This window comes from Oryctolagus cuniculus, chromosome 13, assembly GCF_964237555.1.
Source record: "Oryctolagus cuniculus chromosome 13, mOryCun1.1, whole genome shotgun sequence".
Lineage (NCBI taxonomy): Eukaryota > Metazoa > Chordata > Mammalia > Lagomorpha > Leporidae > Oryctolagus > Oryctolagus cuniculus.
The window spans coordinates 1,726,113-1,865,207 of record NC_091444.1 but is presented as its reverse complement, the minus strand read 5'-3'; the positions used below and the strand labels follow the sequence as shown (position 1 = coordinate 1,865,207).

At 61.4% G+C, this 139,095-nt stretch overlaps 2 protein-coding genes, 1 long non-coding RNA gene and 1 other non-coding gene across 12 annotated transcripts; 2 read left to right on the top strand and 2 right to left on the bottom strand.

Annotated features, from left to right (window-relative positions):
* Positions 1–20,395: 20,395 nt before the first annotated feature.
* Positions 20,396–20,559, bottom strand: LOC127489772 (U1 spliceosomal RNA). The gene has a single exon (XR_007917647.2). It is a non-coding gene; the product is annotated as a U1 spliceosomal RNA (small nuclear RNA).
* A 12,152-nt stretch (positions 20,560–32,711) lies between these two features.
* Positions 32,712–47,386, bottom strand: TSEN15 (tRNA splicing endonuclease subunit 15). 5 transcript variants are annotated; one of them, XM_070055014.1, is made up of 7 exons: positions 47,232–47,386; positions 45,091–45,172; positions 44,670–44,805; positions 34,928–35,069; positions 33,873–34,453; positions 33,642–33,699; positions 32,712–33,469 (listed from the first exon to the last, which is right to left on the bottom strand). In XM_070055014.1, the coding sequence occupies exons 1-5, from the start codon at positions 47,304–47,306 to the stop codon at positions 34,433–34,435; spliced, it is 456 nt and encodes a 151-aa protein (XP_069911115.1). In that variant the 5' UTR covers positions 47,307–47,386; the 3' UTR covers positions 32,712–33,469; positions 33,642–33,699; positions 33,873–34,432. The 5 variants fall into 5 exon arrangements, with proteins under 5 accessions (XP_069911115.1, XP_069911117.1, XP_069911114.1 ...); XM_070055016.1 differs by having other exon boundaries at positions 32,712–33,412; XM_070055013.1 differs by having other exon boundaries at positions 33,642–34,453.
* On the top strand, positions 33,157–33,752 carry LOC138844907 (uncharacterized). Its single transcript, XR_011381320.1, has 2 exons — positions 33,157–33,290; positions 33,431–33,752. It is a non-coding gene; the product is annotated as an uncharacterized lncRNA (long non-coding RNA).
* Positions 47,387–58,423: 11,037 nt separating the features above from the next.
* Positions 58,424–138,576, top strand: COLGALT2 (collagen beta(1-O)galactosyltransferase 2). Of its 5 annotated transcripts, none has more exons than XM_070055009.1 (12): positions 58,424–58,853; positions 101,241–101,351; positions 104,468–104,585; positions 105,951–106,085; positions 108,782–108,986; positions 111,073–111,192; positions 121,934–122,010; positions 125,602–125,708; positions 132,582–132,714; positions 133,883–134,010; positions 135,380–135,568; positions 137,513–138,576. In XM_070055009.1, exons 1-12 carry the CDS (start codon positions 58,594–58,596, stop codon positions 137,787–137,789), a joined length of 1,860 nt encoding a protein of 619 aa, XP_069911110.1. In that variant the 5' UTR covers positions 58,424–58,593; the 3' UTR covers positions 137,790–138,576. The 5 variants fall into 5 exon arrangements, with proteins under 5 accessions (XP_069911110.1, XP_069911109.1, XP_069911108.1 ...); XM_070055008.1 differs by having other exon boundaries at positions 58,426–58,853; positions 135,392–135,586; XM_070055007.1 differs by having other exon boundaries at positions 58,428–58,853; positions 135,380–135,586.
* Positions 138,577–139,095: the final 519 nt, after the last annotated feature.

Here is a 139,095-nt window from a genome sequence, read left to right as displayed (position 1 = left end):
ACGTCTGTGCTGAACCACACACGGCATCAGCGGTCGACTGGCTTTGACCACTTTAAATGTATGAGAGAGAGAGAGAGAGAGAGAGAGAAAGAGAGAGAGAGAGAGAGGTCTTCATACACTGGTTCACTCCCCTCACGCCTGTAGCACCAGGCCAGGCTGAGCCAGGAGCTGCATCTGGGTCTCCCTGAGGCCGGGCCTGCCGCTCCCCGGAGTGCACCCCAGCAGGGAGCCGGGACTTGACCCAGGCACTCCTGTGCGGGACGCGGGTGTCCCGAGGGGGCGTTCGGACGCGTCCAGATGGCCTCTCCCGCAGCACCCAGAGGCACCTGCTCTGGGTGGCACCGCAGGCCCAGGGATGCCGGGGCGGGGCCTCGCCCGCTGGGGAGCGCCCAGGGCCCCTCACTGGCCCAGTGAGCCCAGAGCTGCAGGCCGCCGGGGACGGATTGAGGCTGAGCCAGGAGCAGCCCCGAAGGCCTCGTGCCCCGGTTTGTTCTCAGAGTTCGGGTGAGGCCATTCCTGCTGACTTTGCTGCGAGGCCGGAGTCATCCGTGCGTTCCAGATCCCTCACCAGGCACAGCCACCATGCAGGGCGCCTGGTGCCGGGGCCGCGGGTGTCACAGACGGGACAGGCATCGCCGGCACTCGAGCGGCTGGCGTCCAGCACGTGGACACGAGAAGGGACGATCTCCGAGCAGGGAGCACAGGCCCCCGAGGCCTCGGCCAGGGCGTGGATGCGGCGGTCAGAGGCCTCGCGGCTCCTCCTGGTCTCTGCCACCCCGACACCTGGAAGAAGTGGTCACGGCTGATGGCGTGACATGGAGAATTCTGGGTATAAACCAGCCTCCCTGGGAGGAAGGGCGTGGCCAGGGGCATGGGATGGGTGGCGGCCAGAGGAGGAGGCTGTCCAGACGCTGAGGGGTGAGCGGTGAGGGGGCAGCCGTGGCAGGCGCGGGGCAGGACTGGGTCTGTGAGGACCTCCTGTGGGAGCCCTGGTGCCCACAGCAGCCGAGCATCCGTCTCCAAAGTGGACGTGGGTGCCCTGCAAAGCCTCAAACGGCCCAGAGGACAGCGGCGTCCAGGCCGTGCGCCAGGGTGAGGGGCTCCATACAGAGGAGCCCAGTGCTGAGCCCACCGCAGCTGCTGGGAGATCCCTGAGCTGCTCCCTGGGGGCGGGGGCGGGGGGAAGGGGATTCAAGATTGCACCAGGAAACTGTTGGTGGCAGGACCGAATTCTGCCGCTGGGGGCAAAGGGGACTCTGGGAGCTGCAGTACCCAGGAATGGCCAGCAGAGGGCAGCTGGGGCGACAGAGCCCAGTTGCGCCCTCCAAGGGGACACCCCCAGGACCAGCGTCCACAGGTCAGCAGGGATGAAACGCTGAGTGCTTGCTGGCTCCAGGATGACGCAGGCCTCGCGCAGCTGAGATGAGGCTGCCCAGGCCGGGGGAGGGGAAGGCGCGGCATGGGGCCAGGGCAGGGAGCCCCGGCATTGCCAATGCCCAGCCTGAGAAGTGCCTGCACACCAGCGTCCCTAAGAGGAGGGAGCACCGGGCACTCTCACAGGTCCCTGGCTCTCCAAGCACGCCAGCAGCTCATGGGGCGCCGCCCACTCCCAGGTGGGCAAAAGCCCCTGAGGTCCGCAAGGCTGACCTGAGGTGGGAACAGACCTCAGGCCCAGAATCGCCCCAGATACTGAGCTACGAAGGTCCCGGGCCTGGGCTTCCGCTCCGTGTCCCACGTCCAGACGGCTTGGACGTTCCCCGTGCAAGCACAGGGCAGCAGAGGGCGGCTCGGGCCCCTGAGGCTGTCAGACGCCCCGAGGGTCCAGAGTAAGGCCGGGGCAGCTGCTGCCCCTGCTCCCCCTGCCTCACTGACCAAGCCCCTCCCCGCATGCCAGCAGAGAAGCCAGAGAGGGGCCTGTGAGCACGCACGACTCAGAGCTGCCTGGCGCCGCCCACGCCTGGTCCAGGCCGTCGGGGTCGCACACTGAGGGGTGGGCCGAGGAATGGACCCTGCAGCGCCAGGACACCAGATTTCTAAGAGGACAACCGCCCGTGACAAAGAAGACAACCCCAACCAAGAGCCGCGGCGGCTCTAGTGGGGACGTAGGGGTGCCGGGCGCGGCGGGTGACGTGCGGCTGCCAGCTCTGCCCTCTCCCCACGGGAAGGAAGCCGTCCAGGGTGGGGGCGGGGGTACCTGCTTTGGCCCAGGGCTCCCGGCTGTGCCCTCCTCCTCCTGGGAGCCAGGCTGAGAGACCAGGGTGCGTGAGGCCCTCGGGCCACGGCGCCTCTCATAGCCTCTGCATGTGCTCATGCGGTGGTGGACAGGTGGAAACCACAGGGCAGTCTTCACGCCGACTCGGGCCCCTGCCCGGGCTGCGGGCGCCTGCTGCGCTCTGGGGTCGGTGCCTAGGAAGCCCGGGCCCGAGGCTGGGGCCTAGGGGGATCCCAGGAGGCCGGGCAGCGGAGCCCAGGCGTGCGATCTGCGCGGGGAATCACAGAGCCCGAGCCATGTGAGAGACCCCCTGACTTCGAGCGGGATCAAGTCTTCCCATTAAACAACAGCAATGCTTCTCGCTGGGCGGAACGGAGCTCCCAGAATCCAGAGCTAGGCCAGGGTTTGGGGGCGTCCCCTGCCCTGGGGAGGTGCTGCCCCCCACGGGATCTGCTCTCTGGAGCTGCAGGGCTCAGAGTGGGCGCCCACCCACCCCGGCTGCTCGGGCCCCACCGGGCGGCTCACGCGTGGCCTTCCGTTCTGCCCCGAGGTCAGTGCCCTGCGCTGAGCCCTCTCCCCGGAGAAGCCCCTCAGGCTGCCTGACTCGGAACGAGAGCTCAGGAGGGGAGCGATGGGCAGGAGGCCCACCCTGCCAGCCCCTTGCCATCCTCCGGGGTTGGGGGGGGGTGATGTGATCACAGGGGTCCCAGGTGGGTGGTGTGGGCGGCTGCTGCAGCTGTGGACAGAGGGCAGAGCCTCCATCGTCCTGCCCGGGCCTCTCCCGCCTGGAGCCCCAGGTGCCGACACCTCACAACGAGGGGGCCGAACGCAGGCCACGCCCATGCTGCCTGGGACCAGCGGGCCCAGGAGCTCCTGCCCCGAGCCATCCCGCTGTCGCGCTGCCTCCCTGGAGGGCACACGTGATCCCAGGATGTAAAGAGCGACTGACCCCACCCCGCCACCCCGGGCCGGGTCACTGACTTTCCCAGGGGGACGGTGCCGGGACAGAGGGTCGTGGTGGGGACAAACTCATCCAGGCCCTCTGCCCCTTCTCCCAGACGAGGCACTGACGCCCGGGCCCCGTGCCTGCCGGCGTCTCCTGACTGCAGCAAGAACCCGCACCCTCCGTGTCTGACCGCCCTGGTGCCACCACTGTGCTTGTCTGCCCTGCCCTGCTGTCTTGACGTGATGGGTGCCCTCCTCAGCAGCGGGTCCAGCCGTAGGCCGGGCCGCGTGGGCCTTGGACCCCTCGGCTGTCATGGCCCAGCCCCCGCCACCACCTTGGCAAGTGCCTGACATCTTTGAGCTTTCTCGTCTTCTAAACGGATAAAAATACCTCCCCGTGGAGAGATCGCACGAGGCAGCACGAGTCAGTGCACTGCGGTTTTATCACGGCCTCCGAGTGCTCCCAGGCCAGCGGCCGGGGCGGGGCTGGGCACCGGGCTGCAGCAGTGACTCAGCGGCTGTGGCCTCCCACGGGGACAGGGACAGATGGAGCCCAGGGCAGGGAGTGGTCACCAGGCTTGCGGTGCTGCACGCCCAGCTGTGGCTGGGAGGCCGGCCCAGCGCTGGCCCCAGCAGGCAAAGGGCAGCGGCAGGATGGCCCTCGTCTCCCAGGGCTGGGTGGGCTCGGACGGCGCTGCGGGCCCTGCAGACCCGGGAGAGCGCCCTCACACGGCGGCACGGGCCACCGCCTGGAGCGCAGGGCAGTGGCCGGTGCTGGGCCCGTGGTTTCTGTGGGACGGGTGCCACTCAACGGCAGCCACAGAGCTGTGAGCCCGCAGGGGGCCGGAGGGGCCCTTCCATGTTCTCCCCTCCCCAGGTGAGACGAGGGTGGGAGCACCCTGCTATACAGGGGACGCCCGGCTCCCGACAGGCCTGCCCCCGCCCCCACGTTCCATAGCAGCCGCTGCCTGACCAGGGACAGAGGCGGAGCTGCGGTGCGGTTGGGCTGGAGTGGGCGCAGCACCCGCCCCTTCCAGTGAGGGAAAATCCTGCTTCCTGGAGCCTTCCGGATGGCAGTGCCCGAGCTAGCGCGGGGCCCAGGACCGTGAAGCCCCCATGCCCCCTTGAGAGCGGCGCTGTCGGCCTCAGAGCGGGGTCCTCGGCTCGGGAGCAGACCTGTGCGAGGGTGGAGGCTTCCGGGCAGCCACTGGGGGTGAGACCGGCGGTGGCAGGTGCAGTTGGCAGCCCCAAGCAGCACGAGCCAGCGCTCAGCTCCCGGGTGTGCTGTGGGGGCACCCGCACAAGGAGAAGGGGCCTGCAGGAAGCGTGGGGGCAGGAGGTGGGGTTACAATCCCTCGTTTCCCTCCACTGGTGGAGAATACTGTCCCAAAGACTCCCTGTCCCTGGCCAGCACGGTCAGCGACGGTGATACAGAGACACCCTCACCCCACACTGCCCCGCTGGCTCCATGGATCCCTGCTGGTGCTACCAGAGAGCAGCCAAATGCCCCTCCTCCCCTGCACACACAGTGCCCAGCACACACTTCCTGTCCCCTCTTCTCTCATGCACACCCATGCCCAGCACACACTTCCTGTCCCCTCCCCTGCACACCCAGTGCCCAGCACACACTTCCTGTCCCCCCATCTCCTGAGCACCCAGTGCCCAGCACACACTTCCTATCCCCTCCCCTGCACACCCAGTGCCCATCACACACTTCCTGTCCCCCCCACAGACCCAGTACCCAGCACTCACTTCCTGTCCCCTCCCCGCACACCCAGTGACCAGCACACACTTCTTGTCCCCTGTCCCCTGCACACCCAGTGCCCAGCACACACTTCCTGTCCCCCCATCTCCTGAGCACCCAGTGCCCAGCACACACTTCCTGTCCCCTCCCCTGCACACCCAGTGCCCAGCACACACTGTGGGGCTCCATGGGATGCACAGCCACGGAGCCCCCACGTCAAGGTCGGTCTGATAGCTGTTGCTGTGTCTTTATCACAAGGTGGATGTGGCTAGTTTCGGTTAGGGCAATGCTTTCCCACGGTTGGGACTTTCCAGAGGAGTTGAGAATGTTGTAAACAAAGAGATGGCGCCCAGGACTGCTCGGTGAGCCTGCCTGCTGCGTGACACCTCATCTGATTGGCCCGAGGACGCGTGCACACTGTGTGAACAGACAGAGGATTGGAGTGTTCCGTGCATGGACTTGAGCCCGCTTGCAATTGGCCAGATTTTGTATATAAGCTGTGTGCTGAGGAAGGAGGGGGCTTTTTCTGTCCACTCTCCTCCCTTCATTCTTTCTCTGTCACTGTTATTTTCTCATTAAAAGTCTACTGAAGACCGATAAGCCGCGAACAGTGTCGTTCCTTTGCGGGCAGGGAGCGGAAACACACTTCCTGTCCCCTCCTCTCTCCTGCACACCCATGCCCAGCACACACTTCCTGTCCCCTCCCCTGCACACCCATGCCCAGCACTCACTACCTGTCACCTCCACTCACACCCAGTGCCCAGCACACACTTCCTGTCCCCTCCCCTGCTGACGGAAAGCAGGCACAGTTACTGTCCCCTCTCCTCACACAGTACCCAGCACACACTTCCTGTCCCCTGTTCCCTGCACACCCAGTGCCCAGCACACACTTCCTGTCTCCTCCCCTGCAAACACATGCCCAGCACACACTTCCTGTCCACTCCCCTGCACACCCAGTGCCCAGCACACACTTCTTATCTCCTCCCCTGCACACCCAGTGCCCAGCACTCACTTCCTGTCCCCTCCCCTCACACCCAGTGCCCAGCGCTCACTTCCTGTCCCCTCCCCTCACACCCAGTGCCAAGCACACACTTCCTGTCCTCAACCCTCACACCCATTGCCCAGCACACACTTGCTGTCCCCTACCGTGCACACCCAGTGCCCAGCACACACTTCTTCTCCACTCCCCTGCACACCAAGTGCCCAGCACACAGTTCCTGTCCCCTCCCTTCACACAGTGCCCAGCACACACTTCCTGTCCCCTCCGCTGCACACCCAGTGCCCAGCACACACTTCCTGTACCCAACCCTCACACCCAGTACCCAGCACACACTTCCTGTTTCGCTCCCTCACACCCAGTGCCCAGCACACACTTCCTGTCCCCCCCACAGACCCAGTACCCAGCACACACTTCCTGTCCCTCCCCTGCACACCCAGTGCCCAGCACACACTTCCTGTCCCCCCATCTCCTGAGCACCCAGTGCCCAGCACACACTTCCTGTTTCCCTCCCTCACACCCAGTGCCCAGCACACACTTCCTGTCCCCTCCGCTGCACACCCAGTGCCCAGCACACACTTCCTGTCCCCCCATCTCCTGAGCACCCAGTGCCCAGCACACACTTCCTATCCCCTCCCCTGCACACCCAGTGCCCAGCACACACTTCCTGTCCCCTCACCTGCACACACAGTGCCCAGCACACACTTCCTGTCCCCTTCCCTGCACACCCAGTGCCCAGCACTCACTTCCTGTTTCCCTCCCTCACACCCAGTACCCAGCACACACTTCCTGTTTCCCTCCCTCACACCCAGTGCCCAGCACACACTTCCTGTCCCCTCCCCTCACACGCAGTGCCCAGCACTCACTTCCTGTTTCCCTCCCTCACACCCAGTGCCCAGCACACACTTCCTGTCCCCCCCACAGACCCAGTACCCAGCACACACTTCCTGTCCCTCCCCTGCACACCCAGTGCCCAGCACACACTTCCTGTCCCCCCATCTCCTGAGCACCCAGTGCCCAGCATACACTTCCTATCCCCTCCCCTGCACACCCAGTGCCCAGCACTCACTTCCTGTCCCCTCCCCTGCACACCCAGTGCCCAGCGCTCACTTCCTGTACCCAACCCTCACACCCAGTGCCCAGCACACACTTCCTGTCCCCTCCCCTGCACACACAGTGCCCAGCACTAACTGTCCCCTCCCCTCACACCCAGTGCCCAGCACACACTTCCTGTCCCCTCCCCTGCATGCCCAGCACACACTTCCTGTCCCCTCCCCTGCACACCCAGCGCCCAGCACTCACTTCTTGTAATGTCCCCTGCAACTCAGTGCACACTTCCTGTCCCCTCCCCTGCACACCCAGTGCCCAGCACTCACTACCTGTCCCCTCCCCTGCACACCCAGTGCCCAGCACACACTTCCTGTCCGCTCCTCTCACACCAAGTGCCCAGCAAACACTTCCTGTCCTCAACCCTCACACCCAGTGCCCAGCACACACTCGTTGTCCCCTCCCATGCACACCCAGTGCCCATTACACACTTCTCCACTCCCCTGCGCACCAAGTGCCCAGCACACACTTCCTGTCCCCTCCCCTGTACACCCAGTCCCAGCACTCACTACCTGTCCCCAACTCTCACACCCAGTGCCCAGCACATACTTCCTGTCCCCTCCGCTGCACACCCAGTGCCCAGCACAGAGTTCCTGTCCCCTCCCTTCACACAGTGCCCAGCACACACTTCCTGTCCCCTCCCCTGCACACCCAGTGCCCAGCACACACTTCCTGTCCCCTCCCCCGCACACCCAGTGCCCAGCACACACTTCCTGTCCGTCCACTCACACCCATTGCCCATCACACACTTCCTGTCCCCTCCCCTCACACCCATGCCCAGCCCACACTTCCTGTCCCCTCCCCTCACACGCAGTGCCCAGCACACACTTCCTGTCCCCAACTCTCACACCCAGTGCCCAGCACATACTACCTGTTCCCTCCGCTGCACACCCAGTGCCCAGCACACACTTCCTGTCCCCTCCCTTCACACAGTGCCCAGCACACACTTCCTGTCCCCTCCCCTGCACACCCAGTGCCCAGCACACACTTCCTGTCCCCTCCCCTGCACACCCAGTGCCCAGCACACACTTCCTGTCCGTCCACTCACACCCATTGCCCAGCACACACTTCCTGTCCCCTCCCCTCACACCCATGCCCAGCCCACACTTCCTGTCCCCTCCCCTCACACGAAGTGCCCAGCACACACTTCCTGTCCCCTCCCCTCACACCCAGTGCCCAGCACACACTTCCTGTCCCCTCCCCTCACACCCAGTGCCCAGTACACACTTCCTGTCCCCTCCCCTCACACAGAACCCAACACACACTTCCTTTCCCCTCCTCTCTCCTGCACACCCATGCCCAGCACACACTTCCTGTCCCCTCCTCTCTCCTGCACACCCAGTGCCCAGCACACACTTCCTGTCCCCTCCCCTGCACACCCATGCCCAGCACACACTTCCTGTCCCGTCCACTGCACACCCAGTGCCCATCACACACTTCCTGTCCCCTCCCCTGCACACCCAGTGCCCAGCACACACTTCCTGTCCCCTCCTCTCACACGCAGTGCCCAGCACACACTTCCTGTCCCCTCCCCTGCACACCCAGTGTCCAGTACTCACTACCTGTCCCCAACCCTCACACGCAGTGCCCAGCACACACTTCCTGTCCCCTCCCTTGCACACCCAGTGCCCAGCACTCACTTCCTTATTCACCTCCCTTGTGTCAGCCTCGTGGGTGGACACCAGGTTGCCCACCGCACTTGCGGGCACCAAGATGACCATTCCACACAGCCGCTGCTCCTGCTTTCTGCCAAACCTTCTAATGCAAAGTGGGCTAAGCGGGCGCTCCTGCCTGATGGCGCATTGTCAGGACAGCCTCTGGGGCTTGTGTTTCAAAAGCTCTTTTTTCTACCTTTATTCTGTTTGTTTGTTTGTTTGTTTGAAAGTCAGCGTTACACAGAGAGAGAATGAGAGGCAGAGGGAAAGGGAGGTCTTCCATCTGCTGGTTCACTCCCCAAATGGCCTCAATGGCCAGAGCTGTGCCGATCCGAAGCCAGGAGCCAGGAGGCTCTTCCAGGTCTCCCACGTGGGTGCAGGGGCCCAAGTCTTTGGGCCATCTTCCACTGCTTTCCCAGGCCACAGCAGAGAGCTGGATCGGAAGTGGAGCAGCTGGGACTTGAACTGGCGCCCCTATGGGATGCTAGCACTGCAGGCCAGGACTTACCTGCTATGCCACAGCGCCGGCCCCCAGCTTTCCTTTCCAAGTCACTGATTGTTTCTTTAACTGCACGGTGTAAATTACATCCATCCACTCCGGATTCTGCTTCCAACGCTGTAAGTTCCATCCTGGAGATTCCAGAACCCTGTCTAAAGCTCCGGCCGTTTAACCCACGTGACTTACTCACATGGTCTCTTTCGTGTTTGGAATCTGAGAATCACAGTGCGAGTCTTGGCAGGTCTGAGCGTGGTCTGCTGCTTTGCTGTGTCTCTCGCACGCTGCGTGCTCCTTGCGTGTGCAGTGAGCGTGTGCAGCGTGGAGTTCCCTGAGGCTTGGTTGTGAACTTTGCTCCTCAGAGGGGATCTGGGTTTGTCTTGCTCTGCAGGACACAGGACCTCTGATAAAGCCAAGCGCAGCAGGACTGCAAGGTGTTGGTGCACGGACGGCCAGGGGCGGGGAGACACAGTGCTCACAGCTGGAGAATGGATGCACCGCGGAGCAGGCGTGGCAGACACTGAACACACACGGCCCCTCCATAAGCAACACACCACGGAAAGAGACACTCCCGGCACCACGTGGCAAAGTACACGCCAGCCGCGTGTGAGCGCTGCGGGGAACAGCCCTGAAGGGCGGCTGCTCCCAGCTCTGAGGGTGCCTGGAACACGGCACGTGCATGCGTGGAAACGGCAGGACACACTGGAAGCCCAGGGCACAGGAGCAGAGACGCTGTCCACTGCTTCCTGGCCTCCGTCCCTGCGGGGCTAGGGTGGGCGTGGTTCTTACCGCACCAGGTAAGATCAGGCAGACGAGTCACCGCGGGCGTTCCATCGCCCTGAGCCTCTGAGATCCAGGACTCTCGCAGTGGAGCAGGGGGCAGGGCTGTGGGTAGAGAGGCTAAACAAAGAACTAGGCCCCCACCTCACAGGTCACCGGGCCTCGCTCATTGAACTTCTCTGAGCTCTTTATTCTCTAATGGAAGGCAGAGAAATACACACACATGGAGAGAGACAGACAGACACAGACAGAAAGACAGTCATAGCTTCATTCCCCAAATGCCCACAAGAGCCAGGGCTGCCCCTGACTATTGCACGCAGTGAGAGAGAGACAGGGAGACGGGGGGAGGGGGAGAGAGAGAGAGAGAGAGAGAGAGAGAGAGAGAGAGAGAGAGAGCCTTCTGTCCTCTGGTTCACTCCCCAAAAGCCCACAGCACAGGTCACAGCCAGGAGCTCCACCTTGCTCTGCCACATGGCAGCGGGGCCCAGGTCCTCGGCCTGTGCTCTGCATTAGCAGGCAGCTGGACAGAAGCAGGGCGGGCGGGACTCGAACCCGGCACTGTCTATGGGATGTGGGCGCCCACGTGGCGGCGTGGCCCACTGCGCCACATCACCGCCCCTACTGCAGCTTTTCTCCAGCTCCCTCACTTCTGGAATCCCCCGAACACGTCAGCACGTCAGATTCATGAATCACCAGTATTTCTTTGTTAGGTTCCCTTACTTCACTGTAGGGTATGAACGTGGGTGTTTATTTGAAATGCTGAATCATTCTCTGTTATCTACCTTTCTGGTCTGCTGTTATCGAAAGAGAACAATGATAGGACTGGCTGAAAGAGACTACTAGTACTAATTAATAGACCAATTATTAAAATGCAACATGAGAAACTTTGAGCGACACGTGGGATCTGCCTGACTCAGGCCTGTGTTAGCTGGTGATCAGTCCAAGTGATGCCCCTGTCCTCACCTTGAACTTTATCAGCGCAAACGACCCTGACCCTGGCCGCTCACAAGCACCTGCAACAAACAGCTCCCCTCACCCAGACAGCACCCACATGGGGGCACCCAGCTCAATCAGGAAAGACGCGGGCGGCTTGTCTGGCACTGGTGCCCACAAGGAATCAGTCATTACCCAGGGGAAAGTCACCGCCCATTCCAGCCCCGCCCACCACCCGCCCCTGCATCCCCAGTGGCTCCGCCCCTGCCCCCCCCCCTCCCCGTCTCAGGCTGCACTCCCCAGCAGTCACCTGTGTGGGGGTCCCATCACCCCGCCCCCGCACCCCAGTGGCTCTGCCCACTCCCCCCGCCCCGTCTCAGGCTGCGCTCCCAGCAGTCACGTGTGTGGAGATGATTCCAGGAAAGGAATTCAGAGAGCAGGAACTCAGACAGGAAAGGGAGTGAAATCACTGACGTGCATGCCGAGGGCTCCTGGGGAACATTCCAGAAAAACAGGCGGAACACACCTAGCACTGTCACCCGAGGGACCAGGAGGCCAGTGGAGTGGCCTGACCGCCAGCTCCCTGCCTGGAGACCCAGGGCCGAGCCTGGAGCGCCAACCACTCCCTGCACGCCCCAGATCCGGTCGCAGAGGGCGCCCACAGGTGGTCCCGGGAAGCACCGCCTCTGTGGGATGGGGCAGGCAGCTCGGGGCAGAGTGGCCACAGCCCTTGCCTGGGGAACAAGCTCTGGCTCAGGTCTCTGTGTGCCCACCCTCCTCGGGCCCACCCAGGCCAGCGTCCACGGGGGAAGGGTGCTGGGGGCAGACCCTCCGGCCCTGGGCCCCGGCGGCCACCTCCCTGCCCCAGGGCGGGAACAGCTTCCACGGGGCAGCGTCATTCACAGCCCTCCCTTCTCGTCCACGTCCACGTCCACGTCTCCGGGATCACGCAGCGAATTCCCTCCCACGCTAGCAAACGCACTTCTTCCACTGAGTGTGCCGCCTGCGTGGGAGGGGCCCTGCCGGCGTTCCTTGGCTGCCTGGCTCCACGGCCAGGACTCTGAAGTGGGGAGCGGCGGGAGCACCCCCGAGGCAGGCTTCTGAGGCCACAGACACGGATGGATCGACTGATTCAGGAGAGACTTGGAGGGGGAAGGGGCTCGGCGGCCACGGGACCAGTGGAGCGAGGATGTGGCCTCTGCAGTCCACATTGGGTCCACTGAGGACCCGGGAGCTCAAAGGATCTCACGGACTTTCTGTGGGGGGTGTGCACGCGGGGTGTGTGCATGTGTGTGCTGTGCTTACTTATACGCGTGTCTGTGGTGTGTGCATCCATGTGGGGTGTGTGCATGTGTGTGTGCTTACTTATACGTGTGTCTGTGGTGTGTGCATCCATGCGGGGTGTGTGCATGTGTGTGTGTGCTTACTTATACATGTGTCTGTGGTGTGTGCATGTGTGCTGTGCTTACTTGTACGTGTGTCTGTGGTGTGTGCATCCATGCGGGGGTGTGCATGTGTGGTGTGTGCATCCATGCGGGGGTGTGTGCATGTGTGTGCTGTGCTTACTTATACGTGTGTCTGTGGCATGTGCATACATGTGGGGGTGTGCACGTGTGTGTGTGCATGTGTGTGGTGTGTGCATGTGTGCGTGTCTGTGGGGTGTGTGCGTGTATCTGAGTGTGTGGTTCGTGTTGGGGCCGGGGTGATGGGGGACACCAGCCACTGAGGCAGCTCCTTCAGAGCAGGGCAGCCAGGGCCCGTGGCTCAGCGCCCCTGCAGGCAGGCGCCTGGACCCATCGAGGCACCGGAGTGGGTCCCCAGATGAACCCCCACCCAGCGAGTCCGCTTCCCAGGCTGCCTGACCAGCTCACAAGGGCACTCGGGCAGGAAGGGGCGGCCGGTCGCCGAAAGCACGCTGCTCACCGGAGCCGTCTCGGCCCAGCCGTGTCCCTCAGTGGCCCCCAGAGTCCTCCCTGCCTGGGCCTCAGCCCCGGATGCTCCCGGAGCAGCGCTCAGTAACCACGTCCCATGAGCCCTGACAGCAGCTTGTGGGGCTGGGCGGCCGCAGGCAGAGTCCTGACTGTCCCCACAGACTCCCGTGCCCAGGCCCTGCGAGCCGCTGCCGCTCCGGTGTGGTAAAAGGGGTTTTGCGGATGGGAAGCAGGCCAAGGACCCTGAGAGAGGGAGAGACCCTGGTTACCCAGGTGGACCCGCTCCAACCACAGGAATCCTCAGAGGCAGGAAAGCTGTGCTCTGGTCAGAGAGAGGAGGCAGAGACAGGGGCCCTGTGGTCAGAGAGAGGAGACAGAGATGGGGACTCTGTGGTCAGAGAGAGGAGGCAGAGATGGGGGCCCTGCGGTCAGAGAGAGGAGACAGAGACAGGGGCCCTGCGGTCAGAGAGAAGAGGCAGAGACGGGGGCTCTGCAGGTCAGAGAGAGGAGGCAGAGACAGGGGCCCTGCAGGTCAGAGAGAGGAGACAGAGACAGGGGCCCTGCGGTCAGAGAGAGGAGGCAGAGACGGGGGCTCTGCAGGTCAGAGAGAGGAGGCAGAGACAGGGGCCCTGCAGGTCAGAGAGAGGAGGCAGAGACAGGGGCCCTGCGATCAGAGAGAGGAGACAGAGACGGGGGCCCTGTGGTCAGAGAGAGGAGGCAGAGACAGGAACCCTATGGTCAGAGAGAGGAGGAAAAGACAGGGGCCCTGCGGTCAAAGAAAGGAGGCAGAGACAGGAACCCTATGGTCAGAGAGAGGAGGAAAAGACAGGGGCCCTATGGTCAGAGAGAGGAGGAAAAGACAGGGGCCCTATGGTCAGAGAGAGGAGGAAAAGACAGGGGCCCTACGGTCAGAGAGAGGAGGAAAAGACAGGGGCCCTATGGTCAAAGAGAGGAGGCAGAGACAGGGGCCCTGCGGTCAAAGAGAGGAGGCAGAGACGGGGGCCCTGTGGTCAGGGAGAGGAGGCAGAGACGGGGGCCCTGTGGTCAGAGAGAGGAGGCAGAGACGGGGGCCCTGTGGTCAGAGAGAGGAGGCAGAGATGGGGACCCTGTGGTCATGGAGAGGAGGCAGAGACAGGGGCTCTGGTGGTGCAGAGGAGCAGCAGAAAGGGAGCCGGCGGCCATCAGCTGGGACGGGCACCTGAGCCTCAGGCAGGGGCCGTGCCCCCACCCCCCCCCCCGCTGCCCGCAGTGGGGGGGCCTGCGCCAGACGCCTGATGCCCCGGGGCTTTGTGCTGTCTGCTGTGGCGGCAGGTGGGACACACAGGCAGGGTTTGGCTACAGGCACTCGGGACGAACGCTGACCATGAACTCGCCAATGGGCGGGTTAGGAGGGAGTCTTGGTGAAAACGAAGCCGATACCGAAGCTTTTGTGGAATCTGGGAGCAGGCAGCCGACCCCGCACGGGAAGGCGGCTGCAGGGTGCAGGCCGGCACCAGCGCCCCCTTGGTTACCACGGTTACTGCCAGCAGGAAGGCAAGTGGAACGGGCGCCGTGGGAGGGAAGGGGGGCTGAGGCTGCCCAGATGCACCTCGCCTGTAGAGACGCCGTCTGGCACTGGGCTCGGCCGCTCTGCCCCACGGGTACGTGGCCACTTGCACCCAGAGGACAGCGGCGCCTGCTCAGAGCAGGTCACCGCCCCAGCCCTGCTCCTCGCCAGGCCATGCACACGGGCTGCCTGTCACGCTGGCACAGCCCCCAGATGTCTGCAGGCCTCACGGCCCCTCCTCAGCCCTGCTCAGATGCTCCCCTTCACACCCCTCCCCCAGCTCACCTGTCCCCCTCCCCATCTGTGTGGGGGGCCTCTTCACGGTCTCCCTGCACATAGAAGCCACACGGTAACCACACTGTGTCCAACTGGTGGCCGCATGCTAACCACATTGCATCCAGTTGGTGGTCACATGGTCACCACATGGTAACCACACCTTAACCACATGGTGCCACAAAGTAACCACAAGATAGCCACACGATAGCGATAACCACATGATAACCACTCTGTAACCACACTGTTACCACATGATTGCAACATGGTAACCACATGGTAACCACGTGGTAACCACCACTGGTGCCACATGGTAATTACACGGTAACCACATGGTAGCCACATGGTAACCACACTGTTACAAGGTAGCCACACGGTAACCACATGGTTACCACACAGTAGCCACACGGTAACCACACTGTTACCACATGGTAGCCACATGGTAACCACATGGTAGCCACATGGTAACCACTTGGTAACCACACTGTTACCACATGGTAACCACACGGTAACCACACAGTAACCACACTGTAATCACATTGTGACCACACGGAGGCCAGCACTTTCTCTCGCCGACTACTGCACCTGCCCCGTACCCCACAAACGCTCTTTTAACACGGGAAGGAACTGCTGGAGTCTTGGTTCCCTGCTCCTCGGCCGCCTCGGTGCCCACACGAGGGCTCCCCGGCCACCCCAGCTCCTTCCAAATCCAAGTCCTTCCTCCAGACCAGCATCACTCAGGAGTTCTGGCCTGTCATCCACAGGTCTACGATGCGTCTCCCATACCACCTGTCCATCACGTGTCATCAGGAGGCGTCTCCCACACCACCTGTCCATCAGGTGTCATCAGGATGTGTCTCCCACACCACCTGCCCATCACCTGCCTATCATGTGTCATCAGGAGGCATCTCCCACACCACCTGTCCACCACGTGTCATCAGGATGCGTCTCCCACACCACGTGTCCACCACGGGTCATCAGGAGGCATCTCCCACACCACCTGTCCACCACGTGTCATCAGGATGCGTCTCCCACACCACGTGTCATCCACGTGTCATCAGGATGCGTCTCCCACACCACGTGTCATCCACGTGTCATCAGGAGGCGTCTCCCACACCACCTGTCCACCATGTGTCATCAGGATGCGTCTCCCACACCACCTGTCCACCACGTGTCATCAGGATGCGTCTCCCACACTACGTGTCATCCACGTGTCATCAGGATGCGTCTCCCACACCACCTGTCCATCACGTGTCATCAGGATGCGTCTCCCACACCACCTGTCCACCACGTGTCATCAGGAGGCGTCTCCCACACCACGTGTCATCCACGTGTCATCAGGAGGCGTCTCCCACACCACCTGTCCACCACGTGTCATCAGGAGGCGTCTCCCACACCACCTGTCCACCACGTGTCATCAGGAGGCGTCTCCCACACCACCTGTCCACCACGTGTCATCAGGAGGCGTCTCCCACACCACCTGTCCACCACGTGTCATCAGGATGCGTCTCCCACACCACCTGTCCACCATGGGTCATCAGGAGGCGTCTCCCACACCACCTGTCCACCACGTGTCATCAGGATGCGTCTCCCACACCACCTGTCCACCACGGGTCATCAGGATGCGTCTCCCACACCACCTGTCCACCACGTGTCATCAGGATGCGTCTCCCACACCACGTGTCATCCACAGGTCGTCAGGAGGCGTCTCCCACACCACGCGTCATCCACGGGTCGTCAGGATGCGTCTCCCACACCACCTGTCCACCACGTGTCATCAGGATGCGTCTCCCACACCACCTGTCCACCACGTGTCATCAGGAGGCGTCTCCCACACCACCTGTCCACCACGGGTCATCAGGATGCGTCTCCCACACTACGTGTCATCCACGTGTCATCAGGAGGCGTCTCCCACACCACCTGTCCACCACGTGTCATCAGGATGCGTCTCCCACACCACCTGTCCACCACGTGTCATCAGGAGGCGTCTCCCACACCACCTGTCCACCATGTGTCATCAGGAGGCGTCTCCCACACCACCTGTCCACCATGTGTCATCAGGATGCGTCTCCCACACCACCTGTCCACCACGTGTCATCAGGAGGCGTCTCCCACACCACCTGTCCACCACGGGTCATCAGGATGCGTCTCCCACACCACCTGTCCACCACGTGTCATCAGGATGCGTCTCCCACACCACCTGTCCACCATGTGTCATCAGGATGCGTCTCCCACACCACCTGTCCACCACGTGTCATCAGGATGCGTCTCCCACACCACCTGTCCACCACGGGTCATCAGGATGCGTCTCCCACACCACCTGTCCACTACGTGTCATCAGGATGCGTCTCCCACACCACGTGTCATCCACAGGTCGTCAGGAGGCGTCTCCCACACCACCTGTCCATCATGTGTCATCAGGATGCGTCTCCCACACCACCTGTCCACCACGTGTCATCAGGAGGCGTCTCCCACACCACCTGTCCACCATGTGTCATCAGGAGGCGTCTCCCACACCACCTGTCCACCACGTGTCATCAGGAGGCGTCTCCCACACCACCTGTCCACCACGGGTCATCAGGAGGCGTCTCCCACACCACCTGTCCACCACGTGTCATCAGGATGCGTCTCCCACACCACCTGTCCACCACGGGTCATCAGGAGGCGTCTCCCACACCACCTGTCCACCACGGGTCATCAGGATGCGTCTCCCACACCACGTGTCATCCACAGGTCGTCAGGAGGCGTCTCCCACACCACCTGTCCATCATGTGTCATCAGGATGCGTCTCCCACACCACCTGTCCACCACGTGTCATCAGGAGGCGTCTCCCACACCACCTGTCCACCATGTGTCATCAGGAGGCGTCTCCCACACCATGTGTCATCCACGTGTCATCAGGAGGCGTCTCCCACACCACCTGTCCACCACGGGTCATCAGGAGGCGTCTCCCACACCACCTGTCCACCACGTGTCATCAGGATGCGTCTCCCACACCACCTGTCCACCACGGGTCATCAGGAGGCGTCTCCCACACCACCTGTCCACCACGTGTCATCAGGATGCGTCTCCCACACCACCTGTCCACCACGGGTCATCAGGATGCGTCTCCCACACCACCTGTCCACCACGTGTCATCAGGATGCGTCTCCCACACCACGTGTCATCCACGTGTCATCAGGAGGCGTCTCCCACACCACGTGTCATCCACAGGTCGTCAGGAGGCGTCTCCCACACCACGCGTCATCCACGGGTCGTCAGGATGCGTCTCCCACACCACCTGTCCATCATGTGTCATCAGGATGCGTCTCCCACACCACCTGTCCATCACGTGTCATCAGGATGCGTCTCCCACACCACCTGTCCACCACGTGTCATCAGGAGGCGTCTCCCACACCACGTGTCATCCACGTGTCATCAGGAGGCGTCTCCCACACCACCTGTCCACCACGTGTCATCAGGAGGCGTCTCCCACACCATGTGTCATCCACGTGTCATCAGGAGGCGTCTCCCACACCACCTGCCCGCCTCATGAATTGACCTGGCTCCACTGGCCACTGGGAGGGGTCCGCGCCCCTGCGCCTGCGCTGCCCTGCATCTGCGCTGGCCGCCTGTGACTCTGGGGGCCGTGCTGTGACATTCTGTGACTTCTAAAGCCTGGTGACTTCATGGTTGTCTCCTTCTTGGGGGCCTCTCCCTCTGGGGACACAGCCCCTGCCTGCTTCGACCCACACTTGGGAGCCCCAGCACCTCACTGAGCTGTCGCTGGACCGACCTGCCAGGGCCCACGGGGGCCACAGCCTCGGCCAGAGCTCCTCAAAGGCAGGTGAGCATCGCGTCTGGAAAACAAGATCGACATGTGCCCCCCCTCCCCAAAAAAAAAACAGTGTTTGCAGCTGGGGTTGGCAAACCCGGCACTGAATGGGTGGGAAGCAGGGCCGAGACCTGGGGGCCAACTTTGGCCTCACAGAGCGGCCCGGCCTCCACTCCTGGGCTCACAGAGCAGCCTGGGCTCACAGGGCAGCCCGGCCTCCACTCCCGGGCTCACGGGGCGGCCCGGCCTCCACTCCCGGGCTCACGGGGTGGCCTGGGCTCACAGGGCGACCCGGCCTCCACTCCCGGGCTCACAGGGCAGCCCAGCCTCCACTCCCGGGCTCACAGGGCGGCCCGGCCTCCACTCCCGGGCTCACAGGGTGGCCCGGCCTCCACTCCTGGCCTCACAGAGTTGCCCGGCCTCCACTCCCGGGCTCACAGAGCGGCCCGGCCTCCACTCCCGGGCTCACAGAGCGGCCCGGCCTCCACTCCCGGGCTCACAGAGCGGCCTGGCCTCCACTCCCGGGCTCACGGGGCGGCCCAGCCTCCACTCCTGGGCTCACGGGGCGGCCCGGCCTCCACTCCTGGGCTCACAGATCAGCCTGGGCTCACAGGGCGGCCCGGCCTCCACTCCCGGGCTCACAGGGCGGCCCGGCCTCCACTCCCGGCCTCACAGGGCGGCCCGGCCTCCACTCCCGGGCTCACAGGGCGGCCCGGCTTCCACTCCTGGGCTCACAGAGCAGCCTGGGCTCACAGGGCGGCCCGGCCTCCACTCCTGGGCTCACAGAGCGGCCCGGCCTCCAACCGTGGCATGCAAAGGGCAACAGCAGCCCCTTCCCCAGGGTACGTTGCCTGGGAGAAAAGTGGGCGCTGACCCTGGTACAAGGGACGTCCCCACTTCTCCTCAGGGCTGTGCTGGCCTTGGTCAGGCTGCCAAAGGCTGCACGGTGATTTTGGGGTGGCTAGGGTGCCCTGAAACTGCTTCTGGGTGCTGAGAGCCCAGGCCTTTTAGACTGCCCACCCCCCAGCACCACCCTCGGCGACCGTGGAGCCACGTCCTATGGCCCCAGAGACTGACACTCGGGGTGACCCTGTTCCATCATCCCTCTCCGCACTGAACATGAACCCAGAAGTCCTTGCTGCGCCCTCGGCCTCCCAGGGCTGGCGGTGCAGCAGCCGCACTGGCACAGGGCAGCGAGACCTAAAATAGATGCGGCTAAACACAGCCGCAGCCAGATGGGCCGCGCCGTGGCCTCTCGCACACATCCTGGCTTCTCAGGGCTGGCAGTGCATGGGGACAACTGCAGCGAGGCCCCCAGGACGCCAACAGGGGCTGGCAAGAAGAGGGTGTGGCCGTGAGTCTGCTGGTGGAGACTCCTCCCCCTGGGCAAGGGGCGCCGGCCGGGCTCAGGGTGCTGGGACCCCAGCCTGCTCTTGCCCCTTCTCCACTCCCTGCCATCCTCAGCCCTCTGGAGCCCGTTTCCCTCGCGCACAGTGGGGATGAGGACAGAAACCTCGCTGTGGCGGGGGGGGGGGGGGGACACAGGCCTGGCACTGAGCAGGGACGGCCGGGCAGGGGAGGGGCAGGGATGGAGGAGGACTGGGGGAATGTTCTAGATCAAAACGAGGCAGAAATTGAAGATCAAGTCCAGGGTGCCTGCGCTGTGGCGTAGCAGGTAAACACCAGCATCCTGGTGTCCCATGTGGGCACTGGTTCAAGTCCCAGCTGCTCAGCTCCCAATCCAGCTCCCCGCGAGTGCACCAGGGAAAGCAGTGGGGGCGGCCCAGGTGCTTGGGCCCCTGCACCCACATGGGAGACCCGGATGGAGGTCCTGATCACTGGATGTGGCTCATTCTGCACCACAGAATGGAAGCGCTCTCTCTCTGTCTCTCCTCCCTCTCTCTCCCTAATTCTGCTTTTCAAAACTAAATAAATCAATCTTTTTTTTTTTTTTTTTTTTTGCAGGGGAGAGCGCGAACGCAGTCCCCCACTACCACAAATTATGCAGTCGAGTTTCCCACATTTGGGGAAATCGCAGGGGTCAGCACATCCAGAGTGCAATGGATAAGCCTCACCCTGGGAAAACCACCTTCGTGATCATGGTAGCTCCCCTGCCAGGTAAGTATAAAAAAAAAAAAAAAAAAGATTGAGTGCAGTGGGGGCTCCGCTCCCGTTCACTGAGGTTGGGTGGGGGACAGCGTCCAGGGGGCGCTCAGGCGCGGTCCTCACGGCCGGGAAGGACCTGGGACTGCAGCGAGGCGTAGCTGGCTGTCCGACTTCCACGCCAGGAAGCACCTGGGGGACCTGGGAGGCTTTCTCCAATGCTGGTGAGGAGCCTGCCCGCCCGAGGCCATGCACGGGGGCTCCGCGGGGGCCCGGGGGCCGGCTCTGCGGCTGCCCTGCCCTCGGTGGCTGCCTCCGGCCCCTGCAGCGCGACGTCATGGCTTCCACACCTCGGAGCTGGGATGTCTGCATGCTTATTGCTCCGTGTGGTGCTGGGACGTGATGTCTGGAAGCCGGGAGAGCGATGGCGTCCGCGTTGTTCTGGCAGCACGGATGCTCTGACAGCCGCGCCCGGCACCTTGCAGACAGAGGGAGAAGTCAGGGCGTCGATCAGGTTTCCAGGCAACGGCATCCCGAGGGCCCAGGGGAGGCTCTGCTATTGCTCTGCACACCGGCAAGCAGGGCCCAGGGACACCAGGCACGCCTGCCAGCCGGTTCCCTCCGGCTTGCACCTGCTGCTACCACCAACCCCAACGCTGCCACTTGCTCCTGGGTTCAGTCCATGGTGTGGGCCGTGGGGAAGCTCCTCTGCCCGCGCAGCTACTCACGGGCCTGGCTGACGGCGGCCCTGTCTTCAGCAGGGGCATCCACGTCCCCAGTGCCACCGTCAAGGAGCAGGCAGAGAAGGCTGGGGACAAGCGCGGGGGAGGGTCTAGTCCTCCCCTCTGTGGGCAGTACGTCCCGGACACTACACAGCCTGGGTCTTTTCCTACACCTGCACCCGCGATCAAGTTTAATCCATAGAGTGGTCACAGAAGAGACGAATAAGAAACACCAGCAAACAGAGCAGCTGTAACCACCTGCTGCGGGACTGTGGTCTCTCTCAACATGAGATATTTCTGGGTTGTGGCTGATCGTGGGTGACTGAGGCTGTGGACTGTGAAACTGGACGAGGGGGACCAGCCAGTGGGTCGAGTCTAGCGCTGGCATCCGGCACTTCCACTCACACCCCATTGGTCGGTACTCAGTCACCTGACCACACATAATGCAAAGGAGCCTGGGAAGTGTAGTTTCTGTGTGTAGAGGAGAGAGAGAGAGCAAGGAGAGGACAACAGGCCCTCTGTGAGCCCTGGCGCCCGGCACCCTCCCGGCAGCGCCGACGCAGGGGCGTTTTAGGAGGAGCTCGAGGAACGTCCAGCTCTTTCCCAGACGCCCTGCGCCCTCCCCAGTGGTCCCCAGCTTGGGCCTGAGAACTGGCTGCTTCTGGTCTCTCATCGAGTCTTGGAGTCAGACTGTCCCAGCGTCCCCACGACAGCAGTGCGGCCCCTCTGCCCCTCTCGTGAAGGTCTGGAGAATGAGTGTCTCCTTCTACAGGGAAAACACCAATTATTGTTAGAAACAAAGCCGTGGGGCCGGCGCGGTGGAAGAGCGGGTTAAAGCCCCAGCCTGCAGTGCCAGCGTCTCATACGGCCGCCGGTTCATGTCCCGGCTGCTCCGCTTCTGATCCAGCTCTCTGCTGTGGCCTGGGAAAGCAGTAGAAGATGGCCCAAGTCCTCAGGCCCCTGCACCCGCGTGGGAGACCCGGAAGAAGCTTCTGGCTCCTGGCTTTGGGTTGGCGCAGCTCTGGCCTTTGCGGTCATTTGGGGAGTGAACCAGCAGATGGAAGACCTCTCTCTCTGGCTGTAATTCTCTCTGTAATTCTTTCAAATAAATAAATAATTCTTAAAAAAAAAAAAAAAAGCCATTGCCCTCAGCGGGAGCCTCGCAGCCTTGGGTTCAGGCAGAAGCCGCCGTGCACGCCTGCAGTGCCGTGTGAGCCCAGAGCGGTGACGGGGCCACAGAGCCGGGTTCACCGAGGACCCAGGAGAGAATACTGCTTCCTAAGGAGTAACCCCCACACGCCTCCCTCCTCCTGCCCAGAGCGAGCCCTGTGCCTGGAGATGGTGGTATCTGGGGCTACAACATTCTAGGGATCATTCCTAAGGACATTAACGTCTCTGCAGTATTAATGGAAGTAAATCACATTGTGCGGGCTTTAAAGCCGCAACAAAAGAAGTCCGTCGCGGTGGGGAGCCGCAGCGACGGTGCTGGACGGCGAGACCATGCGGCGGCCGCGCTCTGAGGCCTGGCTGCGCGGACTTGCGGCCCCTCGGACACTCCCTGCATTTGGCCTCCTCACTGAATGCGTTCATGGAGACCCACAGTCCTAGGAATCTGTGTGGCATCAGCATCAAAAAAGAACCGATGAAAACGTGGGTGCCAGAGTCCACCCTGGGCCTGCCAGATCCGAGGTGTGGTGGGCCCCGACGGCTCCAGCAAGCTTCCCGGGGGTTTGGTGTCCAGCTGGGGACGCACGTGGTGGGCACGTCACGTGTGTGGATGAGTGAACCACATGGAAGAGCAGTCTTGGACAGGAATTCACCGCTGAGCTGAGCACGCGGAAATGAAAGACGCTGCTGCAAACATTAAACCCGGAAGAGGTCATTTCGTTCGCAGGAAGCTGCCGTCGCCCCGCAGTGTGGTTTGTGCGACGCCTGCAGCTCCCCCCGCCTCAAGCACTGAGCCCCTCTGGGACGCCAGGAATGGGCCTTCGCGGGGCGTGAGGGCTGGGCAGAGGGCTTGCGGGAAATGCAATTCCAAGCCAAAGTTATTCTGCTGGGAAAATGTGCGGAATCCAGGCAGGGTTTTCCATCAGATGCACCGCCCATGAGCTTGGCGAAGGCTCCCACGGTGTGCGTGGTGCTGAGGTGCAACGCTGTCGGCATTCCAAACTCACAGCCCGCAGAGGACACATCGGGCTTTACCACATAATCTCATTAGATTTTGTCTACTTTAAACTCTCGCCTGCCAAAGGGAAGCTTAGGGCAATAGAAACGGAAGGCCCATCTGGGAGAGACTGGATCACGCGTCTGACACAGGACTTGGAGGTGGAACACAGAAATGACTGCGTGTTCAGTAAGAAGACAGACCACCCGGCTTAAACGTTGCCAACAGATCTGGAGAAACACCACACCGGAGACGGCAGGGCCGCGGCTCAGACCCGAGAGAGAAGCGGCTGTCATCTGTGAGACGCGGCCACCCCCGACAGCCGCTGGGGCCCCAGAGTCACGCGGTACCCGGTGCCAGTGAGGACGCGGGGAGATCAGAACTCAGCCACGTGGCACACAGACCAGCGCCTCCGCTCTGGCCGTGGATGCAGGGCCCTCGCCAGACGTCCACAGCAACACCCACAGAAGCGTTATTTATAGTCGCCCCGCACTGGAAACGCAGATGTCCGTCAACCGGTGACGGGCAGAGACAACGCAGCCTGTGCCTGCAGGGAGCCGGACGAGCCCCGGGACACGGCGTGGCAGCCACGGATTTGGAAACAGACCGGGCTCAGAAGCAGAGCAGACGCGGCTGCAGACAGGCAGAGAGCACTCTCAGGGCCACGGTGGTGACGTGATGGTACACGCTTACGGAAACCCTCCAGCGCACGGTACAACAGGAGACGGGCACTGCAGCCGCCGTTTCTGTAAACAAAGGAGGGGCCCCCGAGGGCAGGCGGCAAGGCGGCGGCACAGCGCTGTGACCAGGGCCACCGTGTGGCTCCCGGTGCCCATCCAGACCCAGCGTGAGCCTCCTTTTCCCACCGTGGGCGCTCACGGCCACCTCTGCCCACGGGGAAGCCGGGGGCGGGGGGGCAGAGAGCTGGGGGATGTGGGTGAGCACTCACCGAGAAGACCCCCGGCAGGACTTCACACCCCTCCCCCCAGCCCGGGACACGGCTTTGGGAGGACCTGGGGGTGAGGCAGAGAGGGAGGGGGAGGGCGGAGGCTTCAGACACGCATCTCGAGCCCACGCCGTGAGCACCAGGGCCCTGGCACCACCTCCCCAGCACAGGCCACGGCCTGTCCCCACGTCCTCTGCCCTGGTCCCCAGGGCTCCGCCACCTCACGTGGCCCCAGGCCCCCAGTTCCTGCAGGCTCACACTGCACCCTCCCAGCCCCCTCTGCTTAACCCCCACACTGCTCACTGCCCCGCGGGTGGACGGCTCAGCGCAGGGTGGCTGTGACAGACCCCGCCCCCTGGCTGGTCCCTGGCTGGCATCCCGCAGGGTCTGCTGCTCACAGCCCTGGGCAGCCGGGTGTTGGATGGCAGAGCAGATGACAACAGGGGACGGAAGACACCACAGTGGGGCCCAGCCTGGTGGCTCCCATGGGCACTCGGTGCAGCCCAGAGCCCCTCCCCGTCACCGCCAGGCCACGAAGCCCCCGCCGTGCCCACCAGATGCCTCCACGTTCCCCATCCGTCCCACTCCACCTACACTTCTCTCGAAGACACACTCAGAAATCAAGGGGGTTGGACACACCTGGCCGGGGTGCCCCCCCCCAAACCTGCTCCCTCACGCTCCGCCCAGGCTCCGCGCCCCATGGCTGGGCCTGCTCTCAGCACTGCAGGGACGCGATGGCAGCTCCCGAGGGCACTGGACAGCCGCTGGGCCCAGGGGAGGCAGGATGGTCTGACCAGGGGTGAGTGAATTTCCAGGGAAAATGTGACGTGGGCACTGCCTTTTGGGTCTCGGGATTTGAACCAGAGAAATTTCTCAGCACAACACAGGGCTCTCCAGGGTGTGTGGGCCCCTGGCCCTCTGCCCCTCCCTAGGTCCTGGCAGGAAGCGACAGGGAGCTGGGGTGGAGCCCGACATGGCCAAGCGTGTGGCCTGTGCTTCCTCACTGGGGAAACCACACAGGGGCCATGGGACAGAGTGCGGCACCCTCAGAAGTCCACGGGGTTGGGCATTCGGCCAGCAGCCAGAGCCCCTCACCCTAGCAGAGAGCCTGGGCTCCCCACCCCAGATCCCACTAGCGCAGACCCTGGAGGGCGTGGTGACAGCTCAGGAGCCTGGGTGCTGCCGCCGACGGGGAAGACCGGGGGGGGGGGGGCGCGGGGGGGGGTGCTCCTGGCTCCCGGCTCAGTCCTATTCAGGGCGTTCAGGAGTCGCACAGAAGGGAGCTGTCTCTCTCCTCTCAAGTAAGACAAACTGGAAAGCACGCTATGAAAAACTATGCATGGGCTGGCGCCCGGCTCACTAGGCTAATCCTCCGCCTGTGGCGCCGGCACACTGGGTTCTAGTCCCGGTTGGGGTGCTGGATTCTGTCCTGGTCGCTCCTCTTCCAGGCCAGCTCTCTGCTGTGGCCAGGGAGTGCAGTGGAGGATGGCCCAAGTGCTTGGGCCCTGCACCCGCATGGGAGACCAGGAGAAGCACCTGGCTCCTGGCTTCGGATCAGCGCAATGCGCCAACCACAACGTGCTGGCTGTAGCGGCCACTTGGGGGGTGAACCAACGGAAAAGGAAGACCTTTCTATCTGTCTCTCTCTCTCACTATCTAACTCTGTCAAAAAAATAAAAATAAATAAAAATAAAAAAACTGTGCATGGATTTCAATTGGTTTTGTTTTGTTTTGTTTGACAGGCAGAGTGGATAGTGAGTGGGTAGTGCACCTGGAGGTCAGGCAATGGTGCAGGCATTTGGCTGGGTTTCCTCTTGGTGAACACAGACAGCGTCAAGCCCATTCAGAAACGCTTCCTGCCTGGTTGTTTTAACATCCAGCAGTTCTCGTCACATCACTGAGGGAAATGAGAGTGACGGACAGGGACGGGCAGTGCTGGGGGAGGGACAGGGACAGTGCTGGGGGAGGGACAGGGACGGACAGTGCTGGGGGAGGGACAGGGACGGACAGTGCTGGGGGAGGGACAGGGACGGACAGTGCTGGGCAGTGCTCACTGAGGGAGGGACAGTGACAGTGCTGGACAGTGCCGGACAGTGCTCATGAGTGACGTGATGGGGCAGGGGCTAGCCTCCCTCGCCCTGGGCTGGGCTCTGTGGTCCCCACCCCCTGTGCCTGTGAGCAGGGCTGCCCTGCTAGGGGAAGCCAGGGTACTCCTGCAAGCCTGGTCCACGGCTTCATGCCGATGGGCGATAACGCCCAGTGCAGGTGGACACCTACGCCACCTGTCCGTCTCGCTGTCTGCCGTGGCCTTGGCCAGGGTGTCTACCCCCAGGCTTCTGAGGAGCGCTGGTGGTGGTGACCCCGCACTCAGCAGGGGGAGCCTGGGGGCACCACGGAGACTCAGGGAGGGCTGGGATCCCGAGTCGGAGGGGCTCGCGGCTGGGCTCTCCCGGGCAGGCAGGCAGGCAGGCAGGGCTCCCTCTGCTGCCCCCGCTCTGGTCCTCCCCCGTGTCTGTGCCGGGGAACTCTGCTGCCACCCATCTGCCTTCCACTGCACATCAGAGACCGATTCTCCCGACAACCTGCCGGCTGCCGCTGAGTCCCGACTAAATTTTCCTCCTGCCGATGCTCCCGTCCGCCCCGCTCTTCCCCACCCCGGAAGGCCACGGCCACGTCCCTTGCTGGAAGCACCCGTGTTAGGTAACGCTGCCTGCCGCTGCAGCCGACAGCAGCCCCGGAGGTGAGGCCCTGTCCACGTGCAGTGGACATGGAAAGAGAGCAGGGCCCTGTGCTGCCTGGTCGCCGGGCTGCGTCACGGTGCAGCCATCCTGACCGGGGCACCACACTTCTGTCTGGGGTCCTGACCCCTGCTGCTCCGCGGGTGGCCGGCACCAGGTGCCGAGCACAGACAGCACTGGTCTAGGGACTGAGAAGAGGCTGGACACTCCACGGTCTGCCCTGCCCCACGAGTGCGGGCCGCTGGAGCTGCTGGGCAGCTCGCCTCCCTCTCGGCATCTGGGGACCCCGACTCCCGATGAAGAGGCAGACCTGCAGCAGGTCCAGGAACACGGGGGCCTGGGCCCTCCTCTCTGAGAGAACTCACGTGAGCTCCCGGAGTCTGCTGTGCCCCGGTCAGCAAAACCTGTACGGCTTCAGCTTTGCCCACCTTGAGGGCGGACTCCAGGACCCTGGGGAGGAAGCCGTGGGCACGCCACCTGTGAGCGTGGTCTGCGGCATTATCCACAGGCAGCTCAAGACAGGAGGACAAGGCTCGCCCCTAAATCCCCTCCCACCCCCCACTCTGTCACCCTCTCCTCACCCAGGCTCGCTGGCACAGGGACAGGTTTCTCCACAGCACCAAGAACAGCAGGTGGGGGTCAGCAGACCGGCGGCTCCCGCCCCTCCATCCACCGGTCTCTTGTCACCACAAGCCAGGGCTCAGCGACCTGGGCCTCATTTCTCCATCTTGGGGAGAATAAGTTAGTGACATCAGCTCTGCTGTGAGATGCAAAATAGAGTGTGGGGGCAACACGCTGGGACCCGGCATCCGTGCACACAGCACCTCACATGTGACACGCTGGGACCCAGCATCCGTGCACACAGCACCTCACACGTGACACGCTGGGACCCAGCATCCGTGCACGGCAGACCTCACACGTGACACGCTGGGACCCAGCATCCGTGCACACAGCACCTCACACGTGACACGCTGGGACCCAGCATCCGTGCACGGACCTCACACGTGACACGCTGGGACCCAGCATCCGTGCACACAGCACCTCACACGTGACACGCTGGAACCCAGCATCCGTGCACGGACCTCACACGTGACACGCTGGGACCCAGCATCCGTGCACGGCAGACCTCACACGTGACACGCTGGGACCCAGCATCCGTGCACGGACCTCACACGTGACACATTGGGACCCAGCATCCGTGCACACAGCACCTCACATGCCTCACACATGCCACGCTGGGACCCGGCATCCGTGCACACAGCACCTCACACGTGACACGCTGGGACCCAGCATCCGTGCACACAGCACCTCACATGCTTCACACGTGACATGCTGGGACCCGGCATCCGTGCACACAGCACCTCACACGTGACACGCTGGGACCCGATATCTGTGCACACAGCACCTCACACGTGACACGCTGGGACCCGGCATCCGTGCACACAGTACCTCACACGTGACACGCTGGGACCCGGCATCCATGCACAGCAGGACCTCACATGCCTCACACGTGACACGCTGGGACCCGGCATCCGTGCACACAGTACCTCACACGTGACACGCTGGGACCCGATATCTGCACACAGCACCTCACACGTGACACGCTGGGACCCAGCATCCGTGCACGGACCTCACACGTGACACGCTGGGACCCAGCATCCGTGCACGGACCTCACACGTGACACGCTGGGACCCGGCATCCGTGCACGGCAGCGCCTCACATGCCTCACACATGCCACGCTGCACAGCACTCCCTGGGATACTGTAGCCATCCCACACCTGAACTCACATCTCTCGATCAGACAGCAGCTCCCTGAGGGGTGTGGGATACGGCTTCCTTCCACACTGATGGTCACCTGGAAACCACTCCCCAAGTGCCCCACGTGACTGCCCCCACTCCACACCCACAGCATGCTCACACGTGTCACTGCATGTCAACATGCTCACATGTGTCACTGCACACTGACAGCATTCTTGCACGTGTCACTGCTTGTCTAGAGTATGCTCATGCGTGTCACTGCATGCCAACAGCACGTTCACGTGTGTCACTGCACACCAAGATCATGCTCACACGTCACTGCACGCCCACAGCATGCTCACGCATGTCAGTGCATACCCATAACACACATGAGTCACTGCATATGCACAGCACTCACACGTGTCACTACATGCCAACAGCGAGCTCAGGCATGTCACCACACACTCACAGCATGTTCACGTGTGCCACTGCACGCCCACAGCATGCTCATGTCAATGCACATGACAGCATGCTCACGTGTCACTGCACACGACAGCATGCTCACGTCACTGCACACCGACAGCATGCTCATGTGTCACTGCACACCGACAGCATGCTCACACGTGTCACTGCACGCCCACAGCATGCTCACGTGTCACTGCACACGACAGCATGCTCACGTGTCACTGCACATGACAGCATGCTCACACGTGTCACTGCATACGACAGCACGCTCATGTGTCACTGCACGCCCACAGCATGCTCACGTCACTGCACATGACAGCATGCTCACACGTGTCACTGCACATGACAGCATGCTCACACGTGTCACTGCATGCCCACAGCATGCTCACGTGTCACTGCACACGACAGCATGCTCACACGTGTCACTGCACACCGACAGCACGTTCACGTGTCACTGGCTGTGCTGAATTCCCGAGGGCAGGATCACGCCTCACTAACCTGGGGTCCAGCATCTACTGCCATATCCGAGCACTGGGAGGAAGTCGACTGCCAGGCACCACAGCTGTCACCTCCAATCCACGTTGGACCTAACTCCCAGCCTCACTGGATTTAGCTGGGATCTTTCGGGAAGTAATGCTGGGCAAATGCTGAGAGCTGGAGTCCTCACAGGAGGGGCGCGGAGCCCCTGGGTGTGTCCCGGCCCCCACCCTCCCCACCCCCTGCAGAGGCGAGGCCAGGCGAGCGCCCTCACCCTGAGGCCCGGGGAGTCGCCTGGTCTGCCCCTGCCAAGGAGCGCCGGCAGGACTCAAAGCTCAGTAAACGCAGCAGGCAAACTGGTGCGGCGGTGATTCTGTGTGGCCGCGAGTGATGCTATAAATACCCAAACAGCGCGGTGGAGACAAGCTTCCCACCCGCTCCAGACGGAGCGGGGCAGCCGTGCTGGGTAAGTCCCCGCCCAAGCTAAGGCCTACCCCGGGGGTGTCTGCAGACAACGCAGAGCACGGCGCCCATTACCTCCCCTCCTCACCCTGGGCCTCAAAGGCTCATCCTTGATTTCGCTTACGTGGGTCTGGGGAAAATCTCCAGAATCTTCTGGACATGTGATGCCCAGCCCTCTCCTGCGCGAGCACAGCCGTTCTTATTCCAGGGTCACTGAGCGGATTCGGCTGCAGGAGGGGGTGCCGGGAAGCAAGAGCCGCTCGGTGCTCAGAGCACGGCGCGTTACTCTGCACAGGTAAACAGTGAACACAGGGCCTCTGTGCGGACGGCCGGGCGCCGCGGACGCAGGCCCGCCGGGGTGGCGGTGCAAAGTGCCCTGGCCCGGGAACACCCCGGAGACGCGGCACGGGGGGTCTGGCTTCAGTCATTTGGCTCCAGGCTCCCGAAAGCATAAAGCTGTTTCAGCTGAACAAACCCACACATGACACGAACTGTGTGGATTGTGCTCTGGGTGAGGCCCCCGCAGCCCCCCGTTCTTGGGAAGAGACTGCCAAGTTTAGGGACCTGGGAGGCACCGTGCAGTGTGGAGCCGCGGAATGTGGGGTTCTCAGCATCGCCCAAAGCCACCCCAGCAGAGGGCACCGTCGGGGCTCCAAAGAAGGATGGCACCGAGACCCCCGGCGCCCTCCCTCTTGTCTGCTCCCAGGGAGAGACCCCTCCCCAGCACAGGGCGGGTGTCAGCCCCACAGCACCCCGGGCGCCCTCCCTCTTGTCTGCGCCCAGGGAGAGACCCCTCCCCAGCACAGGGCGGGCGTCAGCCCCACAGCACCCCCGGCGCCCTCCCTCTTGTCTGCTCCCAGGGAGAGACCCCTCCCCAGCACAGGGCGGGCGTCAGCCCCACAGCACCCCCGGCGCCCTCCCTCTTGTCTGCTCTCAGGGAGAGGCCCCTCCCCATAGCACAGGGCGGGTGTCAGCCCCACAGCACCCCCGGGCGCCTTCTCTTTTGTCTGCTCTCAGGGTGAGGCCCCTTCCCAGCACAGGGCGGGCGTCAGCCCCACAGCACCCCCGGCGCCCTCCCTCTTGTCTGCTCCCAGGGAGAGGCCCCTCCTCACAGCACAGGGCGGGCGTCAGCCCCACAGCACCCCTGGGCGCCCTCCCTCTTGTCTGCGCCAAGGGAGAGGCCCCTCCCCAGCACAGGGCGGGCGTCAGCCCCACAGCACCCCGGGCGCCCTCCCTCTTGTCTGCGCCCAGGGAGACCCCTCCCCAGCACAGGGCGGGTGTCAGCCCCACAGCACCCCCGGGCGCCCCCCCTCGTCTGCTCCCAGGGAGAGATCCCTCCTCAGCACAGGGCGGGCGCCCTCCCTCTTGTCTGCTCCCAGGGAGAGGCCCCTCCCCAGCACAGGGCGGGCGTCAGCCGTGTTTCTGGGTGAGCTGATCCTAAAGCCAGTTGCTCAGTGAGGCTTTCGCAAGGGGAAGTGGAATGCGTAATTCACATGGATGTGAGCAAAACCAGTCCAGGAAAAAAAAGAACCTCCCCGCTCCCCCAGCCCCGCGGGCTTCTACTTTTAAGTACAGTTCTACATTTTGAGCAAAGCTGAATCAAGCCACATATTTAACGTCGGTCACCTTAGAGGCACGCTCAAAAGCAGACGGGGTGTGCGCACACACAATTCCTGTTTTCCTTTGTGCTACTCCCCAGGAGCACCCAGCTGAGGGGCCGGGAGCCTGCGAAGCCGAGCCGGCAGTGCCCTCTGGTGTCCGCAGAGAGGCAGAAGGCGCCTTTGTGCCAAGGGACAGGGTGACCAGGAGCTCCGGCTCATTCCCGGAGATCTGCTGGACGCGTTCCCTATGCCAGCGGGCAGGAAGCCGGGGCGGGGAGAGACACCCCCAGGAGATGTGTCCACTTCTGACCCAGCTCCCCACTAACACGCCTGAGAAACGCAGAGGACGGCCCACGTGGCTGAGCCCTTGCCAGCCCTGTGGGAGACCGATGGAGTTCCAGGCTTCTGGCTTTGGCCAAGTCTAACCCAGCCCGGGCCGTTGTAGCCATTTGGGGAGTGAACCTGCAGATGCAAGATCTCTCACTGCCTTGCAAATAAATTAATCTTAAAGAGAAGAAAGAGAGACCATCACAGAGGAGTCAGGGCGGGCTCCAAGCCAGAGGCGTCACACCAGTCAGCGGTGTCCCTGCTGATCCCAGGAGCAGTCGGCCAGGGCCCCTCACGCACCGTGCGAGCAGCCCCGGGAGCGTGGCAAAGGGGGCGGCCAGGCGCCCTGCTGAGGCTCCTCCCCTGGGCTCTGGGAAAGCCACAGCCAGGAGTGAAGGCGTGAGGGTGGCTCCCGCAGCCGCCAGCCTCACGCGGGAGACACAATTAGCACCGCCGGGCCCTGCAGTGAGACTGGCAGGTCTTAACCGTGCACTCCTCCGTATTTTGCAGTAGCACGTACACAGCCTTCAGACACTCCATGTGAAGCATTTTTATTATAAAAGTAGTACAGAGAGACCGAGACATCGGGGAAAGAGGACCCACCCCCGCACCCTCCGGTCAGCGCTGTGCCTCGCCAGCGCCGCGTGTCTGCAGCGCCATCGCCCGCGGCGCCCCGAGCCTCGGTTCTCACTTCGTGGAGCACCCCCCCCACACACACACACGTTTTCACTGGCATTACCGCTATCGGCGAGCACATCCGCCCTTCACACGCACCTGCCTGCAGATGGGCAAACCACGCCCACTGGAGTGCGGTTCTAGTGGACTGCGGCCGTGCGTGGCTACTGCAGCTGACTCCACGCCATGGCGGCAGTGCCCGGAGTCACGGCAGACGGGACGGCCTGCGCGGCCGACGTGCACTTCCTGGATTTCCAAGGAGGCCCACTGCCTCCTGCCTTGTCTGTAAGCAGCTCACGACCTGAGCTACTACGGTGGTCCACCCAGGACCTCGAGTGTTCCTGTGTCGGCCGCCTGGACCGGGGCTGGAACCGAACTGGCCTGATGGCCTGGCAACGCGACATCGCTCAGGCTAGCCCACCTCCACAACATCGCTAAGGCTAGCCCACCTCCACGACATCGCTCAGGCTAGCCCACCTCCACGACATTGCTCAGGCTAGCCCACCTCCGTGACATCGCTAAGGCTAGCCTATCTCCGTGACATTGCTCAGGCTAGCCCACCTCCGTGACATTGCTAAGGCTAGCCCCACCTCCACGACATCGCTCAGGCTAGCCTACCTCCGTGACATTGCTCAGGCCAGCCCCACCTCCATGACATTGCTCAGGCCAGCCCCACCTCCATGACATTGCTAAGGCTAGCCTACCTCCATGACATTGCTCAGGCCAGCCCCACCTCCATGACATTGCTAAGGCTAGCCTACCTCCATGACATTGCTCAGGCCAGCCCCACCTCTGTGACATTGCTCAGGACAGCCCCACCTCCATGACATTGCTAAGGCTAGCCCCACCTCTGCGACATTGCTCAGGCTAGCCTACCTCCATGACATTGCTAAGGCTAGCCCCACCTCTGTGACATTGCTCAGGCCAGCCCCACCTCCATGACATTGCTAAGGCTAGCCCCACCTTGGCAACATTGCTCAGGCCAGCCCCACCTCCGTGACATTGCTAAGGCTAGCCCCACCTCTGCAACATTGCTAAGGCTAGCCCTACCTCCATGCCATTGCTAAGGCTAGCCCCACCTCTCCACCTCCCTGGTGCCGCTCCAGCTGACAACAAGACGGTGGCAAGGACAGGTGGGAGGCTGTGTGCCCTGGCCGGCAGCGCCCCGGCCTGTGGGTCCAGCTGCAAACCCGCTCTCTGCATGGGTGCATGTCCAGCTCTGTCGGCCCAAGAGGCGAGTGGCAGGCACTGCAGTGGGAGAACCAGAGGCGAGGGTCTTTCCCTTCTACGAGGGATGAAGACGCAGACAGGAGCAGACTCTGCAGGGGTCGGGGTTTAGAACGCCCTCCACCCCACCGTCGGAAGCAGGGACAGGCGCCGGCCTCAGAACAGCCTGGCGGCCCTGCACACAGACGTGGGTCACTGTCCCTGCTGAGTCTCCAGCAACTGCTCCAGTTCCCCGACACAAAACCCGGCCTGGGAAGGCTGTGTTCTGCGGGACCAGCCGGGCGACCCCGCCTGTCGCAGGTCCAAGAGGCAGCAGCCGACGGGTCTCGCGGTCTTGTGTCGGGAGCACAGGCGTCATCTCCTTAGGGGGACGTTCTGCCACACAAAACCAGGGGGTCAGCGCGGGCCTCTCGCGGCGAGCCCCAGCTCGGAAGCAAACGCAGAGCGGTTAGTGTGATTATCCTGACAGCCAACAGTCTGCCACGAATCAGAGCTCCTGTCGCCTCACCCCGCCCCGCCCCACCCCACCCCGCCCCGCCTCGCCATGCCACGCCACGCCACGCCACGCAGCAGCTCCTAGAGGCGTTCTCCCAGGGAACTCGGCCCCAGCTCAGCCGCCCACTGAACTCGGGAAATGCCTGGGACGCGAGGACATTCCCCGGAGCACGGGAACCAGTGAGCAGAAGTAAGCGGGAACACCCCGCTCCGGACAGAACACAGCCACAGCCACGGCCAGTCTTCCGACGCGAGAACCACGCCCTCCCCTGCATTCCCAGGCGGCAGAGGAAGCGGCGCGTCTCTGAGTGGCTGTCCCTCCTCACTGCCGCTGTCAGTCACCTCACCACTGACCTGGGGGTCTGGCAGCGTGAACCCATCCGTCAGTCTGTAATAGACGATCGTCGAGTCGGACTCCACGATGGCCAAGGTAAAGGACATCGGCAAATCCGGATCTCCTCGCAGCTTCCGAGATGCCTGCAAGATCTCCCTGATCCTGGGAGCAGACACAGGCGGAGGGAGCAGTCAGTCACCCAGCTGGATCACCAGCGACCTGCCGCACCCACGCCTGGGGCAGCGTGGCAGCACCCGTGTCCCAGCGTCCCACGAGGCAGGGCCGCCACGGGCCCAGCCCCCTCCTCCCAGCACAGGACAGGCGGGTTCAGGGCACGAAACCCGGCTAAGGGCCTGGCGTTCCCACGCCTGGGGCAGCGTGGCATCACCCGTGTCCCGGCGTCCCACGAGGCAGGGCCGCCACGGGCCCAGCCCCCTCCTCCCAGCACAGGACAGGCGGGTTCAGGGCACGAAACCCGGCTAAGGGCCTGGCGTTCCCACTCCTGGGACAGCGCGCTCTTACGGGTGCTCTTCGCGTCAACGTGGTATTCAGGCTCAGCACAGCCACAAGGACCATCTCCCGACGTGTGACACGTGATTCACACTGACTTTAACCGCTGTCCACTGCCCCGCAGGCCCCCCCGTCCTCCCCGGGGGCTGTACACCGGCGCCTCCGCCACAGCCCGGCTTTGCCTCTGGTCCACAGGGCCTGGCCGCCCCCTTCCGGCCTTTTCAGGAAAGCTTTGGGGACCCGACTCTGGGCCATGAGAAAGCCCCCCCGGAACTACTGGCTCAAAAGTCAAAGTGGGAGGAAGCGCCCCTTCAGCTGGGGCAGGGAAGAGCTTCAGAAACCACCACGCCGTAACCAAGGCAACGCCAGTTCACTGCAAGGTATCACCGTGAAGGAGACACAAACACAAAGCGACTTCAAGCAGAGAAGTCTCTAGGAGAGAGGAGCCCCTGCAGGGACCCTGAGAGTAACAGAGGCGCTTCCACCCGAGGGCGACCGCTAAGCCTGGCCAGGGCCCACGGGCGAGCTGTCGCAGGCAGGCAGCTCAGCAGGGTGAGGACAGCCCCCACCCAGGAGCTGCCACCCACAGGGACACCAAGCCCTCCCCTCCCCAGGTCTCCCAGCACCAGCACGAACAGCGAGGGCAGGGGCTCCAGTCACCAGGCCTGCTGAGCGAGGGGCCCGGCTCCCTCCCCGACTATCTGAAACCGGAAGAGAACTCAGGATCGGCGGCTGCAGCAGCCTGGCCCGACTGCTTGGGGTGAGGACACGGGCCCAGGATGGGGTTCCCTGGGGCAGGAAGTGGCACCATCCTCAGTCTCTCAAGACACGCAGGGGGCAAGGGGCAGGGGGCAGGGGGCAGTGGGAGGAGGCACTGAAATGGACTGAAAACCAGAGTACCAGGCGATCCAAGGCCTGAAAACAGAAGCTGAAAACTCCGATGCTGACCTTCACTGCTAAAGACACTAAAATAACTCGTAACTATGCTACAGCGTGGAGGGAACAGATCAGAGAGTGCAAGACAGACATGCCGGCTGCAAGGGAAATTCTAGAGAAAGCGGGCACTCCGGTGTGTTAGTGTAAGCACTGAGCAGTTCAACGGTAGACCAGATGTGGTGAGGAAAGCACGAGCAGACCTGCAAACAGCTCGAAGAAACCAGCCTGAAGTACAGAGAGAGAAAAATGCACCAACCAATCCGAGGCCTCTGACAGCATCGGGAGCGTTTAACGTCATGGGCTGGCATGGCAGGACAGAGGGCTACGGGAGACCGAGGACCCGCCAGCCTGTCCCCGGGTCCCAGTGTCTGCTGCAGACAGCACGCCGTTGGTCCTGTCTCACGCAGTGTGCCCACCGCTGCTGGGCTGGGAGGTGGACCCGCGCACGCTGACGCCCCCGGGGCTGCCCTCGGCTCTCCCTCCGTCATGCTCTGTGGATGCCCCCTCACCTCCTGCTCGCAGTCAACACGGATTTTCCTGGCACCACTTTCATTTCCTTGCTTTCCCACTACCGGTTTCTGAGTCTCTTGGCGGGGAGTCTGTTACTTTGTCTCCAGCTGCCTGGAATCAGTGCCACCCAGCTCCAGTGACACGCTGCTGCCCTGTGCTGCCTCTGCCTGCTGCTGCCACCCAGGTCTGCGCATGGGAAACCCGGTGTGGCGGCACATTACGCTCTGGGCACTCTGCCATCTGTTCTAAGGGGAGAGGAGACACAGGTATCTGGTAGTCTCTGTTTCTTCAGCCCCTCTCTGGCGGGCCCTCCTTGCTGCCCCAGCCTCTGGGTTCAGACTGTCACACACAGGGTCGGCGTCAGGGCTAGCAGGGGAGCCCCCTGGGATGCCCGCGTCCCACACCAGGTAAGGCAGCAACTTCATCACCTGCAGCGACAGGCACTGGCGGGTAGGGCGCCCTCCAAGCACCTGCCCATGCAAGAGTGGAAAACAAGCAACTGAACAGTCAGGAGTGGGCATCTGTACGTCAAGAGGCCTCGGGACACCTGCACCCACATCAAGGTGCTGGGCTGAGTCCCAGCTCACCCCGGGAGGCTGCAGGTGGCGGCTCCAGTACTTGGGCCAGCCACCTCATGAGACATCCAGACGGAGTTCACAGCTCCTGGCCTTGGTCTGGCCCAGCCCTGGCTGCCGTGGGCACCTATCCGGGGGGGTCAATCAGTGGAGGAGAGATCTGTGTGTGTCTGCCTTTCAAATAAATTTTTAAAAGAAATACATAAATGAATAGTCCAAAAGACCAATTTTTATAGGCTATGCATCTTGAATTAGCTTTTTCTACACTAATGGAAGAGAAGAAATAGACTAGGGGCTGGTGCTCTGGTGTAGCTGGTAAAGCCGCCACCTGCAGTGCTGGCATCCCATACGGGCGCCGGTTTGAGTCCCCGCTGCTCCACTTTCAACCCAGCTCTCTGCTGTGGCCTGGGGAAGCTGCGGAAGATGGCCCAGGTGCTCGTGCCCCTGCACCCGTAAGGGAGACTGGGAAGAAGCTCCTGGCTCCTGGCTTCGGATTGGCCCAGCGATGGCCAATGGAAGATGGAAGATTTCTCTTTCTCTCTCTCTGTCTCTGTAACCCTGCCGTTCAAATATATAAATTAATCTTAAAAAAAAAAAAGAAGAGGAAGAGGAAGAAACAGACCAGGGGTTGGCTTCCACTGGAACCGCTCTAACCCGTCAGGGTGCAGCACTTCACCTTGGAGGTGGCGTACCTGAGGTCTCTGGTGCCACATGGCAGGTGAGCGTCTCTGAACAGCCCCAACAGAGTGAAGGCAGGACACAGACAGAAGGAAAAACCCATTAGGCCAGCTTTCCCACGTCCTGTTTCTCAAGGTGGACACTGTTTGAATCAGGGTGTGCACACATGTGGTTTCTGCCTCAGGTCAGGAGATGGGAATTGGAGCCCACGTCCTGAAATTCAGGATAGAAATTTCCACCTCTGCTTCTTTTTTATTCTCCATTGACCCTTGTTTGGTATAAATAGAAGAGTATTTTTAGAGTATTTTTAGACTAACCTCAGACACCCTGTGGGAAGCCCTACGGGGTGGAAATTACCCAGAGCTGGGCGGGGGGGGGGGGGGGGGGGCACTGTCAGGAACGCAATGGAAGTTCCCACCTCTGCACTCCTGTCTGCGCACTGGAGCTGGGGCCCTGCCCTGAGCCGTCCCCTCCCCTGGGAGGCGTCCCCACCTGTCTCCGACAGGGGCTCAGCACAGAGCCATCCCCCCCCCGGGAGGCATCCCCACCTGTCTCCAACAGGGGCTCAGCACAGAGCCGTCCCCTCCCCTGTGCCCTCGGTAGGACGCTGAGCGGTTCCTATCGTCGTCGGTCCCCAAGTCTGCAGTGACACTGACAGCAGCAGGGGTCCCAAGCTCTATGGGCAAATCCCACACGACAGCAGAGACGCCAGCAACAGTGCGCCAGTGCCACCACCACACTATGGTCTCAATTCTTTTTTAAAGATTTATTTATTAGGCCGGCGCCGCGGCTCACTAGGCTAATCCTCCGCCTAGCGGCGTCGGCACACCGGGTTCTAGTCCCGGTCGGGGCGCCGGATTCTGTCCCGGTTGCCCCTCTTCCAGGCCAGCCCTCTGCTGTGGCCAGGGAGTGCAGTGGAGGATGGCCCAGGTGCTTGGGCCCTGCACCCCATGGGAGACCAGGAAAAGCACCTGGCTCCTGGCTCCTGCCATCGGATCAGCGCGGTGCGCCGGCCGCAGTGCGCCGACCGCGGCGGCCATTGGAGGGTGAACCAACGGCAAAAGGAAGACCTTTCTCTCTCTGTCTCTCTCTCTCACTGTCCACTCTGCCTGTCAAAAAAAAAAAAAAAAAAAGATTTATTTATTTATTCAAAAGTCAGAGTTATGGGGAGCAGGGGGAAGACAGAGAAAAATCTTCTATCTGCTGGTTCACTCCCCAAAGGGCCACAAGAGGACCAGAGCTGGCCGAATCCTAAGACAGGAGCTTCTTCTGGGTCTCCCGGGTGGGTGTAGGGCCCAAGCACTGGGCCACCTTCCACTGCTTTCCCAGGCACGTTAGCAGGGAGCTCGATCAGAAGCGGAGCAGCCGGGACTTGAACCAGTGCTGGCACCACAGGCAGCTGCTTTAACCACTGTGCTACAGTGCCGGCCCCTACAGTCTCAAGTTCTAACATGCTCACAACTTGGATCTTAACTGGAAACCACGGAGCAGCGGCCAGTGCTACGGCACAGCAGGTAAGTCCCTGTGACACCGGCAGCCCACTCGAGTGCCAGTCGGAGCCCCAGCTGTTCTACTTCCAACCCAGCTCCCTCCCTCCAACGTGCCTGGAAGACGGCTCAAGTACCTGAGCCCATGCCACTCGTGTGGGAGACACGGATGCAGCGCCTGGCTTTGGCCTAGCTCAGTCCCCCTCACTGTGGCCATTTGGGGGTGAACCAGAGGATGAAGAACACTCTCTCTAACTCTGCCTTTCAAATAAAAATTAATGCAAATCTACGTATGAAAAATGTGACCTATTTATTAAGAGGAAGTTCAACTTTTCAACTGAGTTGTATCGGAAAGAAAAAAACTGAGCCCCCACAAAAGACGTCTCAACGATAACCGCGGCTGCTGCTCCACGGAACAGGCCCCGGCGCGCACGGCAGCTCCTGTCCCCGCAGCTCTGCCGCCGCGGACAGCGCCGCGCCACGCTCGCGCCTGTGTCAGCAGCGGGGCAAAGCCGGCAGCCACTGGCAGCCCCGAGCGGACGCTAGGAAAACGCCCTCCAAATCCCAGCACCGCCTCTTCTGTGACAACTGGAGGTTTGCACAGGACAACTTACAGTGTCATATTTCAACTTCAAATCCTGTGGAAACAGACCGCATCAGGGGTCTGAGTTACGACTCACGTCAACCCACAGGACAAGGCACCTGCCCTGTGCCCTCTTCAAGGCGGCCCGTGAGAACGTGCGGCTCTCCCAGCCACACGGTGCCAGGAGCCCTGCTCACCCACAGACTCAGCCCCAAGAGAGTCCCAGGGCACCACACTGCACCCGGGCCTCGCCGGTGGAGCCAGGGCAGCTAACCCCAGGGCTAAGCGCACACGGGCCACGCGGCCACGCGGCCCTCCCGAGAGCCGGCACCGCAGTGGGGGTCAGGTGCTGACTTTCCTCCCTAAGGGCCAGAGAAAGAAATGTCTGTGGCCAGAGCTGGGGCTGCGCAGAGGTCATGAGGTCACTCTCCCAGCCCCGCTGCAGGCCCCAGAAGGGGTCACGTGTGTCTGTAACAGCCACCGCTCCAGAGAGCAGACGCACTTTGTCACAGGGAGGCAGCAGTGCAGCGACCCTAGGGTTAAATCCCACAGCTCGGAGCATCTCAGACGCGCTGAGAAGTCGGATCTAAGGACCTCTCCTTCGTGGTTAAGTAAGTTCCTTCTGGAGCAGGCATTTGGCCGAGCAGCTAAGGGACCGGCGCTGCGGCGGCCTGAGCTAAGCGGCTGTGACACGGCGTCCCGTATCCACGTGCCGGTTTGCATCCTGGCTGCTGTTTGCACTTCAGCCTCCTGAAAACCCAGCTGGGACGGCAGAGGATGACGGTCCAAGTGCCTGAGCCCCCCACACGTGCGGCAGGTGGAGGTGGAGCGTGGCTCTGCCTTGGGCCTGGCGCGGCCCTCCTGTCGCAGGGTTTGGGGAGTGAACCAGCAGCTCTGTCTCTTTGTGTCTCCTTCCTTGTCTGAGGCTTTGACTTTCAAATTAATTAACCAGGCTTGAAAAAAGCAAAGATACCAGGGCCGGCACTGTGGCACAGCAGGTAAAACTGCCGTCCGTGATCCAGCATCCCATATGGGCACCGGTTTGAGTCCCAGCTGCTCCACTTCTGATCCATTTCCTACTAACGCATGGGAAAAACAGTGAAAGACGGCCCAGGTGTTCAGCGCCATTCACACGGGAGACCGAAATGACGTCCTGCCTCCTGGCTTTGGTGTGGCCCAGCCCTGGCCGTTGTAGCCATCTGGGGAGGGAGTGACCCAGTGGATGGAAGATAGCTCTGTCTCTCTCCCTGTAACTCTTTCAAATAAATACATTTTTTAAAGATACAGTTTAAGATGCTTGCGTTTTTCCTTTGTGGAGGGCTTTTTGCGCTGGCTGTGGCTGCCTCGTGAGGAGTTTTTCTTTGGGGCCTTTCTGCATTCTGGCTGTTTGTCCAGTACTACCTGGTTCTTGAGTTTGCATTCTGTTTTGCTCCAAGTGGACCCTGTTCTCCGTACATTGCTGTGTCTCCACCTTTGAATTCTCTGACCTGTGCAGAGAACGCGGTTACAACGCGCTGGCCGGGAGCCCTGCAGCCCACACGTGGGTACAGCGCAATGAACAAACCAAGTTCCTGTTCTCGTGGACTGATTGTAGGTGGCACCGTGTTTGCATGGCAGCTACACACGTCCTCCCACGTCCTCCACGTCACCGCTAGAGCACTTGCGGCACCTCCTACAGCGCGACGCCACGTCAACAGCTGTAGGGCTAACGACGAGGAAAGCCGTCGCACAGGCTCAGTGCAGGCGCGATCTCTCGCCCAGGCATCTGTGACCCAGGCTTGGCTGGACCTGCGCTCGTGCAACCCACAGACATGGAGCCGCTTGTCACTGCTCAGTCACCCACCAGAGGGTTCATGGAGACAACCCAATACCCACCTCAGGGAAGAGCTCAGTGGAGGACGGGCTGTTTGCACTCGGTCCTGTCCAACAACCACCAAAGGAGAAACAAAACTCCTCTGCCCAGCCCGACTCGGCACCAGAGTGACTTCCAGGGCTGTCTTGCTGGACACAGCGTCCCCAGCTCTCAGGTCGCGAGTGCGAGTCCCGGGCCCCTCCGGGGGAGAATTTCATTCCCGGTGCTACCTTCACATCTTCCCACTCAGGTACACGTGTGTCGGGAGACAGGATGAAAAGCAGCTTATTTTGGTGCCAGACTAGTGAAATCACGCAGGGTTTCCTACAAAGTGCATGTCCGTGGGCTTTCTGAGGCCCGCGTGCTTCCGGCGGTGTCGCCACGTAAGGCCCCCGCGGGCGGGGAGCAGCAGCTGCTCCTGTCACTAACGGGGGAACTGCTGCGTCGGCCTCAGGAGCCCTAAACACAGCACTTGTGTTGGACACGCCACATCCTGCGTCATACAGCACACCGGAAATAGACACAGTGCCCTGCCACCGCCAATGCCCCTGCCAGCCTGGGCGACCGGAATCAATCACACACACACACACACACACACACCCCCGTTAGAAAGCCTGAGGGGAAAACTGGATGACCTAAGAAGCAAGCAAACACATAACAAGCGTCAGGATTTATTTGTGCTATTTTCCATGTTATTACTTCGCTGTATTATACAGTCATGAATATGTATATAAAAATGACACAAAGACAAGCTCTCTGAGTTATTAAACGAAGAGCATAAAGTGGCTTCCTGAATTATCATCCCAACCATTTCTATGTAAAGAAGAAAACAGCCTAAACCAACAAAGCTGGGAAAACCTTAATTATCGGCTAGAAGATACTAAAATTAGTGGACACAAATTGGTACTCTGAGACCTACGGAATGATTTTGGAAAAAACAGACTACTGCTTTCGCTTCATTGATTTTATGTTTTAGGATTGAATTCAAATTAATTGTGAATAGTAGCTCCTTCTCCACACAGTGTAACAGGACCTTGTTACAGGCATTTTGAGGAACAAAGTCTCTCAGCTGCAGGAGGGCTCGTAAAACCCAGGAAGTGCAGCAATCATACCGACCGAGGCCGACCCAATCGGCTGCGCTTCTCGGAGGATGCAGGTCTGTGCGAAGCAGCATGGGCAGCCTGACAGCAACGAGCACTTCTCACGACGGACCACACACCAGCACTGCCCAGAAACCCGAGAATCAGCTCACCCAACACTGCGGAGCACGCACAAGGCGGCAGCGCTGACGGGGCGGGGGCGTGGGGGGGTCTGACGGATCACGCACTGATCATCTATCTGAGCCCCTGGTCAGAGCCACGAGGACAGAGCCAAGAAGACACCAGCTCACCCAACACTGCGGAGCACGCACAAGGCGGCAGCGCTGACGGGGCGGGGGCGGGGGGGGGTCTGACGTATCAGGCACTGATCATCTGAGCCCCTGGTCAGCCCAGAGGACACAGCAGTGCTCCTCCTGCCGCACCAGGCATGCAGCCCCCCGAGCCAGCACAGAGGCGCTCAGAGGCACTTCAAGGGCTCTGCCCTCTCCCCTACATCTCCGCAGTATGCCCGCTCCCACCTCTCCCCCTGCACCCCTCTCCCTGCCCCCATGGCTCTTCAACTCGCCCCCTGAACGCAGGCCGCCCCGTCTCTCGAGAATCTTGTCCGCGGGGACTCCCTTCTCCCCTCCGCTGCAGCTGCGCCTCAGGACGGCAGCCCAGTCACCCGGCTTCCCTCCACGTGCAAAGTGCCGGGGAGAAGCCACCGTCTGGGGCCTAACTCTGGAAGCAGCACCTCTTCATTTTTGCCAGCGCTGACTCATCAGATACAACGACCCCTGGGAGGACAGAGGAACTGACCAGCGGAGCAAGTCAGGGCAGAGGCGGCGTGCTGCAAACAGGGAGCAGAGGGGCGCTGCCAATGGGGGAGAAACGTGGCCCCCGGAGCACCTCCCACACCATCAGACACGAACAAACCTTAACACTCTAGTGAAATACAGGGAACACTTCCAGGTCTCTAGACAGGTACCATTTCTTAAGCCAGACACAAAGACACTGACTCCACGAGAAGACAGATATCTGATTACATTCAACTTAAGTACCGCCACTGATTGAAAGCTACCTTAAAGACAGTAGAAGATTGGGCCAGATCAGGCCGCTGCCTGCAACACTGGCAACCATGAGTCCTGGCTGCTCCACTTGCAATGCAGCTCCCTGCTAATGTGCAGACGATGGTCCCAGTGGTCGGGCCCCGGCCGCAAACACGGGAGACCCAGAGGGAGTCCCAGCTCCTGGCTGCCACCCGCCCCAGCCCTGGCTACTTCATCTGGGGGTGAACCAGCAGACGGAAGACCAGTCTCTTCTCACGGCCGATCAAGTAAACAAATAAATAAGACAATGAAAGATTCACAAACTCAAAACACAACCAACAAACATTTACTGTTAATAATATAAAAAAAGAATGTGGGATCTATGTTAGAGTGTGGCAGGTTAAGTCGAAGCCTACAACACCAGCATCTCTTGTCCACGGGTTTGAATCCCGGCTGCTTCGCTTCTGAACTGTCGGTTAGCCAAGACCAAAACCCGCGCTCACCTGTTGTGGCTGAGGGAGGCTGTGACGGGCGTGGGCACAATGGTCTGCAAGCCCTCCCCTTCTATCTCCGTGCCGACCAGGCAGATGAGCTGCAGCTCTGGCAGTCCCACGCAGTTCACTTCATGCCAACTTTTACCTGGAAGAGCCGCGTCGAACGGGCAAGACCGCTTATCAAAAGCCAAAGTAAAGGCTCCGAACTTCTATGTGGCAATGTCACCCTTACCCCGGCCTCTTCTCTACTCGTCTAGCGTTTCTGTTACTCAATAATTCCCAACGTAAAAAGATAAGGAAGCTGCAAAACTGCTTGACAAAACTAGCAGCAAATGCATGAGCGACTGCTCACCGTAACGTCAGCGCGGAGATCCCAACCCAGCGCCCGACCCCAGCACGGCCCCAGTCCACACAGAGGTGGGCGGCTTACTCTCCATGAGGTCCAGGAAAACCAAGAACGCTGCGTACACTTGCGTGGCATCTCCCGCATCCAACTCCATCATCTCCAAATACTGGAAATCAAAATGGGGGCGTCAGACGCGGAAGGGAGGCTCGGGTGCCCCTCCAGTGGGCGCGTGTCACTGCACGTGTGCTATCTGCACAGAAGGTAGAGGGCGACGCAGGATGGCATCTGCCTCCGGAGGGTCTGCAGCTGTCAGAACACACAAACTGGGCAAAAACGACCTGTGACCGCGATGGGATGAGACCACACACGGAGCTCCCCTCGGGGTGTGGCCGGTGAGTGACAGAACGGGCCCAAGGCCCTGCCCTTAGAACAAGCAACGCAGAGCCACAGCGAGCAGTCGACAAGGTGAGGGTGAGCCACACGCGTCCGAGACCCGCAGCAGCAGCCGTGGGCTGTCCCGGGGTCTCGTGGGGGCCTGTCACCTGCATGGGGAGACACTGCCGGAACGCCACGCCCCCTCCTCCCCACGCCCGGGAGGTGTCACCGAAGCGGACAAACCAGCTGCAGGGGGAACGCGTCTCCGAGGGGACGCCGAGGCCGCGCGTCCCCGGGCGAGCAGGGCTCGCGCAGGGCGAGCTCCGCGAGGGCGGCTGGGAAGACGGGTGTCAGCGCACAGGTGCAGATCAGGGCTGCCATGCAACCGCAGGCGGGGCCACGCCAGAGGTCCGGATCCTCCGCGCGACGGGGCGCCGAGGGGCTGTGAGCCGGACGGCAGGGGAGTGGTGCCTGCGGGGGCCGCCCTGCCACCACGCTCCACGGACGGACCTAAGTCACTGGCAAACCGAGCCACACAAAGGCAGAGCCGGAAATCAGATACCCACTGGTGTTTATTTCTCCCCGACTGCAGAGTGCGTCCGCTCCGAAGCTTGCTGTCCAGGTCTACAGAGCGCAGGTCTGCACACGGACCCGCACTGCACCCGGCCGGGCCTCTTCACAACCGACTGAGCGGACTCAGTGAGAAAAGTGCTGGGCAGGAAACGCTAAGTCCCTCAGTTCTCTGCGGAACTCGGCCTCCACGCTCAGTCTATCACGGCCTGCACTGGAGGCTGAGCCTGGGGCTGGCTCTGTGCACACCGCAGGAAGCCACGACCACGGGCCACCAGGCCACTGACCACCGGCCAAGTGGCCGGCATCCTGCAGCCCCAGCCACTGCACTCATCCGGGGAGTGAACGGTGGAGGGTCGGGTCTCCCTCTCCCTCTCTCTAACTCTTCCAAATAAACGGTAAAGTCTCTAAAGACAGAGTTACAGAGAGAGGGGTCTTCCATCCGCTGGTTCACTCCTCCAATGGCTGCAACAGCCAGAGCTGTGCCCATCTGAAGCCAGGAGCTTCTTCCCGGTCTCCCACGCGGGTGCAGGGCCCAAGCCCCTGGGCCATCCTCCACTGCTTTCCCAGGCCACAGCAGAGAGCAGCCGGGACTCGAACCGGCGCCCATATGGGAGGCCAGGGCTTTAACCGGCTGCGCCACAGCGCCGGCCCCAGTCTTAAGAAACGTAAAAGAGCGAGCTGAGTGACCAGCACGGCCACTCCCCGCGGCAGACGCCTGACCAACAGCCACCGACCTAAGCCGGAGGAGCCCCACGCGGTGCGCGCCGTGGTCACCCCGTTTCTCAGGGGGAGACCCCCAACACCGCGCCGCCCTGGGTGCGGGGGAGAGGGGGAGGGGGCGAGGGCGGGGGAGGGGGCGAGGGCGAGGGCGGGGGGCGGGGGCGGGACTCGGCACACGGGGCAACCGGCCCTCCCGACCTCGCGGGCCCATCGCCACCCGCACGGCTCCCCGGCCGCGTCCCCGCCCACGCGACACCCCGCACGGCTCCCCGGCCGCGTCCCCGCCCACGCGACACCCCGCACGGCTCCCCGGCCGCGTCCCCGCCCACGCGACACCCCGCATGGCTCCCGGCCGCGTCCCCGCCCACGCGACACCCCGCACGGCTCACCGGCCGCGTCCCCGCCCACGCGACACCCCGCATGGCTCCCGGCCGCGTCCCCGCCCACGCGACACCCCGCACGGCTCACCGGCCGCGTCCCCGCCCACGCGCCACCCCGCACGGCTCCCGGCCGCGTCTCCGCCCACGCGTGAGAGGAGCCCGCGCCCGGCCCCTCACCTTGGGGTGGCTGCCGATCCAGGCGTCCTCGGGGGCCCACGGGCGAGCGCCGCCGTCGCCGCCGCGCTCCGCCATGGCGCGCCGCGCTGCACCGACCCGCGCGCCTGGCTCCGCCTCCCGGCTGCGCACGTGCGGCCCGCGGCTGGGGCCGCGCGCCGGGCTCCGCCTCCAGTGCACGCGGATCGGCGTCCGGCCGGGAGCACGGGCCTCGCGCCTGGGTTCCGCTGCCCCCGCAGCCCGCCCGGACCGGAAGTCGCAGACGCCTCCCGGCGTCGCCGCGTTTCCTCAGAGCCGGGCCGAGTCCCGCGTGAGGCGGCCGCCGCGGCGCTCAGAGCCCGCGTCCGGGGATGCGGGGAGCGGATGAGGGGCCGCGTCCCCAGGAGCGGGGAAGCGGCCTGAGGAGAGGGCGGTCGCCGGCCCGGCGCCGCTGCGGGGTGCAGCGCGGGAGCCTGGGAGGAAGGGGCCGCGGGGCGGGCGGCTCGGAACCCAGAGGCCCAGGCCGGACCCAGGCCGGACGGGACGTCTCCTTCCGGACTCGGCAGGCCCTGGGCACGAGGCCCAGCAGGAAGCCGCCAGAACTCCCGGGCATAGTGCGCCGGGCCACCGCCTAGGGGTGCGGGAAGCGAGCGGGACGACGGGGGGCGCACGCCTGCCCAGGAGAGCCCCAGCTCGCGGGCCAGAGCCGCCGGAGTGCGCGTGGGAAAGTGGAGCAGGATACACGCTGGGGGAAGGAGTGCCAACCCCGGGCCTCCCACGGAGAGTCACGGGACACGGACGCCGGGGGGAGCAGCAGGGCCACCCCTGAGCCTCCCCACGGAGAGTCACGGGACACGGACGCCGGGGGGAGCAGCAGGGCCACCCCTGAGCCTCCCCACGGAGAGTCACGGGACACGGACGCCGGGGGGAGCAGCAGGGCCACCCCTGAGCCTCCCCACGGAGAGTCACGGGACACGGACGCCGGGGGGAGCAGCAGGGCCACCCCTGAGCCTCCCCACGCGGAGTCACGGGACACGGACGCCGGGGGGAGCAGCAGGGCCACCCCTGAGCCTCCCACGGAGAGTCACGGGACACGGACGCCGGGGGGAGCAGCAGGGCCACCCCTGAGCCTCCCACGGAGAGTCACGGGACACGGACGCCGGGGGGAGCAGCAGGGCCACCCCTGAGCCTCCCACGGAGAGTCACGGGACACGGACGCCGGGGGGAGCAGCAGGGCCACCCCTGAGCCTCCCACATGGAATCACGGGACACGGACGCCGGGGGGAGCAGCAGGGCCACCCCTGAGCCTCCCACGGAAAGTCACAGGGAACAAGTGTCCCACACCCAGGAGCGCGCACCTCTGATGGACCCTGCACCACCCATCGCAGTCACAAGAAACGCACGCTGGAGGGAGCAGGAGCCCATGTCCCGCAGCTCACACGTCTGATGGACCTTGAGTGCCCTGTGCGAAACACAGGAAAGGGACGCTGAAGGGACCAGGTGGTCCCCAGCGAGGAGGGTGGAGAGCCCCACTGGACAGCCCCACACCTCCCGCCCTGAATCACAGCATGGCTGCAGATGAAGATCTGAGCTGAGACCAGAGCTGCCCCCAAGGAGCCTGGGAAATGACCCACTAACAGGAAGCAAAGAATGCTTGTCAGAGAAAAGTGGTTGAACCCAGACTTCCCTCAATTCAAAAAACCGGGGTATGGTCCAAGTTCTCTGATGTGAAAAAATCAAGAAAACTGATCACTTTGCTACAGCTAGACCTTAGGATGAATTTGATGTTGAAACTGACATAAGGCTTTTAAAGTGACTTATAACTATTCTCAATGAAGTAAGAAAATATGTGTTGAGCAGATGAAAACATCAGGAGACAACCAGAGCATCTCAGGAGAGAGGAAGAAAAACATGTTAAAAGCCAAATGGAGGCCGGCGCCGCGGCTCACTAGGCTAATCCTCCGCCTAGCGGCGCTGGCACACCGGGTTCTAGTCCCAGTCGGGGCGCCGGATTCTGTCCTGGTTGCCCCCCTTTCAGGCCAGCTCTCTGCTGCGGCCAGGGAGTACAGTGGAGGATGGCCCAAGTGCTTGGGCTCTGCACCCCATGGGAGACCAGGAGAAGCACCTGGCTCCTGCCTTTGGATTAGCACGGCGTGCCAGCCGCAGCACGCCAACTGTGGTGGCCATTGGAGGGTGAACCAATGGCAAAAGGAAGACGTTTCCCTCTGTCTCTCTCTCACTCTCCACTCTGCCTCTCAAAAAAAAAAAAAAAAAGTCAAATGGAAATTCTGGAACTTAAAATTATGATTTCAGAAGAAAAACATCTCACGGTTTGAGGAAAAATCAAGTGAACTTGAAGGCAGAGAAACAGGAAATTTCCAACATGCACAACAAAAACTGCTTTCAAAAAATGAGCAGAGCATCATTAAGGTACAATGTCAGACAACCTAGCATACATCCAAATGGAAAACAGGAGGAGAAAGAACGGGGCAGGGGGGAATAAACCTGAAGAAACAATGGCAAAAATCTCCCTAAACTTGGTGAAAGACAGACATTCGCTAATTCTAAATGCGAAATGAATACCAACTAAAATAAAGGAGTGCACAGTGTAGTCAGACTGTTGGAAGATAGAAGCTTGAATACACCGAAGATGTCCGTCCATTCTTTCTTACTTTTCTGTGCTTTTTTAAAAAGTTTTATTTATTTGAAAGGCAGAGCAACAGAAAGCTCTTCCGTCAGCTGGTTCCCTGTCTAAATGCCCACAACATCCAGGGACAGACCAGGCTGCAGCCAGGAGCTCCAGTTCTCCCACACGGGCGGCGGGGACCCAAGTACTTAACTGAACGTCACATGCTGCCTCTGAGTGCACTTTAGCAGAAAACTGGGCAGGAAGCCAGAGTGGGCCTCCAGCCGGGTGCCCTGATCCGGGGGCAGGTGTTCAAGGGGTTCTGAACCGCTGTGCCACAGTGCCCACCCACATCTGTTACTGAACGCAATGTGAAGCCATGGCAATTTGCAAATTTCCCTGGCATGTGTTACGTTGGACTGCAGTCATTAAACTCTGTCTCTCCAAAGCAGCTACTAATCCCCAAGAAGCAGATAGTACCAAAATTAGTAGGTCCACCGAAGCGCGAAATACTGAGATGAGTCCAGATGATTCTGAGTAAATCACACTGACCCCAAAGACCCAAGTCAGCTCATGTGATGGTATTTACAGAAGCATTAAGAGCATTTTCTTGCAAATCTGAGAGAACATTTTATAAATCAGCACAGAGATCTAATAGGATTAGGTGCTATTTGAAAAAGGAACAACATCTGCAAGGGAAGATTTTCAACTTAAGGAGAAAAAGGGAGGCTGGTAGAGAACCTAGGAGGATGAAGACAGATTCATGAGCAAAAAGCGACAGATGAGTGCCGTTCTTTGACAATAGATTTTCTGTTGTTTGGAAAAAGCATGATACATTAAACAGGAATCTTAGCCACTTCTCACTTTTAATGTCACTTTAAAAAAATGTATTTGAAAGGCAGAGTTACAGAGAGGGAGAGATATCTTCCATCTGGGTGTCCCACATGGATGCAGGGGCGCAGGGCTTTGGGCCGTTTGTTGCCTTCCCAGGAGTATTAACAGGGAGCTTGATCAGAAGTGGAGTAGCCAGGCCTCTAACCGGCTCCCCTATGGGATGCCAACATTGCAGGCTGTGGCTTAACACCCTCAGCACAGCGCCAGTCCCCAGTGTTCCCTTAAAGAGTTGAAGAACAAAGATTATCTCCTGGCTTCTGTGTTGAGCACTGGAAACCGTATTTGGTATTTAGAGTGGCTAATCATGAACACCGAGGGTTTGGGAGCGCTTCGACAACCTGGTATTTTAAGGACAGAGCACAGCAGCTGTGTGGCACTGGAGTGGAGTCTAATGCAGGATGGAGTTTCAGCTTCTCGTAGCCGGCAGGTTTCCCCTCTTGTGAATGCTCCTGCAGTTCGCTGTATTAGAGAGCCACAGGAGCTAGAAAAAGGAGCGGGTTGGTGACCATCGGTGAAGTCCCCTGAGGGTGCTCTGTTCAGTTAAGCTCAACGTAACCCAGCACTCGCTGTGCTGATTTCCCAGTGTGATACCCTGCCAGCCCATTTCATGCCTTTAAAAACATCCGTAATGTCCAGGCAGAGGCATGATAATGCACAGGGAGCCTCAAGAGGGAAAAGCAGGCATTGAATTGTGATGCAGATCTTTAGTGTGTTATGAGAAAAAAAAAAAGAAAGAAAGAAAAGGCTTTTCTGCAGGATCACATAAGACAGTGATCCAAAACTGAAACATGTAGGCGGGACCCAGATCAGTTTTTCATTAAGTGGTTGTAAAATTCTTCATATACAGCTTCTCCCTTTTCTGATACACAAAGCATGCAGTTTTTCATTTTCTGTGTTTCAAGTGTAGATGTGCTGTTGATACTTTCAGTAAAACACAAACTGATATTTTGCTGCTCCTATGTTGTGGGCACGTAGGGGATGTCCATCATATGGAAAAGAACTTGGAATAACTTCAATTATGTTCTCTACATTTTTTCAACAAAGTTGAGAGTGCAATCCAAATTCCCCATTATTTAATGTATTTAATTTTTAAAGGACTGCCTACATTTGAAACAAAACAACAATGTTTTAGGATAAAGACAAGCAGGATCTTTATGGAGAACATTAGGAGTGTTTTTCAAGGTTATTAGAAAAGACCAAAATTAATACATTGACAAGCAGGAGAGATTCAATATTGTAAACTTGGCGATTTCCTCCCAACCTGAGCTATAAATCCTAGCAATCCTAATCCCCATAGGGATTTTGCTAATACTTGATAAGATGGTCCTGAAATGTGGGCATTAGGGGCCAAAGATCACCAAGACCCTTCTGATGAGCAAACGTCTGAATTGACAGTAGGTGTTGGGGCCGGCACAGGGAACTAACCCAGGGAACAAAATAGGGACCGAGGTACAGACTCACGCACATCGGACAGAAGCGACGCTGCAGGTGTGGGCTGGCAAGGGAAGGAGAGAGGATTTGACAAAAGGCAGAAGCAGAGAGACCTCTGAACTTTAAGGCAAAATAGAAAAGAATGCTACTCCAAGACAAGCACTCAGAACACAAGCCATATGAAACTCAGTTTGATGAAGTTGACTACAAGTAAGAATTCCGGACACGGAGAAAGGAAAAGGCTATGGATCTGGAGACAGGATCCGCAGCATGTAATTAAAGGAAGAGATACACAGGGTGGTACAGAGTTCCTAAAAATCGATTAGGAAACAAAACCCTTCTTAAGGGGAAAACAGGACTAAACGGGGGAAGACGTCAGTATCCAGCAAGCACGCACTGGGGCTGTGCCACGCTGGCTGAGAGAAAACAAAAACCGAGCTCAGAGGTGGTGCTGCCCACTCAGCAGTCAGAGAAAAAGCTACGAGCGACTGAAAAGCTGAGCAGAGGAAAAAGGTCCAAATCCTAGGACCCAACAATTCTACTCGCAGCAATGCATCCTAGAGCAACATTTTAAAAATAAAAATAGGGGCCGGCGCTGTGGCGTAGCGGGTAAAGCCTCCGGCTGCAGTGCCAGCATCCCATAGGGGCTGTTCCACTTCCAATCCAGCTCTGCTATGGCCTGGGAAAGCGGTGGAGGATGGCCCAAGTGCTTGGGCCCCTGCACCTGCGTGGGAGACCCGGAGGAATCTCCTGGCTTCGGATGGGCTGAGCTCCGGCTGTTGCAGCCAATTGGGGAGCGAAACAAAGGATGAAGACTCTCTCTCTCTCTCTCTCTCTCTCTCTCTCTGTCTCTAACTCTGACTTTCAAATAAATAAATAAATCTTTAAACAAATAAAAAGAGTGCCAATATCTATTGGTGATTGTGAGATAAATTGAGGGTTGGATACAGTTTATATATGGCTAGCTTCAATCAACAACTTGAATGAATTTCAAAAATTCACAATCAAAAATGTTAGTCACAGAAGAATTTATAAGGTATGAATTCATTTATATGAAATTCAAATATAGCAGCACTTTTTATAATACCCTCAACATGGAAACAACCCAGAAGTCCATCAGCTAATGAATGTATAAACAGAATGTTTTGTGTCCATATAGTGGAATATTGTTCAAGAAGAAAAGGATTAAAAAGCACTGACGCATGCTATGACATGGGTGAAACTTTAAAATATTAGAAGATCACTTATAATTCTATTCACGAGAAATGTCTGAGATAGGCAACTCTGTGGAAGAGAAAGCTGGCCAATCGTGTCCGAGGCCCAAGAGCTGGGCGAATGGAGAGAGACTCCTGATGAGCACAGGTTTCGGGTACTAAAATCGACTGTGGTGACATTCACATGCAGCGTGAAGATACTAAAAGCATGGAATTATACACTTCAGATCAGTAAACCGCGGGCAAAACAACCATCTAGGAAATGTATCGGTCAAGATTCTGTCGCTCCCCCTCTTCATGGAGGAACGACACTAAGCCCTGCCTAGGCTTCATATCCGAGTCACGGCACCATTATGTCGCTCCCCCTCTTCGTGGAGGAACGACACAGGACCCTGCGCTGTTCTTTCGTCTGCTCGGCCCTCCCCGGGTTTGCTGCTGGTTCTTCCCAGGTTGGCTACCGTCCCTCCACCTCCGTGGAAGGGTGGTTCCCCCTGCCACTTTCCCCACTTCAGCGGGGGAGTGGCACACCGCCGGCCGGCTCTCTCGGGGGCTGCACAGGTGTTCCCCTTAGATGTTCCTGGTGCATGCCGTCTCTTTCCTCCTTTATAGTCCTCTTCCACCAATCCCAACTCTGCTACCCACACGCCGAGTACGCTGCTCTCCTCCAATCAGGAGCAGGTCCCACAGTTTATTGGTTGAACTGGAGGCAGCTGTGTAGAAGCTGTTTCTCCCTTCTCAGCGCCATATTGTGGGAGAGCAGATGCATAGAATAAGTCTTAATTCCAGTAACTTAGTCTAGTCCGAGTTGCTCCCAGTTGCTCCCCACAGATCCCCCTTTCTTTTTATTTTTGGCGTTGATACGCGCCTGTCTTCGGTGCCCTGCGGCACACACTCTGCTCTGCTTGCTAGAGTTGCCCACAGGTTCTTACAAGTCCTATCAATCAGGCAAACCGAATCCGGGTCCTCTCTTCGTCATGTTGTGAGGAGGTTTTTAGGCGCTGATGCATGCCTGTGTTCGGTGCCCTGCAGCGCATGCTCTGCTCTGCCTGCAGGTGCTTACAAGCCCTGGCAATCAGGCAAACCGAATCCAAGCCTTCTCATTGCCGTATTGTGGGGAGACTTATTGGTGTTGATAACGTGCCTGTCTTCGGTGACCTGCGGTGCATAAGCTGCTAGCCGCCCGCAGGTGCTCATCGCCTCACTAATCAGGCAGACCGAATCCAAGCTCTCTCATTGCCATGTTGTGGGGAGGCCTTTCTATTTCTCTATTTCTCTATCTCCGGGCATTCCTATTTCTCCCATTTTACTTCTATCTTCCAGCATTCCTATTTCTCTCATTTTACTTCTAAACTTCTGTTTCTCTTATCTCTGCGGCTTCCCGGCGCCCGCCCCGAGGCTGCTTCTCGGCACCTCGCCCCGCGGCAGCTTCACGGCTCTGCGCGGCTTCCCGGCGCCTCGCCCCGCCGGCGGGCTCTCCACGCCCCTTCGCGTCCGCACCAGGGCCTCTCGCCAGCCCCGCGTTCCCTATCTATTCACGCCCCGTGCTCTCTCTGCACACGGCGGCTTCCACGAGTCACACAGTGTAGCTTACGTCTCCGCCACTAGCATTCAATCCAAGTTCCCCGGACTAACCTGGTGAATTCCAACCTGGCGGCCCACGTCTCTGCGTCTGGTTCCAGATCTTCGCCTCTTGCTCCCCGGGGTGACTTGAAGAATTCCAAGGTGGCTTACGTTTCCGCCTTGGCTTGCACTCGCGGCTTCATCCTCCCTAACATTTTTCTCTACCCGGTATGTTTCCCTAAGTTTTCTTCCAACAATATTCCTCCCTCATTTCTCCTGGCCTCTCCCCATAGTCCGTATCCAAGTCTAAGTTTCTTATAGGTTTCACTTTCACTTTCAACCTGCAGTCCGTATCTGAGTCTAAGTTTCTTCTTGCTTTCACTTTAAATCCTAACTTCTTTCCCACAGTCCGTATCCGAGTCTATGCCTAGGCTTTCAATAGCTTCTTCTGGCACCTTTTTCGTCCGGCTTTTCCCTAGGCTGTTTGCTAGTCTCTCTCTCCGGTATTTTCCCATTTCTTCCCGCTTCTTCCCTCCTAAGTTTCCTATCCGAGTCACGGCACCATTATGTTGTAGGACCCCAAAAGCGGTGTCCTCTTGTGACGACCCCAGAAACACAGACTCCAGACCAGACGATGCAATAGAGCAGGAGGTAAATTTTTTTATTTCATTTGCGCAAATGGGCCCCCTACTGCTGCAAACAGCAAGCGAGAGGAGCCCCGAGCAGCTATCTTCTACAGCTTTTATAAGGCAAAACCACAGAATTAACATATTAAAGACTGGCATAAGTTCATTGGATAATTTTCAGTAGCGGGCCTTTTATGGCAGTCTGAAGTGCTAATGTCGGTGGAAAAGTACTAGGTCAAAGGGATACATTAGGGGAGGGGGTTTCTAGAAGACAGGAGTAGGTTGCTACATGCCTTGTAACTTTCTTAGTTAACCTTGAGCAAGAGGAAGGAAGGGGGTTTTATCTATAAGGCAGGTGTTCTGCGTATCTCTGGTCAGTAGCTGACTGCTTTCTCTGTGAACCGGTTTACTCCCCATTTTCCAAGGCCGTCTCTGGAACAGTTTGTCTCAGGAGTCTTATTATTTTATTTCTAAGAGGCTATTTTTATGGTGGCTCACAGCCGCCTCTTTCAATGTCGCTCCCCGTCTTCGTGGAGGAACGACACAGGACCCTGCGCTGTTCTTTCATCTGCTCGGCCCTTCCCGGGTTTGCTGCTGGTTCTTCCCGGGTTGGCTGCTGGTCCTTCCCGGGTTGTCTGCTGGTCCTTCCCGGGTTGGCTACCGTCCCTTCCACCTCCGTGGAAGGGCGGTTCCCCCTGCCACATTCCCCACTTCCGCGGGGGAGCGGCACACCGCCGGCCGGCTCTCTCAGGGGCTGCACAGGTGTCCCCCTTAGATGTTCCCCTTAGATGTTCCTGGTGCATGTCGTCTCTCTCCTCCTTTATAGTCCTCTTCCGCCAATCCCAACTCTGCTACCCACACGCCGAGTACGCTGCTCTCCTCCAATCAGGAGCAGCTCCTGCAGCTTGTCAAGTTGGTGAGAGGCAGCTGGGTAGAAGCTGTTGCCTCCTCTCCCAGCGCCATATTGTGGGAGAGCAGATGCATAGAATAAGTCTTAATTCCAGTAACTTAGTCTAGTCCGAGTTGCTCCCCACAGATTCTCCCGAGAGAAAGTGCCAACGGGATGTTGGATATGCTGATTCGGTAGACAGATCACAGACATGTTTAAGGAACTGGGGCACTGGACAGCTCCACATCTGCAGGCTGGAGGCCAGAGCAGAGCTGGACCTGGGGTCTGGCGGAATTCCGTCCTCCTCAGGAGGCCTTCAGTGGACTGGACAAGGCCCAGGTTATGAAGGACAATCTGCTTTACGGATTTAAATGCTAAGCACAGCCAAAAAATTCCTCACAGCAACATCGCGACTGGTTTGACCCATCTACTGGGCTCCTGGCTAACCAAGCTGGCACACATAACAACCATCACAGGCCAATTCTGAACAATTTTAGGAGAGTGACTGACACAGGACTCGCTAGAAGATCAAGAGTCAGGACGAGAAGGGGCCCCAGGGCCCCCAAGCCAACAGTGATCACATCGGTTCCGGTCTCCTAACGTTAACTCCCTGAGAAAATGACAAATAGTAAACCAAGAACGGGGATCTTATTCGAGAGAGATGGGTGGGGCACAGAGCCAGGAGGAAGATCATCTCCACAAAACCCTGCTAATGACGCCACCCCCACACCCCTGCAGACGTGGCCAGCACGGCTCTGCTGTGCTCCCGCTAACACGGTTAACGCAGCCTCCTCTGCAAGGCGGGACCTGGAGCAGTGCACAGGGGAAGGAGACAGGCCCTCGGAAGTGAAAGTCTGACTATCAGAGAACGGGGGCAGGAGCCGGCCTGGAGGATGAAGTCACCAGCTCAGGCCCAGAGGAGGCGTGCGCCAGCCCGGGGAAGAGGAGAACTGCAGAGTGTGCTGGGCTCACCCGTTCAGAGGGGTCTTTGCCAGAACTGCCTCCGTGGAGAGGCCGGGCCACGTTGCCCTGGTGGGAGTGGGGTGGGGAGCCCTCCCCCTGCTAGAAGCAGACAAAGGTGTAAAAGGAGTGGCTGGGGTTTCACTTGAGACAGGAGCACATGGAGCGGGGCCAGGTGCAGCTTCTGTGGAGGGAGACAAAGGATGGCGACAAACCACGTGGCGTGAGCAGCCATCGCAGGCAAGGGGAGCCTGGCAGGGGTGCTGCTCAGAGGGGCACGGAGGGGACGGTCATCTAAGGTCATCTAAGGGGTGGTGGCGGAGGGAGAGCAGCCACGTCGTCAACAGCTGGCGACAAGGACAGCCGGGCAGAGTCACAGCCAGTTGGGGCTGGCCGCGGCGCCTCCTGGAGCAAAGGTCGAGGCCCCACGTCCTGTCCCGGGTCACTCTGTGTCCACGCTGTTGCCAGAGTGTCCTACGGGTGCCTCGGCTTCTCCTGCCCCTTCTTGCTCACCCCCCTCCTCGCCTGCAGCGCTGTGAGCTTTCCTGTCTCGTTCCTCTGCCAGCTTTGTTAGCGGAGCGAGAACACCATCTCAGGGCACCTGGCTCACCGGCCGTCCCGCGGGACAGCCGGGCACACCGAGACTGCCCCCAGCCCCGCAAGGAGCCACCGGGCTGGAAAGTCCTGCACGCCCTGGAACGTGGTGTCGGCGGTGTCTCGGCGGCCGGGAGTGAACTTGGGGGTGGGGGGAGGCTGAGTGCAGGGGAAACGCAGCCCTCCCAGGTGGCCGGGACGGTGACTTTCCATCCCCTCTCGCCGTCAATAGGTGCATTATGCAAACCCGGGCACATTGCATCACGGCGCAGGACTTCAGACTGCGGTCTGCGAAGCAGAATAAATTTTCTCGGGTTGTAGCGCTGTGTACACACGCGCGCCTGCACACGCCCATTGGCCGGCGCGGCCACACCTCACAGCTCGGCGGGAGCCGCAGCCCTGGGCAGTGCGAGCAGAGTCTGGACCGCAGCCCGGGCGCCACTGCCTGCGAGCCCCAGGCGCGCGGAGAGCCCGCGGCAGCGTCGTGGGAGCCGCGGGTGCAGCCGGCACGCAGCGGGGACCCAGGCGCAGCCCGGACGCAGTAGGGACCAGCGCGCAGCCCCTCGCTGCCGGAGCCGCCTCCGCGCCGATCATGGCCGCGCGCCCCGCCGCCCTCGCCTGCTCGCTGCTGCTCCTGACCTCGGCCCTGCTCCGCGGCGGCTGCCGCGCGCGCTTCACCGCTGAGCCAGACCCGGAGGACGACGACGAGGGCTCGGGGCCGTTCCCCGAGTCGCCGCTGCAGAGACCCACGGTGCTCGTGGCCATCCTCGCCCGCAACGCGGCGCGCGCGCTGCCCACCTTCCTGGGCTGCCTGGAGCGGCTGGACTACCCCAAGAGCCGGATGGCCGTGTGGTGAGCGCACCGCGCCTCGCGGCGCTGGGGGTTCCCCGCGGGGTTCCCTGCCCCCACCTCCTCTGGCTGCAGGGCTGCCCCTGTCCCCACCGCCGCCCCTGGCCCGCCGGCGAGAGCCTGGGTCCTCCAGACGCGACGCGTGGAGCCGGACTGCGGCAGGGGCCGTGGAGAGCGCGGCGCTCGGACTCCCAGTCCGGCTCCTGCACCCGCCTCCGAGGCTGGAGCCGCAGCCCCTGGTTCTCCCCGTGGGCCAGGACGTGCCACAGGGCCGTGTCCCCCTCCCACAACTGCACCGCACCGCCGGTGGGCCCCGGGGTCTGCGTCCTGGGGCGCCACAGTCGCGCCCTGTCCTCCGGGAACAGACCCTGTGTCCCCACACCGGGGGAGGGCCCAGGGCCGTGAGTGCCCCACCTGTGGCGCGCATCTTTGGTCAACATAGGTGTCCAGGCTCGCTCCGAGGCCTGGGGAGCCCCAGGAGGGACACGTGCACAGGGAACCCCTAGTCCCTGGGGACGAGTGGCCTGGGTCCCTGTGAGGCAGCTTCTGTCTCACTTGGACTGGGGGTGCGTGCTCAGACTGCACACACTCTGACCACAGCTGGCCAGAGACCCTGCAGGGCACAGGCGCGGGGAGGGGCGGCGACGAGGCGGGCGCCCCCGGGGAGGCCTGTGCGGGCAGGGGGAGCGGCACATTCCGGTCTTAAACAAGGCAGGAAGGTTCCTAAGCACTTGCAGCCGGAAGGAAAGTCCCCAAACCCGGGTTCTCGCAGCTGCTTCGCGGGGGCTGTGCAGCTCCGAACGCCCCTGCGGTTGCCCCGTTCAGGTTCAGCTGAGGCTCCGGGGAGGCTCTGAGGTCCTCGTCTGTGCAGGGGGAGCCCAGACAGCCCTTCCAAGCCCCAGAGTGGCAGGGGCGGGAGGTGCAGTGGGCCGAGCTGGCCACGCAGCCACAGAATGCCGCCAGGACCTGCGGCCTGAGGCCGGTTGTGTGGGCTCTGGGGCATGGGTTGAATCGACCTCAAAAATGCCTCCCTTCGCCTGCACTGTGCTGGGATCTCTGGCCCAGCTCTGCTCCCAGCTGGGCTGGGGTCCCCACCCTCGGCCGTCATGGCCCCGTGGAAGGCGGAGGAGACCTCCTGGGGAAGGCCTGGCCCCTGCCTTGGCGCGGAGACTCCCTCGGGAAGTCTGGATTCTGACACCTGTGTGATCCGCTAAGTCGTGCACATGAGTGAGGTTCTGCTCATCCTTCATGGCGTGCAAATACCGTCATCAACCCCGGTACTTCCGCGGGGCCTCACTGCCAGCCCCCAGAGCAGTCAGCCCGCTTCCATCTCACAGAAGACGACACCGTGCCCCAGTGACCTTCAGGAGGTCATGCACACCTGTTTGTTAGCCCCATAAACACTCACTTAAGAGCCCATGTCTCTTCTGGTTTAGGCTTCGTAAGGATCCCGTCAGGAGTGCACTGTTTGTTAAACCCACTCATGGACAGGCGACCTGAGCGACAGAGACAGTGTCCACGCCTGCTCCCAGGGGCCATGTTCTGAGATCCGTGCAGGGTTACAGTAACCAGAGTAAGGTGTGGCTCCTGACACACGCGTGTGGCTCCTCCTTGGACGGCGAGGGCAATCGGAACAGCCTGCAGAACTGTGGGGCCACGAAGGACCCCACAGGGCTGACGTTAACAGGAACTGAGTTTGGAAGGAGGTATAGCAATCACCTAAAACCTGGGGAGGAAAGAAGGTTCCAGACAGAGGGAGCAGCCAGGCAGAAGAGGTGCTGGGGCAGGCACCAGCGTTCCCTCCGGGGATGGAAGCAGGTGGCAGAGCCAGTGGCTGAGTGCCAGGCCCCTGTGCTGTCCCCAGGCCCCTGAAAGCCCTGACTTCCAGACTGGCCCTGGGGAGTTTGGGACGGGACAGCCAGAAGGGCTTCTGCCCACCACTTGTTTCTGGTCCCCAGAATCTATTCCGTATTCTGTGAGGTCCACTGGTGTCCACTCTGCGAGCCCAGCACCGCCCGTGTCAAAACTGGCTGGTGGCGGGGAGTCTGTCTGGGGTGCCGCCTCCGCCGAGCCCTCTCTCAGGGATGCAGACGCATAGCCACTCTTCTCACACACCTGTCTACCTCCGCCAGGTGCTCCGGGCGTCTGATGAGTCTGCCTCCCCGGGTCAGGGGCCATGGAGGGTCTGGCCCGCCCACCACAGGCTTCCTGGGACGGGCTGCGGTTCCTCACCTGGGGCTCGGCACCTGCTCTGATTGGCACAGTGAGAGCCATCGGGCAAGTGGACACAGTTGTCCCAGGCAGCATCAAGTTTACTCAGATTGGATCAGATAGGGAGTGTTTATATTCTAGAGATGCAGGCTCCTGTCCCATTTGCCTGTCTGCTCTCCAAACCCACCAAGTGAATTGTTGTCCGCAAGTTTCATGACTGTGATGAGCAACCCAGGAATCCGTTCCCTGCTCCAGATAGAGCGGGAGCGGAGTTCATGAGGCTCCGTCTGTGCCAAGACCAAGGTCCCGCCAGGCACTGGGGCGTGTGATGGTGCCATGGCTTGTTGCCTAGGCTTCCTGGGTTTCCCTGTAAGTTAGTGGCGCCAGGGATGGTGGCCTCAGCATCTGAGGGAAGGCTGACCTCAGCCCCTTCCCAACGTGTGATTAGGGAAGCAGGGCCACGTCCCATGGCAGGACAAACAGAGCCTGCACAGAGGAGCCCAGGGGCCCCAGGAGGCCTTCAGCTGGTCACTTGGAGCCTGCTGCTGCTTGTGGGGAGACTGTGGGGGTCCAGAGTCCGTGCCGAGCCCCAGGCGGTCACTGCCGTGTCATGACAGAGCCTCCTGGGCACCTCGGGTGGTGGTTCTGTAAGGGGAGGTGCCTTCTGGACTCCTCAGCAGAGAGAGGAGCCGGGTGGCAGGGACGGCGCGAGCTGCGACTCAGCACAGCTTTGTCTCTGCGTTGTCCGGGACCGCGCCAGTGTGTCCCCTTCTCACGCCTGGCCAGTGGCGTCTTGGTGGCTGTTGAACTATGCGCTGTTATAAGTACATCTATAGAGCGTTCCGAGCCACGGGTCCTGGAGGGTCAGCACCAGCGGCGAGAGGGAGGCCAGGGTCGGTGGCTCCGATCTCGGCGCCCTCCCCGTGGGCAGCAGCGTCAGCTCCGGGCCCGTGAGTCCCCTTCTCAGCATCGGTCTGCTCTCCGCCCGCTGCCCACCCGTCCTGATTCCTAGCCTGGTGGGTTAGCACTGAGAGAGGGGTGTGCCCAGGACACAGATCTCCTGGGGGCCCCGGGCCCGCGCCAGGAAGCCCGAGCTCGGACGCAGCTTCCTCATCTCCCTCGGCCACTGTAACGGCTGAGTGAGACCAGAGCACCGCCGTGTCTCACGTAACCGCCACACTTTGACTGCGCATCCCCAAGGCCCTGTGTCGCAAGGTCTTCAGTGCCGTAGGCCGAGACGCAGGACCTGGAAGGGGTGACTGGGTACTGAGGACTCTGTCCTGCGCGGATTAACTAGTATTAACACCAGTATTAACGCCATTAACACCAGCATTAATGCCATCAACACCAGTATTAATGCCATTAACACCGGCATTAACACCAGCATTAGCCATTAACACCAGCATTAACGCCATTAACACCAGCATTAACGCCATCAACACCAGTATTAATGCCATTAACACCAGCATTAACGCCATTAACACCAGCATTAACGCCATTAACACCAGCATTAACACCAGCATTAACCATTATTAACACCAGCATTAACGCCATCAACACCAGTATTAATGCCATTAACACCGGCATTAACACCAGCATTAGCCATTATTAACACCAGCATTAACGCCATTAACACCAGTATTAACTCCAGTATCAACACCAGTATCAACACCATTACTAACACCAACACTAATGCCAGTGTTAATGCCATTATCAACACCAGCATTAACATCAGTATTAATGCCATTAACGCCAGTATCAACGCCATTATCCACACCAGTATTAACTCCATTAATAACACCAGTATTAACACCATTATTAACACCAGTATCAACGCCATTATCCACACCAATATCAACGCCATTATCCACACCAGGATTAACACCAGTATTAACACCAGTATCAACGCCATTATCCACACCAGCATTAATGCCATTAATAACACCAGGATTAACACCAGTATAACCCCATTAATAACACCAGTATTAACTCCATTAATAACACCAGTATCAACGCCATCATCAACACCAGGAGTAACGCCGTCTCTAACGCCAGCGTTAACGCCATTGTTAACACCACCGTTAAGCCAGTGCTGTGGAAGCAGGGTCCTGATGGAGGCAGCGGGCTGCTGAGGGCAGGCTGGGGGCACCCCCTCCCCACACCCACTGCTTCTCACCGCCCGGCTCGTGCCCTCCTGCCCTTCAGTCGTGGGTGAGCACAAGGCCCTGGTCAGACGCGGGCCCCTCAACCTCGGGTTTCAGCCCCCAGCCTCGGGTCTGTGTCCCAGCCGCACAGACGCCGCCCCGGCCATGCACGCCCCCAGTGTGGAGGCTGCCTTTGCCCTTGGCCCCGTCCCCTTTCCTTTCTCTTTCAAGATGAAGGTTGCAAAATGGTCAGAAGGAGCCCCGCTTCGTTCTCTTTCTTGTCAGCACCGCGCTGAGTGCCGCTTACGGGGACCGGGTTCTAAACGCTGGGTGTGACGACGGGCCACGCCTGGGCAGGGGCCCTTGCGTCCTGGAGAGGGAGGGAAGGAGGTGTGGACAGCCTGCCTGAGCTCCCCAGGCTGCAGCGTGGTGCAGCCACGCCGTGACCCGCGGCCAGTGTTGCAGCCGAGTGCAGGTGGCCCGTCCTGGGCTTCGCTCCTGCCACTTGACGGGAGGGGCGCGCTGCCGAGTGAGTGAGGAGGCTGCGAGTGCGAGTGTTCCCCTGCACCGTCCCGGTCGGCTGGTCGGGGCTGCGGCACTGAAGCAGAGAGGAGCCGGCAGCTGCGCTGGGCTCACGGCGACCCGGCGCCGGAGCTCCTGGGCTGCCGTCGGCGGCAGATGCTTCCAGCAGCACTGTCCGGAGCGGGGCAGCTCGTCTGGGGTTCGTGTGGGGCAGCGGAGGGTCGGTTTCCATCCTCTCAAGCCAGTGGTCGTGGATTTGTTGTCTCTGAAGCTCAGCTTTCTTCCCAGTGATTGGGAAACCAGCCGTCCTCCCCCACCCTGTCACTGCAAACACAGCTGGATCTCAGCATCGTGCGTTTCCTATGGGTGACCCAGCAGGCGTGTGGCACAGAGGTTGGGACACCATATCCCGTATAGAAGGTGTGGGTGTGTGTCTTGGCTCTGCCGCTGTCCCCGGCCTCCTGCCGCCGCACTCCTGGGGAAGCAGAAGCTGATGATGGTCAAGTCCTGGTCAAGATCTGGTTGGGTTTGCAGCTCCTGCTCTGAGCTGCCCGGTTCCAGCTAATGCAGGTATTTAGGTGGTATTGAGTGGAAGATCTCCTTCTGTGTCTGTCTCTCAAATAAAATAGGTAAGTCAGTAAACACACACGCAGGGTGGGTCCCTGCGTTGTCCCCGTTCTGGTTTATGGAGACCCATGGATAGGGAACCTAAAGCAATGGGCAGCTAATGGATTTTTCTTTGCCCAGTAAATGACACAGCAAGTGTTGGAACGAGTTGGCTGATTTCTAGGCTGTGAATCCTGGGTGCTGTTTTGAAGTTGGTCGTTCACCACAGGTTTCTGCCTGGCTGGGGGAGTGCGTCTGCTATTCCAGGCAGACTGGCTTTCACAGACTTGCCCTCAGCTCCTCGGCCCGAGGATTCGGCCTCTGGCGGTGGCCCTGCTCGTCTGCCTCTGTGATGTGGGGGTGAACAATGGGCGCTTTGTGGCCGGGAGGGCTGCTGCTTGTGGCTCCGCCCCTTTCCCAACACTTGGCCGCGCACAGGCAGCGTGGCTGCGCGGCGCGGAAGACGAGGCCCATAATCGGGCTGAGAGGGGCTGCGGTGGGCCGTCAGAAGGCTCTCCCTGCACCTTTCCTCCTGTAGCACAACCTGGAGAAAGCAGGGCGTGAGACCCTTCCCCAGGGTTCGCGTCGTGGCTCAACCCCCCCCCCCCGAAGTTACAGCGTGCAAATGCTGCGCGTCCTCAGTTTTTATTCCAAGCAGGCGACTTTCCCACTCGTGCACCCTGACGTGGTTAAAATGGCTCGGAAGTTGTTGATTTAAACAAATTCAACCCCCTCAGGGCCCTCTATTTAATAGTAGATTTATTTAATAGTAGCTTAATTATTGTAGGGATTTCCCTTGCGGACTTTTTGCTTCTTAAATTGAAAAATGTTACGCCCTCATCGTAAAACGTGGAGCAGGGGAGTGGGAGAACAAGAGCGTGCAAACCGTCCCTCCACGCTGCCTGCCGGAGACCCGAGGTCACGGGTTCTCGCAGGCCTCCCACGCATCACTTCAATCCGTTCCAGCCCAGCTCAGATGCGTGCGTTGTGCGTGGCTGCTCCGCACCAGCGGGACATCCTAAAACCCACCTCCCAGAGAGGCCCCTCCACGCCTTCACTCCTCAGCGGTCCCAGTCCTTGTCCCGGTCCCCCAGGGGAGTGGCGGGAAGCCTTGCTCCGTCAGCCCTGACTCCCGAGCCGGAGCTGGGGTGGACCAAGGCGCTCCCGGCGCCAGCACCTCTGAACACCTGCTCCGAGAAGCTTGTTCCGGTGCAGAACCACGCTGAATTCCACGCATAGTTTTTAAATGCTACACATCTTCTGGGAACTTTCTGAGGCACCCTCACATGTAATCTCAACCCTTCCTGTTACTGCTAAGCGCACGGGGATTCTTTGCTGATTTCGTAGCACCGCGAAGAAAGTCAAGCTACGTGTACTGCGCTGTGCGCGGCTTAAGAATCTGAAGTGGAAGAAATGAGTTCCTGGTATTGCTTTGTCTTCAAAAAGCCCCCACATCCCTGTGCCTTGTTCTGCAAACGCTGCCAGCCACCTGCGCCCGCGCCCGGGCGGCACAGCGGAGGGCAGCCTCACTTGAGGCCTCTCTGGAAGTGCCCGCCCCCTTCTCTTGTCCTTGGCTCGCTGGCCCTCAGCCCATTAAAAGCAAAACAAAGCAAAACAAACAACCAAAAAGCTTTGACGAAGTGTAATCTGCGGAAAGTGCATGGAGCTCTGCGGATCGTGAACGTATGGCTTGGAAACTTTCACCAACGAGTCACGGCTTTAACCAGCTCCTGCGGCTGTGTCAGCCGCTGCCCCGGCCTTGTGCAGGCAGCCGGCTCGCACAGTTAGCGCTGTGCCCCGGGGCCCCAGCAGAAAGCTCGTTAGAGCCGGCCGGTTGGCAAGGTGCCAGCGGTGACGGCGTGGCGAGAGGACCCGGCTGGGTTACCTTCCCCTCGGCTCTCCGTTCCTCGGGTCGGGGCAGCTGTGTGTTCCTGTTGATTGAAACACCCGTAGCGCGGCTGTAGGGAATGTGGGCAGCCCACTGCTATCCAGACCGGAGCCCTCAAACAACGGCCCTGGGCTGTGCGCCCGTGAGCACGGCCTGGGGCGGGCGCGGCGGCAGCGGCTCCTCGGGCTCCTTGCCAGCACCGCAGGGGGCTGTGTTCCAGGAGGCCCCGTGCTCCCGCGCCCGCGCTGGCTATGTCTTGGGCAGGAGTCGGTTCTCTCCGGCCCCCTACTTTTTCTGAGAGAGATGGCAGATGTTCTGGGAACCCGGGAGGGCAGAGGGCGGCGGCGTCTCTGCTGCGAGGAGGAATGCCCTGACAGGCCAGGGTGGCCTCTCCCTGAGGGCAGAGGGAGGCCAGGACCCCTGCTTCTCAGGGCCTGGGGGAGGGCAGACTTCTCTGCGAACTACAGTGGCGCTTGGATTCCTGGGGTCGCTGCGCACTCCTGACGCAGGCGGCGCTGCTGGTCGCCTGCCAGCCCCATAATCCCACCGGAGCTGCACACACCGCGGGGACTGTGGTCGGACCGCCAGGGCCCAGGGACTCCTGCTCTCCAGGCATGGCTACAGGCTGCAGCAGCCCTGTGTGCGGCCCCCCGCCGGGCCCCCGCTGGCAAAGCCCCGAGCCCAGGAGACCGCCCAAGGCCACGCAGGCTTGTGTGCAGCTGGCCTGCACGGCTGGGCTGCCAGGACGCTGAAACATTCCAGAAAATTACGGGTCTCCCCTCTGCTTCCCTCGTCTCGCGGGTCTCCTGGAAACTCGGGTTCCTTCCTGGTGTTCCCTCCAGCAAGGCGCGCGTGGGCGTCCGAGCGAGCAGGTCGGAGACGTGGGTGCACCCTGGGATTGATTTGGCCATCAGAGATCACCTAGGTGGACAAAGCCCAGGGTGGCCTGAGGGGGGCTGACCCCATCAGTGGAGGAGAGGCCGGGACTCTGTTCAAGCAGCCTCTTCCGCCCGCTCAGCCTCAGCTGTGAGCCGCTGCCGCGCCCCAGGCCTGCGTCCCCACCTGTTCCGGACTCACGACGCAGGATTTTGGACGCTCCCTTTCCATTCTGCTGAGCGAGGCCGGTTCTGAGCTCGTGGCCGCCGCACGGGTCGTGCTCTATGAGCCCACGGCGAGCAGGTTCTCAGCCGCACCCCGTTTTCCTGGTCCTTGGGGGGCGGGGCTGCCAGACACTGCGTAGTAGTCATGGTCAAGGTCCTGAGTCTGTTTTCTTCTTTTTTTATTTTTATTTTTTGACAGGCAGAGTGGACAGTGAGAGAGAGAGACAGGGAGAAAGGTCTTCCTTTGCCGTTGGTTCACCCTCCAGTGGCTGTTGTGGCCGGCGCACCGCGCTGATCCGAAGCCAGGAGCCAGGTGCTTCTCCTGGTCTCCCATGGGGTGCAGGGCCCAAGCACCTGGGCCCTCCTCCGCTGCACTCCCGGGCCACAGCAGAGAGCTGGCCTGGAAGAGGGGCAACCGGGACAGAATCCGGTGCCCCAACCAGGACTAGAACCCGGTGTGCCGGCACCACAAGGCGGAGGATTAGCCTAGTGAGCCGCGGCGCCGGCCTGTTTTCTTCTTAATCCTTTCCACCGGCTACTGCTCAGCAGGTCCCCCAAGACTGACAGGGACGGCAGGGGGAGGGGCCGGGGCAGGCGCCTCTCGCCCATTGTCCTGCTGCCCAGACATCACGGATGTGTGGAAGGACTGGGAGTTGCCATGCACAGGTCACGGGGAGCAGGTCTCTGGGGGTCTCTGCCCTCCCCCGATCTGAGCAGGGCGGGAGGTCTCTGGGGTCTCCTCTGGCCTGAGCCCTCTCCCCATCACGGGGTGACCACATGGAGAGTGAGAAGTCGTTCCTCCCTCTGTGTTTATCCCAGGCATCTGTCCATGCTGCCTTTAAGAATCTGTTTTACAGGGCTCTGTGCTGTGGCTCACTTGGTTAATCCTCCACCTGCAGCGCCGGCATCCCATATGGGCGCCAGTTCCAGTCCAGCTCTCTGCTGTGGCCCGGGAAGGCAGTGGAGCTTGGGCCCTGCACCCCATGGGAGACCAGGAGAAGCACCTGGCTCCTGCCTTCGGATCAGCGCAGCGCACCAGCCATGGCGGCCATTGGGGGGTGAACCAAGGGAAGGAAGACCTTTCTGTCTGTCTCTCTCTCACTGTCTGTAACTCTACCTGTCAAATTAAAAAAAAATTAAGAATCTGTTCTGCTACAGGCTCTCCCCAGAGGGGTCCCTGAGTGTTGTCATTTGGGAGGGGGGTGCTCGGGGTGGCCCCACTGCCAAGGGTGGCTCCGTGAGGGCAGTGTTGTGGGCACGTGCAGTGGCCCCTCGGAGGGCCGGGGTGTGGCTGCAGGGGCGGCTCTGTCCCGGCTTCCTCACATGGGCCGCGGGTGCCGCCACGTCCCCGTGCCTCCAGCCGGGCCCGGGGAGCCCAGGGCCCTTCCTGCCGTGGGCTTGGGCGCGAGGCCAGCCCTGTGCTGTGGTTTCCTGTTACACTCCGGTGCGGGGCTGGAATTTCTGATGCTGTTTTAATGGCTCTGCGGTGTCCCGACTTCTGTTCCCAGATTGGAGTAAACAGGGCCGCCTTTGTGCTGCGGCCTGGGCACGGCTTCAGAGCTTCCCGTGGGCATCGCACAGGCGGGGCACACGCCTCCTGGGCACGAGATGGCGGCGGTGCCAGCAGGTGACTGCCTGCCCCACGGCTGGGCCAGCCTTCTGTGCTCTCAGACCGAGAGGTTGCGATTAGCTTTAGCCACGTCTTCTGTGGTGATGGCCCGAGTCCCAGCAGCCCAAACTAAGGGAGCTGCTGGCGTTTGTCCTAAGAGGAAGGGACAGTAACTCTCGGACGCTGGCCGAACCCCCTGCCCGGCGAGGGGCAGATCCGGGGGTCTCCTGGGAAGCATGGACACCCCAGGCCCTCCGGCTCTGCCGCTGCGGCCAGCGTGGTGAGGCCACCCCCCGGTTCTCTGGGCATCTCACCAGATACAGGAAGCTGTTGCATTTGGTCCTCTGTGCACGGACAGCTGTGTCCTGGCACACAGAGGCCTGATTTGATAACAGGTCACGTCGGCCCAGCCGCCCGTGCACCCTCGGGCCGTGCCTCGCTCTCCACGCTGCAGGAGAATCGTGTGTTGGGAGGACAGAACCCAGGTTTTGTCTCAGCTCACAGGCAAGGCTGGAAGGCGCCCAGCACACTGGCCCCGGGCACGCCAGCCCCCGTGACAGTAGGCTTCTCCCAGTGCGCTCACGGGCATCATCCGAGCCGCGCACTGCTCCACCATGACATGGTCCCGCAGGACTGCGGTAGCCGCAGCGCGAGGAACAATCCATGAAAAACGAAGCTCCTCCCTTCGCGGCCGTGGGGCCGGAGTCGTGCCTGGAGCCGGCTCCCGCTCCCACTCGGGCTGGGCCGTGGTCATGCTGCCTTACCCAGCTCTCAAGCCCCGGGTCTGGGGGAGAACGGTGACTCTCATGGGCAGAAAGCTTTGGAGGTTTGCCTTCCCACAGGGACAGGAACGCCATCTTCCGGGGGCTACAGGCAGGACCACGATGAGAAGAGGCGTTCAGAGTCCAGCCAGCAGGGACACTTGCAGACCTGACGTGTGGGAAGCAGGGGCTGTGGACGTGGGGTGGGGCGTGTGGGCACGAGTGCGAGGGGCACGCGTGCCTCCTCCTGAGTGCGCACGGCCACGCCCCTGCGCTCGTCTCCCCCTCCCCTTTCTCTGGCCAAGGCAGAGACGTTGTGTGACGTCGGCCACTGTGCTGGGAAGCCGCGTGTGTGTCCACCTTCTGCAGGGGCTGTGGGCCAGGCTGTGGGGCGGGTGTGTGTGACGCAGCTGTGTGGGGCGCGTCCTCGCGGTGCACCAGGGCCGGGCCGTCACCTGCAGCGCCGCCATCCCCGGGCGGCTCCCCCTGCAGGGGGTCCTCACCTCACAGGGTGCAGAGGTTTGGTCTGCAGCTGAGGTTCGGGGGCCCAGGCAGGAGCCGGCAGGGGTGGCGGCTGCGTCTCCTGATTCTGAATTTACAAGGGGGGGTCCTAAGGGTTCATGGGAAAATGTGCACTATGAGAAAACTGTGTGGATTGTAGAAAGGTTTGCACCCACATGAGTTTATCTTTTTTTTAAAAAAAAGATTTATTTATTTATTTGAAAGTCAGAGTTAGACAGAGAGAGGAGAGGCAGAGTGAGAGAGAGAGAGAGAGAGAGGTCTTCCCTCTGCTGGTTCACTCCCCAACTGGCTGCAATGGCCGGAGCTGCACCAACCTGAAGCCAGGAGCCAGGAGCTTCTTCCGGGTCTCCCACAAGGGTGCACGGGTGCAGGGGCCCAAGGACTTGGGCCATCTACTACTGCTATTCCAGGACATAGCAGAGAGCTGGATGGGAAGAGGAGCAGCCAGGACTAGAACTGGCGCCCATATGGGATGCCGGCACTTCAGGCCAGGGCGTTAACCCCACAGCGCTGGCACCATGAGTTTATCTTTTTTTTTTTTTTTTTTTTGACAGGCAGAGTGGACAGTGAGAGAGAGAGAGACAGAGAGAAACGTCTTCCTTTGCTCTTCACCCTCCAATGGCCTCTGCGGCCGGCGCACCGCGCTGATCCAAAGGCAGGAGCCAGGTGCTTCTCCTGGTCTCCCATGGGGTGCAGGGCCCAAGCACTTGGGCCATCCTCCACTGCACTCCCTGCCCACAGCAGAGAGCTGGCCTGGAAGAGGGGCAACCAGGACAGAATCTGGTGCCCGGACCGGGACTAGAACCCGGTGTGCCGGCGCCGCAAGGCGGAGGATTAGCCTATCGAGCCACGGCGCCGGCCTGAGTTTATCTTTTAACTCCACTTGTCTACAGGCTTTCTGACGTCCCCTCCTCTGTGCTGCAGAGAAGTAAAATCCAGGAAGGTGCAGGTTTTGTTTTGCAGAGTGGGCAGCTCCTTGACTCACGCCCGGGGGCTCAGGCTCAGGAGCCGGCTCCTCCTCGGAGCTGCAGTTCCTCTGGCCGTGCCGGCGGGAGGGAGCGCTGCCCTTGGCTGCCTCCTCGGTCTGCTCGGATCTTGGCTGCGCAGCCGACGGCCTCCAGCTGCAAGCCAGCTGCCTGGCTTCCCAGGCCCAGCCCCGGCTGTCCTGTGTCTGCTGTCTTGGCGACACGGGGGCCAGGCACGGCAGCCAGACGTGCCCTGACTTAGGAAACGCGGTGCAGTGGGCTGATGGGACGGAGCAGCCGTGACCCGGGGTTGCATCCCCCGACCCGCGTGGCCTTGCCACTGCCTTGGGGCCGCTTCCCGCCCAGGATCCCTCTCTGGTCCCCTGGGGCACAGCCCGTGTTGCCCACGCGGCTGAGTAACATCACGGGGCAGCCCCGTCCTCGGGCGGCCAGCTCTGCTTTCTGTGTTTCCAAAGCGGTATTTTTCTAGGTGGGCCTTAGTGAGTTTGTTGATGGATTGTGGTACTTCTTGGTTTTAGTGGGCGTAGTGGAAACCTGGCTGTCTTATCTGAAATAATTTCGCCTCTTAAAAAATGATTGTGACATACAAAAACCCAGACAGGCTGTGCCTGGTCCCAACAGCTTAAAAAAGTGTCCGTCCCTCCCTTGACCTTTGATCCCTGGGGAGACTCAGGGAACCCGCCCCCCGCACCACCCTGCAGCTCACTTCGCCCTGGTGCCTGGATGCCGCCTGGTCTTCCACAGACCCCTGCAGTCCTGCTGGCCAGCGAGGTCACTTTCGGGGGAGAATTGCCTCTGTCGCCGTCTCACCGACGGGCTGCCGGTTCTGTCTGGGGACTGGCCGGTGCGTGTCGGGCTCCTCCCGGCCCAGTGCACGCTTGGCCTGGCTCCCGCTGTGGTGCCTCAGGGAGCCTGCAGCCTGCACCTCCCGGCCCGGCAGGCAGCACAAGAAAGCCGGGGGCCTCTGCTCGCCCGGGGGCAGAGGGGACAGCACCGGTCCTGGTAGCATGATTGTGCCTGCTCTGTCACTGAGAGGAGATGCAGACCTTTGTTTGTCAGCCTCCTTAGTAGACAGAAAGGCCTGACGATTATTTTTAAAGATTTATTTATTTATTTGAAAGGCAGAATTACAAAGAGGCAGAGGGGGAGAGAGAGAGAAAGAGAAAGGTCTTCCATCCACTGGTTCACTCCCCAGATGGCCACAACAGCCAAAAATGGGCCGATCCGGAGCCAGGAGACAGGAGCCCCCTCCAAGTCTCCCACGTGGGTGCAGGGGCCCAAGCACTTGGGCCATTTCCACTGCTTTCCCAGGCCATACAGAGAGCTGGATCGGAAGCGGGGCAGCCGGGACTGGATCCGGTGCCCATATGGGATGCCGGCACTGCAGTGGGGACTTTACCCACTGTGCCACAGCACTGGCCCTTGGTGATTTCTTTAAAAGTTCAAGTGTTGAATATGTACAGAAAGGACGCTGTCTGCTTATCCTGACTAGTCAGCAGTGGTCAGCAGGTGTGGCTGGCGTCCGGGTGGTCCCGAGACCCCTGCCCCAAGGAGTCTCTCCTGTGTGCTCCTCCCATGTGGGAACTCGGAACCTAATGGGACGAGGGGACCTAGGGCCAGGCGACTCCCAGGCCAGGTGCCAACAGGTGTTGCTATTTCCGTTCTGCTTGCACTGGGGACGCCAGCACCCCCAGCCCTGGGGAGAACGGGGGCCTGTCTGGGGCGGGCCCGGGGAGCTCCTGGCCGACGGCAGCCCCTGTGGACAGCTCAGTGTCCCGGGAGTCTCCGAGGGAGAAGACCCTGGACGCCTGGTCCACGTTACTCTTTGAGGAGCTGGGAGTCAGGTGTAGACGGAGATGCTAACAATCAGCAGAGGAGAGGTGTGGGCGGAGGACGAGCAGCTGGACAGGGGCCCTGCTGGGGGCGCACGTCACACGCAGGTGGCCAGGGAGGGACTTCCAGCAGGCGGCATTTGGGCCAGCGCCTGTTGGGATGGCGGGGAGGGGAAGGGAGACAAGGACTGTGTCGCTGGAAGAAATCAAGATTTGCCCCACAACGGCCCGGTCTTCTGTGAGCTTCTCGGGGGAGTAAGATCCATTTTCAATGTTATCAGCCACTGTGCGTTTTCCTCCTACTTTTGAGCAACCATTTAACGATCCAATCCAGCACCCAACGGGTTCCGGGGAATAAATACTAGGGTGCACTGTGCCGGCAAACGGCCTGCTTCCTGCCCTCTGCACCTGACCCCACAGGTGCATTCTCAGAGGGCCACCCGTGGCAGGGCCACCATAACAGGAGCCAGCGGCAGCTCCCACGGAAAGCTGAAGTGCATTGTGGGAAACCAACACTAAAGGGAAATGCTCACGCTGGCCCCAGCGGCAGAGAGCTGTTGGGGGTTTCCTTCCCCGTGCCCTGAGATTCCAGGTCTCAGGAAAGCGAGTCTAACCGTTTCAGGCTTTGACTTCTCCGTCTCCTAAAACAGGAATGCGTCCCCACACGTCAGGAACGTGCGTTACAAACAGCCCGTGCGGGCCGAGTGTTTACGCACGGTGCGTCAGTTAGCATACAGGGGAACTCCGTCAGGCCCAGGGCCAGGTGCGGGACACTGACTTCTGGTTTAGACGGAAAAACCCGTCAGTCCACGCTGGGGTGACGCTTCCCGGGTGAGCCACCAGCGCCGTCCCGGGGAAGAGCCGCCACGGGCGTGTATCTGAGCCGAGTGAGCTGGTGCCTCCCGGAAAGGCAGGGTTAGCTGTCAGGACGTCTGTGGCCCCCACCTGAGCCCCTCGTGCGGCTTCTCGCCCCACGGGCCCTGGATTCTTCGAGCCCCGGCATTTCCGCTGCCTCGCAGAGCCCGGCGGAGAGCGGGGCTGACGCTGGGAAGCTGCAATCCGAGCAGACGGAGCGTGTCTGCGAAGCGGGAGGTCTGCAGGGACTGAGAGAGGCCGCGGCCGCCCCGGCGCACGCCCGGATCCAGAGTGTGCCAGGCCCGGACGTCCAAATCAAATGCTGACTGTGACCTGGTCTGGGGGCAGATGTCCCTCTGTGTGAGCTCTGCCAGTCACCAGCCCCCGGCGCCCCTTCTCGGCTCAGCCCGGGCCCGGCCGTCGGGAGCACCTTCCGGCTTAGCCGTCGCAACGTGGGGAGAGTGCGCTCGCTGCGTGGCTCTGAAACACCTCTCGCCCCTCCCCGGGGCAGCACTGCTGTGTGTGTGTCTCAAGGCACAGTGGAGGACGCGGATGGCCCCAACAGGGTGCACGGTGTTCCTGTCGGCAAAGCGGCCGCCGTCCGGGAGTGACGCTGTTGTCAGGGTTTGTCTTCCGTGTTGTTGGCGTTGCTTTTGAAGATGCCTGGAGACCGTGGGCTCTGGGTGGCGCCCTTCCTGCGCCTCCCGGGAGGATTCGTGGGCGAGCAGAGGCCCGGCTGCCCAGCTCGAAGGCGGGAGGCAGGTGGAGGGGTGGCGCCTGACGCCGGTATTGGAGCAGCTCTGTTGCTGTCAGGCAGACGGGAGGTTAGGGTGACGGCGCCTGTGTCCTCACGAGCGTGTGGTGTTACAGCACGGTGCGCCTCTTATTTAGCAAGGGGAGCTCGTGGCTGCCGAACGCTCACTGGTGCCAGGGGGTGTGACAAAGGCTCCCGGGGCTTAGCTCATCCCTGGCCCCAACACTCCGGTGAAACGCGGTGTCAGTGTGGCCTCCCCTGACAGACAGGTGGCTCCCCCAGCGAGTGCCCACTGTGTGTGCACTGTGAGAGCCATCGCCGGGCCAGCGCCCCCTCCCCTAACGCATCCTGTTTCGGTGGCTGTGGAGTGGCGCTGTCACATTGCCATCTGAGTGACCCGGGTAAGGGGAGCCGGCTGTGTGGTTTACGGGAACTCACACACTTAGGCCTCGTGGTGCACCTGCCACAGGCTGAAGGCCAGAGGCCTGTGTGTGGCTGGGGAAGAAGCAACGCAGGTGAAGTGGAGACACAGTGGGGCTTGTCTAGAATCTCCTCCAGTTGTCTCATGTGACCGTTCTGCACAAAAAGAGTCATTCGAAAGGCAGAGTTACGGGGCGGGGCGGGGGTCTCCCATCCATTGGTTCACTCCCCAAATGGCCACAACGGCTGGAGCTGGGCCAGGCTGAAGCCAGGAGCTTCTTCTGGGTCTCCCACATGCGTGCAGGGGCCCAAGCACTTGGGACCTCCTCCACTGCTTGCCCAGGCCATTAGCAGGGAGCCGGATTAGAAGTGGAGCAGCTGGGACTTGAACCGGCACTGCAGGTGGTGTCTCTACCCGCTGGGCCACAGGCCGGCTGCAACCATTTTTAAGTTCGCACAGAAGCCTGCTCGGAAACATGCCTGGCAGAGCAGGGACCTCCCTGGACGCAGCTGCAGGCTCTGGGGTGCTGTGAACCCAGAGGCCCAGGGCTGCGGCGTGGGGCCGTCCTGCAGTGTGAGCTCGTCCACCGTGGACCAGGGCCAGGGCTGCAGGCGCACACGGCGCTCCCGAGCCACGCCTCGGCTGTGCCCGCACGTCCACCACCCTGGCCGGCAGGGCCTGCAGGTCCCTTGGGGATGGCACGGAGCTGCGGCGTGAGAGTCTGCCCACCTTTGGTAACAGGAAGCAAGCGCCCGGCAGCCTGGCTGAGGAACGTCTGAAATGAGCTCCCTTCCCTCGTATTTGCTGCTGGGTGAGCTCGAGCGGACGTGCACTCAGCGAGAAACGTGCAGGAAGGCCCCAGACGGCTGACAGAGCCCTTTCTCCGGGTTTTGGAGGTTCGTGGCCTTTCTCAGCCTTTAAAATGTTGTCGTGAGTTATTTCCTCACTCTAAACACTCTATCTGTTGTCACACAAACATTAGGATTTCCACTTGTATGTTTCATTACATGTGCTGATTTCTACCTCTTTTCCTAAGCTGGTATCACAAGCAACAGGCTCCATGTGAGCTGATTCAGCCCGGCCCTGGCCTCCCACGTGGCCCAGCCCCGTCCCCAGGTGCAGCTGGCCCTGGCCTCCCACGTGGCCCAGCCCCGTCCCCAGGTGCAGCTGGCCCTGGCCTCCCACATGGCCCAGCCCTGTCCCCAAGTGCAGCTGGCCCTGGCCTCCCACGTGGCCCAGCCCCGTCCCCAAGTGCAGCCGGCCCTGGTCTCGGGTGGCTCAGCCCCTGTCCCCAGGTGTGGCCCAGCCCCAGCCTCAGGTGGCCCAGCACTGTCCTCAGGTGCAGCCGGCCCTGGCCTCCCATGTGGCCCAGCCCCGTCCCCAGGTGTGGCCCAGCACTGTCCCCAGGTGTGGCCTAGCCCCGTCCCCAGGTGTGGCCTCCTCGGCCATTTCCCTCTGAGATGATCTGGTACTCCGGGGTCATTTCGTGCCTGGAAGGCCCCTTTGGCCAGTTTGTTAACCGTGCGCAGCCCCCGACGGCGCCACGCACTGTCAGTAAAGCCGCCCCCGACGGGGCTTGGAGTCGAAATTCGTTTCATGGCACCACCTTCGGTGTCTTTCCCCTGCGGCTCGTCCACGGCGGCTCCCAGTGACTCAGCCACCTGGGGTGGGCGTCCCTGGCCCCCAAATCTGAAATCTGAAGCTCTGGCTAGGGCACTTGGCTTCCCGAGCACTGACTGGTAGTTGGTGGCTCTGGGGGCCCACCTGCGATTTTCAGGAGTCGTGCCGTGAACTCTGGCTCTCACCGGCGGCCGAGCCACCCTCCCCTCCACGTGTACCCCTCCCACCCCGCCCTCTCCCACCTCCGCCTGCTCAGACTCCCACCCCACAGCAGGTGCACTGCTGTTCCTGAGCCCACGAAAGACGACAGGAATCCGTGTACGGCAGGCGCTGGCTGCTCCCGTGAGCTCAGGAGCCGGGCTCGGTTCCCAGAGGCCCGGGGCTCAGGGACTCGCCGGGAGGCCCCAGCGCTGGGTGTGTGCCCGCCTCAGCAGCCAGCTCCCGCCCTGCCGTGCATGACTCCTCCGCCCCTCCCAGGGGGACCCATGGCAAGGGGCGCCCCCCCACCCCGTTGTTGTGCTGCCCCCAGAGAAAGGCCAGCCCCAGCGCAGCCTGCTCCCCACGCACCTGGCGCGGGTGTTCTTCACTTCCTGGGTGGGCTGTGGCTGTTCACCTCCCTGGACCCCTCCCCGCACGGCTTCCCCAGCCTTGCAGGGCGCATGCTTCTGAATCCGTCCACACAGCAGATGAGGGTCCGTCTCCGTCCTCTGTGTCCCCGCTCCCACCTGGCTCTGTCCCCAGGAGCCTTGGCTTTGCGGCACATCCCCATTCTGTGTCGCGGGTATGTCAGACCTCGGGGTGCCGTGGGCACGAGACACGGGCTAGATTCTGGAGGGGAGGGTCCCCCCCCCCACTGCCTGACACGGGCTAGATTCTGGAGGGGAGGGTCCCCCCCCCCCACTGCCTGACACGGGCTAGATTCTGGAGGGGAGGGTCCCCCCCCCACTGCCTGCATTTCAGCGCCCAGGGCCACGCACTCAACCTCTCTGCCCTCAGCCTCGTGTGCTGGGGGAGGGGGCGTCCCTCCCTATCCTCCCCTGCGCCCTGTGCTGCACCCTGTGCAGGCCCACGGCTCCCTGTGGCCTCTGGGCCTCCATAGCTGCTCTGTCCTGGCCCCCACTTCCCCACCCCCGTCGGCGGTGACAAACCCCACTCCTTCCAGGAGGTTCTTGCAGCCCCCGGGATCTGGACCGAGCCCTTGTCTGGGGGCTCCCGTGCGCCCCCTGGTTCCAGCGTCTGCTTTGCCTTGCTGTGGCTGCCTCCTGGGCTCGGCTTCCTGAGGGCAGGGCCTGTCCCCTCCACGCTGTGTCCCCAGATTCCCGTGCCGCGGCCCCTGGCAGGCAGGAGCTCAAGAACCGCTTGGGGAGGGGGCGATGCCACTGCACCCCCACACCAACCCCCACTTACTTATTTACAGCTCCTGACGAAACTTGGGCTGTGAGGCTCCTAGCGTTTCTCTCCCTGCTCCTCGGCGGCCCCTCCGCTTGCAAGGTTGGGGTCAAAGCCGAGGTCCGCGCTTGGTTCCGGAGGCGGCGCTGGCACTCTCCTCTCGGAGCAGCACGGCTGCGCAGTGAGGATTTCCACGCCACACTGGACGGGGCTCCCTGGGGGACGCCAAGTGCCATGAACACAAACCGCCTCGGCGTCCCAGAGGCTCATCCGCGCTCGTCTGAGAATCAGAGGCAGACACGTGATCCACCGTCCTGGTTCCGTGTGGCTTCAGAGAAAACATCTTTCCTCCCCAGGTGCTGTCGGTCCCACGCAGGGGCGGCCGTCAACGTCTCCCACTCAGTGGGCTCTTCTCTGGGCTGTGCCAGCCGTGTGGCATCAGTAGGGCTTCGGAACCCGTCCAGAGACATTGCCACAGAATGGCTCGCGGGGGCGAGGGTGCAGCCCTCAGTGACTCGCCATCCCGCCCTGGGAGCTGGCGCCTGGCCAGCCGGGCCGGCTCCCGCTCCCGCTGCCTGCTGCTCCCTGGACCGGAGGCCTGGGGCGAGCTCCCGTTCTGCTCTGGGGACGAGGGTTTAGGAAGCCTCCTTGCCCAGCCCTTCTCGCCTGCCGTCCCCCGTGGGGATTGTGGGAAAGGCAGCGTAAGTGCAGACACGCTCTAAGGTCTGCGGTTGCTGCCATGCCACGCTGGCCAGGTCACGCTTCTTCCCGGTTTGCGTGGCCACCCGTGTGCTCCCTGCGTGTGCGGCCCACGCTCTGTAAGCACCGTGAGACACCATGAGGAGAGCTGCCGGCCCTCCCCACACGGTGGCAGAGGCCCCGGGGTGCCGAGCCCCTGACCCTCAGCCTCTGAGCGGGCAACCCGGTCACGGGGCACGCAGGACGGGGAGGGCACCCACGTCAGAGCTGGCCGTGGGCACGGCGGCTGCCGGGCGTCAGCCTGCCCAGCGCTGGTTTTTCGCTGCTCTGTCATTTTGCTCTCTGTTCACAACAGCCAGGGTCCCTCTTCCAGGGTCACATGAGTCGTATGTGTTTGTGGGGCTGCGTGTGGTGTGTCCATCCATGTGTGCGGCGTGCGATGCGCTCTCTCTGGGAGAGTGACCCTGGCCCCTCAGACGTGACGGCGCACACCCCTCCCCAGCTTCTCGGAAACCCGCCAAGGATCATGGGAAACGGGAGTAAGACACGAATTGTCTGTGGAACTTTGGGGAATGGATATGCATGGTCTTTGAAAGTTGGAATGTGTCGGAAAATACGCACCAACTGCAAGCGTGTGCTGGTACCAAAAATAAACTCCTGTCTCCTCCATTTTCCCAGGGCTGGGACGGGCTGCAGGACCCCGGTCCTGGCCTGGCGTGTGCCTGTGGTGACACCACAATGGTGGTTTGAGCTCCAAGCAGAAAGGGGTGCTTGGGTCAGCCACGCCAGGAGAGGGGGTCCCGTGACCAAATCCTGAAGACTGGGGGGTGGAGATTTTATAGGGACTCCTTCATGGGCAGTGAATTGTGTTCCCTCTCTTCAGGGAGTCCAGGCGTCACGCGTGCTGGGGGGGTGGGTGGTGCATGCCCGCTGAGCCACCACCTGTCCCGTTTGGTGAAGGGGGTGGGGTCGCAGCCTGCGCCAGGCGAGCCGCACTGGACCCGCGTCCTGACGAGAAGCTCGGTGGCCCACGGTGTCTTCGTCCCATCGGCACCCCGCTTCCTTTCACGGGAACTCCCGGTGTCAGCTCAGGGTGGTCCGGAAGGTTCTGCTCTCTGCTTCGGACGGGGCTGCCCAAGTCCAGGGCCTGCGTTCGCTCCCTGTGCCCCTCGGGTGTGAGCGCAGCACTGACGGCAAGCCGGTGCCGTCGGCCTTGGTGCCGGCTCGGCCACCTGCAGCAGCCATGGCCGACAGTCCTCGCCTCCACAGAGCAGCAGTGCTCGGCCGCTGAGCCGGGTGGTCGTCATCCGTGCTCACAGGTGCGGGGGCGATGGGAGGTGAATTCAAAGCCGCTGGGCAGTGGGCAGAGGGGAACGGCCCTGTCCAGGGCTGCAGAACGTCCAGCTGGGGCTGCACCAGGACCGTGAAATCCTGTGGTCTGGCTCTGCCTAAGCAGCGAAATCCAGTAGGCCGACAGCACGCTGAGTTTTCGTTGATAACTTTGAGTGGACTGTGGACGATGTTGTGAGTGTCCACATGGCCCCCGGCAGAAAACAGGCCCCACACCCCATGTAGTGCGACTCACGTGGTGTGACTCATGCATGTGACGTGAGATGTATGTGGTATGACATGCATGTGATGTGACTCACATGTAGCACGACTTGTATGTGATGTGACTCGCATGTAACATGACGTGTATGCAGTGTGGCATGTATGTGGCAGACCACGTATGTGGTGTGGCACATACGTGGTGCGTTTGAAAGGAGAGGCCGGTGCCGCGGCACACACAGTGGGCCCAGCCTCCCTGGCAATGCCGGCGTCTCATACCTGAGCACGGCTTCCAATCCTGCTTCCACTAGTGCGCCTGAGAAAGCAGTGGCCACTCACGGGGCACTCGGATGGAGCTCGGGGCTCCTGGCTTCCGCCCGGCCCAGCCGCAGCTGTTGCAGCCGTTTGGGGAGTGAACCAGCAGGTGGACCCCTCTGTCCCTCTGCCTTTCAAATAAATAAAATACATCTTTAAAAAAGAATTAACGACAATAACCAATGGTGCAAAACCACAGGGTCGGGGGAAACCGGAGCCAGCCTTCCCAAGCGGGCGGAGTTCACGCTGCCTGGGATCACCCTGGATGAATCTCACGGCGAGAGCTCAGTGCGACCCACATCTTAGACTGTTGATCTCACAGACAAGCGTGCGACAGGCATTTGTACGGTATCTCTCTGTGCAGTGAACACACAGAATGTAGTGCAGGTGGGGTTGCTGGGTCAAAAAAATGTTGAGATTCGGTTGATATTAAGCCTGGTTCTGTGCATCAAGATTGTTTTGACAGTGATCCAAGCCCCAGGATAGCAGCGGCTTAGGCACTTTAGAAACTGCTTTTCCCGTGATGGCGCTCCGAGTGGCCCAGGCGTGTCCCCGTCGTCCCAGCCTGGGCGCTGCTCCCTGCCTTGTCCAAGGTCCAGGCAGCAGGAAGGAGCCACGGAGGCCGAGGGCCACCGCTCCCGTCCCCAGGGGCGCTTCCTGGGAAGCGGACCCACACGTCTGAACCGTCAGCCCAGACGTATCCGGGCACGGCTGTGGAGTGGGGAGCGTACCCGCCGGTCTGGTCTGAGTGGGAGGAGGAGGGGTCGTGGGGCCCAGCAGGCAGCCACAGCCCCGCTTCCCTGCCGGCTCCCCCAGACCCCGTCATCGTCCCCACTCTTCAGAGGAGAGAGCTGGGGCAGGAATGCCGAGGGGTCCAGATTCCCGAGGGGGCAGCGTGGAGCAAGGGCTCGGACCCGAGTCCAGGACACCAAGCCGGCCCCCGGAGATGTGGCCGCCGGCCTCAAGTGTGGCGTCTGTGTGTCCGGGAGATGGAGTCCCCGGTGGAAACTCTTCCAGTGGGAGGCTCCTCCCGGAGCCGCAGCCCGGGCCCGGCGGCCGCACGCCTCGAGTTCCGCCCGCACCGGCTGCTCCCCTGCTCCCGCTGCACACAGTGAATCCTTTCATGCGCGCGGCTGAGTCACGACAGGAATGCAGATGGCCTGGAATCCGCCCAGGGCCACTTCTCGCAGCCTGACGGCACGTAGGCCAGGCCAAGGGCTCTGTCTGCCGAGGGGCCGGGCCTCAGCCTGCAGAGGTGGGGGCCACTGCACAGGGACCGGGGATGGACCCGCATGAGCACAGGCTAGCCCAGCCCGCCTTGCAGCAGTCACACGTTTGCTTTCCGTGGCAGGAACTGGAAAAATCGAAGTCTTCAGATCACGTGGGGTGGCTGAGACTGGACAGGGCGCACTGTCCTTGGAGGGACCCGTAAGATGTGTCGCTGAGGGTCACTGAGACTGTGGGACGGAGCCTCGGGGGCGGCCGTGGGGTGGGCGTGTCACCGGACGTTGTCACCGAGACAGGACATTCGCACGTGACTGCCACGCCGTCCCAGCCCCTGCTGCACACGCCGGCATGGAGGCCAGCTCGGCATTGCGGGCTGCGTTGTTACGTGGGGAATGTGCTGGGCACGTGGGCTTGTGTGCGTCCCCGGGGTGGGAGGTGGGCTGTGTCCCTCGTTTCGGGGGACAGAGAGCAGCTGCTCAGTGTCGCCTCTGGTGCAGATTCGTGAGGTGCAGATTCGTGAGCTGCAGGGGTGTCCTGCGTGGGCACAGAGGTCAGCAGACAGCGTGAAGGAGGGGCCCCAGCGAGCAGGGAGGGGCTGGAGGAGGCTTGGCTGGGCTGGCGGAGCCCCCGGCAGGTGCCAGGACTGCCAGCGAGAGGCCCTATCCGGACGGTGTGTGGCTGAGAGAATCGCCAAGACCCCACTGTCCTAATCTAGATCCCAGCGACTCCCAGGTAGGAGGAGCCTACGCCGGCACTGGGTTGGCGACTGGGGGCCACACTGGTTAGAGCGAGGGTGACAGTGACACTGCTGGATTTAAGCGGAAGCCATGTGTGTTCAGTGAGAGAGCTGGGTGAGAGCTGCAAGGCTCGCTCAGTAGGTCTGAGGAGCTGCGACCAGGCACGTACTCAGGATGGGGCAAGACCACGGGCGAGAAGTGCGGAGTTCAGAGTAACAAATAATAAAAGCGTTATATGTGTAATATTAAAGATTTATTTATTTAAGACAGAGTTATAGGGAGGCAGAGAGAGAGGGAGAGAGAGAGAGGGAGAGAGAGGGAGAGAGAGGGAGAGAGAGAGAGAGAGGGAGAGAGAGAGAGGGAGAGAGAGGTCTTCCATCCGCTGGGTCACTCCCCAAATAGCCCAACAGCTGGAGCTGAGCCAATCTGAAGTCAGGAGCCAGGAGCTCCTTCCGGGTCTCCCACGCAGGTGCAGGGGCCCAAGCACTTGGCCATCCTCCACTGCTTTCCCAGGAGCTGGATGGGAAGTGGAGCAGCCGGGACTCAAATTGGCGCCCCATGCCACAGAGCTGTCCCCACCAAACGCCTTTTCTTTGACTGTAGGACATGTTTCTTTTATTGATGAACTTGCGATTTCTCGCTACAGAGGTTTAGCGGTCCGCGCGTTTTAGAAAATGGCTGTTGTGACTGTATCTATGTACGGCGTCCTGTCTGTCTGTCTGTCCGTGGATTTCCCCGTCTCTGCAGCAAGGCATAAAGGATCAGGAAACGCGGCCGCGGCGGAGGGGCCTCTGCCTCAAGCAGTGTTGGCTCAGACGAGCGTCGCCTCCCTTTCTGTCCGTCTTGTTGTGATTGCCCGTGAGATCCACCACGGGGTGGCGGGCTTCCGTCCGATGTCCGTGCCTTGCCGGCTGAGTAGCCCTCGTTCCAGCGCTTGTGCCCGCAAGTGTTCTGGGATTCTGGAAGCTGTGTGGCTTCGTGGGCAGAAGCCTCCCTGGTGGGAAAGGCTGAGTCCCGGCCGGCTGGGGAGCGCCCAGCCTGCACCTGCCCCGTGGCTGTTCTCCCGTCCGCAGGACAGGCTGTGCTGAGGACTGAGGGGGAGAACCCACCAGACGCATTGCCCAACACCCCGGAGAGCCAGGCCGCAGAGGGCTCCTGCTGAGTCCCGAGGGGCCCGTGGACGGCACTCGGGTCCGTGAGCTTGACCGGCTCTGGTAGGGGAGTGAGAGGAGAACTCCATGGCCACCGCTGCAAGACACCCACGGAAGTGGTCAGGCAGCCAAGGCGAACCTCGGGCCTCACTGCCTGCAGGAGGCCACACAGGGCCGAAGGCCAGAGTGCCTGGACCTGCCTGCGAGGGGTGGGCCAATGGTGCAGGGAGAGTCACCGTGGCCTGCATGGGGCAGGGGTGCAGTGAGGGCCACCGTGGCCCGCGTGGGGTGTAGTGAGGGCTGCCCATGGCCTGTGTGGGGCTGGGGCATGGGTGCTGTGAGAGCTACTGTGGCCTGCGTGGGGCAGGGTTGCAGTGAGGGCCACCGTGGCCTGTGTGGGGCAGGGGTGCAGTGAGAGCCGCCGTGGCCCACATGGGGTGCAGTGAGAGTCGCCATGGCCTGCGTGGGGCAGGGTTGCAGTGAGGGCCGCCATGGCCTGTGTGGGGCAGGGGCAGCACGGTGCCCTCCCTTGGTGCTGGGAGGCGGGTGCTGCCCTCACCCTCTATTGATGGTGAGGGTGCCACACCCTCTGGCTGGGTTTCTTTTGGGCTGCAGGACACACCCTGGTGAGGCCAGAGGATGAGTCACCTGCCGCCCTGTTCACTTGACCTTGGCCTTGGCCCCTGTCACCTGGGCACTGCCTGGAGGAGCTGAGCACCCCCACCGCCCCCAGGCCTGTCCACGCTCAAGACCAAAGAGCAGCTGACCGCAGCCCATTTCCAGGGCCCCCCACGGTGACGCCCTCCAGACACAGATCGCGAGAGCTCCCGCCCGTTGTGGGCTTCCTTTCTGTCGGCGAAGTGCTGATTGACATTGCACACGTTTAACCAGAAAAAGAAGTGTGAGATGGCACAGCACCCACGGGTCGCCTCCGTGACTCTGCTCGCGGCTGACGCCAAGCACTGCCCTGTGGCCGAGGACGTGGTGACAGCAGAGAAACCCTGGGGGCCGTGGACACGAGTGTGGGGGTGTCCCTCCAGCAAGTTCTACAAGGAAGAGGCCATGGGACTGAAAGAGCCCGTGGGGAGGTCGGAGACGGTCCCGGCACCCGCAATCGGTGTCCTACTGCCAAAGCCTGCAGGCGAGACCCGGAGCAGACTCTAAGGAGCCGGGGTCTGGGTTCCCCTCCCTGAACCCCGTCTCTGCGTGCGCAGCAAGTGCAGTTTTGTGGACTTGAGTGTGTTCCCTGGATGTTGCACCACCACGACACAGGGAGCCTGTGAGGAGGAACCGGACGGTGCCGGGGTCTGGTTCCCCCAGGTGCTGGGCTCTGCCGGGAGCAGCGAGCGGGAGGGCGTGGCCGCCCCGGGCAGCCTGCTCCAAAGCCACAGGGACCGTGGCGCTGCCGCGAGCACACGGCGTTCTTCCCTCGGATGGTGGAGTTTTCCATAACAGAAGAGAAAAAATACCTCCTGCGTGTCTGACACCACGGCTAAGAATAGAACAGTTCAGGACGCCCACGGCTATTTCTGGGGATTTGTGTGCGGGCTCGGGGGTGGACGGGGAGCGTGCGTCCGACACCCTCTCCCAGCCCCTGCGTACAGCACCCGGGGGCGCTGGCCCGGGCACAATGCCAGCCTCTCCCTGCCGCGGCCGGCTATGCTGGTGCTGGCCCCGAGACAGTAGGTACCGGCTCGCCGCAGCCTGAGTCTGCTCAGCCGTGGGGAAAACAACCCGGTGCAGTGTGCACAGCGGTGCCTTCTCGTTCCCGTTTTAGCCCAGCGTTCTCAACGGAGGGGGAATAAGTGGGATGTTTTGTTGTCAACATCGAAGCGCTCTGTGCGGAGCGGGCAGCCTCCTGCCGTGGCGTCCGCGTCTGTGGACCGAGTGGGGGCCCCTCAGTAGGCCCTCAGGTCTCCCACCTCCTGGCTCACACCCCAGCTGCCTGCCGTGGGCGAGGCTGGGCCAGGGAACTGGCTCCAGGGCCCCCAGTGCTGGGCTCTCCCGGCGTCTGCGCTGGCAGGCAGCGGGGCGCAGGCGCAGGGCCCGGCGTCGGACCCAGTGCTGTGCCCCCACACTTCCCGTCCGCCGTCGGCCGAACCCCAGGCTGTGGGCTCACTGCACGCGTGTCGGGGGCGTTGCTGTGGAGGAGGTCGAAGGGCAGACTCCGGCCACAGGCGCTCGCGCCGCAGTCGGCGGGAAAGCACCAGCGGGGACGGCTCTGCGGCTGGCCCAGGAAGGCCCCGCAGCCGCCCCGCCTCCCTGATCCAAACATCTGGCCCGCAGCTCCCCGCCTCTCGGCCTGCACAGTTGTCCCCTCCTTCTGGAATGTTCTCCTCCCGCCCTCCCCGAACATCTGCTCATTCTCCAAACCCCAGCTCAGCCCTCATCCTGGAGAAGCCCCCTCCTCTCAGGGCCGAGGGCCGTGTGCGTGGACGCCAGACTTCCTGTCCCAGCCGGGGCCGTGACCCCGCCCCAGGCAGCGCAGCTGGCTCTGCCGGACGGCGACCGCAGATGGCATTTTCATGAAGTTCCTGTTCCGTCCAGTCTGACGGGACAGAGGCCGTCACACAGGCAGCTGTGGGGCCAGGCGCCCTCTCAGGGCGGCGGGCAGGGCGGCTGTCCCTGCTGTCCGAGCTCACGCCTGTGGTCACGCGGCGTCACAGGCACAGCCGGAAGTTCTGTTGCTGGGACGGGGACGGAGGCTGGCGCTGAGGTTAGCCGTTTCCACCGTGCAGTTCTCCCACTGTCTGCTTACGTGTGTGTGTACATGTGTGCACATGTATGTGTGTCTGCTTATGTGTGCCCCTGTGTTTACATGTGCGTGCACATGTGTGTTTATACATGCATGTATGTACACACGTGTTGATCTATGTGCACGTGTACATGTGTGTGTTTATGCATTTGTGTGCATATATACATGCGTGCATCTGTTGGCATGTGTCTCTCTCTGTATGCATGCACATGTGTGTTCATGTATGTGTTTGCATGTGTATGTCTACGTGTGTGCATATATGTATATCTGCATGTGCACATGTATGTGTGCACGTGCATGTTTATGTGTGTTTGCATGCATGCATATATTACCTATATGCATGTGTATATGTGCATTTGTGGTTTGTGTTATGTATGTTTGTGTACATATATGTACATGTGTGTTTATACGTGTATATGTGTGTATATTGTGCATGTGTTCATATACAATTGCCTGTGTTTCTATGTTTTGTGTGATATATGTGTACAAGTGCGTGCATTTGCATGTGTGTGTGTTTATGTGTATGTATATTTTGCGTGACATGTTTGTGTACATGTATGTATATGTGTTTGCATGTATGTGTTTGTATGTGGTTGCATGTGTGTTCCTATGGACGGGTATGTGTGTGTGCACACATGTTGGGGACAGCCGGGGAAAGGCCGACCTTCAGAGAGGCTCTGGAAAGCCCCTCCCGTGCTGGGCTGCTCACGAGAAGGCCCGGGCCGGGCTGTCAGTCAGGCCGCCGCTGCTGCTGTCTGTGCAGACGAAGGAACAAGGCCCAGAGAGGTGCGGTGACTCCATTAGGGTCACGGAGCGGTGGGTGGGCCGTGTCTCCTGGCCTCATGCTTTTTGTCCGGTTGAGGTTGTGGGGAGTCGCACAGTGGTGCTGACTCGGATCCCTGGGGACCAAGGTCGTGGCTGTCGTCGGGAGCTGCAGCCGTGTCCAGGAAGGAGTGCATGGTAGCAAGCCTCTCTGCTCGGGGCACGGAGCTCCCTCCACGGCTCCCGCCCCCCCCCCCCCAGGACCACTGTGCCTTGCGCCGACCCACAGGCCGCACAAGTGGCGCCTAGTGGTGACCAGATGGCTTCTGGGGCACACCCAGACCCTGGGCCGTGGCCTCCTCTGCGGTCACTGCTGGCTCAGAGGCCCGGTGACCTCATGTCCACAGGGCCCATGTTTTGCTGTGCATGGCCCTGTCTGGCCTACGCCGATGGCTGGTGTTGGGAGCATTTGTCCAGCTTCCCCAGCAGGCCACGCAGCGGGTCCTGTTCCAGCTCCTCGCTGAGGCCTGGCACGTACCTACCTGGGCCCGCCACGCTGGGCCCTGCCCCTATCCAGGCCGCGACGGCCCGGAGAGCCACAGCACCGGGGCAGGACCCTGTCTGCTTTGCTGGCACAGAAAACCAAGTGCTTCAGAAAGTCGGGGGGCTCCGCATGGGGTGCAGTGTGAGGGGCGGGGACAGGCTCGGGGTAGAGCCCCTGAGTTTCGGGTTCCTGGTCTGTGACGTGGTCCTCGTGTCGAGAACTGCCTGGAAGATGGCGTTCTGTGTGGAACGTGTCCACGCGGGGCTGGGGTACAGCAGGTGCCATGGAACAAGGAAGAATAAAACCAGCTCTGCTCCTAACACTGGCAGCTGGGCGGCAGTCCTCGGGGGAGGGGGTTCCTGCACACAGGACCCGCGCGTGCGGGCTCCTAGAGGCTGTTCACTCAAAGTGTGACCAGCGCGCAGAACCTGACGCTGGGTAAGCCCTGCGCCTGTCTGTGTGCCGAGCGTGACGTAGCCGTGAAGAGTGCGGATGCATGTTACACGCGGAGGGACCGCGAACGCATGCAAGGCAAAAGCCCCAGCGCAAAGGCCACAATTGTATGGTCCCTCCCATACAAACATCCGTCACCGCGAACCGGGAGACAGAAAACAGCTGTGGGCATTCGCCGGGGCCAGAGGGGGCGGGGCGGGCTCCCCCTGCAGAGGTGGGGATGCTCTGGGGGGATACACGGTGATGGTTGCGTGCGCTATGCGTGCGCTATGCGTGCCTTCTCCCGAAACCATTGCTGAGCCCCTCTGGCGCGTGCTCTCACGTGGCCGGAAGCCGAGGGGACCCGAGTGTCCCTGTTCAGGGCAGCCGTCCCCCGGAGCCCGGACCGCTCCTTGCCGTCATGGCGCCTGGCCTCTGCAGGCCTTGGGGTGGGCGGGGACATGTGCACCCATCTCACCTGCCGGCCCTGTCGCTCCTACAACAGCGAAGTGGGAGCTGCTGAGGGGGGAGCAGCAGCTGCCACCGAGGACGACACGTGAGCGCGTCCTCAGCTGTGCGCGCCGACGAGGACCTGTCGTCCAGCTACAGATGCGGGGTCCCGGCCAGCCTCAGCCTCTGCGGCCCCGGAGCTTCGGGCCCCGACCTGGGAGGCCCGTCCGCTGGGAGCCCCGTGTCCTCGGGGCGGGCCCACAAGGAAAGAAGCCAGCAGCAGGGAACCCCAGCGAGAGTGGGGCGGGGGCACGAGCATGGACAGAACAGGGGGCCAGGGGCTCCGCGGGCCAGTGGGAATGCAGCCGTCTGTCTCGGCCGCTGCCGCTGCCATGGGGGCTGTGCTGGGGGCAGAGCGTGGGCCCTGGAGGGGCTGCTTCCTTATTCTGCTTCCTGCTCGGACACCGAGGTGGACGACAGACGCCGTGTCGATCACGCGGTCACTGTCCTTGACGAGGAGGAGACTCCCCAGGTCTGACCGGGGCCTCAGGCCACCCTCTCTCTGCTGGACAGGTGTGCAGGGGCCCTGGGCTGCGGCCCGAGCTCTGGCCGCCGCCACTCCCCGTGACCTCTCGCCACCAGCCTTCTGTTCTACAACAGGGGAAAGAAAAATAGTGACTAAGCGAGCCCAGGATGGGAACGCGCGGGGAGAAGCGGCTCAGCAGGACAGCGTCGGGCGCGGCTCCTTCCTCAGTCAAGCTCCTCTTGGTGTCATTCAGCCGGGCTTTGCTGACCCGCCCGTCGGGAGACACCCCTCCCTGCAGGAGGAAACAGCCCCGGTCCTCTCCCTGTGCGCGTCCCCGCTGCCGGCTCCAGGTCCTCTCCCTGTGCGCGTCCCCGCTGCCGGCTCCAGGTCCTCTCCCTGTGCGCGTCCCCGCTGCCGGCTCCAGGTGTGCTGTGCCTGCGGTGGCGGTGGGGGGAGGGCGGTGGAGCGACTGCCGCGCGGCCTGCCTCGGTGAGGAGGGCCCAGGGAAGCAGGTTTCCGACTTCTTCCGTAATTGGCAGAACTGCAGCTGATCCGCCTGGAGGCCGGGACAGGGCTTTGGCTGGGGTAACGCCCCCCCCCGCCTCGTCTGCACCCTCTGCTTCGTCCAGCCGAGCCCTCTCCCACCGGCCCTCACTTCCAGCTCTTCTCAGAGCTTGTGCAACCCCCAGGAGGCGAGACAAGGCCTGCGGTCACTGCCCCGTGGTCCCGGGGTCTGGGGTCAGGGCTCAGGGAAGCCCAGCACGCACCCCAGGCTCGGCACTGCCGGCCTGACCCAGGCGGCCGCGTCCTCCACGCCTGGCTGCACCTGCTGTGCCCTTCATCGGCGCCCGTGGCCCCTCGCTTCCCCGTGCAAGCGTAGCCCCAGCAACCTCGCAGACTTGTGGTCCAGTAAGTGGTCAGCCTCGTTATCTCGAGTTGGCCATGCGAGCCAGAGCTGGGATTCGGAGCAGAAAGTGAGTTGTGGAGTGAGAGGACACGTCGGGGTGTGCAGCCACTCCCAAGCCCTGCACCAACACGGGTGGGCTTGTCCTCCAGCCCATCCCATTCGCGCCCTCCCACACCTGCTCGCGGCCGCTCCGGCTGTGCCTCCAGCCTGCCAAAGCGTGTGGGACTGGAGACTGGGGAAGAAGAGGGAGGGCAGCCAGAGGCCAAGGGCAGGCCACACCTGTCTCTACGGCACTTCACGGCAGGTACTGGTTCCAAGGAGCCTCCAGGGTCGGGTGGCCGGGAGGGGTCGGCTGTGAGCAGGGCTGTGGTGCCGGGCCCAGCTCCCTGAACGGGCAGAGGAGTGCTCTGTGCCTGGCAGTCCTGCAGGCGAAGGAAGTCACGGCCCCAGCCCGGCCCCCAGGGCCCAGCTCTGCTTGCCACTCACGGGGCCCAGGCCGGGGCTGGGGAGGGGGTGGGGAGGGGGCTGTGCGTCTACTCTGCTGGGGAGAGTGGAGTGGATGGAGCATCTCAGCCTCTGGGGAGCGCGGTCGGCCACCAGCCCAGGCTGGACCCCTGGACCCCAGGCTGGACCCCTGGCTGGACCCCGGCTGGACCCCTGGACCGGGCAGTTTTGTTATCACCGTCGTGGGCTGAGGAGTCCCCGCTGTGGCAGAAGGGCCCCCTTTGCCCTCCATGCCTCCATCAGCGCCGTGGGCAGCTCCGGGCTGAGAGGGGGCCGGTGCCTCTGCCTCTGCCTAAGGGGCTTCCTGGCCCTCTTAGTTTCCTTCGTTTAGCACTAAACGTGCACGAGTGGGTGGCAAACAGACGGGCGCTGTGTCCCCGCTGGACACACCGCCTCCTGGGTAACCACAGCGCCGCGTCCCGTCCCAGAGACTCCACGTGGGAGCACTGTGGCCAACAGACGCAAGGCCTCATTCCCCGTGGTTCTGACAGTGGCCAGAGGCCAGGGTCACAGGAGACAGCACAGGTGCACAGGTGGCCCCTGCAGTCTCCTCTCTGTGTTCTTGGTGGTTTCGGGCGGCCTGCCAGGCGTTTCGGGATTTGTCCAACGACCTGGGTCTGTCTGGTCCTTTTCCCTTGGTTATATCTAGGCTAGACATCTGTGGCAAGAAAGTTTGGCCCTGAATACCGTGTGTTTCTCAAGGTGTCACACATAGAACAAACATGAAGTCATTCTCACCACGCAGGGCCTGACCCCTGGCTAAGCCGGTGCCCACTGCAAAGCTGCTGCCCGGTGCTGTTTGGTGACGGTGGTTAGCATCCTCCGGTGATCTTGCCTGAATCGGCTGTTGTATTGGTGACAGAAGAGTGAGTTTTGCCGTCCTGTGGCTGGGCCCAGGCTTGTCGCTGTCACTCTACAGAACAGGTGTCTCCCTCCCCCACTGCCTGTTCTGGGCCCACGCTTGTCGGCTGTCCCTCTGATGAACAGGTGTTCTCCCTGTCCCTGCCATCCTGTGGCTGGGCCCACGCTTGTCGGCTGTCCCTCTGATGAACAGGTGTCTCCCTCCCTACCACCGTCCTGTTCTGGGCCCACACTTGTCGGCTGTCCCTCTACAGAACAGGTGTCTCCCTCCCTACCACCGTCCTGTTCTGGGCCCACACTTGTCGGCTGTCCCTCTACAGAACAGGTGTCTCCTTCCCCCACTGCCTGTTCTGGGCCCACGCTTGTCAGCTGTCCCTCTGATGAACAGGTGTCTCCCTCCCCACCGCCGTCCTGTTCTGGGCCCACACTTGTGGGCTGTCCCTCTGATGAACAGGTGTCTCCTTCCCCCGCCGCCTGTTCTGGGCCCACACTTGTGGGCTGTCCCTCTGATGAACAGGTGTCTCCTTCCCCCGCCGCCTGTTCTGGGCCCACGCTTGTCAGCTGTCCCTCTGCAGGACAGGTGTCTTTCCCCCCTTTGCCCTCGAGGATCTCTGTGGCCCTCCAGGGGGCAGCCGCCACGTCCCTTCCTCCCGGGCTCAGGTATCGGTTGCAGGGGGTTTGAGCTGCTCCCCTGTCTGTCCTCTGCGTCCCGTCAGTCTCTGGGCCACTCTGTCCTCTGGAACCACACATGTTAGCGTCTCCACTTTCCCACGCTAAGCTGGGGCAGGGGCTCTGTCCGGTCGTCGGGGGTGGTGTTAAGTAAAGGTCGGGGGCCAGTGGGCAGCAGGGGAAAGTCAAGCCTTCGTATTCCACGTGACTGCCACCCCGCGCAGTGTCCCAGCGGCACCAGGAGTCCTCCCTCTCCTCCCGCAGACCCGCCCCGCGCCTCCCTGCCACAGCACACGCGGTGACTGCACTTCCACCCCGTGCTTACCCACACAGGTCCACGGAGTAGAACTAGGGCTGCTTCGAAGCTGAGGGCTGCACTCAGTACTGGGTGGGAGCTGCTTGGTTCGCGTCCCGTTCTCCTATATGGCTTTGACACCCACTCCATTTATAATCCGGCTCGTTGCATCTGTATGCAACCTTAGGACATTGCTCTGTCTTTTTTGGGTTAAATCTTTATCTTCTGAGTATGTAAATGATTAGCATGTTCTTCAAGGGTTAAAATCCTGGGGCTGGCGTAACAGGTAAAGCCACTGCCAGCAGCACCGGCGTCCCACGTGGTACCGGTTCCTGTCCGGGCTGCTCCAGTTCTCATCCAGCTCCCTGCTAATGGCCTGGGAGAGCAGTGGAGGAGGGCCTGAGTCCTCGGGCCCCTGCACCCGCATAAGACCTGGATGAAGCTCCTGGCTTCAGCCCGGCCCAGCCTCAGCCATTGCAGCCATCTGGGGAGTGAACCAGCAGATGGAAGACCTCTCTCTCTCTCTCTCTCTGCGTAACTCTGACTTCCAAACAAACAGATCTTTTTTATAAGAAGTTACATAAACACTCACTCCCTTCCCCACGTGCTCGGTCCGTCCGTGCACTCACTGTTGGTTACCAACTGCATCGGCTGCTTGTTTTACCTTCCTGGGTGTTTCAAGTCAGCATTTTCTGTTTTATTAAACACAGGTCGCACAGTTCCCAACCCCTGCACTTGCTGCCTTTGACCCGGAGGTCGCCCCAGGTCACCACAGGGATCCGTCTCGTGTGTCTCTAAGCTGTGTCTGGTCCATGTTTAACTGGTCGTTCGTGGATGGAGTTTGTCTCCAATATTTTGCTTTTACAGTCATCACGTGAATGACCTTGTGAGTTTTTAAAGGTGAATTGGAGGCTTATATTCAGGGGTCAGGGGTTCATGCCAGAGTCACTGCTTCAGGTCATCCAGCTCTCCCTCCTCGGGGTTGTCCACGCGGCACCGCAGCCATGGGTATGGGAGCGCCTGTTTCCCCAAAGCCTGGCCGGAAGAAGGGGCGGTCCAGCCTCCAGATGTTTGCTGATTGGTAGGCGATGGTGAATGGAGGTCGGTGTCGTTGCATCTCTCCGTAACTGGCTTTGAGGCACCTCGTGGCCCTCATTTCCAGCACGTCTCTTCCCTGTGAATCACTTGTTCGTTGGCCACTTTTCTGTGGGTTTCCGGCTGGCTTTGTTTGCACAGATGCTCCGTGGCTGGTTAGCGTGTGCCACGGGGAGGGTGCCGGTCTTCCTCTCGCCCCGGGGCGCTCTCACAGGGTTCTCCACACAAGGGCTGCGGAACTGTGTGGGCACAGAAATCGCACCCACACCCCACGGGGTCGGCAAAAAAATTTAAAGTTTTTTTGTTAAAGATGTGTGTATTTTATTTGAAAAGCAGAGTTACAGAGTGAGAGTGAGCGAGAGAGAGGTCTTTCACCTGCTGGTTCACTCCCCAAATGGCCTCAACAGCCGGGGCTGGGCCAGGCCCAAGCAGGGGCTCCATCTGGGGCTCCCACGCGGGTGCAGGGGCCCGAGCACTGGGCCATCCTCCCCTGCTTTCCCCGGCCGTTAGCAAGGAGCTGGGCCAGAAGTGGAGCAGCTGGGACTAGAACCAGTGCCCATACAGAATGCTGGTGTTTGTGGTGGGGGTTTGATCCCCTGTGCCATGGCACTGGCCCCAACATTGACTTCTTATCCATTTGGAGTTAATTCCAGGGTGAAGTACAAGGCGTGCGTCTGATCTTATCTTTTCCCACGGTCTGTTCCACCGGCCCCGCCGACACCTTGCACAAGTCCGTCTGTTCCCCGCCTGGGAGCTGCCAGCTCTGGCACGGCTTCCTGCCTGTGCTGCTGGTCCCCGCCCACCCCGCAGCCTTGCCACACGGTTTTGGCTGCAGAGCCTGTAAGACATGTTTACTGCAGGACACCTGCTGAACTTTGTTGCCCTGTTAAGCATCCACAGGAGGAAGGCGTGAGTCGGTGCAGAGTTCTGCTAACGGCTCCGTTCGCGCTGGGCGGTCCCGGGCTGTGCTCCGTGGGGTCCTCGTCCTTTGCGGGTATTTGCTTCTGGTGGAATCTTAGGATGTTCCCGGCATCGTTACTCAGGTTCTGGTCCGGCTTGAACGCGAGTACTGCAGTCAGGCTGTCGGCAGCCGTGTCCGGGTTGTGCCTTTGCTGCTGGCTGGAGAATCGGCCACACAGCGAGCCCTGAGCGTCCGGGGTGGGGCGGGCGGGAGCCCCCTGGGACGCCAGCTGCGCCTGCTGTTTGCTGCTGTGGAAATTCCCATTTGAGCTTCACATCTCCACTGGAGTCGATTCTGCTAATGTGTTTTTCTATAAAATCTTAAATTACGCTAGTTTCTAAACTTGTGTTTTTCATTAAGCTGCGCAGCGGTTGCTTGTGAGTTTAAGCAATTTTTTTCAGATCACTGGTATTTCTGCGCCGTCCACTTCTCTCTGGACACGGGTGTTGTCGAGTGGGTTCGCGGAGCTGAGCCCGCGCTGGCTTCCCTCCAGGCAGCGTTTCGGGCGTCTTTTCTCATGACTTTCTCTCGTATGTTCATGATCCAGTTCTTCATATGTGGCTGTTTTTCCAGCTTTAGGTAGGCATTTAGCGCATTTATTTTCATTGATTTAACTGCACAAAACAACTTTCTGTGGTCACTGCTTTAGTTCTGTCACCAGATTTTGATATGGAGTGTTTTTATGAACTTTTAAAGGTCTCGATGATTACTTCTACACTCATTCAACAGTTGTTACTACAGAGCACTTTCGTAAGAGTTTCCAGGGAAGTCTGGCTTTTTTTCTCTGTGAGTTGCTGGTTCTGTGCACTGGGACCGGAGGCCACCCTGTCCCTGCCGCGCTGGGGCTGTTTGACTGCAGGTGTCGGCCCACGCCGGAGCGGGGACCTGTGCACGCCGAGAGCCGTGGCTCGTGTCCTCGTGCCTCTCTGTTTTCCCGCAGAAACTCCTCGTTTAAGGAGCACAAACTGCATTTCGTGAACACAACTTCAGGAAGGTGGGTTGTGCCCACCGTACCCGCACCTCACAGTGTCAGTCTCGCTCCTACCGGTTCCCTTAGGTGCTGTTACCACAGGTCAGGGAGGACGTGGTCATTTGTCCCTTTGGGACCGGCTTATTTCACCAAGTGTGATGTTTTCCAGATTCCTCCATTTTGGGGTAAGTGCCAGGATTTCTTTCTTTCTTTTTTACTGCTGTGTAGTATTCCATGGTGTACATATCCCATCCCATAATTTCTTACCCAGTCTTCAGTTGATGGGCATTTGGGCTGATTCCATGTCCTGGCTACTGTGAATTGAGCTGCAGTAAACTTGGGGGTGCAGATAACTCTTCATGTGCTGATTTCATTTCCCTCGGGTAAATTCCCAGGAGTGGGATGGCAGGGGCGTATGGCAGGTCTGTATTCAGGTTTCTGAGGTGTCTCCATACTGTCTTCCACACTGGCTTCCCAGTTTACATTCCCACCAACAGTGGATTCGGGAACCTTTCTCCCCACATCCTCACCAGCATTTGTTGTTTGTTGATTGCTGTATGAAAGCCATTCTAACTGGGGTGAGGCGAACCTCATTGTGGTTTTTTATTTTTTTATTTTTTAAAGATTTTATTTATTTATTTGACAGGCAGAGTTAGATAGCGAGAGAGAGAGAGACAGAGAGAAAGGTCTTCCTTCCATTGGTTCACCCCCCCAAATGGCCGCTGCAGCCGGTGCACCACACTGATCCGAAGCCAGGAGCCAGGTGCTTCTCCTGGTCTCCCATGGGGTGCAGGGCCCAAGGACTTGTGCCATCCTCCACTGCACTCCTGGGCCACAGCAGAGAGCTGGCCTGGAAGAGGGGCAACCGGGACAGAATCCGGCGCCCCAACTGGGACTAGAATCTGGCGCCCATATGAGGTGCCAGCACCGCAGGCGGAGGATTAACCAAGTGAGCCACAGCACCGGCCCCCTCTCATTGTGGTTTTGATTTGCATTTCCCTGGTGGTTAGTGATCCTGAGTGTTTTTTCATGTATCTGGTCATTTGAATTTCTTCTTTTGAAAAATGCCTGTTGAAGTCTTTGCCCATCTCTCCACTGGCTTGTTTGTTTTGTTGTGGAGTTTTTGAGCTCTTTGTAGGTTTTGGTTATCAACCCTTTATCAGTGGCGTAGTCTGCAAACATTTTCTCTCATTCTGTCGGCTGCCTCTTCACTTTCCTGCTTCTTTTGCAGTGCAGGAGCTTCCCAGTTTGATGCAATCCCATCCGTCAATCCTGACCTTGACTGCCTGTGCTCTGTGGTCTTTTCCAAGAACTCTTTGCCTGTGCCAATGTCCTGCAGGAATTCCCCAATGTTCTGTAATAATTTGATGTTATCAGATCATAGATTTAGGTCTTTGATCCATGTTGAGTGGATTTTTGTGTAAGGTGTAAGGTGTAAGGTGGGGTCTTGCTTCATGCTTCAGCACATGGAAACCCAGTTTTCCCAGCACCAGTTTGAAGAGACTGTCCTGCTCCAGGGGCTGGTTTAGCTCCTTTGTTAAAGGTAAGTTGGTTGTAGAAGCGTGGGTTGATTTCTGGTGTTTCTGTTCCGTTCCATTGGTCACCTGTTGTTGTACCAGGACCAGGCTGTTTTGACTACAACTGCCCTGTAGTGTGTCCTGAAATCTGGTGTCGTGATGCCTCTGGTACAAGATGGCTTTGGCTGCTCAGGATCTCCTGTGTTCCATATGAATTTCAGCTTCATTTTTTCCTGTATCTGGGAAGAACGTCCTTGCTTTTCATTGGAATCGCATTGAATCTGTAAGTTGCTTTCCAGCGAATTGACATTTAGTTGATGCTGATTCTTCAGTCCATGAACGTGGAAGATTTTTCCTTTTTTTGTGTCATCTTCTATTTCTTTCATTAACGTTTTGTGATTCTCATCGTAGAGATCTTTGACATTCTTGGTTAACTTTATTCCAAAGTATTTGATGTTTTTGTAGCTATTGTGAATGGATTGATCTTAGAAGTCCTATCTCAGTTGTGGCATTGTCTGTGTATACAAAAGCTGTTGATTTTTGTGTTGATTTTTATATCCTGTTACTTTACCAAACTCTTCTATGAGTTCCAGTAGTCTCTTAGTGGAGTATTTTGAATCCTCTACATATAGACTCATGTCATCTGCAAAGAGGGATAGTTTGACTTCCTGCTTCCCAATATGTATCCTTGTGATATTTTGTTTTGTTTTGTTTTTGCCTAATGGCTCTGGCTAAAACTTCCAGAACTATATTGAATAGCAGTGGTGAGAGTGGGCATCCCTGTCTGGTACCAGATCTCAGTGGAAATGCTTCCAACTTTTCCCCACTCCATAGGATGCTGGCTGTGGGTTTGTCAAAAATTGCCTTGATTGTGTTGAGGAATGTTCCTTCCATACCCAGTTTGCTTGGAGTTTTCATCATGAAAGGGTGTTGTATTTTATCAAATGCTTTCTCTGTATCTATTGAGATAATCATATGGATTTTTTAAAAAGATTTTATTTATTTGAAAGAGTTAGAGAGAGGCCGGTGCCATGGCTCACTAGGCTAATCCTCCCCCTGCGGCACCGGCACACCAGGTTCTAGTCCCAGTTGGGGCACCGGATTCTGTCCCGGTTGCCCCTCTTTCAGGCCAGCTCTCTGCTGTGGCCCAGGAGTGCAGTGGAGGATGGCCCAAGTGCTTGGGCCCTGCACCTGCATAAGAGACCGGGAGAAGCACCTGGTTCCCGGCTTCGGATCAGCGGGGTGCACCGGCCGCAGCGCACTGGCCACAGCGGCCATTGGAGGGTGAACTAACGGTAAAGGAAGACCTTTCTCTCTGTCTCTCTCTCTCTCTCTCACTGTCCACTCTGCCTGTCAAAAAAAAAAAATAATAAAATAATAAAAAAGAGTAACAGAGAGAGAGGAGAGGCAGAGAAAGAGAGAGAGAGAGGGAGAGAAGTCTTCCATCCAATGGTTCACTCCCTAGTTGGCCACAATGGCTGGAGCTGTGCCGATCCGAAGCCAGGAGCCAGGAGCTTCCTCCAGGTTTCCCATGTGGGCCCAATGACTTGGGCCACCTTCTACTGCTTTCCCAGGCCACAGCAGAGAGCTGGATTGGAAATGGAGCAGCTGGGTCTCAAACCGGTGCCTATAAGGGATGCTGGCGCCTCAGGCCAGGGCACCAACCCACTGCGCCACAGCGCTGGCCCCAATGATATGGTTTCTCTTCTGCAGTTTGTTAATGTGATGTATCACATTGATTGATTTGCGAACATTGAACCATCCCTGCATACCAGAGATAAATCCCACTTGGTCTGGGTGGATGATCTTTCTGATGTGTCGTTGGTTTCGATTGGCTATAATTTTGTTGAGGATTTTTTTTAACTTTTATTTAGTAAATATAAATTTCCAAAGTACAGTTTATGGATTACAATGGCTTTTTCCCCCCAGTAACTTCCCTCCCACCTGCAACCCTCCCAACTCCCGCTCCCTCTCCCATTCCATTCACATCAAGATTCATTTTCAATTATCTTTATATACAGAAGATCGATTTAGTATATACTAAGTAAAGAGTTCATCGGTTTGCACCCACACAGAACATAAAGTGTAAAATACCGTTTCAGTACTAGTTATAGCGTTATGTTGAGGATTTTTGCGTCTATGTTCATCATGGAAATTGGTCTGTAATTCTTTCTCTGTTGTATCTTTTTCTTGTTTAGGAATTAAGGTCCTGCTGGCTTCATAGAAGGGGTCCTGGAGGAGTCCCTCTCTCAGTTGTTTTGAGTAGCTTGAGAAGAGTTGGAGTGAGTTCTTCTTTCAATGTCTGGTAGAATTCAGCAGTGAGTCCATCCGGTCCTGGGCTTTTCTTTGTTGGGAAGGCCTCTATTATTGATTCAATTTCGGTCTTGGTTATGGGTCTGTTTAGACTTTTTGTGTCTTCATGGCTGAACTTAGGTAGGCTGTGTGTGTCCACAGCGCCGGCCCTTTGAGACAAGTATTGCAGCCGTGATTTGAAGGCTTCCGAAAGCTCTGGTTTGTGTGGTGCAGGCAAAGTTGATCCAGCGTAGAGGGCGAAGGTAACAGATTGCAAGATAAAACCGGGAGGTGAGACTGCTGTCCCCTCTCGCACCGTGATTAAAGCGTCACCCCCTAGTTAAAACTGGGTCTGGAAATTGACTTGAAACTCACTTGTTGCTGGATTTGGGGTGATGGTTGTGAAATTAAAGGATATGGTTTACATGCTGGGTAACTGCAAACTGAAGCCAGGAGTAAGCGTTCCAGGAAGACTCAGCTGGTTTTGTGCGTCTGCCGCAGGAGTGTTTTCGCGTGCATTTGTTAACGCGCCCAATTTGTGGGTTTGCAGCTGCCAAGCCCTGGCGAGGAACATAATGGCAGAGAGGTCTAAGCAGACTCTCAATTCAGAACTCCGTCGTCTGGTATTGGCCACACGAGAATCACTTTCGTATCATATCGGGGCACATCAGAAAGTCTGGGAAAACGGGGAGGGCGATTGGCACAGCCGTTTAGGCACCGCCTGGGACGCCCACACGCCACAGTGCAGTGCCCGGCTGAGTCCTGGCTGCTCCACTTCTGATCCAGCTTCCTGCCAGCACACCCCAGAGGCAGCAGGGGAAGGCACAGGTACCGGGGTCCCTGCCACCCACAGTGGAGTCCTGGGTTGAGTTCTGAGCCCCTGGATTTAGCCTGGCCCCGCCCCAGCTACCGTGGACATTGAGAGACCAACAGATGGAAGATCGTGTGCGTTCTCTCTCCTCTCTAAGAAATTTGTATTTGTTTTCATTTTATTCGAAAGAGACACAGAGAGGGAGGAAGGCAGGCAGAGAGCCTTCAGTCCCCTGATTCACTCCCCAGATGCCCACAGTAGCTGGGGCTGGGCCAGACCAAAGCCAGGGACCCAGGACTTGGTCTCGGTCTCCCAAGTGACTGGCACCTGGAGGCTCGGCTGCTGCCTGCCGGGGTGTGCACTGTCGGGGTGGGGGTGGGTGGGCGGGGCAGGGTTGGATCGGTCAGAATTTAAACCTGCTGCCTGCCAAGGTGTACACTGTCAGGGAGGTGGGGGGGGGGGCAGGGTCTGGAGCGGTCAGAATTTAAACCTGCTGTCTGCCAGGGTGTGCACTGTCGGGGGGTGGGGGTGGGTGGGCAGGGCCTGGAATGGTCAGAATTTAAACCCACTGCCTCCCAGGGTGTGCACTGTCAGGGGCGGGGGGGCAGGGTTGGAGCGGTCAGAATTTAAACCTGCTGTCTGCCAGGGTGTGCACTGTCAGGGAGGTGGGGGGGCGGTCGGGGCAGGGGCTGGATCAGTCAGAATTTAAACCCACTGCCTGCCAGGGTGTGCACTGTCAGGGAGGTGGGGGGGGCGGGGCGGGGTTGGAGCTGTCAGAATTTAAACCCACTGCCTCCCAGGGTGTGCACTGTCGGGGGGTGGGGGTGGGTGGGCGGGGCAGGGTTGGATCGGTCAGAATTTAAACCCACTGCCTCTCAGGGTGTGCACTGTCAGGGACGTGGGCAGGGCAGGGTTGGAGCTGTCAGAATTTAAACCAGGCCTCCATCCAGTTTGGGGTGCTGGGGTCCCAAGCTATGATTTAGCCACTGAACCACCTGCCTCCTCCCTCCCTCCAACTTTCTAATAAATAAAAACTTAGAAAGAAGATGGTTTGTGGGACATGGAATTGGAAGGTAAGCCTGGGGTCTGTGGTCCTCGCCTTCGGGGCTGTAACTGACCCTCGCTGTCGTCCTCTGCCGCAGGGTGGCCACCGACCACAACGTGGACAACACCACGGAGATCCTCAGGGAGTGGCTGCGCAACGTGCGGGATCTGTACCACTACGTGGAGTGGCGGCCCATGGACAAGCCCGAGTGAGTAGCCGGGGCCAGCCCTGCCCACCCGGGCGGGCACTTCCTCCGCTCGGCCTCCGCGCCCGGGTCTCGGCGGGCTGCAGAGCCTGCCCTGTCTCCCCGCTGCACCGCCCAGCCCCCCTCCTCTGCACTCTGCAGCCACCAGCTCACACACAGATCTCCAGGCGGTGGGGGTTTATGAACACGGATGTGGTTGCCCATGTTTTGAGGACAACCCTTTTGTCCTTGGGGTGGATGTTCAGCACACCCGCGTCCGTGCTGGTGTGGGGGGTCTGAGTCCTGGCTCCACTCCCATCCCAGCTTCCTGTAAGTGTGCACCCTGGGAGGCAGCGGCCACGGTCCGGTGCCCGGGCCCCTGCACCCACGGGGGAGACCTGGATGGAGCTCCTGGCTCCTGCCTCTGGCCTGGCCTGCCTGTGGCAGGAGAGTGAGCCGCAGGTTCTTTCGTGGTCTCTGCCTTTTGGATAAATGAATAGATAGCGTGAACAAAACAAAGCCAGCCTTTTAGACGCGAGGGCATAGTGAAAGTCGTGTGCTGTCTACACGCGTGGCGCTGTGTTTGCCAGCACTGCATGGCAAGCGTGGAAGGCTTTCTCTTTCTTTCTTTCTTTTTTTTTTTTTTTGAAGATTTATTTCATTTATTTGATAGAGTTACAGAGAGACGTAGAGCCAGAGAGAGGGAGGGAGGGAGAGGGGGGGAGAGGGAGAGAGGGAGAGAGGGAAAGGTGTCTTCCATTCTGGTGGTTCACTCCCCAAATGACCGCAGCAGCCAGAGCTGGGCTGATCCAAAGCCTGGAGCTGCTTCCAGGTCTCCCATGGGGTGCAGGGCCCAAGTGCCATCCTCCACTGCTCTCCCAGACCACAGCAGAGAGCTGGATCGGAAGAGGAGCAGCCGGGACTAGAACCGGCGCCCATATGGGATGCGGGCCCTGCAGGCTGGGGCTTTACCCGCTACACCACAGAGCCGGCCCCTCCTCCTCTCTCACTGCGCTGTTGTGTGTGGGGACCGCCGCTCCGAGGCCACGCCACAGGGTCCACGAGGAGCCAGAGCTAGTCCTCAGAAACGCGGGCGTATCGTGGAGACACCCTGTGTAGATTTCAATTTTCTGGCACCAAATAGGCCTTTTGATTCCATTCCCACAACTTTCTGAGGTGCCCGGGGACGGACGTTTTCACCTGAGTGATTTCTGAGCTGTTTCCGCCCTCGGGTGACCCCACGTGCCGTGGGCCGTCGAATGAATCTGCCCCAATACGAGTGACGCAGTTCCAGCTCTGTAGAAGCACTCCAGTGCCACAGGCCGGAGGCCAGGCCCCTGAGGCTTGTAGTTAAAGACCCCAGGAGGCCGGCGCCGCGGCTCACTAGGCTAATCCTCCGCCTTGCAGTGCCGGCACACCGGGTTCTAGTCCCGGTCGGGGCGCCGGATTCTGTCCCGGTTGCCCCTCTTCCAGGCCAGCTCTCTGCTGTGGCCCGGGAGTGCAGTGGAGGATGGCCCAGGTGCTTGGGCCCTGCACCCGCATGGGAGACCAGGAAAAGCACCTGGCTCCTGGCTCCTGCCATCGGATCAGCGTGGTGCGCCGGCCGCAGCGCGCCAGCTGAGGCAGCCACTGGAGGGTGAACCAACGGCAAAGGAAGACCTTTCTCTCTGTCTCTCTCTCTCACTGTCCACTCTGCCTGTCAAAAAAAAAAAAAAAAAAGATAAAGACCCCAGGAGCTTGGCGCCATGTTTCCTGTTAGATCCGCCTCGTCCGGAATGTCCCCTCCCTGTCCACCCCAGGCTGCCGCCAATGCGGGCCCAGGCAGGGGCTTTGCCTCTCGGCCCCTCCCGGCTCTGCAGGCACAGGGCTGCCTCCCTCCCTCCTGACTCCATGGTGTGTCTTCCTGCTCCTCCTTTGGTGAGCGGACAGGGCCAGACCTGCCCAGGAGCTGCGCCGTGCACAGCGGGAGTCAGGAAACGCGCGGCTCGCTGGACGCTCCCCGTGGTGCCGTGCCCGTGGCAGGTTCCACGCCGACACTTGCGGATGAGCAAACGAGCGAGCCTGTGTGAGACTTTCCCTCGCAAACGTTCCCAGCTTTGCCAGTCCCACCTCCAGAGCTGCAGAAGGCGTGCGTTCCCAGCATACGTCGTGTGGCAGAGCCAGATGGGCATTGTGGTCAGAAACGCGTTCCAGACCAAACGTCTGTTCTGGTCTCTCGGAAACTGTCGGCACGCGGGTGCCGGGTGTTTCTCACCGAGCTCAGTGGAACGGAGAAGCGTGAGCAGGCAGCGTTTCCAGTGTGCCCCAAGTTCCTTGGAGCCGCCTGGGCCTCGTTTTGAAGCAGGCACCAGACCCTGGGCAAGCCCTCCGCACGTGTTTCCCAGCGAGGGTCGTGTGCGGCACACCAGGGAGGCCTTGTTTGTTGGCAGTGTGTTCGGAAAAGCAGGAGTCCCGCCGACGGTCACGGAGGGGTCAGACGTTGCGGAGAATTTCCATGCTGTCTGTGACTTTACCACCCCCGCGGGGACAGTCCGGCTCGGCGTTTTGTGACTCCTCACTAAACAAATGCATGGCTGGACGCGCTGGCCAGCGTGGGCTCCTGTGACAGCATCGACGTCCACTTGGGCTGGGCGCTCTCGGGAGGAGCCTGGCCTGGCCGTGCTGTGCTGTGGACAGAGCGCCCGGTGACCTCATGGGTGTGTCAGGCTCTGTGGAAACACTGACCGAGCCGCCGCCCATAAACAGCGCTTTTCCCTGGGAAACTCGATCCTCAACCCCCGAGGGCACGACGGATAAAACTGGAGTTTGGGGGCTAACCTGCTGGCTTGAGCCCGGCTCGCGCCCGTACCCACCGGGACGCTGGCCCCCGACCCAGCCGAGCTGCGGCACCATCGTCATCTGAGAGACGGGCAGACTAGCGGCACCCCTCCCAGGGCTCCGGGGCCCCCAAAATTCCCCGGGTGCCCCCCAGAGCAGGTGCTGGCACCACGGCGCCCCGGCTCCCCCCGGCTGTCCTTGGAGGTCCCGTGACAGTGCCCCCGCCCCAGGGCCGACAGGGGCGACTTCCGTCAGGTGAACGTGCCGTAGACGCCGCGCGGCCAGCGCCCCGTAGGCACAAGCTCTTGTCCTGGCTCTTGCAGGTCTTACCCCGACGAGATCGGACCGAAGCATTGGCCGAGCTCGCGGTTCGCCCACGTCATGAAGCTGCGACAGGCAGCCCTTCGAGCTGCGAGGGAGAAGTGGTCGGACTACGTTCTGGTAAAAGCAGACGTTTGCTTTCTTGACGGCTGCCACCCAGGATGGGCCCAGGTCGGGCTCCAGACCCAGCAGCGCGGGGCAGTCGGAACAACCGCCGGTACAGGCGCTGCCGCCACTGCTAAGGGCCCACGGGAGACGCTGGGGGCTTCACACTGGGAGCCTGGAGCCCCCCTCGGCCTGCCCCCTGGCACACGTGGCAGGAGCCTGGAGCCCCCCTCGGGCCGCCCCCTGGCACGCGTGGCGGGAGCCTGGAGCCCCCCTCGGCCTGCCCCCTGGCACACGTGGCAGGAGCCTGGAGCCCCCCTCGGGCCGCCCCCTGGCACGCGTGGCGGGAGCCTGGAGCCCCCCTCGGGCCGCCCCCTGGCACGCGTGGCGGGAGCCTGGAGCCCCCCTCGGGCCGCCCCCTGGCACGCGTGGCGGGAGCCTGGAGCCCCCCTCGGGCCGCCCCCTGGCACGCGTGGCAGGAGCCTGGAGCCCCCCTCGGGCCGCCCCCTGGCACGCGTGGCGGGAGCCTGGAGCCCCCCTGGGAACGCGCGGCCGGCACGAATGACTGTGCAGAGGCGCCGACTGTCCCCAGCGTCGTGCGGGGAGGGGACCGCAGCATGTGGGTGAACACCGCCCGCGGCAAGGATGAGCGCCGCTTCTTTCTGTCTGGCAAAACCTGAGGGCGCTGCGGATCCCTGGGAGTGGAGGCACAGGCGCTCAGGTTGGTGAAAAGCACTGAAACCCCCAGTTTTCTCATTAATTCGCCTTTTTCATGAGCTTACGGACGACCCCTTGTATGCGGGGATTTCAACCTGTTTTTGCATCAGACAAATTTATCTTTGAAGTATGTTTTCCGTATGGGCTCATAACGTAAAAGCTCTCGTAGCGTTTTTGAAGGTACAGTTCGGCGTGGCAGTTTCTGTTTTATGCCAGGACCTGTCGTTACCGCGTCTCTAAATGAATCCGTGTGAACGTGGACTTGAGCTTAGCACGGGCTGTGTCTGCATTGCTGGGGGAGGGTTGGATAAAGCACTGGAGACAGGGCTGCTCCTTGCAACCTTGGACGTGGCGCTGTGCCATGCGTCTGTGGCCACTGCCGTGAGACCCTGTGCCTGCCGGGCACTCGTGAGAAGGTCGGGGTAGGGTGGGCTGCAGGGGGTGGGAGCCATGCGCTTCTTGCAGTGAAACCAGCCACGGCAGCGCCGGCTCCTCGCTCGGCTCCTCAGGCAGCCGAGCATGTGGCAGTGGGAGCGCGGTCTCGGGTCCGGATGAGCCGCTGTGGGCTCCCAGGGATGACTGGTTCCCGCCGACGTGGCACAGGGCCTGCCGTCCTGGACCCCGGCCCCGGAAGTGCCCCGCCTGACTCTGTCCCCCTCCCAGTTCATAGATGTGGACAACTTCCTGACCAACCCACAGACCCTCGGGCTGCTGATGGCAGAAAACAAGACGATCGTGGCGCCCATGCTGGAGTCCCGGGGCCTCTACTCCAACTTCTGGTGCGGGATCACACCTCAGGCAAGTCCCGGCTCGGCAACCCCGCCTCGCTTCCTCCCGCAAGCCCCCTGCGACTGTGTCGCCAGGGCCAGCGCCTCCCAGAAGGTAGTGGGGTCAGGACCGACCCCACAATGCCACGGGCATCGATGGTCACCGAGGAGAGACCCATGGGCTCAGCCTCGGGAGCGCGCTGGGATTCGGGCTCCTGCCCCCATTCCAGGACTTTGTAAAATAATTTCTCATGAGAACACTATGGAAAAATCCAGAAATGGTGTGAAGTAAACAAGGCCGAGCACCGTTCACCCGCAGGGCTGTCAGAAAGCCGTCCGCGTGCCCGTCCGCAGTGACGGGCACCGAGTCACTGTGGTACCCAGGTTCTGCTCTGGTGGCGCCCCCACGGCGCACCTGGATTCTCCCCACGTGAGTGATTTCCAGGCGCTGCTGGGAAGTGAGCCAGGGAGAGTCTAAGTGTCTCCGATCCTCGGTATCTGGCCAGCTCATTCCAAAGCAATCCAGTCATCGCCTTGGGGCTCGTGTTTCCACAGTTCTAGTTAAAGCCAAGTTCTGAGTTCCCGTTGTCTCCCTTTTCCCTGGTGAAGTCTGCGCAGCGGGGGCTCGGCCTCGGGTGCCTGACACTGAGCCGTGTCGTACACGGCACGGGAATGCCGGGTAAAGGCGTGCCGAGGCCGGGAGTTGCGTGTTGGCTGGTCCCCGTGGCTGAAGGGCTGGCGTCTGAGACTCCTCTTTGGTTCTCTTTGGCTTGGTTGAGGTGGAGGAGGCCGGCGCCGTGCTGGTCCAGTTGAACAGCTGTCCCTGGGCACCCCTGACTGGCACCCGCCACATGTGATGGGGACGCTGTCACCAGGCAGACGGCTTCGGTTTCGCTGATGCTGAGGGCAAGGCTGGGTGGAAGTGGCTTCCGGCTGAGGTGCCGTCGCCGCGGTGACCGCTAAGGGGGCTTCACGCCACCAACCTGTCCACAGGTTCGCAAAACTCAAGATCTGAGCGTGCGTGGCTCCAGTGGGTGCCCCGGGTGAGGGTCCTCTCCCGTCGCAGCTACTTCCTGGTTCCCGGAGATGCTGAGTGCGTCTCGTCAGCCCCGCTGGGAGGCGGGAAGCTGTGGTTACACAGAAGCCCGTGCCGGGCGATCGGCAGGCCCGCACGTTCACGAGTGCACGGGCCGGGCCGCCCCGGCTACCATGCTCCCCGAGCCCTGTCGTCCCCTTGTCTGCCTCCGTCTTCAAGTAGGAGAAATGCGCTCACTGATTTTCCACAGCGAAACAGTTCTGGCCCACGTGGGCCGACTCTGCATTTTGTCGGTCTGCTTTGGCTCTCCCGTCCTTGGCAGCCGCAGGGGCAGCCGGGACTTCATAAGCCCCAGGCCGCCCAGGTGTACCCAGAGCCGAAAACGGACCCGCCACACGTGACCTTGGTGGTGTCTGGTGGGCAAATGGGATTGTTTCTGACAAGACGCAGTCCTGCGGGGAGACCCGGCCTCTGCCGCCTGCCGCTTCCCGCCCGGCCCTGCCCGCGGCACTCGGTCAGCCCCCATCGCCCTGTGCAGGCAGAACCTCACGCTAAAGGCTGACACAAAACTGTAGGGATGGCGGCGCTGCCGTGGAGACCAGACTCCCAGAGCCGCTCCCCAGCCCCACCACGCGGTCCCCGGCCCGGCCTGGGACGCCGACCGAGCAGCCCTGCCCCGGTTCCGACCCCGAGGTTCGGCCTGGGCTCTCTGGGGCTCACGTCTTCCGGCTCTTGTCGCTGGCCTTCTCCCTGTCGCTGGTGGATGTCTGCTGCAATGTTCTGAAGGGGCGGTCCCAGGGGCCGCAGGGCGCAGGCTGGGCGCCTGGGTGCTGGCTGGCACCGCGCTGGGAACCGCGAGGACTTCCTCCTCCACTGAGTGTTGTACAGCCAGTGCCAGCCGGTGCCAGCCGGTGCCGGCAGTGCCGCAGACGTGCCCTCCAGGGAGCCTGCCTCAGATGGCTTCCCACCGTTTCCCGGAGGGGATTTCAGCTGTGGGTGTGGTCAGGTTGTGGTCGGTGCCTCTGGAGCGTGAGGCCGATATTAATATTAACAATAACTATTAATGACAACACTCAAAGGGGGTCGGGTTCCTGGGGATGGTCGGGGAGGCAGCCAGGAAGGCGTGGGGGAGACCGCGGCTCCACGGGTCTGGGCAGGCACCTTCGCTGGAAGACCCCGGGCACCCTGCGCTGGCTGAGGAATTGGGGTGCCGGCCGCTGTGTGAGGCGCCATTTGATGGCACAGCTGTAAGCACTTTTCAGGGTTTACCGGCAAAGCCACGGAGCAGACGGGGGAGGAGGCGGGCCAGCGAGGTTGAGCCCCCCGAGCCCGAGCTGAGCAGTGCCGGGCACGGCCGGCAGCTGACGGGGTTGGAACTGGGGAGTCCGGCCCCAGAACCGCCCCGCCCCCCTTCTCAATACTGAAACTCCGTCGTGACTCAGGAGCCAAGGCCAGGAGCTGCGCCAGCACCGGGATCCTCTCGGATCCCAGGGCCCTGGGAGTGGCCTTGTCTACGGGCAGGTCGGGCCAGGGGTGGGTGTGTGTGTGCGTGCACGCATGTGTGCCCGTGTGCGTGTGCCCATGTGCATGGTGGGGGCAGCACCACCGGGGCTTCCGTGCCAGCAGCCGGCAGAGCCCCGCCCCCATGAGCCCAGCCCCCGTGAGCCCAGCCCCCACGTGCTCTCTGCCAGGGCTTCTACCGGCGGACGCCCGACTACCTGCCGATCCGGGAGTGGAAGCGCACGGGCTGCTTCCCGGTGCCCATGGTGCACTCCACCTTCCTCATCGACCTGCGCAAGGAGGCGTCCGGCAGGCTGGCCTTCTACCCCCCGCACCCCGACTACACCTGGACCTTCGACGACATCATCGTCTTCGCTTTCTCCAGCAGGCAAGCAGGTACCACCCGGCAGTGCCGTGCCAGCGCCCTCTGTGCGGCTGTCTCGATGCCGGGGTCCACTGGGTGGAGCTGCGGTGGTGGTGGTGGTGGTGCTGGGAGCCTGGGAGCTGCACTACGGCGCCCCTGTGTGGCTGCTGTGTGCCATGGGAGTCCCTCTGCTAGGAAACTTGACGGAGATGCTGACCGCTTGCCCCCGGGACCAGACTGTGTGTTCCCTCTCGGAGGCGCCTGGGCTGCTGGCGTGGTCCCTCGCAGTCGTCAGGACCTGGGCCCCTTCCTGCCTGCCCGGAGCTGGGGATTCCCAGACGCCTCTCCCCGGGGTGCAGCCCAGCCCTGGAGAGAGAAACCGGGACACCCAGACGTCAACCCCCACCTGTCGGCCACGGTTACAGGACGGCCCCCAGCAATGGGGCGCCCCCAGCCCCTTGCTGTGGTGGAGGCGGGACAGTGGCCTGGAGTGACAGCAGCGACCCTGGGGGGTGGCTTCCCTCCCTCTCCTTTGTCCAAGGGAGGGGCCCGGCCCCCAGGAGGGCTTCCGCTGAACAGTGCCCTGTGATGTTTGCGCTTTCCTGCAGCCTCCATCACGGAGCCGAGTTCCAGTCGCTCCCCGGGTGCCAGCCCACACCACACTGCCCCTCACGGAAGATGGGCACCGGCACCTGCCAGTTGGCCCGAGTGCCCGGGTCCTGACACTGGCCTCACTCCCGTGTGCCGGCCCCCGGCCTGCCCGCAGACGCGGGTCCCTTCACCTGCCCCCCGGATTGGTGCCCGGTGTCGGAGGTGTTCTCCTCAACCAGCCTTGATGACACCTCGCCCTGGGCTTAGTTTTGTCATCGCCGCTGCCATCCGCCACTCGCTCCTGCTCCCCACAGGCTGCCCCCAGAGGGTTTGCTCATCCGTTCACTTACAGGTTTGCAGGATGTCACTGCGGGAGCCGCCCGGCCCCAGGGTGCTCCCGACAGCCCCTCCCTGCCCCCTCCCTTCCTCTCCCTCCACCGTCCATGTCCGCCGTGCGTGTCAGAGAATGCCTTCTGGGACCCTCGCCCTGGAGGGCTCGCAAGGCTGGGCATCGTAGCCCCTTTGCACGAGGCTCTGGGAAGTAAAGTGGAAAAGGGGCTCCTGGCTGGGCGACCTAGATACTAATCCTGTGACGCTGAGGGGAGCTGGACGTGAGCCAGCAGCCGAGCCAGGGCGCTCGCTCGGTGAAGGCAGAAGTGGCAGTGACTGGCGCTGGCCGGATCCACGCCGCAGTCGGCACAGGCAGAGGACAAAGGCTCTTTTGTGTCCCTGCTGTCCTCGTCGCTGGCAGGAGACAGCCTCGCCTGAACTGGCAGGTGCCCGGCCGGCACGAGACAGGGCAGTCGCCAGGCCGACGCCGAGCTCGGGAAGACACGGGTGCTTTTGGAAAGTCGCCGGTGAGACGCGTGGGTGCGGGGACCAGGCGTCCTCACGCGTTCCTTTCAGCGTGGCGATCCCCGCGGCTGTCAGGCCTGTCCGGTGCCAGACCCGCACGGGGTGGCCGGGGCGGCCTGGCTGTGGTGAACGCGAGCCCGGCCCAAGGACCCGGCCCCTGGCGCCGTCCCAGCGCGGTGTCTCCGGAGGGCTGTGAAGGGGCCAGTGTCCCCTGACGACCTGGTTCTGGAAGCTCTGTGTGTGTTGGCGCACTCCCCGTCCGTCCGTGCCTGCCGCGGGAGGAAATGCAACCCAGGAGGCTGGCGAGAGCCTGGGTTTCCTTTGTTCTGCTGGGCCCCTGCCAGCCCTGCAGGCTTTCCTGTTTGCGCGCACATCAAACGTAGGCTCGTCCTGTCCCTCACCCCTGACTTCCCGGGAGCACTCCAGTCCGCCAGCTCTCATCCAAGCCCTGCCGTCAATTCAGATGGCGAGCGCGCCATCGCCTTAGAAAAACCCGGTCTCCTGGGGCTGGGGAGCGTCCCCTTCTCGCTAAGGCGCGTTTCCGAGGCTCCAGACAGCCGGTGCCAGTGTCCACGCCGATGCCAAGCTCAGTGCCGGCTCCAGGGCAGCGCCCTCCCGCGCTGTCCCCGGCGGGCGTTGTCTGACTGTCGGCTCTGTCCCCCGTGTCCCCAGGTGTCCAGATGTACCTCTGCAACCGCGAGCACTACGGCTACCTGCCCATCCCCCTGAAGCCCCACCAGACGCTGCAGGAGGACGAGGACGACCTGGTCCACGTGCAGATCGAAGCGATGAGTGAGTGACGGGAGCCGGGCGGCTCCTGCCCCCTGCCAGCTGCTCCCCACCGGCCACTCTCCCCAGGGGACCGAGTTGGGCAGGGCCTTTGCTAAGGGACTTCGTGTCCTGCTGGAGGGCCGGGCGAGAGCAGAGCCGTGGTGTGGGGGTTGGCGGGAGCCCCCGCTCAGCTGCTCTGCGATGCCGCCGTGGGTAAGCAGCCTCCTCCGCGGCAGAGGGACGTGGATCCCAGGGTTCTGAGCGGCTGCGCCGCGACGGACAGGGAAGCGCCAGGCACAATGGCGGCGGCCACGGCTCCTGACGCGACAGGCGCCACGCTGTCCCGTGCGTCCCCGAGACCCGTGGGGCGGTTCCTCAGCCCACAGCAGAGGGGCGATGCAGTGTTGAGACCTGAAGACTGCAGGGCTGCCCCAGGACAGCGCGGGCATACGCTCTCTCCGTGCCCCCACCCTTACCCACGTGCTCTAGCGTGGAGTAGGAACTGCTCTACTGGGGAGTCATGGTCTGGTGTCACAGACCCACGGAGCCTGGGGAGGGGCCGGCACGCCCTCCATCGGCAGTGTGGGGTGGATGAGTGCGTGGGCCCAGCTGGGAGACCCTGATGCAGGCCGAGCTCGGACCCCCCGTCTGTGGAGGCCTTGAGCGCAGGGACCTCGGGCTGCAGGTGGGTTCAGGAGTTCACTCCAGGCCGAGGGCAGGAGGAGGAGGGACTGTGGGTGGGCACCGGTGCTGGGCTCCGCCGGGGGTGGAGAGAGCACCTCGGACATCACGTGGCAAACGGGCAAGGGACACGGGGACATGGGGACGCGGGGACGTGGGGACACGGGGGCGTGGGGATGTGGGGACGTGGGGACGTGGGGACGCAGGAACGTGGGAACGTGGGGACGTGGGGACGCGGGGACATGGGGACGCGGGGACGCGGGGACGTGGGGACGCAGGAACGTGGGGACGTGGGGATGCGGGGACGCAGGGACGCGGGGACATGGGGACATGGGGACGTGGGGACGCAGGAACGTGGGGACGTGGGGACGCAGGAACATGGGGACGTGGGGACGTGGGAACGTGGGGACGCGGGGACGTGGGGACGTGGGGATGTGGGGACGCAGGGATGTGGGGACACGGGGGACATGGGGATGCGGGGACGTGGGGACGCGGGGACGTGGGGACGCAGGGACGTGGGGATGCAGGGACATGGGGACGCAGGAACGTGGGGACGTGGGGACGCAGGGACGCAGGAACATGGGGACGTGGGGATGTGGGGACGTGGGGACATGGGGACGCGGGGACGTGGGGACGCAGGGACATGGGGACGTGGGGACACAGGGATGTGGGGATGCAGGGACATGGGGACGCAGGGACGTGGGGACGCAGGGACGTGGGGACATGGGGACGTGGGGATGTGGGGACGCGGGGACGTGGGGACGCGGGGACGTGGGGACGCGGGGACGCGGGGACGTGGGGACGTGGGGACGCAGGGATGTGGGGACGCAGGGACATGGGCATCCGAGCTGCAGCAGCAGCGGCAGGGATGGAGGGGACGCCGTGGAGCAAATGGAACGGCAGAGGACGGAGAAGTGCCAGGCCGCCGGCAGGTGTGCACAGGGAGGCGGGAGGAAGCCCCGCGCGTGCAGATGCTCACGTCCGCCGAGAGTGGAACCTGCCGGCGCGAGGCAGGGGAGGTTGGAAAAGGACGCCGGGCCTTTGCTTTCAGACGGGGCGGGGGGTTGGGGGGTGCGTCTTCCCTGCTGCCCTGCACGCACACTGACTTCCTTCTTGTCGCGTCCATCCAGGACCTGGCCCAGGCCCGTCAGAGAGCAGACGCCCCACGTCTGTGGGGAGCGATGAGTGATTCGGTGATGGCACCAGGCGCTGGGCCCCAGGTCCCCGTGCTGTCGAGTTGGCCCTTAGGGTCTCGTCTGTGGGTTTCTTGAATGCAACAGCTGCAGGTGTTCCAGCCCTGGAGGACCAGGGTGCTGACTCACTGCCTGGCATCTGGGGCACCTGTGGCATGTGGCCTGGGGGGAGGCACGTGGTTGGTGCCAGACACGTGAATGAATTTGTGAGTGAGGGCATGACAGCTGCGCTGCCCAGAGTAGCGACCTCAGCCCGGGCTCTGTCACTGCCAATGGTGGGACAACTTCCAGGGGCCTTAATCCTCTGTCCACAGAGTGACAGTACCAGGGACCTGGCAGGGTAAGAGGAACAAACCCAGTAAACGTGTCAGCTCCACAGCGGGTGTCCCAGTGCTGTGTCCACGTGCACAGTGAGTGTCCCAGTGCTGTGTGTTCACGTGCACAGTGAGTGTCCCAGTGCTGTGTGTCCACGTGCACAGTGGGTGTCCCAGTGCTGTGTCCACATGCACAGTGAGTGTCCCAGTGCTGTGTCCACGTGCACAGTGAGTGTCCCAGTGCTGTGTCCACGTGCACAGTGGGTGTCCCAGTGCTGTGTGTCCACCTGCACAGTGAGTGTCCCAGTGCTGTGTGTCCACGTGCACAGTGAGTGTCCCAGTGCTGTGTGTCCACGTGCACAGTGTGTGTCCCAGTGCTGTGTGTCCACGTGCACAGTGAGTGTCCCAGTGCTGTGTGTCCATGTGCACAGTGAGTGTCCCAGTGCTGTGTGTCCACGTGCACAGTGGGTGTCCCAGTGCTGTGTCCACGTGCACAGTGAGTGTCCCAGTGCTGTGTGTCCACGTGCACAGTGAGTGTCCCAGTGCTGTGTCCACGTGCACAGTGAGTGTCCCAGTGCTGTGTGTCCACGTGCACAGTGAGTGTCCCAGTGCTGTGTGTCCACGTGCACAGTGAGTGTCCCCAGTGCTGTGTGTCCATGTGCACAGTGAGTGTCCCAGTGCTGTGTCCACGTGCACAGTGAGTGTCCCAGTGCTGTGTGTCCATGTGCACAGTGAGTGTCCCAGTGCTGTGTGTCCACATGCACAGCGGGTGTCCCAGTGCTGTGTGTCCACGTGCACAGTGAGTGTCCCAGTGCTGTGTCCACGTGCACAGTGGGTGTCCCAGTGCTGTGTGTCCACGTGCACAGTGAGTGTCCCAGTGCTGTGTGTCCACGTGCACAGTGAGTGTCCCAGTGCTGTGTGTCCACGTGCACAGTGAGTGTCCCAGTGCTGTGTCCACGTGCACAGTGGGTGTCCCAGTGCTGTGTGTCCACGTGCACAGTGGGTGTCCCAGTGCTGTGTGTCCACGTGCACAGCGGGTGTCCCAGTGCTGTGTGTCCACGTGCACAGTGGGTGTCCCAGTGCTGTGTGTCCACGTGCACAGTGGGTGTCCCAGTGCTGTGTCCACGTGCACAGTGTGTGTCCCAGTGCTGTGTGTCCACGTGCACAGTGGGTGTCCCAGTGCTGTGTGTCCACGTGCACAGTGGGTGTCCCAGTGCTGTGTCCACGTGCACAGTGTGTGTCCCAGTGCTGTGTGTCCACGTGCACAGTGAGTGTCCCAGTGCTGTGTGTCCACGTGCACAGTGAGTGTCCCAGTGCTGTGTCCACGTGCACAGTGAGTGTCCCAGTGCTGTGTGTCCACGTGCACAGTGGGTGTCCCAGTGCTGTGTGTCCACGTGCACAGTGGGTGTCCCAGTGCTGTGTCCACGTGCACAGTGAGTGTCCCAGTGCTGTGTCCACGTGCACAGTGGGTGTTGCTACTGTCACACCTCCGTTAGCTGCCTGACTAGGTGCTGCCCTGCTGTCGTCCTCGGCTCCCCAGGAGCTGTCATCTCAGAGTGGGCGGGGCCTAGGAGGGTCTCGGTACACAGGCGCGAGCGTGCTGTCTGTCACTGATGAGCACAGCTGGGTGCTGGGGGTGAACATCTTGGAGGAGCCCTGTGGCTAAGTCGCCTGTGTCTCACATCCGAGCACCAGATCCGACTCCTGCCCCAGCTTCGGGGGCCCGGGAATGTAGCGCAGACGCGGGAGGCAGCGGTGATGGCCCAAGCGACTGGGTCTCTGCTGCCCACACGGGAGCCCTGGACGGAGCTCCGGGTCCTGGCCCCCGCTCCGGCCGCTGCAGGCACTGGGGTGTGGCGTGGTGGTTGGAAGTGGCTTGTCTTTCCCTCTCACTCTTAACTGTCAACCTGCACGCGCCTGCCCAGTGGTGGCCCCTTGCTTTTATCTGCTCTGATTATGATTTTGCTAAAGTCCCACATTCTGAATTAGTTTAGAAATTATTTTCCCTTAAACTCTGTGAGCATTTTTAAAAGAGAGTTATTTATTTGAAGGCAGAGTCGCAGAGAGAGAGAGAGAGAGAGGTCTTCCATCGCTGGGTCACTGCCCAGTGACCGCAGAGGCTGGGCCTGGGCCAGGCTGAAGCCAGGGGCTCCACACGGCGATGCGTGGAGGGAGCAGCCGTGACTTACGCAGGGGAGAAATTTCCACGCAGAAGGATCGGCAGTGGGGGGCTGCAGGGGGAGACCAAGCCCTGGCGGAGAGGCCTTGGTCACGCGGAACGTTCCGGCCACGCCGGGAGCTTGGATCTCGGGCACCGTGCCCGTGGCTGTGGCCTGGTGTGGTCTGGCGCCTGGAAAGAAGGCGCCTGCACGGGCGTGGGCGTGCAGGGCCCTGCGTCCCCCGGCGGAGCCGACAGGCGGGGGCCGGGACCAGGAGCAGGCAGGTGTTGGGGTGTTTCGGTGGCAAAGCCACAGGACCTGCGGAGGTCTGAATGCGAGAGTGACCCCAGGTTTGGGGCTGGCGCCCCACTTCCCGAGATGGGAGAAGACTCCGAGGGCCGTCTGGGGCGCGAAAGCTGAGCTGTTTGTCAGGCATCCGATGGGGGGCGGGCAGGAGACTGTGGAGTTGAGGGAGGAGGCGGACATCTGCGGACCCTTGGGAGGCCGTGGGAAGCCGCGGGCGGCATGAGCTCATGGAGTCGAAGGACGCGCAAGAGAGGACGGATCCCCGGGGACGACGGCCAGCCAGCTGCGGGGAGGAAGGGAGGAGGGGAGGACGAGGACGGGAGCAGTGTTTCCAGGAGCCTGGAGCGGCCGGCAGCCAGGCACAGGAAGACAGGGGCGAGTCCGCGCTGGCCGTGCGAGAGCCCCTCAGTGCAGCCCCAGGGCCCCAGCCCCAGGGAGCCAGGGAGCCAGTGGGAGGGAGAGAGGGGGAAGAGTGGAGGCGGGACCATGGCCCCTAGGGCAAGAGCGATGGTGGATCTGCCTGTATCGCTGGTTGTGTGAGACGAGACCACTGGAGCAGGTTTCCACGCTGAGGAGAAGGGCCCAAGTGAGAGCCGTGCTGCCCCCTGCGGACTGAGGTGGCACCTGCAGGGACAGGTGCGCCTGAGGGTGCACAGCAGGTGGGGTCAGAAGGCAGCTCTAAGCTGACCCTGAATACCTTCCCCGGGCAGGAGCAGCCCAGGTGTGGGCTGGGAAGAGACGCTGATGGTTTCAGGAGAAAGAGGCACAGTGAACAGAACAGGTCACTCCGGGGTGGGCGAGCGAGCTGGCCACGGAAGCTCGTGGCGTTGTCTGACATCAGCTGTGACTCATGGGAAAATGCGGTTCAAGCCGGGTCTTATCGGGCGAGAGCCGGGGAAGGGAGCTGGGAGTCTCCCGAGGCAGTGGTTGGGTTACAAAGCGTAGGCAGGAGTCCGAGGTCAGAGCGAGGACGCGGTGTGGTCCCAGGCGGACAGCACTGTGCCCATCCCCCCACGGGAACTGGCTCCCTGTGCTTCGGGAGCCGGGCAGAGACTGGCAGGCGCCAGAGCCTGTGGGCGGGAGGGGTGTAGATGTGGAGGAGGCGGGAGGCCCCTGGGGGGGCAGCTCTCAGACACCTGCCCCAGTGCCGAGGCTTTGAGGCAACAGCGTTGCAGGTGGCTTCCCAAGGGCGCTGGGTCCCACGCCGAGCCCCTGTTCTGCTCGCCGCCCTCTGTGGGGCCCGGGAAGCGTGGGGGTTGGGCTTGGTCTCGTTCCCTCTGTGAGATCAAACGCCCACCAGAGGAGCAGAGCCGCGTGGGAGGATGCAGAGAACACATCTGTGCTCCACTCCAGGAAGTTGGTTTTTTGTTTTGTTTTGTTTTGACAGAGTTAGACAGTGAGAGACAGAGAGAAAGGTCTTCCTTCTGTTGGTTCACCCCCCAAATGGCTGCAACGGCCGGAACTACGCCAATCCGAAGGCAGGAGCCAGGTGCTTCTTCCTGGTCTCCCATGCGGGTGCAGGGCCCAAGGACTTGGGCCATCCTCCACTGCACTCCCCAGCCACAGCAGAGAGCTGGACTGGAAGAGGGGCAACTGGGACAGAATCCGGTGCCCATATGGGATGCCAGCGCCACAGGCGGAGGATTAACCAAGTGAGCCACGGCGCCGGCCCCAAGACAAGGAAGTTGGTTTTGACAAGGGGAGGCCTCGGAACGGGCGACACAGGCAGGCGTTTGGCCCGTGGTGAAGCTGCCGCTTGGGACGCCTTCACCCCATGTCAGGGTGCCTGGCCCGAGTCCCGGCTCTGCTCCTGATCCGGCCTCCTGCTCCTACATCCTGGGAGCCAGCAGGTAAAGGGTCCCCGCCACCCTCAGGGGAGAGCCGGAGTGAGCTCTGGGCTCCCGACTTCAGCCTGGCTCAGCCCGGGCTGCTGCAGGCATTTGAGGAGTGAATTGGCAGATAGGGGATCTCTCCCTGTCTCCCTCTCTCCCTGTCTCCCTGTCTCCGTCTCCCTGTCTCCCTCTCTCCCTCTCTCCCTGTCTGTCTCCCTGTCTCCCTGTCTCCGTCTCCCTGTCTGTCTCCCTCTCGCTCCCTCTCTCTCTCTCTCCCTCTCTCCCTGTCTCCCTCTCTCCCTGTCTCCCTGTCTCCCTGTCTGTCTCTCTCTCCCTCCCTGTCTCACTCTCTCCCTGTCTGTCTCCCTCTCTCCCTGTCTCCCTGTCTGTCTCCCTCTCTCCCTGTCTCTCTCCCTCTCTCGCTGTCTGTCTCCCTCTCTCTCGCTCCCTCCCTCTCTCCCTGTCTCCCTGTCTGTCTCCCTGTCTCCCTCTCTTCCCTCTCTCCCTGTCTCCCTGTCTCTCTCCCTCTCCTCCTCTCTCCCTGTGTCCCTCTCCCCCTCTCCTCCTCTCCCCCTCTCCCCGTGAGTGTTTGGAAGCTGTTACAGCAGCTCAGGCGTGGGTGAGGCCCTGGTGAGGGCGGCCGCAGACCACAGTGCTGGGATCCGACCCCAGGGGCAGTGTCTCGGGTCCTTTCCGGGCGTGGTTGGGCTGGGTGAGCAGCCGAGGACCTGGCCCCGCTGCCAGCACCGGTGGCTGCCCAGGCCCAGCCCTGGTGTGGGGCAGTGAGGTGCTGAAGGGCCCAGCTCGGCCAGCTCTGTGACCCTGGGAACTTGCTGGAGCTTCTGTTTCCTGTGTCCAGAGGAGACAGAGCCCCGGGTACGTGTGGGGTTGATGCGGCTGCACAGACGCCACGGGTGTGGGGACAGGGTCCCCGTAAAACAGTGTCATCCCTGTCCCTACATCACAAGGCCAACCAGGGGCCAGCGACGCGTCCCACATGACAGGCAGGGTCCATGGACAGGTCTCCATAACAGCCATCATCCTGCTCTTACACCGGGAGACCAACCAGGGCCAGCGACACCTCCCACGTCCATGGACACGGTCTCCATAACAAGAGTGTGGTCACTGTCCCTACACCAGGAGACCAACCAGGGCCAGCAACACCTCCCACGTCCATGGACACAGTCTCCATAACAACCATCATCCTGTTCCTACACCAGGAGACCAACCAGGGCCAGCAACGCCTCCCACGTCCATGGACACGGTCTCCATAACAACCATCATCCCTCTCCCTACACCAGGAGACCAACCAGGGGCAGCGACGCCTCCCACGTCCATGGACACGGTCTCCATAACAACCATCATCCCTGTCCCTACACCGGGAGACCAACCAGGGCCAGCGACGCCTCCCACATGCATGGACACGGTCTCCATAACAACATCATCCCTCTCCCTACACCAGGAGACCAACCAGGGCCAGCGACGCCTCCCACATGCATGGACACGGTCTCCATAACAACCATCATCCCTCTCCCTACACCAGGAGACCAACCAGGGCCAGCGACACCTCTCACGTCCATGGACACGGTCTCCATAACAACATCATCCCTGTCCCTACACCAGGAGACCAACCAGGGGCAGCAACACCTCCCACGTCCATGGACACAGTCTCCATAACAACCATCATCCTGTTCCTACACCAGGAGACCAACCAGGGGCAGCAACACCTCCCACGTCCATGGACACAGTCTCCATAACAACCATCATCCTGCTCCTACACCAGGAGACCAACCAGGGCCAGCGACGCCTCCCACATCCATGGACACGGTCTCCATAACAACCATCATCCTGCTCCTACACCAGGAGACCAACCAGGGCCAGCAACACCTCCCACGTCCATGGACACGGTCTCCATAACAACCATCATCCTGTTCCTACACCAGGAGACCAACCAGGGCCAGCGACACCTCCCACGTCCACGGACACGGTCTCCATAACAACCATCATCCTGCTCCTACACCAGGAGACCAACCAGGGCCAGCGACACCTCCCATGTCCATGGACATGGTCTCCTTAACAACCAACATCCCTGTCCCTATACCAGGAGACCAACCAGAGCCAGCGACACCTCCCACGTGGTGACAGATTTTGAGCGCTGGAGTCGGCCATGAGCCTACCCAGAAGCCGGGAACCTCGGCCAAGCCACGTCCCCTGCCCTGAGAGTCTCGGCTCAGACCCCTCCCACTGTTTCCTGTTTTCCTCCGGCTCAGTGGCAGAAGCCAGGTGCACGTGGCTTTTGGGAGCCGGCCCCGTGTGGCGCTCTGGGGCCCTGGTCTGGCGAGTGTGCAGCCTCCCGTGTTTGATAGAAGCCGGCTCTGGCTGACACGCTAGTGCCACTCGGGCCGTGGAGACCGGCAGCGTAACTGGAACTCGCGGCTCCCGCGGCCCAGGGCCCGAGCAGGGAGGGCTGGCCGGCTCCTCCGGCCTCCACTCATTCCTCACGCTCTTTCTCTTAAAGACTGCGTGCTGATGCTGCAGGGAACCGACAGGGCGCTGGGTGGAGCAGACAGAGGGCCTTGGCTGTGGGCGCCCCGCCAGTCTGCTGGGGTCAGGGGAGAGGTCACTCACAGGCCTGCCCCCGTGTGGCCTGCGACCCCTGCCTCGCTGCCCCTGGAATGGCACCCCCTATGCTCAGAGGTGAGAGTGGACGCCCGGACTCTGACATCTCCGGGAAGGCTGGGGTGCCCAGGCCAGGGCCTCTGCCAGTCTCAGCAGGATGGCGAAGGTTTGCTGGGCTGCCCGGCGGCGCCCGAGCACCCCTGCTTCCCTGGAAGCCATGTGTCCCCGTCTGGTGCCCGCTGCCTGCGTGCGCTGGCCCAGTGTTCCAGGTCACTTCCCCATCTCAGCGTGGTGCCGTCGCCTGGGGTGGGGCTGGGATGAGGGAGGCACCGGCAGCAGCGGTACATCTCCTGGAAAGCCCTGTGGCCTTGGTGAACCCCACGGTCAAGGTGCAATGTCCTCCCCTGCACCTGGATGGAGGTGGACGCTGGGGACAGGACCGGCCACCCTGGGAGTTCACGACGCCCGCGTTTCCAACCACCCTTTTCCACCCTTTTATTATTATTATTATTATTATTATTATTATTATTTTGACAGGCAGAGTGGACAGAGAGAGAGACAGAGAGAAAGGTCTTCCTTTTGCCATTGGTTCACCCTCCATTGTCCGCCATGGCTGGCGTGCTGCGGCTGGCGCATCGCGCTGATCCGAAGGCAGGAGCCAGGTGCTTCTCCTGGTCTCCCATGGGGTGCAGGGCCCAAGCACTTGGGCCATCCTCCACTGCCTTCCCGGGCCACAGCAGAGAGCTGGCCTGGAAGAGGGGCAACCGGGACAGAATCCGGCGCCCCGACCGGGACTAGAACCCGGCGTGCCGGCACCGCTAGGTGGAGGATTAGCCCATTGAGCCGCGGTGCCGGCCTCCACCCTTTAAAGTAGGCACTTGGCCCACATGGCCGCTGAGCAACTCTGGTATCGGGGAAGATGCACCCTCCCACCAGGAGCCTCCCCGTGGCTCTGTCCCGTGGCCTGCGGCTCCCCTTGCCTGGCTGGGATCAAAGCAGTCCCAGACTGACAATTCTGGATGCGTAGACAGCGTGTCTCAGGAAAACCCTGGCCTGCCTCCAGCTCTCATTACGGGCCTGGTGGGGGCAGTCCCTGAGAGTCCGCAGGTGCCCCCAAATCTGCAGACGCTCGAGCCCCTCGTATAGCCCCGTGTGGCGTGGCACGTGGCCGGCACCGTCCCACGTCCTTGCAGTCAGCTCTGAATGTGACGCGGGGCCGTGCGTACGGTTTAGGCTGCGTCACTGGCACTGGGGAGCGAGGACAAGAACAGCCTGCGCGTCCGCAGCACAGACCCCGCTCCCCTCAAAGGCTGCTCCGTCCCCTGCGCGGGGGCAGCCATGAGGGCGGAGCATGCTGGAGGCACCGGCTCCCCTGCTCCCCGGGGATGCTTGCATGCAGGCCCTGCTGGTGTGACCGTTGTCCTGACGTGACCGTGCAGGAGCGGGCTTAAGGATCCCCTAACCCTGCCAGGCTTTCCCCAGCCCAAGGTCAGCGTCCCGCTCCAGAGCCCTCCCCCGGCCCACCACCCTCTCCCCCACACGCTCGTACGTGGGGCGAACACAGAGCCGGGCCTGAGCGGGGCTCCCGGGGCAGTGCCCCGACCCCGACTCCTGCCTCGGACCCGCGGCTCACGAGCGCCCTGCCTCTTGTCTTGCAGTTGACGGCCCTCCGATGGAGCCCTCCCAGTTCGTGTCTGTTGTCCCCAGACACCCAGACAAGATGGGATTTGATGAGGTAGGCCTGGGGTGCGGGGGCGAGCAGGGGGCACGCGTGTGCGCAGCTGGCCCGTGAGCCTGAGCACGCGTCTGGGAGCTGCGAGGGCACCGAGGTCCCGGGGAAAGGCAGGGGTTCGGCTCCGTCTCGCTCCCTCGGCTCTGGGGGGAGGTTCGTGGTCAAGAGCGTTCATCGGCCGGTCGGAGAGGGTGCTGCTCGGTTGTGAACCTGCGCTCGGCGCTTCCCACGAGCGGACTTTGCCGCGGTTTTTGTCGAGGCCGGGGAAGCCGGCAGCCCTGGGCTGGATGCCGCAAGGGGGCGCGGGTGGAGGCCGTGCCGGGGCTCTGGGTTGGCCATCTGTCACCCACAGGGAGGCCGGGGCAGAGCTGAGAGCACCAAGAATAGGGGAAATGGAAGCTGCTTGCAAACCCGGGCCTCCCCGCAGGCGGGGATGGGTGCGTGTGCGTGTGCGTGTGTGTGTGCGTGTGCACGTGTGTGTGTGAGATGGACTGTAACGGTGGAGGGGCTGGAGCAGGAATGCACGGAGCTGCCGTCCTGGTCGCAGGCTCCCTGGGTCCGTGGCAGGGGCAGGACGCAGCGCCCTGGCACCTGGAGGTCCTGAAGCTGGCGCTGGCACCCTGCGCCTGAGCGAGAACCCTCCCGGGGACTGGGGGTGCACCCCGGCAGGCCGGCGCTCCGTGCCGCGGCGTGGTCCTGGAAGAGGCCCTGCCGTGTGTACTGACACCCACCCGGCCCCCACATAGCTGCAGGAATCGGGGTTCCTTCCGTGGCGTGGGCGGGGACCAGACTTCCAGGTGACTAAGGGTCTTCGGGAACATTCAGCAGGAGAGAGCTCTCGGCTCTGGCCCCAGGAGGAGAGCAAATCACACGGCAGAACCAGGGCCTTCCCGCCCCAGCCTCGTCCGGGAGGACGCGGTGTGGGGCCTGGGCCCCTCCTGGGCCCCGTGGAAGATGCTGGCTCCGGGCGGGGACGCCGGCCCGGGCGGTGCTTCCTCAAGCCTGGGTGAGCATCTGTCTGTGCACAGCACAGCGACACTGGGCCATGTCTGGCTGTGCCGTCCCCTCTCTGTCCCCGAGGGCCGTGCGGCCGCGGTTGTTAGCACACGCAGCCTGGCGGGGGCGGGGACTGCTCTGTGGGTCCCTGAGGTCTCGCACATGGCTGCTCTCCAGGCTGTGTCTGTGTGTGTGTGGTTTGATTTGGCTTGGCTCTCCCCGAGTGACCCCAGGTGGCCCCAGGGCTACCCTGCAGGGAATGACACGCCCCTCCCGTCCCCTGGGAGAGGGAGGGTGGACGTGGCCCCGGAGGAGAGGGAGGGTGGACGTGGCCCTGGAGGAGCGGGAAGGTGGACGTGGCCCTGGAGGAGAGGGAGGGTGGACGTGGCCCCGGAGGAGAGGGAGGGTGGACGTGGCCCGGGAGGAGAGGGAGGGAGGACGTGGCCCTGGAGGAGAGGGAGGGAGGACGTGGCCCTGGAGGAGAGGGAGGGAGGACGTGGCCCGGGAGGAGAGGGAGGGTGGACGTGGCCCTGGAGGAGCGGGAAGGTGGACGTGGCCCTGGAGGAGAGGGAGGGTGGACGTGGCCCTGGAGGAGTGGGAGGGAGGACGTGTCCCGGGAGGAGAGGGAGGGTGGACGTGGCCCTGGAGGAGAGGGAGAGTGGACGTGGCCCTGGAGGAGAGGGAGGGTGGACGTGGCCCTGGAGGAGCGGGAAGGTGGACGTGGCCCTGGAGGAGAGGGAGGGTGGACGTGGCCCTGGAGGAGAGGGAGGGAGGACGTGGCCCGGGAGGAGAGGGAGGGTGGACGTGGCCCTGGAGGAGAGGGAGGGTGGACGTGGCCCTGAAGGAGAGGGAGGGTGGACGTGGCCCTGGAGGAGCGGGAAGGTGGACGTGGCCCCGGAGGAGAGGGAGGGTGGACGTGGCCCTGGAGGAGAGGGAGGGAGGACGTGGCCCCGGAGGAGAGGGAGGGTGGACGTGGCCCTGGAGGAGAGGGAGGGTGGACGTGGCCCTGGAGGAGCGGGAAGGTGGACGTGGCCCCGGAGGAGTGGGAAGGTGGACGTGGCCCTGGAGGAGAGGGAGGGTGGACGTGGCCCCGGAGGAGAGGGAGGGTGGACGTGGCCCTGGAGGAGTGGGAGGGTGGACGTGGCCCCACGCTACGGTTCTGAGTGCGCAGGGAGAGCCGACCCCGCCCAGGTCTACAAACGAGGAAGTCGCCAAGCCGAAGGCCAGTAGTCCCCTCAGCGATCACATTAACAAAACGAGTATCCAGCTGGGTCAACAGCGGTGTGACAGAACCACCAGGCCCTCAGCACTGCCTGGTGCCCCAGAGGACGCTGAGGTACTCAGCACTCAGCACTGCCTGCTGCCCAGTCACAGGACTTCTGTGGGATACTCAGCACTCAGCACTGCCTGGTGCCCCAGAGGACTCTGAGGTACTCAGCACTCAGCACTGCCTGCCACCCAGTCACAGGACTTCTGTGGGGTACTCAGCACTCAGCACTGCCTGCCACCCAGTCCCAGGACTTCTGCGACAGCACCTCCTGCTCTCCTGTCACTTTTTTGTGCAGGATTTAAAATTCAGTAGAAATGAGTTTTCGTCACGGTAGCCAAGACCCTCGTAAAACAGGGAATCCACGCGTGGCCCCAGATGTGTGGCCCGGTACGGCTGAGCACCAGGCTGGTGATGGGAGCGCACCCTTGAGTCTGGCCACAGTGGGTGCAGTCTTGGGTTCCACAAGACAAGCTGGTTGAACTCCTTTTTGGCTGGGGGGGAATCAGCCGCAGACACTGGCTCTGCGCCTGCCTCCCACGCGCCCCGCTGGGCAGACGGGAGGACTCAGTCGCCCACCTGGCTCGGGGCTTCTGATGTCGCCATGCCGGGCAGCCAAGCTTGGGGGCCTGGGTTCACCCCCAGAACCAGCGTGCTGCTGCTTGCGGCCAGAGCCCGTGGAGAGGCCCGGGCTTGCCCGTGGCGGCCGCGGCACCGGGCCTGGGGGACACCCGGGTACAGCCAGCACGGGCTGCCACGTGGTGGCCTCATGGCACAGGCAGGGCAGCCGGCAGGAACTCGGGGCCCAGCCTTCCTGGGGCAGTGGGGTGCACCTGCTGTGGGCCTGCACATGCCAGCAGGTATCCAACGTGCACAGGACGCCTCTGGCCCACCCCTTCTTCGCCAAGGGCAGGACCCCTGTCCCTTGACTTCTCTGGGGAACGTCCCTGCCTGCCTGGGAGGCGGGGCCTCGGGCAAGCCGACGGCTGCAGCTGCCACCCTGGCACTTGGGTTTGGCACCTCTGACCCTGTGACATCCAGCCGGTGGATGTAGGTTATGCTGACCCCGATGGGTAACACGCGGGAGTCGGGGCCGCTGTCACCCCAGTTTTATGGAGGCGGAAGCTGAGGCGCAGGGACTGGCCAGGGCAGTCGGCGGCATCGGGGCTCCGCGCACCGCTGACTTCCGCCGTTTCCCAAGCTGCCTCCTGCCGCCCGTGTTGTGTGTGGGGTTAGTTCACCTTTGGCCTCTTGGAGCGCCGGGGCCCTGCCCCTCCTCCACGCCGGCGCGGGCCTGGAGTGACCGCTCCTCTCCTCTCCCTCCCGGCTAGATCTTCATGATCAACCTCAAGCGCAGGCAGGACAGGCGGGGCCGGATGCTGCGCACGCTGTACGAGCAGGAGATCGAGGTCCAGGTGGTGGAGGCCGTGGACGGGAAGTGAGTGGCGCCCCCTGCAGGTGCGGGGAAGCGGGCGTGGCGTGTCTCCGCGACCACGGTCAGTCCTGGGTGGGCCTGAAGACGCGTGGGCCACACTTTGAGAGATTTATTTAGAAGTCAGTTACGGAGACAGAGAGGTCTTCCGTCCTCTGGTTCACTCCCCAAAGGGCCGCACAGCCAGCCGGGAGCCAGGACCGCCATCCGGTTCTCCCACAGGGTGGCAGAGCCCGAGCGCTCGGGCCGCCTTTCATTGCTTTCCCAAGCTCAACAGCAGGGAGCTGGATGGGGCGTGGAGGAGCTGGGATGCGAACAGGCGCTCCTGTGGGATGCGGTGTCACGTTTGGTGGCTCACCCTGCTGCCCCACAGCCACGCTTCTACTACAGCCACGGGCCGCAGGCGGTGGCATCTACGCTGGTTCCCCACACAGAGTGGGCCCGAGGTCCACTCAGCAGCCGGGGGGGGGGGGTCTCTGGCCGTCCTTGCTCTGGGTGCTATTGCCTCGTCTCCAGGGTCCTGCAGCGTGCTGTGCCGGAGCCTGGCTTGGGCCGGTGTGAAACTCCGGCAACCTGCGGAGAATGAAGGGGAACCCATGCCGAGGTCTCTGCAGGCTGTGGGTGAGGCGCCCGCGCCGACCTTGGCGGCCACTTTCCCGGAACAAGGCAGGAAAGTGCTGGCCGCCGGTCCGACTCCCCCTGTGGATTCTGTGGTCGCTGTTTGGTTCTGCTTGCTTGGCGCTGCCATCCGGCACCCTGAAGTGCTTCGGGGGATAGATTTTTATAAGGCACGGGTGTCCGTGGCCAGTGTTCACGTGGGACCTGAGTGGCTTCGCTTCCGTGGGCACACGGCCAGCCGGGGTGACAGACACGGCTGCACAGTCCCGGTGTCTCCCTCAGAGAATCCAGCAGCGGTGCCGAGAGCACGCCCTGATTCCCTTCCAGACGCGGGGACTGGCTCGGGCTCTCCATAAAGGAGCCTCAAGGTGGCGCTTGTGTGGGGGTGGCCCTGTTAAGTTCGTCTCGAACACGGCCGGGGCTAAAATTACCCTGGGGAAATTAGTTTTTCGGAAATAAAGTTTAAGTCCTGCAGCCTGTTCTGGGCTGTGGCAGCCGTGGCACTGGCTCAGGTGGCCCCCAGAGCCCCACCCCACCCACAGACGTGGCCCCCAGGACACCCTGTGTGCGTCCCAGACCCACGTCCCTGACCAGGGATGGAATTCGCGTCTCCTCCCAGCTCCTGCACCCCCCACTTCTGTGATGGCGCCCACGGAAGCACAAAAGTCTCTCTTTCGTCGTCAGGAAACCCAGTTTAGCTCTGGTGCCTGCTGGTTGTGCCTGGGGTGTCGTATCTCAGGCTCCTTCGTCACGGCCAAAGTCACAGCACCCACCCCCGGGCTCGCTCCGAGAGCCCTGTGGTTTCGTCTCTTACTCCGGTCTCTGAGCCGTGGTCCTGTCGGGGTAGGGGTCCCGTTGTCCTGCGTCACGTGTGGAGAGGACTGTTCCGGGCTGGTTGTCGTCTCGCCCTTGACCTAGACGTGGGCTTGGTTTCTGAGCTCTGGACTGCGCTCGGCTGCTCTGTCCGGCCCATGCCGGGGCCTTCTGGGCTGCAGGGAGGCGCGTTACTCCTGTGCAGTGTTTTCCCCGCGCTGCTCCCTCGCGTTTCCATACGGGTTTTAGGATCCGCCAGCGAATCCGCATGCGCAGCCGCTGGAGTCCGCCTGTGCATCCTCGGCCGGGCCTGGCTCGGCAGCTTCTCCCTGGAGCGCGGCGGCTGCGCCTGGCAGGCCGTGTGCTTCGCCGTTCTGCAGGTGTCCGTCAGGCCCGGTGTCACGGCGCTGCCCTCGTTCTGTCCCTTGTCAAGCGTCCGTCATTCGCTTCTTCTCCTTGTGAAGACTTCCGATTTCTGATCACAGGGTGACTCTAAATCTTCATTGTTTTGAATGCTGTTTCCCCGCTTTTCAGTGTAAAGTCTCGCGTGAATTTATTCACTGACGTCAGTACTAGTGCATCTCCCTGTCACTGCCCACGTGGACTGTGCACTGACGTCAGTACTCACGTGTCTCCCTGTCAGTGCTCCCGTGGACTGTGCGCTGACGTCAGTACTAGCGTGTCTCCCTGTCACTGCCCACGTGGACTGTGCACTGACGTCAGTACTCACACGTCTCCCCGTCACTGCCCACATGGACTGTGCACTAATGTCAGTACTCACGCGTCTCCCTGTCACTGCCCACGTGGACTGTGCACTGATGTCAGTACTCACGCGTCTCCCTGACACTGTCCACATGGACTGTGCACTGACATCAGTACTCACGCGTCTCCCTGTCACTGCCCACATGGACTGTGCACTGATGTCAGTACTCACGCATCTCCCTGTCACTGCCCACATGGACTGTGCACTAATGTCAGTACTCACGCGTCTCCCTGACACTGTCCACATGGACTGTGCACTGACATCAATACTCACACGTCTCCCTGTCACTGCCCACATGGACTGTGCACTGATGTCAGTACTCACACGTCTCCCTGTCAGTGCTCCTGTGGACTGTGCACTGACGTCAGTACTCACGCGTCTCCCTGTCACTGCCCACGTGGACTGTGCACTGACATCAGTACTCACGCGTCTCCCTGTCACTGCCCACGTGGACTGTGCACTGACGTCAGTACTCACGCGTCTCCCTGTCACTGCCCACATGGACTGTGCACTAATGTCAGTACTCACGCGTCTCCCTGTCACTGCCCACGTGGACTGTGCACTGACCTCAGTACTCACACGTCTCCCTGTCAGTGCTCCCGTGGACTGTGCGCTGACGTCAGTGTTTGCGAGTTTCCCGGTTCCCCTTGCTGTGGGTTTTCATGTACTCCGTGGGTGCCCATCCCGTGCAAGATTCCCGTCCTCTCAGGTGTACTGAGGCTGATACTGTCTGGTCGTTTTGGTTCAACAACGGTCTTTGCTGGTGCATGTTCCGGCTGTACCTGAAGAACGTTTTCTGCGGATGTTGTCAGGCCCAGTCATGGCGCTGCCCGGCTCTCCCTCCTCGTCCTCCCGCTGCCCACCTGTCTGTCGCATGTTCAAAGTGACATTGGTGTCTCCCACTGTGCCATTGCATTGTCTTCTTCCCTTCTCAGTTCCGCCAGCTTTTGCTTCATGTTTTGGGGGTTGTGTTGTTACTGGTGTGTGTGTGTTCATGTGTGTGTGTGTGCCTGTTTTCAATTAACTTTATACACATATGATGAACTCTATGTTAAGTAAAGAGTTCAACAAGTAGTATGGGGAAAAAACGGTTCCTCAGTAGTTGAGACCTGGGCTGTTCAAAATCGTTGCTTCTCAAAGCGTCAGTTTCACTTCTGCAGATTGCCTTTTCTCACCACGGGTCAGGGAGAACATTGGTGTTTGTCCTTTGGGACTGGCTTATTTCACTAAGTCTGTTCTCAAGTTTCAACCATTTTGTTGCAAATGACAGGATTTCATTTTTTTTACTGCTGTGCAGTACTCCATGGCGTGCATATCCCATAATTATCCTGTTGTGCCTGAGCGAATGCACGCAGAGGAACACCACACATTCATAAAACCTGATGGTCCCTGATTGCTGGCAGTGGAGCTCCTGTCCTAAAGAACTCTCGACCCCAAACCCAAAGCAACAGGGTTTATAGAGGTTGAAAACCACAAAAACGGGAGGGGAATACATGGTTACCAGGGTCAAGCTAACCTAAAGCCTATGTGAAATTAGTATCAATTATAATCTTAACAATACCAGTTACAGTCTTAGCTACTTTATAATCTTGACATTAATCTGTGTTTTGACCTAAATCATATGTAGGACAAATTACAATCCTATCATTAACCCAGGTACAACCTCTCTGCTTTTAAGTGAGCGATCATGTCAGGGGGTCTATGCTTTACCGAGTGTGACGTAGGGGACTGCATCGTCCGTGTTAGGTCATAGTTTCAGACCAGAGTCTCACGGTGGGGAGTGTGTTCTCAAGATGGAGTCTCGGCCAGCGCCGCGGCTCACTAGGCTAATCCTCCACCTGCAGCGCTGGCACCCCAGGTTCTAGTCCCAGCCAGGGTGCTGAATTCTGTCCCGGTTGCTTCTCTTCCAGGCCAGCTCTCTGCTGTGGCCCAGGAAGGCAATGGAGGATGGCTCAGGTCCTTAGGCCCTGCACCCATGTGGGAGACCAGGAGGAAGCACCTGGCTCCTGGCTTCGGATTGGCACAGCACACTGGCCGTAGCAGCCATTTGGGGGGTGAACCAATGGAAGGAAGACTTTTAAAAAAATAAAAATAAATAAAAAGATGGAGCCTCGAGTGCTCTAAAATGGAGTCCTTACTGTCAAGGTGTGAGTTCAATCCAGTCTTCAGCTGACAGGCACTTCGGTTGATTCCATGTCCTGGCTACTGTGGATTGAGCTGCAGTAAACATGGGGGTGCAGATAACTCTTCATGTGCTGATTTCATTTCCCTTGGGTAAATTCCCAGGAGTGGGATGGCAGGGGCGTATGGCAGGTCTGTATTCAGGTTTCTGAGGTGTCTCACACTGTCTTCCACACTGGCTTCCCAGTTTACATTCCCACCAACAGTGGATTAGGGAACCTTTCTCCCCACATCCTCACCAGCATTTGTTGTTTGTTGATTGCTGTATGAAAGCCATTCTAACTGGGGTGAGCTGAAACCTCATTGTGGTTTTGATTGGCATTTCCCTGATGGCTAGTGATCCTGAGGAATTCTTCATGTGTCTGTTGGTCTTTTGAAAAATGCCTGTTCAAGTCCTTTGCTCATTTCTTGACTGGATTGTTGATTTTTTGTTGAGTTTCTTGAGCTCTTTTTATATTCTGGTTATTAATCCTTTATCAGTTGCATAGTTTGCAGATAATTTCTTCCATTCTGCCAGCTGCCTCTTGACTTTGCTGAGTGTTTCTTTTGCAGTACAGAAGCTTTTCAATTTGATGCAATCCCATTTCTCAATTTTGGCTTTGACTGCCTGTGCCTCTGGGGTCTTTTCCAAGAACTCTTTGCCTGTGCCAGTGCCTTGCAGATTTTCCCCAGTGTTCTCCAAGAATTTGATGGTATCAGGTTATAGATTTAGGTCTTTAATCCAGTTTGAGTGGATTTTTGTGTAAGGTGTAAGGTGGGGTCTTGCTTCATGCTTCTGCATGTGGAAACCCAGTTTTCCCAGCACCATTTTGAAGAGACTGTCCTTGCTCCAGGGACTGGTTTAGCTCCTTTGTCGAAGGTCAGTTGGTTGTAGATGCATGGATTGGCTTTTTTGAGTTTCTATTCTGTTCCGTTGTCTGTTTTTTTAGTCTCTGTTTCATCTATCTATTTTTGTCCCAGTGCTAGGCTGTTTTGATTACAACTGCCCTGTAGTGTGTCTTGAAATCTGGTATTGTGATGCCTCCAGCTTTGTTTTTGTTGTACAAGATTGCTTTAGCTATTCGGGGTCTCCTGTGTTTCCATATGAATTTCAGCATTGTTTTTTTCTAGATCTGAGCAGAATGTCTTTGATATTTTGAGTGGTATCTCACTGAATCTATAAATTGCTTTCAGGAGAATGGACATTTTGATGATATTAGTTCTTCCAATCCATGAACTTGGAAGATTTTTCCTATTTTTTGTTTCTTCTTCTATTTCTTTCATTAATATTTTGTAATTCTCATCGTAGAGATCTTTCACGTCCTTGGATAAGTTTATTCCAAGGTATTGGATTGTTTTTGTGGCTATTGTAAATGGGGTTGATCTTAGGAGTTCTTTCTCAGCCATGGCATTGCCTGTGTATACAAAGGCTGTTGATTTTTGTGCATTGATTTTATACCTGCTACTTTGCTAAACTCTTCTATGAGTTCCAGTAGTCTCTTGGTAGAGTTTTTGGATCCCCTACATATAGAGTCATGTCAGCTGCAAGCAGGGATAGATTCGCCCATTTTTGCTGCGTGGGTTCTCTGTGATGTGTCCTCTGCTGCTCTGGGGACTCATCTCTGTTCCTTGCTCCTGCTCTGGCCTGGGGTCTAGGTCAGGGGAGACGCACAGGAGCAGGGGCCTCTGCTCGCTCCTGCCACTGTCCTTGTCACAGAGCGCGTGGGTCGGCGGCGTTTGCCCTGGTGCTGCAGCAGCTGACTAGGGTGCCCGCGTCCCCTTCAGAGCACCTGGGTTTGCTACCTGGCCTCAGCTCCTGCCTCCTGAGACCCCGGGAGCCAGTGGCAATGGCCCAGGTCCCGGGACCCCTGCCACACACAGACTCGGAGCGAGTTTACAGATCCTGGCTTTGGCCAGGCTCAGTCCCAGCTGTTGGGGCATTTGGGGAGTGAACCAGTGGATAGAAGACCTCTCTCCCTCTCCCTCTCCCCTCTCTCCCTCCCTCCCCCCACTCTCCGTCCCCTTCTCTCCCTTCCTCCCCCTCTCCCCCTCCCTCTCTCCCCCTCCCTCCCCCTCTCTCCCTCTCCCCTCCCTCCCCTCCTCTCTCCCTCCCTGTCTCCCTCCCTCTCTCCCTTCCTGTCTCCCTCCCTCTTCCTCCTTCCCTCTCCCTCCCTCTCCCTCCCTCTCCCTCCCACTCTCTCTCTCCCCCTCTCTCCCTCTCTCCCACTCCCTCTCTCTCCCCCTCCTTCCCTTCCTTCCTCCCTTCCTCTCTCCCTCCCTCCCTTCCTCTCTCCCTCCCTCTCCCTCCCTCTCCCTCCCTCTCCCTCCCTCTCCCTCCCTCTCTCTCTCTCCCCCTCTCTGCCTCTCTCTCTCTCCCTTTCAAATAAGTGAAATTTTGAAAAAGAAGGAATCCAGGAGGCCCCAGAAGTCTTTCTCTGTGCAGAGGCTCTGGGAGACAGTGCTCCCTCCACCTCTCTCCTCTGCCGGGGACCCTTGCCCTGCTGACTCCCCCACCCCCTCTGCAGGGCTCTCAACACCAGCCAGCTGAAGGCCCTCCACATCGAGATGCTGCCCGGGTACCGCGACCCCTACTCGTCCCGGCCCCTGACCAGGGGCGAGATCGGCTGCTTCCTCAGCCACTACTCCGTCTGGAAGGAGGTGAGCAGGGCCGGGTGGGCTGCGTGGCTCTGCGGGGTGGGGTGGGGGAGCGGGCTCTGCCGGGACAGCCACACGGGGAGGGGGTCCAGGAGCGCCATCTACGCAGCAGGTCAGCAAGCGCCTTCATCGGGGAAGGAGCCGTGTGGGGGTGGGGCGGCCCTGCCACCCAGCAGAAGTTACTGCGAAGCCGGGAGGTTGCAGAGGCAGAGCCAGGCCCTGGGCTCCCGTCTCTTGGACCAGGGCACTGGTGGGGGTGGCGCTGGAGTGTGGGGCTCCCGGCCATGGCTGCTCCCTCAGCAAAGAGGCCCAGAGCCGGGGCCCAGAAGGCCTCCTCTCCTACCAAGCGGGCAGTGTCTGGCACAGGTGCACCGCGACACGCACGGAACACGCTTCACAAACCCTGCTGTGCCCCCACCCTGCCCTTCACCACAGCATCCAGGGACCCACCCCTCTCCCTTCTCCTCGAGAGTGGAGCTGTGTGGCTCACGTGTGTGTATGGCATGTGTGTGGCATGCATGTGTGTGGGGTGTGCAGTGTATATATGGAACTTGTGTGTGGCATGTATGTGTACTGTGTGGCATGTTCATGTTGCCATGTACATATGTGTATTGCATATGGCATGTGTGTTGTGTGTGGCATATGTGTGTGGCATGTGTGCGGTGTATGTATGTGCCATGTGTGTGCACTCGACATTACCATTGGGGTTTGGCCATGATGCTGGTCACGTGTGTCCTCACTGTCCGTGCCCCTGATGGGCAGGTGCACCAAGGGCAGTGTAGGACAGCAGCGAATGCCCCGTTGTGCTGACCTGGCGAGAGTGGGTTCGGGGTGCCCCGCGGGGTCCAGCACGGATGCCGTCACAGGTGATGGACCGCGAGGCGGGTTCGGGGTGTCCCGCGGGCTCCAGCACGGATGCCGTCACAGGTGATGGACCGCGAGGCGGGTTCGGGGTGTCCCGCGGGGTCCAGCACGGATGCCGTCACAGGTGATGGACCGCGAGGCGGGTTCGGGGTGCCCCGCGGGGTCCAGCACGGATGCCGTCACAGGTGATGGACCGCGAGGCGGGTTCGGGGTGCCCCGCGGGGTCCAGCACGGATGCCGTCACAGGTGATGGACCGCGAGGCGGGTTCGGGGTGTCCCGCGGGCTCCAGCACGGATGCCGTCACAGGTGATGGACCGCGAGCTGCGGAAGGCGCTGGTCATTGAGGACGACGTGCGGTTCGAGCACCAGTTCAAGAGGAAGCTGATGCAGCTGATGGCCGACGTCGAGCGGGCGCAGCTGGACTGGGAGCTGATGTGAGTGACAGCGCCGCGAGCCCGGCTGCCGCCTCCGCCGTCCGGTGTCCCCCGGGCAGGGGAAGTGGGGTGCCCGCAGCCTCTGGGGACCGTCTTGTCTCCAGCATGAGCAACCCTGGGGGCTCCTTTAAGAGGCGGGTGTGGGTGACAGAGCGAAGTGGTCCTGAGAAAGAGACGGCGGACATGAGGGAGTGAGGCAGGTGTCCCGTGGTGCCCTGGGACTCAGGGGACAGCACCCACCCCCGGGGAGTGAGGCAGGGGTCCCGTGGTGCCCACTGGGGCCTCGGGGGACAGCACCCGCCCCTGGGGAGTGAGGCAGGTGTCCCGTGGTGCCCTGGGACTCAGGGGACAGCACCCACCCCCGGGGAGTGAGGCAGGTGTCCCGTGGTGCCCACTGGGGGCTCGGGTGACAGCACCCACCCCTGGGGAGTGAGGCAGGTGTCCCGTGGTGCCCTGGGGACTCGGGTGACAGCACCCGCCCCGGGGGAGTGAGGCAGGTGTCCCGTGGTGCCCTGCTGCGGACTGGGGGGGCTCAGGAAACAGTTCCTGCCCCTGGGGAGCGCGGCTGCAGGTCGGGTGGGCAGAGGGCCAGCGGGGCAGGAAGAGCAGCTTGCCAGGGCAGCACTGGTCCTGGCTGGTCGGGCCGAGCACCTGCCTCTCTCCAAAGCAAGGAGGCTGCTGGGCCCTGTTCATGTGTCAGCTGGGGGTCAAGGCCAATTCCATCAATGCAGACCCCGCCCCTCACGTGCCCAGGGGGACTGTGACGCTGGCCCTGGGAGGGACACGTGGGCACAGGAAACCCTAGCGTGGCTCCACCCACCCCTGCCACAGACCCAGAGGCTGTGCCGCCTGTCCGCCATTCCCCATGGTCAGAGCTGGGCCTGTGCAGCCCCCGGGGTCACTGGGCCCCGCCTCTGTGGCTCAGCCTGGGGCCCCGTCCACGTGGGGCTGGCCCGTGAGCTTCTTGTCCTGATGGGGGTACCCCGAAAGTGTCCTTCAAATCCCAGGTGGTCAGTCTGGTACCCAGTCTCCCAAATACGGCAGTTCCGAGTTTTCTCTCGCTTTCTGAGGTGCAGAGGAGGACGGAGGCGCACAGGCTGCCATGGTGGCCCACTGCATGTTCCAGGAAGAGGCGCTAGTGGGTGGGAAGCAGAAACGTGGCACGGGCCACACGGTGGCACTTCAGGTTTGCCAGTGAGCGCGGTGCAGCCTGCGAGCCGGCCTGCGCCTTCCTGTGAGCGCAGCTGGAAGTCCTCCCCGGGGGACCGGGCTCCAACCGCTCACCCGTGCCTCGGCTTCCCAGGCAGGCAGGCAGGCAGGCAGGCGCGGGGTGCCGACGCCGCGCCCCAAGCCGGCTGCTTCCTCGCAGCTACATCGGCAGGAAGAGGATGCAGGTGCAGGAGCCGGAGCGGGTGGTGCCCTCGGTGGGCAACCTGGTGGAGGCCGACTACTCCTACTGGACCCTGGGCTACGCCCTCTCGCAGGAGGGGGCCCGGAAGCTGGTGGGGGCCGACCCCTTCGGGAAGATGCTGCCCGTGGACGAGTTCCTGCCCATCATGTACGACAAGCACCCCGTGTGAGTGTCCACCCGCGGGCCCCCACCCTGTACCAGCACCCGTGTGAGTGTCCACCCGCGGGCCCCCACCCTGTACCAGCACCCGTGTGAGTCCCCACCTGCGGGCCCCCACCCTGTACCAGCACCCCGTGTGAGTCCCCACCCACGGCTCCTCCCACCCTGTACCAGCACCCGTGTGAGTCCCCACCCACGGCTCCTCCCACCCTGTACCAGCACCCGTGTGAGTCCCCACCCACGGCTCCTCCCACCCTGTACCAGCACCCATGTGAGTCCCCACGCACGGCCCCCCACCCTGTACCAGCACCCGTGTGAGTGTCCCCACCCGCGGGCCCCCCATCCTGTACCAGCACCTGTGTGAGTGTCCCCAACCGCGGGCCCCCCACCCTGTACCAGCACCCGTGTGAGTCCCCACCTGCGGGCCCCCATCCTGTACCAGCACCCGTGTGAGTCCCCACGCACGGCCCCCCACCCTGTACCAGCACCCGTGTGAGTCCCCACGCACGGCCCCCCACCCTGTACCAGCACCCGTGTGAGTCCCCACGCACGGCCCCCCACCCTGTACCAGCACCCGTGTGAGTGTCCCCACCCGCGGGCCCCCCATCCTGTACCAGCACCTGTGTGAGTGTCCCCAACCGCGGGCCCCCCACCCTGTACCAGCACCCGTGTGAGTCCCCACGCACGGCCCCCCATCCTGTACCAGCACCGGTGTGAGTCCCCATGCATGGCCCCCCCTTCCTGTACCAGCACCCGTGTGAGTCCCCACGCACGACCTCCCCCACCCTGTACCAGCACCCATGTGAGTCCCCACGCACGGCCCCCCACCCTGTACCAGCACCCGTGTGAGTCCCCACGCACGGCCCCCCATCCTGTACCAGCACCCGTGTGAGTCCCCACACAGGGCCCCCCACCCTGTACCAGCACCCGTGTGAGTCCCCACGCACGGCCCCCCCACCCTGTACCAGCACCCGTGTGAGTCCCCCACGCACGGGCCCTGTGGGTCCCTCCGACGGCGCCCATGTGAGCACCTGCCGCTGTGGGCCGGGGCCCTGAGCTCAGCCTGTTCGCGGAGCCTCTGTTTCCGGACGCGTGCCCGTCTCCTGATGCACTTTCCCTACCTGCGGCCAGGGAGGCCGCCCCGGAGGAGGGAAGAGGAGGCGGGGCTGACCCTGCTGGGCGGGGCTCCACCAGGAGGGCTTGCTGCTCCCCCACTAAGGGCATTGAGCAGAGCATCCTCCAGCCTGGCCGAGTGACCTGGCCCTGCTGCGCTCACGGTGTCCAAGGCAGGGGAGCAGGGGGTCCGGCCTCGCCGCCCAGGAGCGGTCGCGGACCCTGCGCTCACCCGGTGTGGTCATGGGTGGTGTCCCCATCAGGGTCTTGGGGGCAGAGCAGGCGGGCACCTCCATGGTGGGAGCTGTGCCCAGGCACCTACCAGGAGCGGCTCAGGCGCCAGTCAGCAACCCCCGTGAGAGCAGCAGGGCGCTGCTCCCACTGCTGGGGTCCCCTGGCCACTGCTGCGGCACAGGCCAAGGCCTCCTGCAGGCGGCCCACAGCCTGAGTCCCCCCCACCCCCCACCCCCGGCTTCATGGCTGTGCTCTGGCCACCGCCCAGATCTGAGACGCGTGCGCTCACCAGCCAGGAGCACCCTGGGGTTTGCAGGAGGCACAGGAGGCCCATGGTGTCCACCCAGTGCACAGGGGGAGCCTGACCTCCCGCCCCGCCCCCGCCCCCCCGCCCTCCACCCCTGCCTGACCTCCCGCCCCCCCGCCCCCCACCCCTGCCTGACCTCCTGCCCCTGCCCCCTCCGCCCCGCCCCCCACCTGTCCCCGACCGCCCGGGGCCCTCTGCAGGTGTGTGGGGAAGCTGTCTGCCCGGGGACGGTGGCCCTGCGCCGGCAGTGGGAGGACGCGGCCCGCCCCCTCTTCCAGGGCCGAGTACAAGGCGCACTACCAGTCCCGGGACCTGAAGGCCTTCTCCGCGGAGCCGCTGCTCATCCACCCCACGCACTACACGGGCCAGCCCGGGTACCTGAGCGACACCGAGACCTCGACCATCTGGGACAACGAGACAGTGGCCACCGACTGGGACAGGACCCATTCCTGGAAGTCCCGGAAGCAAGGGCGCATCCACGGCAGCGCCAAGAACTCGGAGGCGCTGCCGCCGCCCGCCTCCATGGGCACCGCGCCCTCGCGGGACGAGCTCTGAGGGCGCCCTGCCCGGTGGTCCTGCCTTCAGTGGCCAGAGCCCCGTGAGCAGAGTGCTCCCACGTGTGCTGGCGGGGAGGGGCCGGCCGAAGGGCGAGGTCACTGCCACCAGGCCTCGCCCAGCTGTCCCCTCTCTGAGCGGTGACGAAGCAGCAGCTGGCAGACGTGGCCTGAACACGCGTGCGGGAGTGCGCGCTGCCGGCACTGCGGTCACCTGGGGGAATCCTTCGCCAGCGTTGGCTGGGGGCGGGCCTGGGTCCGGCCCGGTCCCGCAGGTGTCCGAGTCAGGGGCTATTTAGGAGAGACGTGATATGGTGGGGGGGGTCCCTGTGGCCAGCAGCTGGGTCCCCCCCCCCGGATTATTTATTCTACAGCACGTGGGCAACGCTGCAGCTGCCAAGGCGCCCTGGGGCGTGGGCGGCGTGGACGCCCGGCCCTGCCCGACCGGGCAGAGGCTCCAGCCCTGGGGAGCCTTTCCCGAGAGCCCGCTCCCAGGCCCCCTCTCCGGAGGTCGCGTCCGGGGAACGCAGAGGGGCGTGGCGGCTTCCTCCTCCCGACAGGTGCAGGTGCCGGGTGTGGGCCAGGAGGAAGCCCCAGCTGGTTTCTGCGTCGTTTCTTAGTGCTTCCCTGTCAGCTGGTCTGACGGCCTGAGTTCTTAAGAGACCTTGGACTTGCTCCGGCCTCCCGCGGGCACTCGGGAGCGCCCGCCCAGGCTCGCCCTCGCCTCCCCTGGGGACAACTACTGGCCCGCGGGGGCTGTGTGAAAAATTAAAGAAAACTTTGCTCAACGCTGCCGGCCCTTGGTCCCTCGGGTGCGGGAGCGTGGACAGGGCCGAGGCCTCCGCGTGTGGGGTGGCGACCGGAAGCTGGAGGCGGGAACTGCGGGCTCCCGCTCTGGGTTTCTCACGGGACACCACGGCCGTTCTTTCGAGGGAGTTCCAGGCGTGATGCTGTCCTCCCGAAGTTTCCAGTAAGACGCTGGTGCCTGCAAAGTGAGACCGGTTCCTGCTGGCTGAGAGCCCTGGGCGACGCCGAAGTGCCAGTCTCTCCCGGAGCCGCTGCTCACCTGTTGATTGCAGCGCCAGCTCGCCCCCCTGCTGGTCCCCTCGCCAAACGCTGGCCAGGCCGCAGCTCCGCCTCTGCCGTGTGGCAGAGGCCTGAGAACTCACACCCTCTGCTGCTTCCTAGGCTGCACAGTTGCAGGCGAGCCGGGACTCGAACCCAGGCCCTCCGGCTGTGCTTCTGAGGCTCTCGCCAGCCAGGCAATGCGGCTCCGTCACCGCCACAGCTCGGTGAGGACAGCAGGC

Coding starts and splice junctions, on each gene's coding strand:
- TSEN15 (XM_070055013.1), bottom strand. CDS start 47,306: ATGGCGGAGCGCGGCGGCGACGGCGGCGCTCGCCCGTGGGCCCCCGAG. Junction 44,806..45,090: donor TTTCCTGGACCTCATGGAGA/GTAAGCCGCCCA, acceptor CGGCTCTTCCAG/GTAAAAGTTGGCATGAAGTG. Junction 34,454..34,927: donor TCACGCTGCCAGACCCCCAG/GTCAGTGGTGAG, acceptor TTTGTGTGGCAG/AACGTCCCCCTAAGGAGATG.
- COLGALT2 (XM_070055007.1), top strand. CDS start 58,594: ATGGCCGCGCGCCCCGCCGCCCTCGCCTGCTCGCTGCTGCTCCTGACC. Junction 104,586..105,950: donor AGTGGTCGGACTACGTTCTG/GTAAAAGCAGAC, acceptor TCCCCCTCCCAG/TTCATAGATGTGGACAACTT. Junction 106,086..108,781: donor GGTGCGGGATCACACCTCAG/GCAAGTCCCGGC, acceptor GCTCTCTGCCAG/GGCTTCTACCGGCGGACGCC.